Source organism: Thunnus albacares, chromosome 8 (genome assembly GCF_914725855.1).
Source record: "Thunnus albacares chromosome 8, fThuAlb1.1, whole genome shotgun sequence".
NCBI classification, from domain to species: Eukaryota; Metazoa; Chordata; class Actinopteri; order Scombriformes; family Scombridae; genus Thunnus; species Thunnus albacares.
The window spans coordinates 25746385-25890563 of NC_058113.1; the positions used below are offsets into that span (position 1 = coordinate 25746385).

General features: G+C 37.6%; 9 protein-coding genes and 2 long non-coding RNA genes across 14 annotated transcripts in view; 1 reads left to right on the top strand and 10 right to left on the bottom strand.

Annotated features, from left to right (window-relative positions):
• Positions 1-3603: 3603 nt before the first annotated feature.
• LOC122987313 (sialic acid-binding Ig-like lectin 5) lies at positions 3604-9194 on the bottom strand. Its single transcript, XM_044359119.1, has 6 exons — positions 9068-9194; positions 6660-7055; positions 5643-5936; positions 4512-4889; positions 4111-4398; positions 3604-3629 (listed from the first exon to the last, which is right to left on the bottom strand). Exons 1-6 carry the CDS (start codon positions 9192-9194, stop codon positions 3604-3606), a joined length of 1509 nt encoding a protein of 502 aa, XP_044215054.1.
• Positions 9195-12054: 2860 nt separating this feature from the next.
• LOC122987315 (sialic acid-binding Ig-like lectin 5) lies at positions 12055-15911 on the bottom strand. Its single transcript, XM_044359129.1, has 7 exons — positions 15905-15911; positions 15324-15635; positions 14865-15146; positions 14474-14761; positions 14162-14270; positions 13995-14064; positions 12055-13459 (listed from the first exon to the last, which is right to left on the bottom strand). Exons 1-7 carry the CDS (start codon positions 15909-15911, stop codon positions 13118-13120), a joined length of 1410 nt encoding a protein of 469 aa, XP_044215064.1. The 3' UTR covers positions 12055-13117.
• Positions 15912-16146: 235 nt separating this feature from the next.
• Positions 16147-17577, bottom strand: LOC122987658. Its single transcript, XR_006404545.1, has 3 exons — positions 17450-17577; positions 16767-16875; positions 16147-16323 (listed from the first exon to the last, which is right to left on the bottom strand). It is a non-coding gene; the product is annotated as an uncharacterized LOC122987658 (long non-coding RNA).
• A 6452-nt stretch (positions 17578-24029) lies between these two features.
• LOC122987656 (sialic acid-binding Ig-like lectin 14) lies at positions 24030-27338 on the bottom strand. The gene is made up of 7 exons (XM_044359648.1): positions 27190-27338; positions 26345-26746; positions 25742-26053; positions 25281-25562; positions 24890-25177; positions 24535-24640; positions 24030-24435 (listed from the first exon to the last, which is right to left on the bottom strand). The coding sequence occupies exons 1-7, from the start codon at positions 27242-27244 to the stop codon at positions 24327-24329; spliced, it is 1554 nt and encodes a 517-aa protein (XP_044215583.1). The 5' UTR covers positions 27245-27338; the 3' UTR covers positions 24030-24326.
• A 15181-nt stretch (positions 27339-42519) lies between these two features.
• Positions 42520-49023, bottom strand: LOC122987653 (sialic acid-binding Ig-like lectin 10). The gene is made up of 10 exons (XM_044359645.1): positions 48937-49023; positions 48095-48493; positions 47488-47799; positions 47019-47288; positions 46145-46471; positions 45350-45631; positions 44959-45246; positions 44666-44777; positions 44499-44568; positions 42520-43910 (listed from the first exon to the last, which is right to left on the bottom strand). The coding sequence occupies exons 1-10, from the start codon at positions 48989-48991 to the stop codon at positions 43515-43517; spliced, it is 2511 nt and encodes an 836-aa protein (XP_044215580.1). The 5' UTR covers positions 48992-49023; the 3' UTR covers positions 42520-43514.
• Positions 49024-55009: 5986 nt separating this feature from the next.
• On the bottom strand, positions 55010-65973 carry LOC122987657 (sialic acid-binding Ig-like lectin 10). The gene is made up of 8 exons (XM_044359649.1): positions 65835-65973; positions 65041-65451; positions 64442-64753; positions 57941-58222; positions 57550-57837; positions 57240-57348; positions 57073-57142; positions 55010-56469 (listed from the first exon to the last, which is right to left on the bottom strand). The coding sequence occupies exons 1-8, from the start codon at positions 65893-65895 to the stop codon at positions 56122-56124; spliced, it is 1881 nt and encodes a 626-aa protein (XP_044215584.1). The 5' UTR covers positions 65896-65973; the 3' UTR covers positions 55010-56121.
• Positions 65974-69410: 3437 nt separating this feature from the next.
• On the bottom strand, positions 69411-81892 carry mag (myelin associated glycoprotein). Of its 3 annotated transcripts, XM_044360328.1 has the most exons (11): positions 81783-81892; positions 80425-80500; positions 79898-80266; positions 79441-79737; positions 77315-77572; positions 75284-75544; positions 74691-74999; positions 73581-73680; positions 72869-72965; positions 72524-72577; positions 69411-72220 (listed from the first exon to the last, which is right to left on the bottom strand). In XM_044360328.1, the coding sequence occupies exons 2-11, from the start codon at positions 80468-80470 to the stop codon at positions 72062-72064; spliced, it is 1950 nt and encodes a 649-aa protein (XP_044216263.1). In that variant the 5' UTR covers positions 80471-80500; positions 81783-81892; the 3' UTR covers positions 69411-72061. The 3 variants fall into 3 exon arrangements, with proteins under 3 accessions (XP_044216263.1, XP_044216264.1, XP_044216265.1); XM_044360329.1 differs by lacking the exon at positions 72524-72577; XM_044360330.1 differs by lacking the exons at positions 72524-72577; positions 72869-72965 and having other exon boundaries at positions 72046-72220.
• A 17442-nt stretch (positions 81893-99334) lies between these two features.
• On the bottom strand, positions 99335-119191 carry lsr (lipolysis stimulated lipoprotein receptor). 2 transcript variants are annotated; one of them, XM_044359981.1, is made up of 11 exons: positions 118983-119191; positions 116630-116959; positions 113769-113888; positions 113467-113523; positions 110126-110272; positions 107919-108122; positions 107648-107704; positions 105874-105990; positions 104292-104589; positions 101104-101575; positions 99335-100086 (listed from the first exon to the last, which is right to left on the bottom strand). In XM_044359981.1, exons 1-11 carry the CDS (start codon positions 119020-119022, stop codon positions 100051-100053), a joined length of 1878 nt encoding a protein of 625 aa, XP_044215916.1. In that variant the 5' UTR covers positions 119023-119191; the 3' UTR covers positions 99335-100050. The 2 variants fall into 2 exon arrangements, with proteins under 2 accessions (XP_044215916.1, XP_044215917.1); XM_044359982.1 differs by lacking the exon at positions 113467-113523 and having other exon boundaries at positions 118983-119190.
• On the top strand, positions 115026-133871 carry zmp:0000000881 (spindle assembly checkpoint kinase). Its single transcript, XM_044359983.1, has 7 exons — positions 115026-115138; positions 119180-119225; positions 126840-126980; positions 128829-128993; positions 130189-130327; positions 130992-131099; positions 132589-133871. The coding sequence occupies exons 4-7, from the start codon at positions 128848-128850 to the stop codon at positions 133441-133443; spliced, it is 1248 nt and encodes a 415-aa protein (XP_044215918.1). The 5' UTR covers positions 115026-115138; positions 119180-119225; positions 126840-126980; positions 128829-128847; the 3' UTR covers positions 133444-133871.
• Positions 120356-122923, bottom strand: LOC122987935. Its single transcript, XR_006404667.1, has 7 exons — positions 122867-122923; positions 122264-122518; positions 121527-121562; positions 121333-121386; positions 121181-121217; positions 121020-121036; positions 120356-120801 (listed from the first exon to the last, which is right to left on the bottom strand). It is a non-coding gene; the product is annotated as an uncharacterized LOC122987935 (long non-coding RNA).
• Positions 133872-137638: 3767 nt separating the features above from the next.
• The window catches only part of si:dkey-199f5.8 (beta-1,4-galactosyltransferase 3), a 20192-nt gene continuing 13651 nt past the window's right edge, over positions 137639-144179 (bottom strand). The window contains exons 3-7 of the mRNA XM_044358222.1: positions 143787-144022; positions 142813-143000; positions 142593-142715; positions 141497-141601; positions 137639-141054 (exon numbers count right to left, since the gene is read on the bottom strand). Of these exons, the coding sequence (XP_044214157.1) occupies positions 140808-141054; positions 141497-141601; positions 142593-142715; positions 142813-143000; positions 143787-144022 (899 nt within the window). The 3' untranslated portion in view covers positions 137639-140807. The remainder of the gene's footprint in view (positions 141055-141496; positions 141602-142592; positions 142716-142812; positions 143001-143786; positions 144023-144179) is intronic.

The following is a 144179-nucleotide window of genomic DNA, read 5'->3' on the forward strand; positions in this document are numbered from 1 at the left end:
TGAAAACATGATGACTTTGGCAGAATGTTTAAGCCATTTATCAGTCTACCTTTAGGTGTGAGTGTTTTGGGAAAGTATTGATAAATAATTTCTCACTTAAGTCCTTAGTTTACTTCACCTGCATAAACTGAAGTCAATGAAATGTAAATAAAAGAAAGCAGCAAACTACAATGCATTTTAATCACTCTAGAAATATCACATTCATGAAATATTACACACTAATGCAACATACATACAGACCAGACAGTAAGCAACAATAATTAGAAGGAGGAACTAATAATGGTAATAATAATAATAATAATAATAATAATAATAATAATAATAATAATAATAATAATAATAATAATATAGATCGCTTTTCAAAATCCAAGTTGCAAAGTGCTTCACAAGGCAGCAAAATAAAATGGTCACACCAGGTTTTAAAAAGAAAACAGAAAAAAAAAACTATTTGGTGTATAAAAACCAATTCAGTGTAGGAAAAAAAAGAATAGAAAAAACATTTTTAAAGGAGATAAAAGATAGTTTAAAAAAATCAGGAAATGCTCTCTGATGTATCTATGTTTTAAAAAGAGACTTAAAAGAGATCACCAAGTCAGCCAACCTGACTTCCTCGTGCAGATCGTTCCAGAGCCCTGACTGCAAGCTTTGGAACAGATAAAAGACCTCTGCTTAAGGATCTCAAAGTACATACTGGCACATACAGTAATAAGAGGTCAGTGATACACCACGAAGACAGGCCATGAAGACCCTTAAAAGTAATCAGTAAGATCTTAAAATCAATTCTAAAACATATTGGGAGCCAGTGTAAAGAAGCTAAAACAGGAGTGATGTGAACAAAATTGGTCCCAAAACTGACCCCTGAGGCACACCACATTTAACAGAGGAAAATGAAGAGACATAGTTGTTCACAGAGACACAGAACCGCCTATTCAACAGGTAAGATGAAAACCATTCTAAGCTTGTACCAGATATCCCCAACCAGTGCCTCAGTCTGTCTAACTGGATGCTGTGATCAATTGTGTCAAAGGCTGCACTAAGGTCCAGGAGTGCAGGGGCTCAGCACATGCCATCATCACCAGATTATTTGTAACCTTGAGCAGGGCAGTCTCCGTTCTCTCATACTTCCAGAAACCAGACTGAAAGTTTTCAAAAATATTATTATTTTCCAGTGCAGAGAGAAAATGCTTACACACTATTTTTAAATATTTTTCTAAAATTTTCGATATACAAGGCAACTTGAAATTGGTCTATGGTTTTGAGGGAGGGAGGGGTCCAGCCCAGGTTTCTTTAACATTGGGTTTACACAAGAGGTTCTAATTGTCCACTTTTTCAGTAAAAATAAGATAAAAACATTTCACAATTAACAAGGAGGGGCTGGATTTACTAGCTGATCAACAGTTTTAAATAAAAGTCTAGTTTTGTGTTGATGGCAGAAATAAGTCCTGAAAAATCGTGTTCTTGCATTCTCAATCATATTGCTGTAGTGTAATAGCAACTCCTTCATAATTTTGTAATATACTTGGAAACCAGATTTTTTTCCATCTGTGTTCGGCTTTCCTACATTCCCTTTTACGGCTGCAAATACTGTCACTTATCCAAGGCTGCTTTCTTTCTGAGGACTTAGACCTAACCTTAAGAGGTGTAATAATATTTAGTGAAGACAATTAAAACGGTCAGCCATTTCAGTGGTGTGGGAATATTCAGACAGGTGTGGACTTTGATTATCAAACAATGCACAGAGCTTTGAGACACTTTGCTCATTAAAGATGCGAGTACTTGCACCCATGAAAATCAAAGTTTTCAGATCTTCAGACTGATTGAGGGTTTAAAAAAACACCTGCATTGCAGAACCAATCGAAAGTCTTTAGGGCAGCCCTTCATATTGGAGCGGTGACATGCAGTTCACTACGGACGAGAATGGAGGGAGAGCATCATTTCCAGTAAGGCATGTACTTGAGAAAATGTAAGGGGTGTGTTGTTAGCGGCTGCTCTTGCTGCTGTTCAAGCAACTACCATGCATTTAGAAATCCCCAGACTTTGGTAGGCGGAGATCTCAGATTGTCGGGTATAGCAAGACTACCAAAATGTTAACAGATATAAAACTAACATAGAATTAAACAAAAGAATCTTAAAAAGCAAAAAAATTACATCAGTACAAAATAAACTCGAAAAAAATCAAAAAACACATCAGAACGCCTAAATACAACAAAAACAAATGGATGACTCAAATAAAATTTCATTATAACTTTTGTCACAATAAAGGAAAAATATCACACTGTACAATGCAAAGTATAAGTTGAACAGTTAAACTTATATAACTCTTAGAAATATATTCATCAAATCTTACACATGTTGGAAATAAGGTTTAACAGTTCAGTCTGTGTCCTCAAAAACCTCTAATATAGACAAAACAACAACAAAGACACAAACTAAATGATACATGCAATGAACAAAAATTCACCTTCACAACCTGTTTCAGTGCAGAAAATACTGACAGTAGTTTGTTATTGTCAGTTCAGAGGGGGGGCAATAACATCATACTCTGCTGATTGGTCTGTTTTCCTCAGTGACATGTATGTTCTGTCCGCCTCATTTGGTTTCACCTTTTTTCTGGCGTTCCTTTGGACAGAAGAAAGAGTGAGACATGATTTGTTGTCTGAAAGTCTCCAGTGCATTTAAAGAGCCTTCAAAACATAAAGTGAGGATGTTGTACCATACCACTGGAATATCATGAAGATTGTGTAGAAGATATTCCCAATGAGAGATACAATAGCCACAGTCAAGACAACAACAGCAACAGATCCATTCAGTTGAAAAATACCTGTCAAAAGAAATAACACAATGTATATTGTAAAAAACTGAATTACATGACAGTATTCAGCATTATGTATATTTTTATATAATCAGCTCAAAAGAAATATCATGGTGCTTCTTATTAACAGAAATATGTTTTGGTGAAGCATTGCTTATAAAACCGAACATACTGTACATGTTTCACTATAAAAGCCTTCCAGGGAAGTGAAGGGATTATGCTGCACAACCACTGTACAATACTTTAACAAAAAGTATCTGCAGCAACAGAAAATTAGAACAATAAACTGAAGCAAAGGGGAATTAGAAATAAAGACATTTCTATAATATGAATTTGTCTTAGATAAAGGTGAGGATTGAAATGTGTAGTTACTATTTGACTATGCGTACACTTTGTTGGGTGGTTGCCCTGTCTATGATATCATCCAGAGGTTGGTCCATAGGGTGGAGTAAAATAGCTATGGTTATGAATATAGGCTATTTTTATTATGCTTTTCACTGCTTTCTTGATTGCAATTAAATGAGCAAGATCCATCCTTTGACCGTCTAAAATCTATTTAAGTAAACTAGTTATTATATTAGAGGGAGTTATGTTGGAGGCTTTGCCTTGATGTCAGATCATGTATGAACACTATTTGTGACAAAATATGCTTACTATGAATGTTCCAAAAGAAAAAAAGAAAAAAAAAACAGAAAAAAGTGAATCATGGAAAAGATCCTTTTGGCAATTTTTCTGCACTTTGTTGAATCCACACATGAATATGTCACGTATTTGTGAGAGATAAAGGTGAGTCAGTCCCAGGATGAGCTCATATTACCTAAAACAGTGATCACTGAGTACATGCCAATTTTAGCCACACTAGCAGTGTGGCTATAGGGATGGAAATGACGGTTTGTCAGTTGGTCTGCCATATTGGTCCAGACTGAAATATCTCAACAACTACTGGATAGATTACCATGTAACTTTGTACAGATATCCATGGTTGAAACAGGATGAATCCTACTGACTATAATCTAGTGCCACCAGCAGGTGAACATTTTCTTTTATCCAGTGAAATATCTCAACATCCATCAGACTGATTGGAACAAAATTGGCTGATAAATCAGACTAAATCAGACTGCTGAGATCTATTGTATGGATTGTCATGAAAATGGGGTACAGACCTTTTGTCTTCATCATCATCAGGTCAAATTTTTAATTTGTCCAACATTTTGTTTACTTGGTATAGTCATTAGAAATGAAAAGTTGACATATATTTTGTTATCAGTACATTCTTATCGATGATATTGTGTGTTTACCTTCTTGCCACTCTGTTTTGATGATGCTGAGGTTTACTTCTGCTCCACCAATATCATTTCTGCTGACACACTTGATAGTGGTGTTGCTGTGATCTGTCACAGACACAGTGATGGTGCTGTTGACTGTGTGTTTTGACACAGTGGTAATGACAGAGTACTCAGTGTGGTTCTTCACCAGCGGCCATGTGATGGTGGGTAGGGGAAGCCCCTCACTGATACACACACAGGTCACAACCGTTGATCGACTGGACTTCTTACAAGTAGAGTTATTTAAGATCTCCGGATACCCTGAAAACACAAGCAAAATCACAACATCACAGCAAACATACTGTAAGCTGATAGGAAATGTATTTTCATATTCTACCCTGTCTGATATGATCAGTATATTGTACAGTACTTACAATTTACAGTTATGTCAGCATATTTAGTCAAAGTTGTGTTCAGGTATTTTGCTGTACAGATGTACCGGTCAGAGTGCTCTGAGCTCATCCTAGGGATAATGAGGGTAAGCGTTCCAGTGGTCTTCTGCATCTGGGTTACAGTTTTGTTCTGTGTGTCAGTTCCACCTTTGGTTCCAGTGTCGTCCTTCAGTTTGGCTTTGGTGTCATTCTTTAGGTTGGATCCTGTGTTGTTATGCATGTCAGTTTTGGTTCCATTGTGTTTTTTGTTGGAGCTAGGCTCAGTCCATGTGATACTAGATGGAGAGAAACCTACAACACTGCAGGTCAAATTCAGCGCATCACCTTTCTTCACAGTTGTATTTCCAGTTATTTTAATATCTGAGAATAAATAACATTAAAGACATGAATAAAGCATGATCTAAATTCATCAGCTAATGTCCCACAGTTTGGAAAGGCTGTGCTTTAACTGGCAGGTCATTGATTTAATCGGGAAAAAAACAAAAACAAAAAACTAGTATGTTTCCGGTTTGATGAGCCATGTGGACGGATCCACCTGCTCAGTCCTAGTACAGCTTAATTCATGCAGCACATTTTAAAAAGGGAAGTGATCTATAGTATGACTTTTTGAATTGCATCAATTTCTGCTGCACAAAATATGGTCAAAATACTTCGTCAACTTAAAAAACTAAAATTACTGGTTTTCCAGTTGATTTAATTTTCTGATAACAAGATACATAAAAAATAACATGTTTAAATTACTATATACTGCTGTAACTGCAGCTGTGTTTGCATACAAAGATTACTATAAAAAAAACAGCAATAGATAAATGTCAAGATTTTTCCTTGAGATAATATTTAGTCAGTAGGCTTTAATAGACGGAAGGTTTTGAAGTGTTTATAAAGAAAAGCGGCATGATACAAGATCAGGTCGTGGGATGTAACATTTATGCAGATTGAATGTGTATGTGGGTTATCATCATGTATCATCCAGACTTTAGTTCTCCATCCAAGCACATGATGTGCATGGGGAAAGATCCAGATAATTTTGAGAAAAACTGATCACATAGAAGAAAGTCATATATTGTGATTGTATATTGTGAATTAATTAAGCATAGCTTGAACAATACTCACAGGTCATATTCAGAGTCACCGTCTCCTCTGTAGTCTTGTTGCCTGTGAAGCTGACCTTACACGTGACCTGGGTGCCATGCTGCTCAGCTAATGGGTTAAAGGTCAAAGTTGAGCTGTGTCTCTGACTGACAGCAGTTAGATTCTCAATCTTAGTTTTGTTCTGTCCTGTTCCTCTCCACATCCAGGTGATTGTAGGAACAGATCCAGAGCAGAGACCAGGAGCAGTGCAGGTCAGTGTGGTCTGCCGTCCCTCTATCAGTACAGGAACCATCACTTTGGGCTTCGAACTTAGATCTAATGAAGGATCAAGATACAAATACTGTAGCATCATGACTGGCAGCCTGAAGGTCATTATTAACTTCACATTGGGCAAAAATAGCTACTTTGTTTAACATTTCAACTGGGCAATAAGTAGGAGATATGGCAGGAATGTTTGTAGGAGAGGAAAGCTCGATCAGTGTTTTGCAGTTCCTATGAGTCACCACCAGAGGAAGATAAAGGCCAAACATGATTTTATGCCTCTTTATAAGTTCACCTAACTCACACAAGAAACACATTCTGTCGACAGTTTTCATCAAAGCAGTTTCTTCAGTACAACATACTTCTGATAAAAACTGTCCATGTGACATATGTGCATTATTCTGAGTAACCAGGACTTTTTTTGTTGTTTATTTTTTGTTTTTTGGGAAAGACCTGTTGCTGTTTTATTTGAAAATCAAATGTATAAATACAGCAAATATAAATAAAGAAAATATGTCACAAATAAAATTCTATTCACATCCATTGTACTGGAGAGGTGGCAGAAACCTCACAGTTGGATATCTCAAAATCGCGGCACATAAAAACAAAAATGAGTGAGTGCATGACTCAGTACCGCTATGTGTTATTGTAAATTGGGTGTACCAACTCTTTAAATAATCTATGGTTTAGAGCCAAACATGTTGGTGCATATTATAGCTTTAACAAATAACATCACTGTACATTTACAGTAGTATTTGGTATTTGTTGATACTGTACCTTTAACAGAAATAGTTGCGCAATTTGGGAATGTGTATCGATCCTGCTTTCCACCCAGAGTACCAGTAACTCTGAGTTGATATGATCCAGAGTCTGACTTAGTGAGGTCATTGATGATGATGCTGCAGTTCTTCTTACTCAGGTCAGGCTCCAACAGTGACACCCGTCCTGTCTGATTTTTGTTGATGTTATTGGTGTCAAATATTATGTCAGAATCACATTTTGTTTTACCTTGATCACATTTGTACCAAATTACTCTTTTGACATTGAAGTTGTCAGCAATAGTGAAAATACACGGTATCACAACACAGAGTCCGGCCTCTGCTGTTATTTCTACTTCACTAAGAGTGATACAGTATCTTTTGTCACCGCAGGCTCCCTGCCCCGCTGATGCACCTGTTAATGCAAAGAGGAAGAAAGGGACAAACAGGGACAGAAGATGTTTAGATTTTGATAATACATAATTACTGATTAAAAAAAGAGAACTTGTACTGAAGGTAGAGCCTCTTTTTTTCACTGCTGTTGTCAGAGACCAACAAATTCAATCAATCAGTCAATCCATCAAACGTTATTTGTATAGCACCTTTTATACAGATTAGTGCAATTCAAAGTGCTTCACAGATTTAAAAGCTATAATACTAATAATAATAATAAAATTGAATGAAATAAAAACTAGATTAAAAAACTAGATAAAATAGATTAAAGAAAAGAAAAAAGAAAATCGATGAGGGAAAAATATATAATGTTAATAACAATAAAATAAAAGATAAACTAAAATCTTACAACATGAATACAATAAAATAAGTGAATTTAGTGAATAATGTCTATGAATCGTTCTTAATCAAAAGCCAGGCTAAAGACATAGGTTTTAAGTTTACGTTTAAATACATCAACACTTCCAGCTGCTCTCACGTCCTCAGGCAGACTTTTGCTGCAGCCACTCCACTTTCGTATTGATGCAGGTTTATCATGAAACCCAATGGAGCTTCAGCAAAAGTTCAGTTAGGAAGACCATCTTTTGCATGATCAGGTCTGTAGTTTTATTTCTCTAATTTTCTTGCTGTCATTGCCTGGGGAGTCAATTGCAACGTCAGCTGTTCACATCAGCTGGTCACATCAAACCAATAGCCTGGTGTCACACCTTCATTGTCAAAATAAAATGCATATTTCTCACTAGAAATGTTATCAAAACACATTTTAATGCTGAAACTATCTTAAAATATTGCATTTTTCACTGAAAATAAAAGAAATGGCAGCCATTTTGTATGTTTGAGCAGACAGAAACTTGACAGTCACGTAACATGGATGCAGGCCAAAAGACTTGTCATACACATAGATAATTCACAATTTTAGGCTGTTATCCTCTGCATTCAATGCAGAAGTATAAATCAGCCTTAATATGTTTTGTGCTGTGGACCAACATAGGTATTACACATTTTGATGTGAGAATGGGTTGAGAAGGATGTTTTAACATTCATCTGTGGAAGAGAAGTTTCTTTGTGCTCACCTTAAATCTCAGTTTAAGATGTGTACCTATGAGCATGATTTGTGACAGCACAACTAGTTTGGAGCCAATTATAGTGCAGTATGCAACTTACACAAATGTTTTTGGAAAATTGAATTCTCCTGTGCACATATACTGAGTCTTTTCAGTGGATGGCATCTTGTTTGCTGAAGTTAAACTTTCTGGATTTTGAGGTTGAAGGAGCAGAAGTAATGTTAAGGATTTTAATTAAATAATTGAACATTTTTATGCAGAGAAACCATGTTAGACACAAATTCTTGAGTATTTTTATGTATCTTAAAACATGTCTGGAGGGAATCTTTAATATATAAGCTCCGATGACTGGCTTTGATTCAATACTGGTATTGTAACATCATTATATTAAAGTTGCGTACTCTACCTGTGTCAGCATTGCAGCCTCTCACAGGGAGGAGCAGCGTCGCCCAGATGAGAAGAAACATCCTAATTTGATGGTTGAGTCATACTCATACTCAGTCTGTCCTTCCACACGACACCTTCCCTTTTTCAGAAGCACACTTTATATGAAAAGTGTAATAAACATGAAATTCAGTTGATGAAACTTGACTGGAAACAGTTCCATGACTGATAGCCCAGATACTAACAAGATGTTGCATGTTCAACTATTCTGTTGTTGGTCAGTACATTTCACACCTTCACCAGGCATGTGGCTCTAGAAAGGTGCTATATTAATACATTTTATATGCTTACTACAGCTCAACAAAAACTCTAACACAATGAATATCTACAATACTCTCAACACCCCACTATAAGTATGTAAAACATGCAAATTTTACCATTAGTCAAAGAAGAATCAATCACTTCTACAGTTTCCATTCACAGTTTAAACCCATATTTAAAAAATAAGATAAATGTTTTGCTTTACCACTGTCTGTCTCGTTCTCCTGCTCTCTTCTCTCCACAGTGATCTCTGCTGAGTGTTTCTGCTCTGAACTGATCCTTCCTTTCCTCATCCTCTTTTTGTACTCCTCCCTCTTTGTGGTAAAAGACATTTCTCTGCACACTGCTGTGCATTATTCCTCCTTTCATTAGACTGCAACACTTTTATACATAAATAATTTCATAAAATCTACATATACACAGCTGGGAAAATGCACTTACTAAATTCAGTAATGAAAGGAAATAAAACCTTTTTTGTTTGTGTGTTTGTTTTATATCCTCTCCATAACTGCAAAATTGTTTGACATTTTCAGAAAAAGGAAATGCATACAGTATATGATTTTAACAATGTCTTGCCATCTTGACAAACCAACAGCCCAACTTCAGTAATACTGTAGATATACTGAGCATTTTTCCTCATGCAGGTTTTTGGGACCAAGTTTGTTATGCAGAGGTAATGCTGTGCCAGGTGAGTGATGTCGGTCAAATGAACATTGTTTTATTCATGTATGAAGAAAGACAACTCCTGTTGCTGATAAAGTGCAAGATTCAAAGAGAGAATCTGCATCCGTTTAACTTAACACAGCCTCTTATAAAGCACTTCTGTATTTTTAATGTCTTTTATAGTTTATATTGCGCAATATCTGTAGGTACTGTTCTCCAGGAAGTCATTTAAACATCACCTTATATGGCATGACTGTATTCTCAGTGTCTCTGATAACTTCCTGTTGTCACTATCTTTAGCTAAGAACTAACTGAAAGTCTGACACAGTTACTATATGCCTGCATGTTGCACACTCACAGAAACCAAAAAAGAAGCACAATGTACCTAAATATAAATTCCAGTCAAGGACAATTTTTAGCTACTTTAGAAATATCATATTCATGAAATATTGCATGTTGAAAGTATAACTCCACATATCAGTCTAATGTGCACTCACAAGGTATAGAAATACCGTCTTTCATTCAAGCAAACTGAATACTGCTACAGGAGCATCAATGACTAATTTCCTCCACAATAATTCCCAGTGCAAGAAATCCTTGCTGTCTGGGAGTTATGACAGAAGCCTAAAGTCACTTTCAGTTCAGAGGTTGGGCATTAACATCATGGGCAATAGCATCATACTCTGCTGTTTGGGCTGTTTTCTGCAGTGACATGTATGTTCTATCCTTTTGATTTGGTTTCACTTTTCTTCTTGTGTTCCTTTGGAGAAGAAGAAAAGGTGAGCCATTATTTGTCGTCTGAAAGTATCCAGTGCATTAACAAAAAATAACATAAAATACAGATGTAGTCACATACCAAAGGAAAATTAGATTATGCTAAAGACATTCACACTTAGAGATACACCAGCAATGGCCCAGGGAAGGACTGCGCTGTCAGGTCTGCAATGTTGCACAGGACCTATTATAAGAAATGACACAATGTAGATTGCATAACTGTTCTAGTGTTATGGTTATGCTGAACACTTTGTGGCCTCTTATTAAGCTACATAACCCATATTAGGCTGTCACCTATAAAGTTTCACATGATGAAGGTCTTACAGGTAGCTGGTGCAGCCTGTATTAAAAGGCCAGGGGGAAAAGGGACATAAAAAAACGTATGTACTGTAATTGCTGCATGATATATTGTGCTTTGGATTGAAGAATTTTATAAAATGGTTTACTGTAGGAAAGGTTTTTCTTTGCACTGATTTAACTTATGGATCTTTGAAGTTTCAGTTACCTGAATGAAGAAAGCGTTCTGCTGTCACATTAGGGATGATAAGGGTGGCTGTTTCAGTGTTATTCTGCAGATTAGTTTCTGTTCCATGTTTCACATTTTTCACCATGCATGGTCAACATAAAGGTTTTTTCTAATGTCTTCAGACCACTCTCTAGTTTTCCTTCTGTTCTGAGTGAGTAATTTTCTCCTTTTAAACTGGCTGCCTGAGTGATTATAAGATTGAAAACACCTGTGATATCAATTAAAACACAATAGTCTGCTTAAAGTATAACTGCAAATCAACCACACTCCACTTTGTGTTGAGTGTTTTTTTTGCTTCCATGTCATGCCTTAAAACCATTTAACGCACACCTACTCGTTGATTATCCCTTACATAATCCGGTTGGAAACATGCAACTTTAACATCAAATAATGAAAGAAACAATACACTACAATACAACAATACACTTTATTTTCAATTTCGTTCTACATTGTGATGCATAATAAATTATGTGCATAGTTGGATGTGCGTGACTTGGAAAGGGCAGTATTACTGGTTATCTGTGGTGTCAGTTGAATAATGATGGTCTATTTTAAGAAATAGTCAAAATGACAACTCTTGTCATTGATTGAATGCATTAAATATCTGCAGATTCAAGAACTATCTGTATTCAAACTGCATGCAGCCTTTTAGAAAGAAAATATATTTATGACAGTCCGTTGTTATGGTTCATGGTTTTATGGTTTATTGTACAATATCGTGAGTTCTGTTCTCAGAAAAGTCACTGAATTGATTATTCATTTAATGGTATCATTGCATTCTCTCGAATAACTTCCTGTTTGCACATTAAGGAGATGGATTATAAGTATTTCAAGTAAGTACTGGCTACAAATTTGTCTTTATCAGTTACTATAAGCCCACATATTGAACCTGTAAAGATTGCAGAGTGTACCAGAAGTAAGAAAGGCTTTGTTGCTACTGACAATTCACCGTTTCAATTCACAACAAAAACAGATACTTTTTATGCTAAAAACCTGCTCACTCTGGCCACTGTGAGCCTGGATGATTCTTGCAACACAATTTTAAAAGGGAAAGTAATCTATTTTCTCTGTTTCTATCTTGTTCAACAACAGTACCAGTGCTATAGATACAAATAAGGTCCAAATATTTTAACTTTAAAAGTTAAATTTAATTAATATCTTTGTGAAAACTATTGCAACTGAAATGGCATCATCATTAACTTTTGGAAATTATTAGAGAAAAACTTTTATTTAACATTCATGCAAATTCACACCACTTCAGAGGATAGTTACACATTTATCAAGTCTGTCTTGAAACAATACGCTGTACTGTATGTACATTAAAACTGTTTTTGGTTGCTGAAAATGTTCCTTCTGTCCATACTGGCCCTGAAAAGAGCCACTCCTCTCCAAAAAAAAAAAAAAAATTCTAGCAGTGTATTTGCCACAACATAAAACATATAAAAGTGCAATTTGTACATATTAAAAAACATTTTTATAAACAAAAACGGTGAGCATCATGGGTAAATGTGGGTACAGAGTAAGTGATGTAACTGCTGTGTGGGCTGGTGTTAGAGATCACAATTCATGAGATGGAGAACAAAACCTACAATCCTTATTCTGAGCAAAAATTAACTTCCAAAGTTCAGCTGAAGCTAATAAGAGGCTTCTGCAGTCTAAGTTTGGCAAATCCAGTGGGAATGTCAAAAGTTACAGCTTCTTAGTATGAGATTCCCTCTTCTATGAAAATCATGAATGACTTTACAAAATTTCATAGCAATTCAGTAGTTGAGATATTTCAGTCTGAACCAAAGTGGTGGTTTGACCAACCAGCTGTAAGACTGACAGACTCACACTGCCATCCATAGAGCCAAGCTGCTAGCTAATAAAAATGAAAAAAAGACACCTCCTCCTTAAACAGGGTTTTTGAAAAGGGTTCATTTTGCCTGAAGTAGAGAAGCACAGGAGACATCTAGAAGGGACACTTGAATAAACCACAGGGACACTTTGGGCACATGCAATACTTATCCTAGTTAAATAAAGGTATAAAATATCATTTCAACAAGGAAACTCTGTACAACTTCGAGTCCATTTTTAGTTGCATGGATGGATTTGAACAGCCAGAAAGTGTAGACATGTGAAGTGTCCTGATTACTTCAGTTTACCTGAGGTCGAATTTTGGTTTTGAAGATCACTGCTCTGTGGTAGAAAGCTTACACAGTACTGTCATTTACACATCAGAATGACAATCAATCATGTCTGATGAACAGAAGAAACTTAATCCTCAAGTGACTCCACTAAGCTGTACAGTCCTCAAATCTCACCCATTATATCCTTCACATTGGAATACAGCGCAGCATCCTCCGCTTCCTCCTCTTCAGGCACACAATGTTTTATCTCCTCATCCTCTTCTATCACGGCCTCCATTTTTTCCTCTCTCTCAATTTCAGCGTACTCTGTCTCTGTGGTCTCTTGCTTCTTTGCTGCCCCCCTGACACTTCTTCTTTTCAACACGGAGAAGTCAATGCTGGCGTACTCTGCGTCTTTTGGTCCACCATCAAGATCAGGGGCTCCTTTCTCCACCGCCTCAGCTCCATCTTTTGGTGCCTCTTGGTGGTTGGTCTGATCATCTTCCACTGCTTGACCGGCATGTATCTGTCAGGTATAAAGTATGTGGCAGAAAGTATGTGACTCAGTCAACATTTACATTAATGCTAATGCTTTTTTTCCACATCATATCATAACCTTTTAAATGTTTTGATGTTCAGCTCTAAAACACTAAAACTGGTTTAAGTTTGAAGCAAATCTTGAAACTTGTCTGAGATATTGTAATCCATCACAATTTGTATTTGCTTTGATTTAATGTTCATGTATGGGTTTTTCCAGGGGGTATTATTTCTTGAGAGATCCCTCAAAGAGCAATCTTTTCTGCCAAATCAAACTGTATAACATTTCATATTTATACTCAAGTTGAATAAAGTGTGTCTGAATGAAATGGTAACCACATATTCATGCATCTTAAATACTACAGCATTCATTCAAAATAGCAGTAAATAATAAATGGACTAAAACATGTAAAAACACTGTGGTCATTCAAGAAATCTTAAACCATTTACAGTAATATACAGGTGGTTTTGAAGTAAATGTTATCAGTAACTAATATATATATTAGCTGAATAAATAATGATACCAGTGGATCCTCTTGGGTGGTCACCATCTCCAGGGTCCCATCCAGATTTCCAGAGCTCTTCTGTTTTTCTCTGGAGAGGAATAAATTAAAACAGCAATTACATGTCTGTATGAGGATTATCCACAAACAAAACCAGAATGAATGAATTAATGGAATCAATAGGTTACCTATGGCATGTTTTTGCCAAACAGCAAAGGGTTGCTGAAAGAAGTACCCCAGTCAAAAATGCAATGATGATGTCCAGCCGTGAAACAATTTTTAGTAAACTGGATTGATCTGGATTCAAAAGGAACACAAGAAAAAATATTGTTGTCCATATTGTTCTGATTGATAATATACTGTACATGCAACAGCTTATTTCTTTTTGACATCTTGCCCAAATGCAATGTAACAACAGTAAAAAAAAAAAAAAGAGGTAATAAAAATGTCATTTAGCAGTGGTCTAAAGTAGCAGAAGTGGTTTAGTTGAGAACACGTACCCTCTTGTTCTGGTGTGCTTATTTGGATGATGGTGAGTTTTTCTTTTGCTTCTCCATATGCATTGCTGCTGACACACTCAACAGCAGTGTCACTGTGGTCTTTTACAGTTAGGGTGATGGTGCTGTTGATTGTGTGGTTCGACACAGTGGTAATGACAGAGTACTCATTGTGGTTCTTCATCAGTGGCCATTTAATGGTGGGTAAGGGAACCCCCTGACTGATACACCTACAGGTCAGAACTGTCGACTGAGCCACACATCCAGAGCCATTTAGGATCTTTGCAAACCCTTAAACACACAAGCAGAATCACATTACAGCAAACATACAGTAAGCTGATATAGAATGTGAACATAAACTTCCTTTTCAAGAAGATGAGAACAGTCTACTCACAAGTCACAGTTACATCAACATATACAGTCAGAGTACTATCCACATGTTTTGCTGTACAGATGTAACGTCCAGAATGTTCTGCTGTCACGTTAGTGATGATGAGTGTGGATAGTCCAGTGTCATTCTGCAAGTTAGCATCAATTCCATTTTGTAGGTTTGTGTTGAGGCCAAGTTTAGTCCATGTGATCAGAGACGGAGGGAAACTTTCAACACTGCAGGTCAGATTCAGAGTTTCACCTTCCTTAACAATTGCATCCCCAGTGATGCCAGGTTTCTTCATATCTGTGGAAGAGTTTAAAATAAAATCTTAGGGTTTTAGATAAGATTTCTGAACCAGTGACTTGTTAAGTCATACTGAAATTTAAAATATATATATATTATAATTGCATACATGCATCATCTGTAAAAATGAATTTTTTGATACTACCACTGGAGAGCGCCAACATATGTGCTACTTACAGGTCACATTCAGAGTCACCGTCTCCTCTGTAGTTGTGTCACCTGTGAAGCTGACCTTACAGGTCACATTGGTGCCATGGTGTTCAGCTGAAGAGTTAAAGGTCAAAGTTGAGCTGTGTCTCTGTGTGACAGCAGTCAGATTCTCAGTCATGATGTCTCCTGTAATGTGAGAGTCATTCTCTCCTGTTCCTCTCCACATCCAGGTGATTGTAGGAACAGATCCAGAGCAGAGACCAGGAGCAGTGCAGGTCAGTGTGGTCTGCTGTCCCTCAGTCAGTGGAGGAATCATCACTGTGGGCCTCTGACTCAGATCTAATGGTAGAGAAGTACATGAGTGGAATCAGATCAGCAGCCTCAAGGTCATCATTCATTTAAATTTGAGCTAAAATAATCAGATACTTTACTGGGGCAATAAGTAGGAGTTATAGTACAACAGGAACTGCTTCAGTTCTTACTGGTCTCCCAGAGGCTGACAAGTGCCTCTGTGGAGCAATGCCAAACATTACTTCATGCCCAATTAAGACCATAGATAATCCTTAAATGTTGGTGCAGTTCAGAGGTACAACAATAAACATAGTGACTGTACATATTTACTTTGTCTTCATACCTTTAACAGAGACATTTGCTTTAAAAGAGAAGGTAAATCCATCTGATTTCTGAGGCAGGACACGATTAACTCTGAGTTGATATGATCCAGAATCTGAAGCAGTGAGGTCATTGATGACGATGCTGCAGTTCTTTTGACTCAGGTCAGACTCCAACAGTGACACTCGTCCTTTGAACCCAGTCTGAAGGTTTATGTTGTTCTTGTTTGTGTCGAATATTATGTCACATTTTTTTTTACTTGGTTCACATTTGTACCAAACTATATGTTTGGTTGTGAAGCTATCAGGAGTAGTGAAAGAGCACGGTATCACAACACAGAGTCCAGCCTCTGCTGTTATTTCTCCTTCAGTAAGAGTGATACAGTATCCATCATTCTGACAGTTCACCGATGCACCTGGTATTGCAAATAGAAAGAGAAAAACAGGGACAGAAGATATTTAGATGACATTGCCCCATTATATTTAATAAATTATGAATACTACAACTATGATGTTTCTGTTTTATATAACTGTGTCTTGTCTTGTGTTGTCAGCAGCATTGAGCAGACAACCCAAATAAGGTTCAGCATTTAATGTTATTTCTTAATCCATCCTTTCTTTCGTAAACAAAAGATTCATTTCAATAATATATCACAGAGTTTCAAAGTAAGTCACTAGATTCTGTGAGTAATGCTACTAATGACCTGGTGAATTCAGGGAGGAAAAAACTAAAATACTTATCATTTGGAAGCACTTCAGGAAAACATGTTTACACATTTATTCTGGCAAATTATTGCTGACTATTTTGTTCATATCCTTAATGCTGGCATCAAAACAAGATGACAAGAAAGATCTATACCTGCATTGCTGCCTCTCACAGAGAAGAGCAGAGTCGCCCAGATGAGAACAAACATCCTAATTCAATGCTTGAGACAGTCGGTCTCTCCCTCCACAGGACAGCTTTCACACTGAAAATGCAGTAAACGTGCAGGAAGTTCAGTTGATGAAAATGAAGCAAAGGAAACTCCACAGCTGACATCACAGATCTTAACAGAGGACGTTGAACCTTAAATTATTCCACAGATGCGAGATTAACACACTTTACGCAGGGCTGTGATTACACTAAACATTTTTCAGTGTGAAACACTTTGTGACATCTGCTCTATAAAGATCCTATCCTAATCTTTATAAAAAACATAATGACTGTTAAACAATAAATATCTTTAATCCCTGCCATATTCAAAGGCCCCTGTCAAACTTTGGGCCCCTCAATCCTTCACTGAATGCACTAACTGTTACAAATACAATCTTTAATCCTCCTGTCCCCAAGCACCCTCTATCCAGCACAGTCCACCTTAGTAAAATAAGGTGGACTGTGCTGTGCTTTACTTACACCTTATTTCACCAGCAAAGCCAGGAATGTGGAAATGCATTTTTATGATATTAGAAAAATATTTACATTCGGAAGTCAGGAAAACTTCAATTAGTCCAATTTAGAGTGTAAAGAGATGTTTTAAAAATGTGTTCAATGTTGTGTTTTACCTCTTTCTGTCTCCGGCGATCTTCTCTCCACAGTCTCTGCTGAGTGTTTCTGAGTTTTCTTCCCTCTTTTTGCAACAGTGAAGTTTCAGGAAGTTTACACGTCTAATGACAAATTTGCACTTTCAAGACTGAATAATACATAACAGAAAATTCACAATGCACAACATGTACAAGACATATTGTGCATTGCTGTAAATGGACCGTCCTACTGGCTAATATCTGCAGTGCCAGTTGAGTAAAGATGGTCAAATCAACATTAGTCATGTATCAAAACCACCAAAAGACTCACCCTGTTTCCCCATTTTAACAACATGCAGCATCTTAGGGAGTACTTCTGCATTTATGTTTATTCATGTTTTCTTTTTATTGTGCAATATCTATAGATGCTATTCTCAGCAAAGTCCTCAAAACGGATATAGTGCACGGTCTCTGGCAGAGTTGTCCATTTCCTGAATTTAAAATAGGTTCAATGACATTAAACCATGAATAGATATGTAGGATGCTAGAATGGCTTCCTAATATAAGGCATATATATGGTAGGAGAATTTATGCAAAATGAAGTGAATGGAGAGGTAGAGGCATTTCTTCAAAATTAGGGTAAAGAGATTATTTTGTGTTATTACTAGCAGTGATACAGTATAGTGAGACACATCCTCAAAAACAGATGAAATTGTGGCATGACCTGCTGATACTGCAAGCAAACCTTTTTAAATTTTAAGTGACTTGACAACTTACTTACTACTACCTACTTACTCAAGTAGACCTAATGTACTTTTGAGGATTTTTCATTATAAAAAAACTGTAATTAACTCATAAAATATTACATTGTTATAGATTCAAATATCAATATATTTGATCTATTTCTACAAATCACATTTACTACAACAGTACAATATCACTTACTGCATACTAACTACAAAAGAGCTGCAATGATTAGTCAGTTAATAGGTAGAAAATTAATTGCCAGCTGTTTTGATAATCGATGAATTGTGAATATTTTCCAGTGCCTTTAATCTTCTATGATAGTAAACTGAATGTTGTTGGGTTGTGGACTGTTGGACGGGACAAAAGAAGACATTTTAGGTTGCATCTTGGGCTCAACATTTTTCATGACTTCCTGACATTTAATAGACCAAACAAATAATTGATTAGATCAACAAAATAATCAACAGATTAACTGATAAAGAAAATAATCGTGAGTTGCAACCCTAAATCACAACTCACAGAGGCCATTTTAATTCATAATAAGAATGTTTACTTTTGATACTTTCAGTGCATTTTGCTGATAATACTTACTGTACATACTGTCACTTATCTGAAAACTTCTTTCATCACTGCAACTAGGCTGGCTAATTGTTTCATTTGAATGATATTGCTATCTGTTAACTACATTGTGATTAAAATAAAGGCTTCCTGACCATCCACAGCGGCGTGAAGTTATCCATCAAGAGATGCCAACTTCACCTGCTGCCTTCAGAAGACTTGACCTGACTGCTTCTAAAGTAGCACAGTACCCTCTTTTCACCACACAGATTGACTTACACGTGTCAGCTGTTGCAACCCAGAGGGGCGCTGTTTCACCAATTCAAAGAAACTCGATGAAAACATGATGACTTTGACAGAATGTTTAAACCATTTCTCAGTCTACCTTTAGGTGTGAGTGTTTTGGGAAAGTATTGATAAATAATTTGTCCTTAGTTTACTTCACCTGCATAAACTGAAGTCAATGAAATGTAAATAAAAGAAAGCAGCAAACTACAATGCATTTTAATCACTCCAGAAATATCACGTTCATGAAATATTACACACTAATGCAATACATACATACAGACCAGACAGTACAACAATAATTAGAAGGAGGAACTAATAATAATAATAATAATAATAATAATAATAATAATAATCGCTTTTCAAAATCCAAGTTGCAAAGTGCTTCACGCAACAAAATAAAATAGACAGGTCACACCAGGTTTTAAAAAGAAAACAGAAGAAAAAAACTATTTGGTGTATAAAAACCAATTCAGTGTAGGAAAAAAAAGAAAAAACATTTTTAAAGGAGATAAAAGATAGTTTAAAAAAATCAGGAAATGCTCTCTGATGTATCTATGTTTTAAGAAGAGACTTAAAAGAGATCACCAAGTCAGCCAACCTGACTTCCTCATGCAGATCATTCCAGAGCCTCGGGGCCCTGACTGCAAACTTTGGAACAGACAAAAGACCTCTGCCCAAGGATCTCAAAGTACATACTGGCACATACAGTAATAAGAGGTCAGTGATACACTAAGGAGACAGGCCATGAAGACCCTTAAAAGTAATCAGTAAGATCTTAAAATCAATTCTAAAACATATTGGGAGCCAGTGTAAAGAAGCTAAAACAGGAGTGATGTGAACAAAATTGGTCCCAAAACCGACCCCTGAGGCACACCATATTTAACAGAGGAAAATGAAGAGACATAGTTGTTCACAGAGACACAGAACCGCCTATTCAACAGGTAAGATGAAAACCATTCTAAGCTTGTACCCGATATCCCCAATCAGTGCCTCAGTCTGTCTAACTGGATGCTGTGATCAATTGTGTCAAAGGCTGCACTAAGGTCCAGGAGTGCAGGGACTCAGCACATGCCATCATCAGCAGCCATTAAAAGGTTATTTGTAACCTTGAGCAGGGCAGTCTCCGTTCTCTCATACTTCCAGAAACCAGACTGAAAGTTTTCAAAAATATTATTATTTTCCAGTGCAGAGAGAAAATGCTTACACACTATTTTTAAAATATTTTTAAAAAATTTTCGATATATAAGGCAACTTGAAATTGGTCTACGGTTTTGAGGGAGGGAGGGGTCCAGCCCAGGTTTCTTTAACATTGGGTTTACACAAGAGGTTCTAATTGACTCCACTTTATCAGTAAAGATAAGATAAAAACATTTCACAATTAACAAGGAGGGGCTAGATTTACTAGCTGATCAGCAGTTTTAAATAAAAGTCTAGTTTTGTGTTGATGGCAGAAATAAATTCTGAAAAATCGTGTTCTTGCATCCTCAATCATATTGCTGTAGTGTAATAGCAACTCCTTCATAATATTGTAATTTACTTGGAAACCAGATTTTTTTCCATCTGTGTTCGGCTTTCCCACATTCCCTTTTACGGCTGCAAATACTGTCACTTGTCCAAGGCTGCTTTCTTTCTGAGGACTTAGACCTAACCTGAAGAGGTGTAATAATATTTAGTGAAGACAATTAAAACGTCAGCCATTTCAGTGGTGTGGGAATATTCAGACAGGTGTGGACTTTGATTATCAAACAATGCGCAGAGCTTTGAGACACTTTGCTCATTAAAGATGTGAGTACATGAGGGTGAGACAGTATTAATAACTGGTGATTCACAGTTAAAAACTTTACATTTGTGATCGGATACAGTCATATCCAATAATTCTACAGAGGATGTTTTGACACCCAAGGTAAATAGAAGGTCCAATGTATGACCACGGTTATGCATTTGTCTCCACACATACTGTTTAAAGTTAAAAGAAGTAGCGATGTTTAAAAAATCAGTAGCCTGAACATTACTGCAGTCATCAACATGGATATTAAAATCGCCACAAAGAACAACTCTGTCATAATTTAAAACAAGATTGAATAAAAAGTCAGGGAGTTCTGCTAAAAAGCTGCCAGTTGGTTTTGGGGGACAATAAATGATAACAAACATGATCGGATGAAAACCACCAAGTGTAAAAGTGAGAACTTCAAAGGAAGAAAATTCATCACAAGGTCTTTGATAATATTTGAAACTCTTCCTGTAAACACTCACCAGGCCCCCACCACGACCACTGACCCTGGGTTGGTTGAAACAATCATAGTTTGGAGAACACAGTTCAACAAGCTGGCCATGACCATTAGTTTGCAACCAAGATCCAGTTAAAAAAAATAAAATCTAAGTTTGCAGATGAAATAAAATCATTGAACATGACGAAGTCTTACTGGATAGAGATCTCACATTGAAGAGTGCTATTTCAAGTGTATTTATGCTGGGAGCAGAAGCTGATGCATTTGTCCAAATCTTTAATAGATTATTCAGATTTCTGTGTGGGATGTGCTCATTTCAATCGATAGACCTATGTGCTATGATTACAAGAATATCAAAACTTTGTGAAACAGCGCTAGGAAGAGACGGACGAGACGGACAAGACGGAGACAGTAGACCAGAGGAAATATTATGTGTAGAATTACATTGCCTCGGGAGGTGGTAGTAGGCCCTCCTAACCACAAGGGGGAGATAGTGTGGTTTGTAGGGGAGGGAGAGGTTTGCTGATGGAGACCAGAAGTGAGCAGGAGTGGACAAGCGATAGAGAATAGTCAGGGAGAGGGAGAGTTCCAGATTGAGTAGAATAAATTGTCAGTTTAAGTGCATGCGCCCAGGCCATTGGGGTGAATGCCATCATGACGGAAGATGGCTGAAAATTTCCACAAGAGGTTAAAATTGTCACGTCCTACCGGGACTTTTTCTGTTTTTTGGACTCTTTGTGTTTTTGTTTTGATTTCCTTGGTTTTTGTTATCCTTCTGATGCCCTCAGACTTTTTCTGTTTTTAGTTGGACTTTTTGAGGGGCTCTTTCATTTGTGTTACATTTGTTACCTGGTTTTGGTTTTCTCTGTTCCCTTGTGTGTTGATGTGTTTTTTGTGTCACCTGTTTGTTTACTTTAGTTCCTGTTTTATTTTGTAATATTTCCTCCTTGTGTCTGGTCACTTTACTTTCTGTGTTTGATTATTTCATGTGTCTCACCTGTGTCTCGTTTCCTTCACCTGTCTTTCATTTGCAATCACTCCCTGTGTATTTATAGTCCAGTTTTCAGTTCGGTCTTTGTCGAGTTGTCTGCTTCTGTTCTGCTTTTGTCCTGCTTCTATTCAATGTTCCTGTGTCGCCTGCGTTCTGGTTTGTTTCCATGACTTTTTGCTTTTTCATTAAAAAATATCTGAATCGGATTGTCCCTGTCTACCGTCTCTGCATTTGGGTCCACCTGCTCCACTCACCCACCCTGACAAAAATTGTGAATAAAAGCTGTATTGCAGTCTGTACAGGTTAACTGCAGCCAGGTGTGGAGGCTAAGAGTGCAGCTAAAATGACCCATTGAGAGGGGGGAGGGGACTGGAGATAAAAATTCATTTACCGTGGACAGTAAGGGAGTCAGTGAGTTTGATGTATTGTAGTATTTCAGATGTCTGATTGGGACTGTCATTGTAGCTGACATGAACGACAACATCCTGGGCAAGAGGGTGTTCAGCCAGGATGCTGGGAATTTTTTCCAAAATATCGGACACCTTAACTCCTGGAAAGCAAAAAGTCACCACAAATTTTTTCTTAACATTCCTCACAATGGAGTCTCCAATAATGAGCATGGTTGTGGGGGGGAGTGGTCGGTGGAGAAAAGTGCAGTTGCCATCCTAAAAAAAAAAAAAAAAAAAGCCAGTGCTAGCAGCAAATCCACTTGTGGCGGGCTGTGCTGACCTTGAAGCTTGTAACTTGAATCTGAGCATACGATAACTAACATCTTTTACCTTGTTAAAACATATAGATAAAACAACCAAGATCTAAAAATGTAGCATAAAATGTAGCTTAAAACTGGATAAAAATGTCAACTTATGACAGAGCTTCTGACAAAAAACACAGACGAATCTTTTTTTTTATAGAGAACTTACACTGTAGTAGAAGTATTTTTAACCACCCGGTACCTATTCTAATATTATGGATTGCAGTTTGACCATTCATAGGCTATAGTATTGACAGAAACACATAGCTTTATATTTCAGTTCTAAATATTTATAGTGAAGCTAAAATTAAATACATTTTTCTGTTTCTTCAACTAATTGAGAAACTACATATACATATACTGTATATCAAATTGGTCTTTATTGACACCAACAATTACACATGCCACACTTCAAAGATAATTTCTTCCTTTTCAAGGAGACTGTACAGTCTGCATTCCACATGTTGTCAAAGATAAAGGTACATGAATGAAAAAAGTATCGCCTGCACACTTACTCCAAGCCACAAACTTTAATCACATAGGACAACATTTTGATCATACTCGGATCTTCGTCAGGTCAAATGCTGACGCTTCTTTTTAACAGCCTTGCACATACATGATGTGTGTATAATTACTGTCCTACAACTCAAAGACAAAGGTGCAACCACAATTTCATCTCATATATTGTCACAATCAGTTTTGAAATATGGATTCATTTGACATGAAAATCACAATTTTCACATCTTCAGACTCATTGAGGGTTTAAAAAAACACCTGCATTGCAGAACTAGCCCTTCATATTGGAGCGTTGACATGCAGTTCACTAAAGAAGAGAATGGAAGGAGAGCATCATCTCCAGTAGAAATCCCCAGACTTTGGTAGGCGGAGTTCTCTGATTGTCGGGTATCGCAAGACCACCAACATGTTAGCAGAAACTAACATAGAGTTAAACAAAAGAATCTTAAAAAGCTAAAAATTACATCAGTACACAATAAACTAAAAAAATCAAAAAAACATACCATAACACCTAATTACAACAAAAACAAATGGATGACAAATCAATTTGTCATATAATTTCATTATAACATTTGTCACAATAAAGAAAAATATCACACTGTACAATGCAAAATATAAGTTGAGTAGTTAGACTTATTGACTCTTAGGAAATGTTGGGATTAAGATTTAATAGGTCAGTCTGTGTCCTCAAAAACCTTTAACGTAGACATAAAAAAATTACAACAAACAAACAAACTAAATGATACATGCAGTGAACAAAAATTCTCCTTCACAATCAGTTTCAGTGCAAGAAATACTTCGGTGAAGCAATCTGAAAGTCATCTCAGTAGTTTGTTATTGTCAGTTCAGAGGGGGGGCAATAACATCATACTCTGCTGATTGGTCTATTTTCCTCAGTGACATGTACGTTCTGTCGGCCTCATTTGGTTTCACCTTTTTTCTGGCGTTCCTTTGGACAGAAGAAAGAGTGAGACATGATTTGTTGTCTGAAAGTCTCCAGTGCATTAACAAAACCTTCAAATTATAAAGCACAGATGTGGTCACATACCAAAGGAACATCACGTAGATTATGCTGAAGACATTCACACTTAGAGATACACCAGCAACGGCCCAGGGAAGGACTGCGCTGTCAGGTCTGCAATGTTGCACAGGACCTACCATAAGAAATGACACAATGTAGATTGTATAACTGTTCTAGTAATATGGTTGTGCTGTATACTTTGTGGCCACTTATTCAGCCACATAACCTAATTTAGGCTGTGAGTCACCTGTACATGCAACAGCTTATTTCTTTTTGACATCTTGCCCAAATGCAATGTAACAACAGTAAAAAAAAGAGGTAATAAAAATGTCACTTAGCAGTGGTCTAAAGTAGCAGAAGTGGTTTAGTTAAGAACACGTACCCTCTTGTTCTGGCATGTTCATTTGGATGATGGTGAGTTTTTCTTTTGCTTCTCCATTTTCATTGCTGCTGACACACTCAACAGCAGTGTCACTGTGGTCTTTTACAGTTAGGGTGATGGTGCTGTTGACTGTGTGGTCCGACACAGTGGTAATGACAGAGTACTCATTGTGGTTCTTCATCAGCGGCCATTTAATGGTGGGTAAGGGAACCCCCTGACTGATACACCTACAGGTCAGAACTGTCGACTGAGCCACACATCCAGAGCCATTTAGGATCTTTGCAAACCCTTAAACACACAAGCAGAATCACATTACAGCAAACATACAGTAAGCTGATATAGAATGTGAACATAAACATCCTTTTCAAGAAGATGAGAACAGTCTACTTACAAGTCACAGTTACATCAACATATACAGTCGGAGTACTATCCACATGCTTTGCTGTACAGATGTAACGTCCAGAATGTTCTGCTGTCACGTTAGGGATGATAAGTGTGGATAGTCCAGTGTCGTTCTGCAAGTCAGCATCAATTCCATTTTGTAGGTTTGTGTTGAGGCCAAGTTTTGTCCATGTGATCAGAGACGGAGGGAAACTTTCAACACTGCAGGTCAGATTCAGAGTGTCACCTTCCTTAACAATTGCATCCCCAGTGATGCCAGGTTTCTTCATATCTGTGGAACAGTTTAAAATAAAATCTTAGGGTTTCAGATAAGATTTCTGAACCAGTGACTTGTTAAGTCATACTGAAATTTAAAATATATATATATATTATAATTGCATACATGCATCATCTGTAAAAATGTATTTTTTGATACTACCACTGGAGAGCGCCAACATATGTGCTACTTACAGGTCACATTCAGAATCACTGTCTCTTCTGTAGTTGTGTCACCTGTGAAGCTGACCTTACAGGTCACATTGGAGCCATGGTGTTCAGCTGAAGAGTTAAAGGTCAAAGTTGAGCTGTGTCTCTGTGTGACAGCGGCCAGATTCTCAGTCATGATGTCTCCTGTAATGTGAGAGTCATTCTTTCCTGTTCCTCTCCACATCCAGGTGATTGTAGGAACAGATCCAGAGCAGAGACCAGGAGCAGTGCAGGTCAGTGTGGTCTGCTGTCCCTCAGTCAGTGGAGGAATCATCACTGTGGGCTTCTGACTCAGATCTAATGGTAGAGAAGTACATGAGTGGAATCAGGTCAGCAGCCTCAAGGTCATCATTCACTTAAATTTGAGCTGAAATAATCAGATACTTAAATGGGGGAATTGAGTAGGAGTTATAAAGAACTGCTTCAATTCTTACTGGTCTCCCACAGAGGCTGACAAGTGCCTCTGGGGAGTAATGTCAAACATTACTTCATGGCCAGTTAAGACCATAGATAATCTTTAAATGTTGGTGCAGTTCAGAGGAACAACAATAAACATAGTGACTGTACATATTTACTTTGTCTTCATACCTTTGACAGAGACAGTTGTTCTAAAAGAGAAGGTAAATCCATTTGGATTCCAATACTGGACATCTTTAACTCTGAGTTGATATGATCCAGAATCTGAAGCAGTGAGGTCATTGATGACGATGCTGCAGTTCTTTTGACTCAGGTCAGACTCCAACAGTGACACTCGTCCTTTGAACCCAGGCTGACCTTTTCTGTTGTTCTTGTTTGTGTGGAATATTATGTCAGAATCACCACATCTTTGTCTACTTGGTCCACATTTGTACCAAACTATATGTTGGGTTGTGAAGCTATCAGGAGTAGTGAAAGAGCACGGTATCACAACACAGAGTCCAGCCTCTGCTATTATTTCTCCTTCAGTAAGAGTGATACAGTATCCATCATTCTGACAGTTCACCGATGCACCTGGTATTGCAAATAGAAAGAGAAAAACAGGGACAGAAGATATTTAGATGACATTGCCCCATTATATTTAATAAATTATGAATACTACAACTATGATGTTTCTGTTTTATATAATTGTGTCTTGTCTTGTGTTGTCAGCAGCATTGAGCAGACAACCCAAATAAGGGTCAGCATTTAATGTTATTTCTTAATCCATCATTTCTTTGGTAAACAAAAGATTAATTTCAATAATATATCACAGAGTTTCAAAGTAAGTCACTAGATGCTGTGAGTAATGCTACTAATGAGCTGGTGAATTCAGGGAGGAAAAAACTAAAATACTTATCATTTGGAAGCACTTCAGGAAAACATATTTACACATTTATTATGGCAAATTATTGCTGACTATTTTGTCCATATCCTTAATGCTGGCATCAAAACAAGATGACAAGAAAGATCTATACCTGCATTGCTGCCTCTCACAGAGAAGAGCAGAGTCGCCCAGATGAGAACAAACATCCTAATTCAATGCTTGAGACGGTTGGTCTCTCCCTCCACAGGACAGCTTTCACACTGAAAATGCAGTAAACGTGCAGGAAGTTCAGTTGATGAAAATGAAGCAAAGGAAACTCCACAGCTGACATCACAGATCTTAACAGAGGACGTTGAACCTTAAATTATTCCACAGTTGCGAGATTAACACACTAACGCAGGGCTGTGATTACACTAAACATTTTTCAGTGTGAAACACTTTGTGACATCTGTTCTTGAAAGATCCTATCCTAATCTTTATAAAAAACATAATGACTGTTAAACAATAAATATCTTTAATCCCTGCCATATTCAAAGGCCCCTGTCAAACATTGGGCCCCTCAATCCTTCACTGAATGCACTAACTGTTACAAATACAATCTTTAATCCTCCCGTCCCCAAGCACCCTCTATCCAGCACAGTCCACCTTAGTAAAGTAAGCTGGACTGTGCTGTGCTTTACTTACACCTTATTTCACCAGCAAAGCCAGGAATGTGGAAATGCATTTTTATGATATTAGAAAAGAATTTACATTCGGAAGTCAGGAAAACTTCAATTAGTCCAATTTAGAGTGTAAAGAGATGTTTTAAAAATGTGTTCAATGTTGTGTTTTACCTCTTTCTGTCTCTGGCGGTCTTGTCTCCACAGTCTCTGCTGAGTGTTTCTGAGTTTTCTTCCCTCTTTTTGCAACAGTGAAGTTTCAGGAAGTTTACTCGTCAAATGACAAATTTGCACTTTCAAGACTGAATAATACATAACAGAAAATGCACAATGCACAACATGTACAAGACATATTGTACATTGCTGTAAATGGACCGTCCTACTGGCTAATATCTGCAGTGCCAGTTGAGTAAAGATGGTCAAATGAACATTAGTCATGTATCAAAAAGATAAGAGTTGTCTCAGTCAAACTGCATTCAACACCAAAAGACTCACCCTGTTTCCCCATTTTAACAACATGCAGCATCTTAGGGAGTACTTCTGTATTTATGTTTTCTTTTTATTCTGCAATGTCTATAGATACTATTCTCAGCAAAGTCCTTTTAGTATATGCATCACTTTGTTGTCAGTATTTCTGATAATTTCCCAGTCTCACTTTAAGGTGCTAGATTATAACTATTTTAGCTAAGCACTGGCTACAATTCTGCCTCAATCATTTACTGTATGCCTGCATACTGACCACTGCAGAATCTGTAGACATGGTAGAGTGTGTTATAGGTTAGAAAGACTTGCTAATACACACTGTCACAATCGATTCTGAAAACTTGATTTATGAAAATCTTAATAAAATCACATCCATCCAACAAAGCGGTTTAACCCAGAACATCTCAACACCGAAATAGTACACAGTCTCTGGCAGTGTTGTCCATTTCCTGAATTTAAAGTGGGTTCAATGACATTAAACCATGACAAAATATGTAGGATGCAAGAATGGCTTCCTAATATAAGGCATATATATGGTAGGAGTATTTATACAAAATGAAGTGAATGGAGAAGTAGAGGCATTTCTTCAAAATTAGCGTAAAGAGATTATTTTGTGTTATTACTAGCAGTGATACAGTATAGTGAGACACATCCTCAAAAACAGATAAAACTGTGGCATGTACAGTAACCTGCTGATACTGCAAGCAAACCTTTTTAAATTTTAAGTGACTTGACAACTTACTTACTACTACCTACTTACTCAAGTAGACCTAATGTACTTTTGAGGATTTCTCATTATAAAAAAACTGAAATTAGCTCATAAAATACTGCATTGTTATAGATTCAAATATCAATATCTTTGATCTATTTCTACAAATCACATTTACTACAACAGTAAAATATCACTTACTGCATACTAACTGCAAAAGAGCTGCAATGATTAGTCAGTTAATAGATAGAAAATTAATTGCCAGCTGTTTTGATAATCTATGAATTGTTTTGAGTAATTTCTTAAGAAAAAAGTTAAATTCTCCAGTTTCACTTTCTTAAATGTGAATATTTTCTGGTGCCTTTAATTTTCTATGATAGTAAACTGAATGTTGTTGGGTTGTGGACTGTTGGACGGGACAAAAGAAGACATTTTAGGTTGCATCTTGGGCTCAACATTTTTCATGACCGTCTGACATTTAATAGACCAAACAAATAATTGATTAGATCAACAAAATAATCAACAGATTAACTGATTAAGAAAATAATCGTCAGTTGCAACCCTAAATCACAACTCACAGAGGCCATTTTTATTCATAATAAGAATGTTTACTTTTGATACTTTCAGTGAATTTTGCTGATAATACTTACTGTACATACTGTCACTTATCTGAAAACTTCTTTCATCACTGCAACTAGGCTGGCTAATTGTTTCATTTGAATGATATTGCTATCTGTTAACTACATTGTGGTTAAAATAAAGGCTTCCTGACCATCCACAGCGGCGTGAAGTTATCAATCAAGAGATGCCAACTTCACCTGCTGCCTTCAGAAGACTTGACCTGACTGCTTCTAAAGTAGCGCAGTACCCTCTTTTCACCACACAGATTGACTTACACGTGTCAGCTGTTGCAACCCAGAGGGGCGCTGTTTTACCAATTCAAAGAAACTCGATGAAAACATGATGACTTTGACAGAATGTTTAAGCCATTTATCAGTCTACCTTTAGGTGTGAGTGTTTTGGGAAAGTATGGATAAATAATGTGTCCTTAGTTTACTTCACCTGCATAGACTGAAGTCAATGAAATGTAAATAAAAGAAAGCAGCAAACTACAATGCATTTTAATCACTCTAGAAATATCACGTTCATGAAATATTACACACTAATGCAATACATACATACAGACCAGACAGTACAACAATAATTAGAAGGAGGAACTAATAATGATAATAATAATAATAATAATAATAATAATAATAATAATAATAATAATAATAATAATAATAATAATAATAATAATAATAATCGCTTTTCAAAATCCAAGTTGCAAAGTGCTTCACAAGGCAACAAAATAAAATAGACAGGTCACATCAGGTTTTAAAAATAAAACAGAAAAAAAAAGCAATTTGGTGTATAAAAACCAATTCAGTGTAGGAAAAAAAAGAATAGAAAAAACATTTTTAAAGGAGATAAAAGATAGTTTAAAAAAATCAGGAAATGCTCTCTGATGTATCTATGTTTTAAGAAGAGACTTAAAAGAGATCACCAAGTCAGCCAACCTGACTTCCTCGTGCAGATCGTTCCAGAGCCTCGGGTCCCTGACTGCAAACTTTGGAACAGATAAAAGACCTCTGCCCAAGGATCTCAAAGTACATACTGGCACATACAGTAATAAGAGGTCAGTGATACACTAAGGAGACAGGCCATGAAGACCCTTAAAAGTAATCAGTGAGATCTTAAAATCAATTCTAAAACATATTGGGAGCCAGTGTAAAGAAGCTAAAACAGGAGTGATGTGAACAAAATTGGTCCCAAAACCGACCCCTGAGGCACACCATATTTAACAGAGGAAAATGAAGAGACATAGTTGTTCACAGAGACACAGAACCGCCTATTCAACAGGTAAGATGAAAACCATTCTAAGCTTGTACCAGATATCCCCAACCAGTGCCTCAGTCTGTCTAACTGGATGCTGTGATCAATTGTGTCAAAGGCTGCGCTAAGGTCCAGGAGTGCAGGGACTCAGCACATGCAATCATCAGCAGCCATTAAAAGGTTATTTGTAACCTTGAGCAGGGCAGTCTCCGTTCTCTCATACTTCCAGAAACCAGACTGAAAGTTTTCAAAAATATTATTATTTTCCAGTGCAGAGAGAAAATGCTTACACACTATTTTTTAAATATTTTTCTAAAATTTTCGATATACAAGGCAACTTGAAATTGGTCTATGGTTTTGAGGGAGGGAGGGGTCCAGCCCAGGTTTCTTTAACATTGGGTTTACACAAGAGGTTCTAACTGACTCCACTTTATCAGTAAAGATAAGATAAAAACATTTCACAATTAACAAGGAGGGGGTGGATTTACTAGCTGATCAACAGTTTTAAATAAAAGTCTAGTTTTGTGTTGATGGCAGAAATAAGTTCTGAAAAATCGTGTTCTTGCATCCTCAATCATATTGCTGTAGTATAATAGCAACTCCTTCATAATATTGTAATATACTTGGAAACCAGATTTTTTTCCATCTGTGTTTGGCTTTCCTACATTCCCTTTTACGGCTGCAAATACTGTCACTTATCCAAGGCAGCTTTCTTTCTGAGGACTTAGACCTAACCTGAAGAGGTGTAATAGTATTTAGTGAAGACAATTAAAACGGTCAGCCATTTCAGTGGTGTGGGAATATTCAGACAGGTGTGGACTTTGATTATCAAACAATGCACAGAGCTTTGAGACACTTTGCTCATTAAAGATGCGAGTACACAAGGAACAGGGTGAGACAGTATTAATAACTGGTGATTCACAGTTAAAAACTTTACATTTGTGATTGGATACAGTCATATCCAGTAATTCTACAGAGGATGTTTTTACACCCAAGGTAAATAGAAGGTCCAATGTGTGACCACGGTTATGCGTTTGTCTCCACACATAATGTTTAAAGTTAAAAGAAGTAGCGATGTTTAAAAAATCAGTAGCCTGAACATTACTGCAGTCATCAACATGGATATTAAAATTGCCACAAAGAACAACTCTGTCATAATTTAAACAAGATTGAATAAAAATTCAGGGAGTTCTGCTAAAAAGCTGCCAGTTGGTTTTGGGGGACAATAAATGATAACAAACATGATCGGATGAAAACCACCAAGTGTAAAAGTAAGAACTTCAAAGGAAGAAAATTCATCACAAGGTCTTTGATAATATTTGAAACTCTTCCTGTAAACACTCACCAGGCCCCCACCACGACCACTGACCCTGGGTTGGTTGAAACAATCATAGTTTGGAGAACACAGTTCAACAAGCTGGCCATGACCATTAGTTTGCAACCAAGATCCAGTTAAAAAAAATAAAATCTAAGTTTGCAGATGAAATAAAATCATTGAACATGACGAAGTCTTACTGGATAGAGATCTCACATTGAAGAGTGCTATTTCAAGTGTATTTATGCTGGGAGCAGAAGCTGATGCATTTGTCCAAATCTTTAATAGATTATTCAGATTTCTGTGTAAGATGTGCTCATTTCAATCGATAAACCTATGTGTTATGATTACAGGAATATCAAAACTTTGTGAAGAGAAGGAAGAGACGGACGAGACGGATGAGACGGAGACAGTAGACCAGAGGAAATATTAAGTGTAGAATTACATTGCCTGGGGAGGTGGTAGTAGGCCCTCCTAACCACAAGGGGGAGATAGTGTGGTTTGTAGGGGAGGGAGAGGTTTGCTGATGGAGACCAGAAGTGACCAGGAGTGGACAAGCGATAGAGAATAGTCAGGGAGAGAGAGAGTTCCAGATTGAGTAGAATAAATTGTCAGTTTAAGTGCATGCGCCCAGGCCATTGGAGTGAATGCCATCATGACGGAAGATGGCTGAAAATTTCCACAAGAGGTTAAAATTGTCATGTCATACCGGGACTTTTTCTGTTTCTTTTTCTGTCTCTTTGTGTTTTTGTTTTGACTTCCTTGGTTTTTGTTATCCTTCTGATGCCCTCAGATTGTTTCTGTTTTTAGTTGGACTTTTTGAGGGGCTCTTTCATTTGTGTTGCATTTGTTTCCTGGTTTTGGTTTTCTCTGTTCCCTTGTGTGTTGATGTGTTTTTTGTGTCACCTGTTTGTTTACTTTAGTTCCTGTTTTATTTTGTAATATTTCCTCCTTGTGTCTGGTCACTTTACTTCCTGTGTTTGATTATTTCATGTGTCTCACCTGTGTCTCGTTTCCTTCACCTGTGTTTCATTTGCAATCACTCCCTGTGTATTTATAGTCCAGTTTTCAGTTCGGTCTTTGTCGAGTTGTCTGCTTCTGTTCTGCTTTTGTCCTGCTTCTGTTCAATGTTCCTGTTCAATGTTCCTGTGTCGCCTGCGTTCTGGTTTGTTTCCATGACTTTTTGCTTTTTCATTAAAAAATATCTGCATCGGATTGTCCCTGTCTACCGTCTCTGCATTTGGGTCCACCTGCTCCACTCACCCACCCTGACAAAAATTGTGAATAAAAGCTGTATTGCAGTCTGTACAGGTTAACTGCAGCCAGGTGTGGAAGCTAAGAGTGCAGCTAAAATGACCCATGGAGAGGGGGGAGGGGACTGGAGATAAAGATTCATTTACCGTGGACAGTAAGGGAGTCAGTGAGTTTGATGTATTGTAGTATTTCAGATGTCTGATTGGGACTGTCATTGTAGCTGACATGAAGGACAACATCCTGGGCAAGAGGGTGTTCGGCCAGGATGCTGGGAATTTTTTCCAAAATATCGGACACCTTAACTCCTGGAAAGCAAAAAGTCACCACAAATTTTTTCTTAACATTCCTCACAATGGAGTCTCCAATAATCAGCGTGGTTGTGGGGGGGTGGTCGGTGGAGAAAAGTGCAGCTGCCATCCTAAAAAAAAAAAAAAAAAAAGCCAGTGCTAGCAGCAAATCCACTTGTGGCGGGCTGTCCTGACCGGGAAGCTTGTAACTTAAAATCTGAGCATATAATAACTAACATCTTTTACCTTGTTCAAACATATAGATAAAACAACCAACCGATCTAAAAATGTAGCATAAAATGTAGCTTAAAACTGGATAAAAATGTCAACTTATGACAGAGCTTCTGACAAAAAACGCAGACGCATTTTTTTTTAAAGAGAACTTACACTGTAGTAGAAGTATTTTTAACCACCCGGTACCTATTCTAATATTATGGATTGCAGTTTGACCATTCATAGGCTATAGTATTGACAGAAACACATAGCTTTATATTTCAGTTCTAAATATTTATAGTGAAGCTATAATTAAATAACTTTTTCTCTTTCTTCAACTAATTGAGAAACTACATATACATATACTGTATATCAAATTGGTTTTTATTGACACCAACAATTACACATGCCACACTTCAAAGATAATTTCTTCCTTTTCAAGGAGACTGTACAGTCTGCATTCCACATTTTGTCAAAGATAAAGGTACATGAATGAAAAAAGTATTGCCTGCACACTTACTCCAAGCCACAAACTTTGATCACATAGGACAACATTTCGATCATACTCGGATCTTTGTCAGGTCAAATGCTGACGCTTCTTTTTAACAGCCTTGCACATACATGATGTGTGTATAATTACTGTCCTACAACTCAAAGACAAAGGTGCAACCACAATTTCATCTCCTATATTGTCACAATCAGTTTTGAAATATGGATTCATTTGACATGAAAATCACAATTTTCAGATCTTCAGACTCATTGAAAGTTTAAAAAAAACACCTGCATTGCAGAACCAATCCAAAGTCTTTAGGGCAGCCCTTCATATTGGAGTGGTGACATGCAGTTCATTAAAGAAGAGAATGGAAGGAGAGCATCATTTCCAGTAGAAATCCCCAGACTTTGGTAGGCAGAGTTCTCCGATTGTCGGGTATTGCAAGACTACCAACATCTTAACAGATATAAAACTAACATAGAGTTAAACAAAAGAATCTTAAAAAGCAAAAAAATTACACAATAAACTAAAAAAATCAAAAAACATATCATAACACCTAATTACAACAAAAACAAATGGATGACTCAAATAAAAATTTTTTGTCACATTTGTCACAAAAAAGAAAAATATCACACTGTACAATGCAAAATATAAGTTGCGTAGTTAGACTTATTGACTCTAAGGAAATGTTGGGATTAAGATTTAACAGGTCTGTCTGTGTCCTCAAAAACCTTTAATGTAGACATAAAAAAATAACAACAAACAAACAAACTAAATGATACATGCAATGAACAAAAATTCTCCTTCACAATCAGTTTCAGTGCAAGAAATACTTCAGTGAAGCAATCTGAAAGTCATCTCAGTAGTTTGTTATTGTCAGTTCAGAGGGGGGGCAATAACATCATACTCTGCTGATTGGTCTATTTTCCTCAGTGACATGTACGTTCTGTCGGCCTCATTTGGTTTCACCTTTTTCCTGGCGTTCCTTTGGACAGAAAAAAGAGTGAGACATGATTTGTTGTCTGAAAGTCTCCAGTACATTAACAAAGCCTTCAAATTATAAAGCACAGATGTGGTCACATACCAAAGGAACATCACGTAGATTATGCTGACGACATTCACACTTAGAGATACACCAGCAATGGCCCAGGGTAGGACTGCGCTGTCAGGTCTGCAATGTTGCACAGGACCTACCATAAGAAATGACACAATGTAGATTGTATAACTGTTCTAGTAATATGGTTATGCTGTATATTTTGTGGCCACTTATTCAGCCACATAACCTAATTTAGGCTGTGAGTCACCTGTAAATTTTCACATGATGAAGGTATTACAGGTGGCTGATGCAGACTGTGTTAAAAGGTCAAAGGAAAAAGGGACATAAAAAAACCTATACAGTATGTACTATAATTGCTGCATGATGTATTGTGCTTTGGATCGAAGAATTTTATAAAATGGTGGACTGTAGGAAAGGTTTTTCTTTGCACTGATTTAACTCATGGATTTTCAAGTTTCAGCTACCTGAATAAAGAAAACTATCTAAGAGCAGTATACAGTAAACTTACATGTCACTGTTATGTCAACTTCTTCCATCAGGGTGTTGGTCAAATATTTTGCTGTACAGATGTACTTTCCAGCATGCATCGTCTGCAAAATTTAGTTTTTGATACTACCACTGGAGGGCACCAACTTCCCACAAACTTAAAAAGGGAGGTTTTATCAGAGAATCCAAGTTATTTTATTTTAAATGTGGGTTCAGTGAGTCTGGGAACCACCTGGAGGCGTTCCAATGCATCTATAGGTCCCAGAGCTCAGAGAATTTGGAATGAAATTGATGGTGTAAAATTAAACACAGTTCAGACATGACATTTAGAAAACCTTCAGAAGTAACATCAGAGAATGTCTCTTAACAAACATTTTAGATAGTAAAAATTACTGAAAAAACACAGGACAGTATGTTCTACTTACATGTCACATTCAGAGTCACAGTCTCCTCTGTAGTTGTGTCACCTGTGAAGCTGACCTTACAGGTCACATTGGTGCCATGATGTTCAGCTGAAGACTTAAAGGTCAAAGTTGAGCTGTGTCTCTGTGTGACAGCAGTCGGATTCTCAGTCATGATGTCTCCTGTAATGTGAGAGTCTTTCTTTCCTGTTCCTCTCCACGTCCAGGTGATTGTAGGAACAGATCCAGAGCAGAGACCAGGAGCAGTGCAGGTCAGTGTGGTCTGCTGTCCCTCAGTCAGTGGAGGAATCGTCACTGTGGGCTTCTGACTCAGATCTAATGGTAGAGAAGTACATGAGTGGAATCAGGTCAGCAGCCTCAAGGTCATCATTCACTTAAATTTGAGCTAAAATAATCAGATACTTTACTGGGGCAATAAGTAGGAGTTATAGTACAACAGGAACTGCTTCAGTTCTTACTGGTCTCCCAGAGGCTGACAAGTGCCTCTGTGGAGTAATGTCAAACATTACTTCATGCCCAATTAAGACCATAGATAATCCTTAAATGTTGGTGCAGTTCAGAGGTACAACAATAAACATAGTGACTGTACATATTTACTTTGTCCTCATACCTTTGACAGAGACAGTTGTTCTTAAAGAGAAGGTTAATCCATCTGATTTCTGAAACTGGACACGATTAACTCTGAGTTGATATGATCCAGAATCTGAAGCAGTGAGGTCATTGATGACGATGCTGCAGTTCTTTTGACTCAGGTCAGACTCCAACAGTGACACTCGTCCTTTGAACCCAGGCTGACCTTTTATGTTGTTCTTGTTTGTGTCGAATATTATGTCAGAATCATCACATCTCTGTTTACTTGGTTCACATTTGTACCAAACTATATGTTTGGTTGTGAAGCTATCAGGAGTAGTGAAAGAGCACGGTATCACAACACAGAGTCCAGCCTCTGCTGTTATGTCTCCTTCAGTAAGAGTGATACAGTATCCACCATTCTGACAGTATTGTCTTTCCCTCACGGATGCACCTGGTATTGCAAATAGAAAGAGAAAAACAGGGACAGAAGATATTTAGATGACATTGCCCCATTATATTTAATAAATTATGAATACTACAACTATGATGTTTCTGTTTTATATAACTGTGTCCTGTCTTGTGTTGTCAGCAGCATTGAGCAGACAACCCAAATAAGGTTCAGCATTTAATGTTATTTCTTAATCCATCCTTTCTTTCGTAAACAAAAGATTAATTTCAATAATATATCACAGAGTTTCAAAGTAAGTCACTAGATTCTGTGAGTAATGCTACTAATCAGCTGGTGAATTCAAGGAGGAAAAAACTAAAATACTTATCATTTGGAAGCACTTCAGGAAAACATGTTTACACATTTATTCTGGCAAATTATTGCTGACTATTTTGTTCATATCCTTAATGCTGGCATCAAAACAAGATGACAAGAAAGATCTATACCTGCATTGCTGCCTCTCACAGAGAAGAGCAGAGTCGCCCAGATGAGAACAAACATCCTAATTCAATGCTTGAGACAGTCGGTCTCTCCCTCCACAGGACAGCTTTCACACTGAAAATGCAGTAAACGTGCAGGAAGTTCAGTTGATGAAAATGAAACAAAGGAAACTCCACAGCTGACATCACAGATCTTAACAGAGAATGTTGAACCTTAAATTATTCCACAGTTGCGAGATTAACACACTTTACGCAGGGCTCTGATTACACTAAACATTTTTCAGTGTGAAACACTTTGTGACATCTGTTCTATAAAGATCCTATCCTAATCTTTATAAAAAACATAATGACTGTTAAACAATAAATATCTTTAATCCCTGCCATATTCAAAGGCCCCTGTCAAACTTTGGGCCCCTCAATCCTTCACTGAATGCACTAACTGTTACAAATACAATCTTTAATCCTCCCGTTCCCAAGCACCCTCTATCCAGCACAGTCCACCTTAGTAAAGTAAGCTGGACTGTGCTGTGCTTTACTTACACCTTATTTCACCAGCAAAGCCAGGAATGTGGAAATGCATTTTTATGATATTAGAAAAATATTTACATTCGGAAGTCAGGAAAACTTCAATTAGTCCAATTTAGAGTGTAAAGAGATGTTTTAAAAATGTGTTCAATGTTGTGTTTTACCTCTTTCTGTCTCCAGCGATCTTCTCTCCACAGTCTCTGCTGAGTGTTTCTGAGTTTTCTTCCCTCTTTTTGCAACAGTGAAGTTTCAGGAAGTTTACACGTCTAATGACAAATTTGCACTTTCAAGACTGAATAATACATAACAGAAAATGCACAATGCACAACATGTACAAGACATATTGTACATTGCTGTAAATGGACCGTCCTACTGGCTAATATCTGCAGTGCCAGTTGAGTAAAGATGGTCAAATCAACATTAGTCATGTATCAAAACCACCAAAAGACTCACCCTGTTTCCCCATTTTAACAACATGCAGCATCTTAGGGAGTACTTCTGCATTTATGTTTATTCATGTTTTCTTTTTATTGTGCAATATCTATAGATGCTATTCTCAGCAAAGTCCTCAAAACGGATATAGTGCACGGTCTCTGGCAGAGTTGTCCATTTCCTGAATTTAAAATAGGTTCAATGACATTAAACCATGAATAGATATGTAGGATGCTAGAATGGCTTCCTAATATAAGGCATATATATGGTAGGAGAATTTATGCAAAATGAAGTGAATGGAGAGGTAGAGGCATTTCTTCAAAATTAGGGTAAAGAGATTATTTTGTGTTATTACTAGCTGTGATACAGTATAGTGAGACACATCCTCAAAAACAGATGAAATTGTGGCATGACCTGCTGATACTGCAAGCAAACCTTTTTAAATTTTAAGTGACTTGACAACTTACTTACTACTACCTACTTACTCAAGTAGACCTAATGTACTTTTGAGGATTTTTCATTATAAAAAAACTATAATTAACTCATAAAATATTACATTGTTATAGGTTCAAATATCAATATATTTGATCTATTTCTACAAATCACATTTACTACAACAGTACAATATCACTTACTGCATACTAACTACAAAAGAGCCGCAATGATTAGTCAGTTAATAGGTAGAAAATTAATTGCCAGCTGTTTTGATAATCGATGAATTGTGAATATTTTCCAGTGCCTTTAATCTTCTATGATAGTAAACTGAATGTTGTTGGGTTGTGGACTGTTGGACGGGACAAAAGAAGACATTTTAGGTTGCATCTTGGGCTCAACATTTTTCATGACTTCCTGACATTTAATAGACCAAACAAATAATTGATTAGATCAACAAAATAATCAACAGATTAACTGATAAAGAAAATAATCGTCAGTTGCAGCCCTAAATCACAACTCACAGAGGCCATTTTTATTCATAATAAGAATGTTTACTTTTGATACTTTCAGTGCATTTTGCTGATAATACTTACTGTACATACTGTCACTTATCTGAAAACTTCTTTCATCACTGCAACTACAGTTATAGATATTAAAACAGGGTATTTTGAATTAGCTCAAAGCCCTGCATGTCCTGTTGATTGTGTTAAGTGTGTAAACAAAAATTGTATCAACAAATATCACACAAAAAACTGTATATGCACACACGCACAGCATGGCTGGCCATTTGGGCATTAGGAAAGCCAAAGAGCAGGCAGGAAGACACGTTTGCCTCACCTACTGGTATTTAAAGAAGTTCTTCATGTTGGTAAAATGTTCAGTAAAAACGCCATATTGTGTCCCACTGGACTTGTGGTCTTCCAATGCAGAGGCCCCATTGATATTTTGACTAGCTGAGAGCATTACCAATATGGAAAAAATTAAAAATAGGCTAATTGTTTCATTTGAATGGTATTGCTATCTGTTAACTACATTTTGATTAAAATAAAGGCTTCCTGACCATCCACAGCAGCGTGAAGTTATCAATCAAGAGATGCCAACTTCACCTGCTGCCTTCAGAAGACTTGACCTGTCTGCTTCTAAAGTAGCGCAGTACCCTCTTTTTACCACACAGATTGACTTACACGTGTCGGCTGTTGCAACATAGAGGGGCGCTGTTTCACCAATTCAAAGAAACTCAATGAAAACATGATGACTTTGACAGAATGTTTAAGCCATTTATCAGTCTACCTTTAGATGTGAGTGTTTTGGGAAAGTATTGATGAATAATGTGTCCTTAGTTTACTTCACCTGCATAGACTGAAGTGAATGAAATGTAAATAAAAGAAAGCAGCAAACTGTACAATGCATTTTAATCACTCTAGAAATATCACATTCATGAAATATTACACACTTGAATGTGCATACACCGTGCACTCTCCCATGAATTCTACTTGTACAAAGCTTATACATTTTCAGTTCTTCTTGACATTGTCAAGTGGTGGTGTACTGCAGTGCATTACATTGAAAAGTGTTCCCTCACTTCTACTTTACCAATATAATTTCTGCTGACTCACTTGATAGTGGTGTTGCTGTGATCTGTCACAGACACAGTGATGTATATATACAGACATGGCCAAAATATTGCTACCCTTCCTTGGTACCTTTTTTTAAAAAAACTAAATTTTCTCTGTATTAAGTTGAAACTGACAGAAGTATATGTTATCCATCATTCTTTATTTCACATTGAATATAACTGAAACTTTGCTTTTTATTTACAACATAACATATTATTTAATACAATAAAACAAATGAAAATGGCATGGCCAAAAATATTGGTCCCCTTAACTTAATATTTTGTAGCACAGCCTTTGGTGGCAACAACTAGGACTCATAACAGGCCACTTTAGAACAGTCCACTCTTCTCATCCACTCTTTTTGATGTATATTTGGGATCATTATTCTGCTGATAGACCCGTGACCTGTGACGAAGACACAGCTTTCTGACATTGGGCTGTATGTTTTGCTCCAAAATGTCTTGATAGTCTTCTGATATCATTGTGCCCTGCACAGACTCATGCCCTGCACCCAGTGCCTGAGGCAGCAAAGGAACCCAAAAACACCACTGAGTCTCCACCATATTTCACGGTAGGCATGGTGTTCTTTTCTTTGAAGGCTTAATTTTTTCTGCTGTAAACATAGGATTGTTTTCCTCGTGCGACCATGTCCAGCGATGTTGGCTACAGTTCCATGGGTCTTAAACTTCTATTGGCAACAGTGGTCACAGGAACATCAAGCTCTTGATAGATGGTCTTGTAACCTTTACGTTGACCATGCTTGGCTATAACCTTTTTTTCTAATGTCTTCAGAAACATCTCCAGTTTTCCTTCTGTTTTCCATGTTCAATGTGATGCACACAGTGGCACAAAAAAGCAGCATGAGTCATTTTTGACTTTTTAACTGGCTGCATGAGTGATTATGTCTTTGTAGAATAAGCATGAATTCAGTTATTTTCACAACTTTTTTGTTTTGTTCCACTGCAAACCAAACATAGACATGCATTGATAATAAAATATTTTTTAACATGCAACTTTAACATTGAAAAATGAAAGAAACGATAAACACAATACAACAATACACTTTATTTTCAGTTACCTTCTACATTGTAATGCATAATACATTATGCGCATAGTTGGATGTGCATGACTTTGAATGGGCTGTATTAATGGTTATCTGTAGTGTCAGTTAAATAATGATGGTCAATTGTAAGAGATAGTCAAAAATGACAACTTCTGTCATTGATTGAATGCATTAAATAATTGCAGATTCAAGAAGTATCTGTATTCTTTCCAATTGGATGCAGCCTATTAGAAAGAAAATATATTTATGACAGTCCGTTGTTATGGTTCATGGTTTTATGGTTTATTGTACAATATCTGTGAGTTCTGTTCTCAGAAAAGTCACTGAAGTGATTATTCATTTAATGGTATCATTGCATTCTCTCGAATAACTTCCTGTTCGCACATTAAGGAGTTAGATTATAAGTATTTTAAGTAAGAACTGGCTACAAATTTGTCTTTATCAGTTACTATAAGCCTACATATTGAACCTGTAAAGATTGCAGAGTGTACCAGAAGTAAGAAAGGCTTTGTTGCTACTGACAATTCACCATTTAAATTCACAACAAAAATAGATGTATTTTATATTAAAAACATACTCACTCTGGCCACTGTGAGCCTGGATGATTCTTGCAACACATTTTTAAAAGGGGAAGTAATCTATCGTCTCTGTTTCTATCTTGTTCAACAACAGTACCAGTGTTATAGATACAAATAAGGTCCAAATATTTTAACTTTAATTAAAATCTAAATATCTTTGCGAGAACTATTGCAACTGAAATGTAATCATCATTAATTTCTGGAAATTATTAGAAAAAACTTCTATTTAACATTCATGCAAATTCACACCACTTTAGAGTATAGTTACACATTTATCAAGTCTGTCTTGAAACAATACCCCATACTGTATGTACATTAAAACCATTTTTGGTTGCTGAACATATTCCTTCTGTCCATACTGGCCCTGAAGAGAGCCACTCCTCAATGTTAGAGATCATAATTCAAGAGAAGGGGATCAAAATGTACAGTCTTTATTCTGACCAAAAATTTACTTCCAAAGCTCAGCTGAAGCTAATAAGAGGCTTCTGCAGTCTAAGTTTGGCAAATCCAGTGGGTATTTTCAAAGGTTACAGCTTCTTAGTATGACGTTCCCTCTTCTATGAGAATCATGAATGACTTTACAAAATTTCATTGCAATCCATCCAGAGGTTGAGATATTTCAGTCTGGACCAAAGTGGTGGACCAACCAGCTGTAAGACTGACAGACTCACACTGCCATCCATAGAGCCAAGCTGCTAGTTCAAAACAGGGTTCTTAAACAGGGTTCAGGCTTCAGGTTGATTTTGCCTGAAGTAGAGAAGCACACGAGACATCTAGAAGGGACATTTGAATAAACCACAGGGACACTTTGAGCACATGCAGTACTTATCCTAGTTAAATAAAGTATAAAATATCATTTCAAAAAGGAAATTCTGTACAACTTCGAGTCCATTTTTAGTTGCATGGATGGATTTGATCAGCCAAAAAGTGTAAAGGTGTGAAGTGTCCTGATTACTTCAGTTTACCTGAGGTCGAATTTTGCTCTTGAAGATCACTGCTCTGTGGTAGAAAGCTTACACAGTACTGTCATTTACACATCAGAATGACAATCAATCATGTCTGATGAATAGAAGAAACTTAATCCTCAAGTGACTTCACTAAGCTGTACAGTCCTCAAATCTCACCTATTATATCCTTCACATTGGAATACAGCGCAGCATCCTCTGCTTCCTCCTCTTCGGGCACACAATGTTTTATCTCCTCATCCTCCACTATCACGGCCTCCTCCTCTTTGCACTCCAACACTTCATCTGGCTCTCCGCCACTGTCTTGCCTTTCCACTTTTTCCTCTCTCTTAATTTCAGCATACTCTGTCTCTGTGGTCTCTTGCTTCTTTGCTGCCCCCCTGGCACTTCTTCTTTTCAACACGGAGAAGTCAATGCTGGCGTACTCCGCGTCTTTTGGTCCACCATCGAGATCAGGGGCTCCTTTCTCCACCGCCTCAGCTCCATCTTTTGGTGCCTCTTGGTGGTGAGTCTGATCATCTTCCACTGCTTGACCAGCATGTATCTATCAGGTATAATGCAGAAAGTATGTGACTCAGTCAGCATCTGCTACAAGCCCAAAATTGTGTACACTATGCATGAGATCTTACATTTACATTAATGCTAATGCTTTTTTCCACGTCATACCATAACCTTTTAAATGTTTTAATGTTCAGCTCTTAAACACTAAAACTGGTAAGCATTTATTTTTTGTATGGTTTGAAAATAAGTTTGAAGCAAGTCTTGAAACTTGTCTGAGATGTTGTAATCCATCACAATTTGTATCTGCTTTGATTTAATGTTCATGTATGGGTTTTTCCAGGGGGTATTATTTCTTGAGAGATCCCTCAAAGAGCAGTCTTTTCCATCAAATCAAAGTATTTACATTTCATATTTATACTCAAGTTGAATAAAGTGTGTCTGAATGAAATGGTAAACACATATTCATGCATCTTAAATACTACAGCATTCATTCAAAATAGCAGTAAATAATGAATAAATGGACACTGAGGTCATTCAATAAATCTTAAACTATTTACAGTAATATACAGGTGATTTTGAAGAAAATGTTATCAGTAACTAATATATATATATGCTGAATAAATAATGATACCAGCGGATCCTCTTGGGTGGTCACCATCTCCAGGGTCCCATCCAGATTTCCAGAACTCTTCTGTTTTTCTCTGGAGAGGAATAAATTAAAATAGCAATTACATGTCTGTATGAGGATTATCCACAAACAAAACCAGAAAAAATGAATTAATGGAATCAATAGGTTACCTATGGCATTTTTTTGCCAAACAGCAAAGGGTTGCTGAAAGAAATGCCCCAGTCAAAAATGCAATGATGATTTCCAGCCATGAAACATTTTTTAGTAAACTTCTGGATTGACCTGGATTCAAAAGGAACACAAGAAACAATATTGTTGTACATGCTGTATACTGTACATGCAACGGCTTATTGCTTTTTGACATCTTGCCCAAATGCAATGTAACAGTAAAAAAAAGAGGTAATAAAAATGTCATTAAGCAGTGGTCTAAAGTAGCAGAAGTGGTTTAGTTGAGAACACGTACTCTCTTTTTCTGGCGTGTTCATTTGGATGACGGTGAGTTTTTCTTTTGCTTCTCCATTTTCATTGCTGCTGACACACTCAACAGCAGTGTTACTGTGGTCTTTTACAGTTAGGGTGATGGTGCTGTTGACTGTGTGGTTCGACACAGTGGTAATGACAGAGTACTCATTGTGGTTCTTCATCAGTGGCCATTTAATGGTGGGTAAGGGAACCCCCTGACTGATACACCCACAGGTCAGAACTGTTGACTGAGCCACACATCCAGAGCCATTTAGGATCTTTGCAAACCCTTAAACACACAAGCAGAATCACATTACAGCAAACATACAGTAAGCTGATATAGAATGTGAACATAAACTTCCTTTTCAAGAAGATGAGAACAGTCTACTCACAAGTCACAGTTACATCAACATATACAGTCAGAGTACTGTCCACATGTTTTGCTGTACAGATGTAACGTCCAGAATGTTCTGCTGTCACGTTAGTGATGATAAGTGTGGATAGTCCAGTGTCGTTCTGCAAGTTAGCATCAATTCCATTTTGTAGGTTTGTGTTGAGGTCAAGTTTAGTCCATGTGATCAGGGACGGAGGGAAACTTTCAACACTGCAGGTCAGATTCAGAGTGTCACCTTCCTTAACAATTGCATCCCCAGTGATTCTAGGTTTCTTCATATCTGTGGGATGGATTTAAAATAAAATATTAGAATTTAAGATAAGTTCTCTGTAAGAAATTAAATTGAAAAAAAAAAAGTATTGTGAATGCATGTATCATCTGCAAAAATGTATTTTTTGATATTACCACTGGAGGGCACCAACATCTCAAAAACGCTTTAGCACTTAAACAGACAACCCAAGTTATTTTATTCTCACTCAACTTGGGTTGAGTGAGTCTGTGAACCACCTGGAGGCATGCACAATGCCTCTATATGTCCAAGTGCTCAGAGCATTTTTTGAAATTTCTAAATTAGACACTAAAACAAATAAAAAGTCCTGCAGTCATAAAATGAAATTAAAAAGCACAGACCATAAGATGGCCCCATATTTATTTTGAAGTGTCAAGCTGTGAAAGTTATTCAGGATGAATATGTCGAACTTTAGGAAAGGTTTTTTTTAACTCATGGATTTTGAAGTTACAGCTACATAAATGAAGAAAACAACTGTCTAAGAGTAGTATACAGTTTACTTACATATCACTGTTATGTTAACTTCTTCCATCAAGGTGTTGTTCAAATGTTTTGCTGTACAGATGTACTGTCCAGCATGTTCTGCTGTCACGTTAGGGATGATAAGAGTGGCTATTTGAGTATCAATCTGCAGGTCACTTTCTGTGCTGATCTTCGGGTCAGTTAAAGTGTCATTCGGTAGATTAGTTTCTGTTCCATTCTTCACATTTTTGTTGGAGAGTTTAGTCCACATGATGAGAGACGGAGGGAAACTTTCAACACTGCAGGTCAGTTTCAGAGTGTCCCCTTCCTTAACAATTACATCCCCAGTGATTCCAGGTTTCTTTATATCTGTGGAAGAGTTTAAAATAAAATCTTAGAGTTTAAGATAAGATTTCTGAAAGATTACTGACTTATTAATAGTTGTTAATACTGAAATTTTAAATATATATATATATCATAATTGGATACATGCATTGTCTGCAAAAATGTATTTTTTGATACCACCACTGGGGGAGCGCCAACATCTCAAAAAATTAAAAAAAGGGAGGTTTTAACAGAGAACCCAAGTTATTTAATTTAGATGTGGATTCAGTGAGTCTGAGAACCACCTGGAAGCATTCCAATGCATCTATAGGTCCATGAACTCAGAGCATTTGAAACTTCTAAATTAGAAACTAAAGCAAATCCTGCAGTCATCAAATTAAATGAAAAAAGCACAGACTATAAGAATGCCCCTTATTAATTTTAAGGTATTGGGCTGTGAAAGTTTTCGAGGATGAATATGGTGGACTTTAGGAAAGGTTTTTCTCTGCACTGATTGAACTCATTAATTTTCAAGTTTCAGCTACCTGAATGAAGAAAACAACTGTCTAAGAGCAGTATACAGTATACTTACATATCACTGTTACGTCGACTTCTTTTGTCAGGGTTTTGTTCAAATGTTTTGCTGTACAGATATACTTTCCAGCATGTTCTGTTGTCACATTAGGGATGATAAGAGTGGCTGTTTCAGTGTAATTCTGCAGATTAGATTCTGTTCCATTTTTCACATTTTTGTCAGAGAGTTTGGTCCACATGATGAGAGATGGAAGGAAACTTTCAACACTGCAGGTCAGATTCAGGGTCTCACCCTCATTCACACTTGTATTCCCAGTGACTTTCACATCTATGAGACAAAAGGACGTGTTATAAAATGCTATAGCACCTTGAATCCCAAACTTTCCTGCTGTTGATGATGTAAAATTAACAGAGTTCAGACCTAAGCTTTAGAAAACCATCAGAAATGACTTCAGAGAACATCTCTTATCAAACATTTTAGATAGTAAAAATTACTGAGAAAACACAGGACAGTATGTGCTACTTACAGGTCACATTCAGAGTCACCGTCTCCTCTGTAGTTGTGTCACCTGTGAAGCTGACCTTACAGGTCACATTGGTGCCATGGTGTTCAGCTGAAGAGTTAAAGGTCAAAGTTGAGCTGTGTCTCTGTGTGACAGCAGTCAGATTCTCAGTCATGATGTTTCCTGTGATTTGAATGTTGTTCTCTCCTGTTCCTCTCCACGTCCAGGTGATTGTAGGAACAGATCCAGAGCAGAGAACAGGAGCAGTGCAGGTCAGTGTGGTCTGCTGTCCCTCAGTCAGTGGAGGAATCATCACTGTGGGCCTCTGACTCAGATCTAATGGTAGAGAAGTACATGAGTGGAATCAGATCAGCAGCCTCAAGGTCATCATTCACTTAAATTTGAGCTAAAATAATCAGATACTTTACTGGGGCAATAAGTAGGAGTTATAGTACAACAGGAACTGCTTCAGTTCTTACTGGTCTCCCAGAGGCTGACAAGTGCCTCTGTGGAGTAATGCCAAACATTACTTCATGCCCAATTAAGACCATAGATAATCCTTAAATGTTGGTGCAGTTCAGAGGTACAACAATAAACATAGTGACTGTACATATTTACTTTGTCTTCATACCTTTAACAGAGACAGTTGCTCTTGAAAGGAATGTAAATCCACCCGTCCTCGCATTAACTCTGAGTTGATATGATCCAGAATCTGAAGCAGTGAGGTCATTGATGACGATGCTGCAGTTCTTTTGACTCAGGTCAGACTCCAACAGTGACACTCGTCCTTTGAACCCAGTCTGAAGGTTTATGTTGTTCTTGTTTGTGTCGAATATTATGTCAGAATCCTCACACCTGTCTTTACTTGGTTCACATTTGTACCAAACTATATGTTGGGTTGTGAAGCTATCAGGAGTAGTGAAAGAGCACGGTATCACAACACAGAGTCCAGCCTCTGCTGTTATTTCTCCTTCAGTAAGAGTGATACAGAATCCATACGGACAGTACTGTCTTTCCCTCACGGATGCACCTGGTATTGCAAATAGAAAGAGAAAAACAGGGACAGAAGATATTTAGATGACTTTGCCCCATTATATTTAATAAATTATGAATACTACAACTATGATGTTTCTGTTTTATATAACTATGTCTTGTCTTGTGTTGTCAGCAGCATTGAGCAGACAACCCAAATAAGGTTCAGCATTTAATGTTTTTTCTTAATCCATCCTTTCTTTGGTAAACAAAAGATTGATTTCAATAATGTATCACAGAGTTTCAAAGTAAGTCACTAGATTCTGTGAGTAATGCTACTAATCAGCTGGTGAATTCAGGGAGGAAAAAACTAAAATACTTATCATTTGGAAGCACTTCAGGAAAACATATTTACACATTTATTCTGGCAAATTATTGCTGACTATTTTCTTCACATCCTTAATGCTGGCATCAAAACAAGATGACAAGAAAGATCTATACCTGCATTGCTGCCTCTCACAGAGAAGAGCAGAGTCGCCCAGATGAGAACAAACATCCTAATTCAATGCTCGAGACAGTCGGTCTCTCCCTCCACAGGACAGCTTTCACACTGAAAATGCAGTAAACGTGCAGGAAATTCAGTTGATGAAAATGAAGCAAAGGAAACTCCACAGCTGACATCACAGATCTTAACAGAGGATGTTGCACCTTAAGTTATTCCACAGTTGCAAGATTAACACACTTTACGCAGGGCTGTGATTACACTAAACATTTTTCAGTGTGAAACACTTTGTGACATCTGTTCTAGAAAGGTCCTATCCTAATCTTTATAAAAAACATAATGACTGTTAAACAATAAATATTTATAATCCCTGCCATATTTAAAGGCCCTTGACAAGGTTTGGGACCCTCAATCCTTCATTGAATGCACTAACTGTTACAAATACAATCTTTAATCCTCCCGTCCCCAAGCACTCTCTATCCAGCACAGTCCACCTTAGTAAAGTAAGGTGGACTGTGCTGTGCTTTACCTACACCTTGTTTCACCAGCAAAGCCAGGAATGTGGAAATGCATTTTTTATGATATTAGAAAAGAATTTACATTCGGAAGTCAGGAAAACTTCAATTAGTCCAATTTAGAGTGTAAAGAGATGTTTTAAAAATGTGTTAAATATTGTGTTTTACCTCTTTCTGTCTCTGACAGTCTTCTCTCCACAGTCTCTGCTGAGTGTTTCTGAGTTTTCTCCCCTCTTTTTGCAACAGTGAAGTTTCAGGAAGTTTACACACACACACCACTGAGTAACATTTCTCCTCTGCTGAGACTGACAACCGTTTGTACAGTTAAAATCTTATAATGTCACAACATGTATTTTTTATATCTAATGACAAATTTGCATTTTCAAGACTGAATAATATATAACAGAAAAACATTGCTTGTTGTTTTTGTTGTAATGATTTATTAGACCTTCTCTGTGACTGTTAAGTAATGTGAAACCTTTTTAAAGGGAAGTAGTGTAAATGTGCAATTTTCTTCCAAAGAAAATCTTTTTATCTTGATGAAACGGAAACCAGTAAATGTACTGAACTACATGTTTTTTGTGACTATTTGTTTTGAAGTGTTGATACTGTCTGACTGTATGTCATACCATATTTTTAGGAAAAACACTTCAACAATGCACAACATGTACAAGACATATTGTGTATTGTTGTAAATAGACCATCCTACTGGCTAATATCTGCAGTGCCAGTTGAGTAAAGATGGTCAAATCAACATTAGTCATGTATCAAAAAAATGTGTTCAATGTTGTGTTTTACTTCTTTCTGTCTCCGGCAATCTTCTCTCCACAGTCTCTGCTGAGTGTTTCTGAGTTTTCTTCCCTCTTTTTGCAACAGTGAAGTTTCAGGAAGTTTACACGTCTAATGACAAATTTGCACTTTCAAGACTGAATAATACATAACAGAAAATGCACAATGCACAACATGTACAAGACATATTGTGCATTGCTGTAAATGGACCGTCCTACTGGCTAATATCTGCAGTGCCAGTTGAGTAAAGATGGTCAAATCAACATTAGTCATGTATCAAAAAGATAAAAGTTGTCTCAGTCAAACTGCATTCAACACCAAAAGACTCACCCTGTTTCCCCATTTTAACAACATGCAGCATCTTAGGGAGTACTTCTGTATTTATGTTTATTTATGTTTTCTTTTTATTCCGCAATAGCTATAGATACTATTCTTAGCAAAGTCCTTTTAGTATATGCATCACTTTGTTGTCAGTATTTCTGATAACTTCCCTGTCTCACTTTAAGGTGCTAGATTATAACTATTTTAGCTAAGCACTGGCTACAATTCTGCCTCAATCACTTACTGTATGCCTGCATACTGACCACTGCAGAACCTGTAGACATGGTAGAGTGTGTTAGAGGTTAGAAAGACTTGCTAATACACACTGTCACAATCAATTCTGAAAACTTGATTTATGAAAATCTTAATAAAATCACATCCATCCAACAAAGCGGTTTAACCCAGAACATCTCAATACCGAAATAGTACACAGTCTCTGGCAGTGTTGTGCATTTCCTGAATTTAAAATAGGTTCAATGACATTAAACCATGACAAAATATGTAGGATGCAAGAATGGCTCCCTAATATAAGGCATATATATGGTAGGAGCATTTATGTAGAATGAAGTGAATGGAGAGGTAGAGGCATTTCTTCAAAATTAGGGTAAAGAGATTATTTTGTGTTATTACTAGCAGTGATACAGTATAGTGAGACACATCCTCAAAAACAGATGAAATTGTGGCATGACCTGCTGATACTGCAAGCAAACCTTTTTAAATTTTAAGTGACTTGACAACTTACTTACTGCTACCTACTTACTCAAGTAGACCTAATGTACTTTTGAGGATTTTCCATTAAAAAAAACTGTAATTAACTCATAAAATATTGCATTGTTATAGATTCAAATATCAATATATTTGATCTATTTCTACAAATCACATTTACTACAACAGTACAATATCACTTACTGCATACTAACTACAAAAGAGCTGCAATGATTAGTCAGTTAATAGATAGAAAATTAATTGCCAGCTGTTTTGATAATCTATGAATTGTTTTGAGTAAATTCTTAAGAAAAAAGCAAAATTCTCCAGCTCCACTTTCTTAAATGTGAATATTTTCTGGTGTCTTTAATCTTCTATGATAGTAAACTGAATGTTGGGTTGTGGACTGTTGCACGGGACAAAAGAAGACATTTTAGGTTGCTTCTTGGGCTCAACATTTTTCATGACTTCCTGACATTTAATAGACCAAACAAATAATTGATTAGATCAACAAAATAATCAACAGATTAACTGATAAAGAAAATAATCGTAAGGCCAAAATAATAGGGAAAATAATAGGGAAAGGACATTTTTATTCATAATAAGAATGTTTACTTTTGATACTTTCAGTGCATTTTGCTGATAATACTTACTGTACATACTGTCACTTATCTGAAAACTTCTTTCATCACTGCAACTACAGTTATAAATATTAAAACAGGGTATTTTGAATTAGCTCAAAGCCCTGCATGTCCTGTTGATTGTGTTAAGTGTGTAAACAAAAATTGTATCAACAAATATCACACAAAAAACTGTATGTGCACACACACACAGCATGGCTGGCCATTTGGGCATTAGGAAAGCCAAAGAGCAGGCAGGAAGACACGTTTGCCTCACCTACTGGTATTTAAAGAAGTTCTTCATGTTGGTAAAATGTTCAGTAACAACGTCATATTGTGTCCCACTGGACTTGTGGCCTACCAATACAGAGGCCCCATTGATATTTTGTCTAGCTGAGAGCATTACCAATATGGAAAAATTTAAAAATAGGCTAATTGTTTCATTTGAATGATATTGCTATCTGTTAACTACATTGTGGTTAAAATAAAGGCTTCCTGACCATCCACAGCGGCGTGAAGTTATCAATCAAGAGATGCCAACTTCACCTGCTGCCTTCAGAAGACTTGACCTGACTGCTTCTAAAGTAGCGCAATACCCTCTTTTCACCACACAGATTGACTTACACGTGTTGGCTGTTGCAACCCAGAGGGGCACTGTTTCACCAATTCAAAGAAACTCGATGAAAACATGATGACTTTGACAGAATGTTTAACCATTTATCAGTCCACCTTTAGGTGTGAGTGTTTTGGGAAAGTATTGATAAATAGTGTGTCCTTAGTTTACTTCACCTGCATAAATTGAAGTCAATGAAATGTAAATAAAAGAAAGCAGCAAACTGTACAATGCATTTTAATCACTCTAGAAATATCACATTCATGAAATATTACACACTTGAATGTGCATACACCGTGCACTCTCCCATTAATTCTACTTGTACAAAGCTTATACATTTTCAGTTCTTCTTGACATTGTCAGAAAGGTGGTAATTTTACTTTATGTTTATTAAAGGTCGTATTACTGAGGTCGTAGAGGGTGGTGGTGGTGTACTTCAGTGCATTACATTGAAAAGTGTTCCCTCACTTCTGCTTTACCAATATAATTGCTGCTGACACACTTGATAGTGGTGTTGCTGTGATCTGTCACAGACACAGTGATGTATATACACTGACATGGCCAATAATATTGCTACCCTTCCTTGGTACTTTTTTTAAAAAAAAACTAAATTTTCTCTGTATTAAGTTGAAACTGACAGAAGTATATGTTATCCATCATTCTTTATTTCATATTGAATATAACTGAAACTTTGCTTTTTATTTACAACATAACATATTATTTAATACAATAAAACAAATGAAAATGGCATGGCCAAAAATATTGGTCCCCTTAACTTAATATTTTGTAGCACAGCCTTTGGTGGCAACAACAGCAGTCAAGCGCTTTCTGTATCTCTGAATAAGGTTTCTACACTTCTTCACTGGTAGTTCAGCCCACTCTTCTTGAGCAAACTGCTCCATTTCTCCTAGGTTTGATGAGTACCATCTCCCAATTACAATTTTCAGCTTTTTCCACAGATGTTCAATGGGATTCAGATCAGGACTCATAACAGGCCACTTTTGAACAGTCCACTCTTCTCATCCACTCTTTTTGATGTATATTTGGGATCATTATTCTGCTGATAGACCCGTGACCTGTGACTAAGACACAGCTTTCTGACATTGGGCTGTATGTTTTGCTCCAAAATGTCTTGATAGTCTTCTGATTTCATTGTGCCCTGCACAGACTCATACCCTGCACCCAGTGCCTGAGGCAGCAAAGCAACCCAAAAACACCACTGAGTCTCCACCATGTTTCACGGTAGGCATAGTGTTCTTTTCTTTGAAGGCTTCATTTTTTCTGCTGTAAACATAGGATTGTTTTCCTCGTGCGACCATGTCCAGCGATGTTGGCTACAGTTCCATGGGTCTTAAATTTCTTATTAATATTGGCAACAGTGGTCACAGGAACATCAAGCTCTTGATAGATGGTCTTGTAACCTTTACGTTGACCATGCTTGGCTATAACCTTTTTTTCTAATGTCTTCAGAAACATCTCCAGTTTTCCTTCTGTTTTCCATGTTCAATGTGATGCACACAGTGGCACAAAAAAGCAGCATGAGTCATTTTTGACTTTTTAACTGGCTGCATGAGTGATTATGTCTTTGTAGAATAAGCATGAATTCAGTTATTTTCACAACTTTTTTGTTTTGTTCCACTGCAAACCAAACATAGACATGCATTGATAATAAAATATTTTTTAACATGCAACTTTAACATTGAAAAATGAAAGAAACGATAAACTACAATACAACAATACACTATATTTTCAGTTACCTTCTACATCGTAATGCATAATACATTATGCGCATAGTTGGATGTGCATGACTTTGAATGGGCTGTATTAATGGTTATCTGTAGTGTCAGTTAAATAATGATGGTCAATTGTAAGAGATAGTCAAAAATGACAACTTCTGTCATTGATTGAATGCATTAAATAATTGCAGATTCAAGAAGTATCTGTATTCTTTCCAATTGGATGCAGCCTATTAGAAAGAAAATATATTTGTGACAGTCCGTTGTTATGGTTCATGGTTTTATGGTTTATTGTACAATATCTGAGTTCTGTTCTCAGAAAAGTCACTGAAATGATTATTCATCTAATGGTATCATTGCATTCTCTCGAATAACTTCCTGTTCGCACATTAAGGAGTTAGATTATAAGTATTTTAAGTAAGAACTGGCTACAAATTTGTCTTTATCAGTTACGATAAGCTTACATATTGAACCTGTAAAGATTGCAGAGTGTACCAGAAGTAAGAAAGGCTTTGTTGCTACTGACAATTCACCGTTTCAATTCACAACAAAAACAGATACTTTTTATGCTAAAAACCTGCTCACTCTGGCCACTGTGAGCCTGGCTGATTCTTGAAACACAATTTTAAAAGGGAAAGTAATCTATTTTCTCTGTTTCTATGTTGATCAACAACAGTACCAGTGCTGTAGATACAAATCATCACTTTAAAACTTAAATTTAATTAAAATCTTTGAGAAAACTATTGCAAATGAAATGTCATCATCATCAACTTTTGGAAATTATTAGAGAAAAACTTCATGCAAATTCACACCACTTCAGAGGATAGTTACATATTTATCAAGTCTGTCTTGAAACAATACGCCATACTGTATGTACATTAAAACTGTTTTTGGTTGCTGAAAATGTTCCTTCTGTCCATACAGGCCCTGAAGAGAGCCACTCCTCTCCAAAAAACAACAAATTCTAGCAGTGTATTTGCCACAACATAAAACATATAAAAGTGCAATTTGTACATATTAAAAAACATTTTTATAAACAAAAACGGTGAGCATCATGGGTAAATATGGGTACAGAGTAAATAATGTAACTGCTGTGTAGGCTGGTGTTAGAGATCACAATTCATGGGATGGGGAACAAAACCTACAGTCCTCATTCTGAGCAAAAATTAACTTCCAAAGTTCAGCTGAAGCTAATAAGAGGCTTCTGCAGTCTAAGTTTGGCAAATCCAGTGGGAATGTCAAAAGTTACAGCTTCTTAGTATGAGATTCCCTCTTCTATGAGAATCATGAATGACTTTACAAAATTTCATAGCAATTCAGTAGTTGAGATATTTCAGTCTGAACCAAAGTGGTGGTCTGACCAACCAGCTGTAAGACTGACAGACTCACACTGCTATTCATAGAGCCAAGCTGCTAGCTAATAAAAATGAAAAAAAGACACCTCCTCCTTAAACAGGCTTTTTGAAAAGGGTTCATTTTGCCTGAAGTAGAGAAGCACAGGAGACATCTAGAAGGGACACTTGAATAAACCACAGGGACACTTTGGGCACACACAGTACTTATCTTAGTTAAATAAAGGTATATAATATCATTTCAACAAGGAAATTCTGTGCAACCTCGAGTCCATTTTTAGTTGCATGGATGGATTTGAACAGCCAGAAAGTGTAGACGTGTGAAGTGTCCTGATTACTTCAGTTTACCTGAGGTCAAAGTTTGCTTTTGAAGATCACTGCTCTGTGGTAGAAAGCTTACACAGTGCTGTCATTTACACATCAGAATGACAATCAATCATGTCTGATGAACAGAAGAAACTTAATCCTCAAGTGACTCCACTAATCTATCTATCTATCTATCCATCTTTCACATTGGAATACAGCGCAGCATCCTACGCTTCCTCCTCCTCTGGCTCACAATGTTTTATCTCCTCATCGTCTGCTATCACAACCTCCTCCTCTTTGCACTCCAACACTTCATCTAGCTCTCTGCCACTGTCTTGCCTTTCCATTTTTTCCTCTCTCTTAATTTCAGCGTACTCTGTCTCTTTGGTCTCTTGCTTCTTTGCTGCCCCCCTGGCACTTCTTCTTTTCAACACGGAGAAGTCAATGCTGGCGTACTCCACGTCTTTTGGTCCACCATCGAGATCAGGGGCTCCTTTCTCCACCGCCTCAGCTCCATCTTTTGGTGCCTCTTGGTAGTGAGTCTGATCATCTTCCACTGCTTGACCAGCATGTATCTATCAGGTATAATGCAGAAAGTATATGACTCAGTCAGCATCTGCTACAAGCCCAAAATTGTGTACACTATGCATGAGATCTTACATTTACATTAATGCTAATGCTTTTTTCCACGTCATACCATAACCTTTTAAATGTTTTAATGTTCAGCTCTTAAACACTAAAACTGGTAAGCATTTATTTTTTGTGTGGTTTGAAAATAAGTTTGAAGCAAGTCTTGAAACTTGTCTGAGATATTGTAATCCATCACAATTTGTATCTGCTTTGATTTAATGTTCATGTAAGGGTTTTTCCAGGGGGTATTATTTCTTGAGAGATCCCTCAAAGAGCAGTCTTTTCCATCAAATAAAACTATTTGACATTTCATATTTATACTCAAGTTGAATAAGTGTGTCTGACTGAAATGGTAAACACATATGCATGCATCTTAAATACTTCAGCATTCATTCAAATAGCAGTAAATAATAAATGGACTAAAACATGTAAAAACACTGTGATCATTCAAGAAAGAAATCTTAAACCATTTACAGTAATATACAGGTGGTTTTGAAGAAAATGTTATCAGTAACTAATATATATAATAGCTGAATAAATAATGATACCAGTGGATCCTCTTGGGTGGTCACCATCTCCAGGGTCCCATCCAGATTTCCAGAGCTCTTCTGTTTTTCTCTGGAGAGAAATAAATTAAAACAGCAATTACATGTCTGTATGAGGATTATCCACAAACAAAACCAGAAAAAATGAATTAATGGAATCAATAGGGTACCTATGGCATTTCTTTGCCAAACAGCAAAGGGTTGCTGAAAGAAGTACCCCAGTCAAAAATGCAATGATGATGTCCAGCCGTGAAACAATTTTTAGTAAACTGGATTGACCTGGATTCAAAAGGAACACAAGAAAAAATATTGTTGTCCATATTGTTCTGATTGATAATATACTGTACATGCAACAGCTTATTTCTTTTTGACATCTTGCCCAAATGCAATGTAACAACAGTAAAAAAAAAAAAGACGTAATAAAAATGTCATTTAGCAGTGGTCTAAAGTAGCAGAAGTGGTTTAGTTGAGAACACGTACCCACTTGTTCTGGCGTGTTCATTTGGATGATGGTGAGTTTTTCTTTTGCTTCTCCATATTCATTGCTGCTGACACACTCAACAGCAGTGTTACTGTGGTCTTTTACAGTTAGGGTGATGGTGCTGTTGACTGTGTGGTCCGACACAGTGGTAATGACAGAGTACTCATTGTGATTCTTCATCAGTGGCCATTTAATGGTGGGTAAGGGAACCCCCTGACTGATACACCCACAGGTCAGAACTGTCGACTGAGCCACGCATCCAGAGCCATTTAGGATCTTTGCAAACCCTTAAACACACAAGCAGAATCACATTACAGCAAACATACAGTAAGCTGATATAGAATGTGAACATAAACTTCCTTTTCAAGAAGATGAGAACAGTCTACTTACAAGTTACAGTTACATCAACATATACAGTCGGAGTACTGTCCACATGCTTTGCTGTACAGATGTAACGTCCAGAATGTTCTGCTGTCACGTTAGGGATTATAAGTGTGGATAGTTCAGTGTCGTTCTGCAAGTTAGCATCAATTCCATTTTGTAGGTTTGTGTTGAGGCCAAGTTTAGTCCATGTGATCAGAGACGGAGGGAAACTTTCAACACTGCAGGTCAGATTCAGAGTGTCACCTTCCTTAACAATTGCATCCCCAGTGATGTCAGGTTTCTTCATATCTGTGGAAGAGTTTCAAATAAAATCTTAGGGTTTCAGATAAGATTTCTGAACTAGTGACTTGTTAAGTCATACTGAAATTTAAAATATATATATATTATAATTGCATACATGCATCATCTGTAAAAATGTATTTTTTGATACTACCACTGGAGAGCGCCAACATATGTGCTACTTACAGGTCACATTCAGAGTCACAGTCTCCTCTGTAGTTGTGTCACCTGTGAAGCTGACCTTACAGGTCACATTGGTGCCATGGTGTTCAGCTGAAGAGTTAAAGGTCAAAGTTGAGCTGTGTCTCAGTGTGACAGCAGTCAGATTCTCAGTCATGATGTCTCCTGTAATGTGAGAGTCATTCTCTCCTGTTCCTCTCCACGTCCAGGTGATTGTAGGAACAGATCCAGAGCAGAGACCAGGAGCAGTGCAGGTCAGTGTGGTCTGCTGTCCCTCAGTCAGTGGAGGAATCATCACTGTGGGCTTCTGACTCAGATCTAATGGTAGAGAAGTACATGAGTGGAATCAGATCAGCAGCCTCAAGGTCATCAGTCACTTAAATTTGAGCTAAAATAATCAGATACTTCAATGGGGGAATTGAGCAGGAGTTATCAAAAACTGCTTCAGTTCTTACTGGTCTCCCACAGAGGCTGACAAGTGCCACTGTGGAGTAATGCCAAACATTACTTCATGGCCAGTTGAGACCATAGATAACCCTTAAATGTTGGTGCTGTTCAGAGGTACAACAATAAACATAGTGACTGTACATATTTACTTTGTCTTCATACCTTTAACAGAGACAGTTGCTCTAAAAGAGAAGAAGGTAAATCCATTTGGATTCCAATACTGGACATCTTTAACTCTGAGTTGATATGATCCAGAATCTGAAGCAGTGAGGTCATTGATGACGATGCTGCAGTTCTTTTGACTCAGGTCAGACTCCAACAGTGACACTCGTCTTTTGATCCCAGGCTGAACGTTTATGTTGTTCTTGTTTGTGTCAAATATTATGTCAGAATCACCACATCTTTGTTTACTTGGTTCACATTTGTACCAAACTATATGTTGGGTTGTGAAGCTATCAGGAGTAGTGAAAGAGCACGGTATCACAACACAGAGTCCAGCCTCTGCTGTTATTTCTCCTTCAGTAAGAGTGATACAGTATCTACCATACGGACAGTATTGTCTTTCCTTCACTGATGCACCTGGTATTGCATATAGAAAGAGAAAAACAGGGACAGAAGATATTAAATGACATTACCCCATTATATTTAATAAATTATGAATGATGTTTCTGTTTTTCTATAATTGTGTCTTGTTTTGTGTTGTCAACAGTATTGAAAAAACTAAAATACTTATCATTTGGAAGCACTTCAGGAAAACATATTTAGTCATTATGGCAAATTATCGCTGACTATTTTGTTCATATCCTTAATGCTGGCATCAAAACAAGATGATAAGAAAGATCTATACCTGCATTGTTGTCTCTCACAGAGAAGAGCAGAGTCGCCCAGATGAGAACAAACATCCTAATTCAATGCTCGAGACGGTCGGTCTCTCCCTCCACAGGACAGCTTTCACACTGAAAATGCAGTAAACGTGCAGGATGTTCAGTTTATGAAAATGAAGCAAAGGGAACTCCACAGCTGACATCACAAATCTTAACAGAGGATGTTGCACCTTAAGTTATTCCACAGTTGCGAGATTAACACACTTTACGCAGGGCTGTGATTACACTAAACATTTTTCAGTGTGAAACACTTTGTGACATCTGTTCTAGAAAGGTCCTATCCTAATCTTTATAAAAAACATAATCACTGTTAAACGATAAATATCTATAATCCCTGCCATATTCAAAGGCCCTTGACAACGTTTGGGTCCCTCAATCCTTCACTGAATGCACTGAATAACTGTGACAAATACAGACTGTCTTTAATCCTCCCGTCCCCAAGCACCCTCTATCCAGCACAGTCCACCTTACTTTACTAAGGTGGACTGCTTTACTTACACCTTGCTTAACCAGCAAAGCCAGAAATGTGGAAACACATTTTTATGATATTAGGAAAGAATTTATATTTGGGAGTTAGGAAAACGTCCATTACGTCCATTTTAGGTGTAAAAAGATGTTTTAAAAATGTGTTCAATGTTGTGTTTTACCTCTTTCTGTCTCCAGCGGTCTTCTCTCCACAGTCTCTGATGAGTGTCTCTGTGTTTTCTTCCCTCTTTGTGCAAAAATTAGGTTTCAGGAAGTTTACGGTTAAGTCATCACCTTTATCCTATGATGAAACATTTCTATCCTGATGAGAGTGGTCTCTTCCAGGATGACAATGCCCCCATCCAAAGGGCACGAGGGGTCATTGAGTGGTTTGATGAGTGTGAAATATGCTATGACCTTCGCAGTCACCAGAACTCAACTCAATTGAACACCCATGGGAGAGTTTGGACTGACGTGTTAGACAGCGCTCTCCACCACCATCATCAAAACACCAAATGTGTGTGGTCTGTATTGAAAGGCCAGGGAAAAAGCGTGAACAAACCTATAAGAAAGAAATATAATTGGGAAATATAGTTCCATGATGTATTGTACTTTGGATAGCAGAATTATATAAAATGGCGACACAATATGATCATATCATTATGATACCTTACCGTATCTCTGTGACAGTCTATGCAATTATTTTAATTATTGTCCGGCTGTAAGCCCAATTAGCCCGAGATATCAGAACTATTTTTCAAGCCTCTAAAGCCATAGCAAGTGCATTAAAACCATCCTTTAAATCCTGCAGTCATAACGTGAAATAAAAATGCACAAACCATGTGATGGCCCCAAATATGTTTAAAAGATGCAGGGCTGTGAAAGTTATTCTGTATGCATTTGGCAAGTCATGGAAATCATAGTTTTCTTCTTTGAACTTAGATTTTCAGCTACCCGATAATGATGAAAACTGTACATTTTCTGTGTAAGAAAAGTTCTATTGTACTTACTTACATTTGACTGTTATGACAACCAGATTAGCAATCAGCATCTTCTCTATTTGCTTTGTCTTCATACCTTTAACAAAGGCAGTCGCTCTTGATGAGAATGTAAATCCGTCCATCCTCCCAAACAGCATCAACTCTGAGTTGATATGGTCCAGAATCTGACTTGGTGAGTTCATTGTGAAATTCATCATTGTGAAATTAAATGGTAAAACAACACAGAGTCCAGCCTCTGTTGTTATTTCTCCCTCACTAAGAGTGATACAGAATCCATATTGACAGTCTTGTCTTCCACACATTGATGCACCCATTTGAGGAAACATGGAGAGACTATGTAGACTTTGCCAATATTGCATGTTATCTGATAAATGATGAAGAAAGGCTACAACTATGACTATTTCTGTTGGACATAACTGCTGTTGTCAGCAGCGTTGACCTGACAATATAACAGAATTTCATTGTTTTACATATTTCTGAACCCATAAAAACAAAGGAAGCTCCACATTCATACAGGAAGTTGCATGTTATCCCATAGTTGCTTCATTAAATTTGTTCACCACTTTACCCACTAAGTGACTAATCTGATACGAAGCAGTTTGTGAAATATGTTCTAGGAAGTGTGATATAACAGTTCTAATGCAATACTTACATACAGACCAGACAGTAAGCAACAATCCGGTGTTAGGGAGGAACTAATAATAATAATAATAATATTAATAATAATAATAATAATTATTATTATTATTAATAAGATCGTTCCAGAGTCTTGGGGCATTGAGTGCAAACACTCTGTCCCATTTAGTTTTAAGCCGGGACTCTGGAACAGACAAAAGACCTCTGCCTGAGGATCTCAAAGTACATACTGGCACGTAAAGTAAAAAGAGGTCAGAGATTCAGCAGGGAGACAGGCCATGAAGACCCTTAGAAGTAATAAGTAAGAGCTTAAAATCAATTCTAAAACATACTTGGAGCCAGTGTAAAGAAGCTAAAACAGGAGTGATGTGATCACATGTCTTGGTTCTGGTTAAAAACCTGGCAGCTGAGTTCAGGCGAGTAAAACGACACTTGCAATAATCCAGGCATGATGAAGGCATATAAAATGGTCTCTGTGTCTTTAAAAGTTAAAATAGATTGTATTTTGAAATTTGAAATATTTCTAAGATGATAAAAACATGATTGCACAAGCTTTGTGGTGTGCTGCTCAAAACTTAAATTACTATCAAAGCAGATGCCAAGATTCCTTGCAACAGGCTTGATGTGTTCGACTAGGAAATCAGCAGATGGCAGAATTTGTTTTGTCATGTGCTTGGACCCAGTGAAAAGCATCTCTGTTTTGTTTGAGTTCAGCTGAAGAAAAATTTTTGACATCACAAAAATGCAGTCATCAAGTTAACTCAGCACTACAGGGTCTGTGGATCTAACGGGAAGGTACATCTGCGTATCATCATCATAACAATGGAAAGAAATACCTTGTCTATGAATAATGTGCCCAAGGGGAAGCATGTTTAAAGAAAACAAAATTGGTGCCAAAACCAACCCCTGAGGCACACCATACTTAACAGAAGAAAATGAAGAGACATAGCTGTTCACAGAGACACAGAACCTCCTATTTGACAGGTAAGATGAAAACCATTCTAAAGCTCTACCAGATGTTTTGAAATATGGATTTATTTGACATGAAAATCACAGTTTCAGATATTCAGACTGGTTAAGAAATCAGCAAAGCACTTAAATCCTAGAAGACCATGGTTGGAAATCTCTGAGGAAGTTTTTTGGTTTGATTTATTTATAGGTCAACAAGACTACTTCAAGGGATAAGCACACTTATTTTCAACATGGTCCCAAGATGTTAAAAGATATCAAATTAAACAAAAGAATCTTAAAAAGCAAAATTACATCAGTACAAAAGTATAAACTCAAAAAAATTAAAAAAAAAAAAAAACACATCATAACACCTAAATACAACACAAACAAATGGATGACTCAAATAAAATTTCATTACAACTTTTATCACAATAAAGGAAAAATATCATACTGTATAATGCAAAATACAAGTTAAACAGTTGAACTTAAATAACTCTTAGAAATATCATATTCATCAAATCTTACACATGTTGGAGATGAGATTTAACAGATCAGTCTGTGTTCTCAAAATCCTCTAATGTAGACAGTTACATGCACAATATCAGTGCAAGAAATACTTCAGTGAAGCAGCCTGAAGATCAACCCAGTCGCTTATTGTTGTTGTCAGTTCAGAGGGGGGGCGATAACATCATACTCTGCTGATTGGTCTGTTTTCTGCAGTGACATGTACGTTCTGTTGGCTTCATTTGGTTTCACCTTTTTTCTGGCGTTCCTTTGAACAAAAGAAAGAGTGAGCCATGATTTGTTGTCTAAAAGTCTTCAGTTCATTAACAAAACCTTCAAAATATAAAATACAGCTGTAGTCACATACCAAAGGAACAGCATGTAGATTATGCTGAAGACATTCACACTTAGAGATACACCAGCAACGGCCCAGGGAAGGACTGCACTGTCAGGTCTGCAATGTTGCACAGGACCTACTATGAGAAATGACACAATTTAGATTGTATAACTGTTCTAGTGTTATGGTTATGCTGTACACTTTGTGGCCACTTTATTAATCCGATTTAGGCTGTGAGTCACCTGTAAATTTGTACATGATGAAGGTATTACAGATAGCTGGTGCGGCCTGTATTAAAAGACCAGGGGGAAAAGGCACATGAAAAAATATATGTACTCTAACTGCTGCATGATGTATTGTGCTTTGTATCAAATAATTTTATAAAATGTCTGTAAAAATGGTTTGATAAAAGTGGCTGTTCCAGTTTCGTTCTGCAGGTCAATGTCTGCTCCATTTTCAAGGGTTTTTTTTTTTGGAGCAGAGCTTAGTCTACATGATAAGAGATGGAGGGAAACTCTTAACACTGCATATCAGATTCAGAGCATCATCCTCCTTAACAGCTGTATTCCCAGTGATTTTCAGTTCCTTCACATGAGAGACAAAATGACTTTAGAGCAATATAGTATGTAAATTCATCAGCATATGCAACTGGTGTCCTGAAGCAGTAAGGACTTTGGATCCCCATCCAGGCATAAGACTTTAAATGGGAAGAGTAACAGGTTCGCTTTAAGAACATTCAATACATGCAACTTCTGCAACTTTTGTTAGTAAAAGGAAAAGGAAAAACATAAATGTGAAAAGACATACAGTGTGTGCTACTCACAGGTCACGTTCAGAGTCACAGTCTCTTCTGTAGTTGTGTCACCTGTGAAGCTGACCTTACAGGTGACATCGGTGCCATGGTGTTCAGCTGAAGAGTTAAAGGTCAAAGTTGAGCTGTGTCTCTGTGTGACAGCAGTCAGATTCTCAGTCATGATGTTTCCTGTGATTTGAATGTTGTTCTCTCCTGTTCCTCTCCATGTCCAGGTGATTGTAGGAACAGATCCAGAGCAGAGACCAGGAGCAGTGCAGGTCAGTGTGGTCTGCTGTCCCTCAGTCAGTGGAGGAATCATCACTGTGGGCTTCTGACTCAGATCTAATGGTAGAGAAGTACATGAGTGGAATCAGGTCAGTGGCATCAAGGTCATCATTCACTTAAATTTGGGCTAAAATAGTCATCTATTTTGTTAAACAATTCAATGTAGCAATAAATAGGAGTTATATCGGGAACTGCATCAGTTCCTACTGGAACCTACTGGCCCACAGAAATCAACAAGTGCCAAACATTACTTCATGCCCAATTAAGACTATAAATACACCAAATATGCTTCATAAGTACAGCAATGAACATCTTCACTATATATATTTGCTTTGTCTTCATACCTTTAACAGAGACAGTTGCTCTAAAAGAGAAGGTAAATCCATTTGATTTCTGAAACTGGACACCATTAACTCTGAGTTGATATGATCCAGAATCTGAAGCAGTGAGGTCATTGATGATGATGCTGCAGTTCTTTTGACTCAGGTCAGACTCCAACAGTGACACTCGTCCTTTGAACCCAGGCTGAACTTTTATGTTGTTCTTGTTTGTGTGGAATATTATGTCAGAATTATCACATCTCTGTTTACTTGGTTCACATTTGTACCAAACTATATGTTGGGTTGTGAAGGCAAAACCAGTGGTGAAGGAGCACGGTATCACAACACAGAGTCCAGCCTCTGCGGTTATTTCTCCTTCAGTAAGAGTGATACAGAATCTATTCTGACAGTATTGTTTTTCCTGCGCTGATGCACCTGTTATTGCAAATATAGAGAGAGAAAAACAGAGACAGAAGATATTTAAATTTTGACAATAAATGATGATGACTACCGCTATGACTGTCTCTGTTTTATACAACTTGGCAACACAACGGTGATGCAATACATATTTCTTGACCTATAATATCTTTGGTAAACAAAATATTCATTTCATTATAAGTTTATCTCAGTAGGTCAATAATGTTGTGAGTAATGCTTGTCATGAGCTGGTGAACTCAGGGAGGAAAAATAAAATACGATTAATTTGGAAGCACTTCTTTTATAAGGATATTTACTATGGAAAATTATCACTATAACCATTTTGTTCATTGTTGTCTTTGATATTGGCATCAGCACAAGATTACAATAAAGATCTATACCTGTGTCAGCATTGCTGCCTCTAACAGAGAAGAGCAGAGTTGCCCAGATGAGAACAAACATAATAATTTGATGCTTGAGACAGTCAATCTCTCCCTCCACAGTGCAGCTTTCACAGTGAAAGTGCAGGAAGTTCAATTGATGAAATTGAAAAAAAGAAGTTCCACATTCAGTCAGGATGTTGCATGTTAAGGTATTCCATCATTGCTAAATTAAATTTGGCTATGACTTTACCCAGGGTGTGATTAATCTGATGCTTTTATTATTTCTACAACCCCTGAATCATCGATACCCCGACTGTGACAAACACCAACTCCTACAAAATATCTTATTCTCCTACTCTCAAGCACCAGCACAGTCCACCTCTGGAATTTGGAGAGACATTTTTTATATTAGTTTGGGAAGAATCAATCACTTCAATGGTTTCATTTATAATTCAAAAACATATGAATACAATAAGGTAAGGTGTTGTATTTCACCTCTTTGTCTTGTTCCCCCACTCTCTTCTCTCTACTGTGTTCTCTGCTGACTGTTTCGGCTCTGACCTGCATATTCTTCGCCTCATTTCACTATATCTTCCTTTTTTGTTCAACAACAAGATTTTCCTCCCAGTCTTAGGCATTATTTCTCCTCTTCTGAGACTGTCATACATGATGTGACATTTATACATAATGAAAGTATTTCCACAAACTGTTTCAAGAACAGTACACTACATCCACTGTGGAAATACTAGCTTTAAATGTTGATTTCTCCCTGAGCAAATATGTTTTCATCCTGGGCAGACAGTAAAGACCCATGTGATCAGGAAAATACCTTGTGAGATACTATCCGCCGCTAGAAAACAGGTAAAAACAACAGTGTTTGTATTCACACTGAGGAGCCTGTGTCACCGAGTGATAGAGTATAGAGTGCCACAGTGATATTTGTTCTATAAATAAACTTTGTAACAACTGTCTTCACAACAGCTCAACAGCACTGAATTTGATATTATTTAGAGAAGAATGAATGACTTCAACAACTTCCATTTTCAGTTTTAAAAGATAATTATAAAATTAGTTAAATGTTTTACCTCCTTATGTCTTCTTTTCCTTCTCTTCACAGCAGTCTGTTCACAGCTGTCTCTGCTCTGATCTGACGCTTCCTCCTTGTACACCTCTTCCTTCTTTGTGTCAAGAAATGAAAATAAAAGAAAAGTTTTTTCTGTGTATGTTGAGATCATCTTAACGACTATGACGTCTTTAGAAATGTGTGATTTAAAAAAGTGGAATTTCATAACTTTTAGTCATACAGTATTATAGTGTCTTTTCATTTCTCTTCTACATTGTTATGCATTACACTAAAATGAAAACAGTGTAATGTGCTTACCTGTAAATGGTTTGTATTATTGCTGTAGTGAAGTGTAGTAATATCTGTAGTGAAAGTTAAGTAATGATGGTCAAATTACATAATTCAGAGAAAAAATAAATTTTGCCATTGATGAAGTGAGATGTGATTCAAAGAGAACATATTTGCATTCTTCTTATTTATCAGTGTTAACTATGCAGCTTCTTAACAAGAAGCTCTGTGTTTATACTCATGTTTTTATGGCTTATATTGTGCAATATCTGTTCACTATATCTCCAGCTAACAACATGCTGTAATTCTGCCATAATTAGTTTCTAAAATGGCTGAATATTGCACACTCATTGCATAAACTGTAGACATGGCAGAGTTTCCCACAGGTTGGAAAGGCTGTGTTGTAACTGTTAGGTAGCTATTTTTTACCTTGCAAGGCAACTGGATTCATGAGATCACAGCATCACGTGAGTATCCATCTTGTCAGACTTTTTTCAATACTTAGGTTTATGACCAAATACCTCCAAAACTAATGACATTCCCATTAAACACAGCTGTACCTTTTTAGTGTTAATTAGCAAGTGTTAGCATGCTAACATGCTTAACTAAGATGGTGAACATGGTAAACATTATAACTTCTTAACATCACCATGTATTGTCACTGTGAGTTTGTCAGTGTGCAGATATTAGCATTGGTCATTATGAAAATAAGACAAGAAGTGCATTAATATTTACAGATTCTATAAAATGCAACCTCAATATTCATCCTATGCCTATAAGTTTTTAATATGCAGACTTTTAGAAAGCACTCCTCTATTTGTATCTTTTGTGAAATATCTTATATAAGAATTGTTTCCTGCAATGTCATTGTAGCAATTATTCAGTTATAGTAACCTCATTTTGACCTTATATGGCATCACAGTTTTCTCTTATATAGGGACTTACTGTTCACACTTTAAACTACTAGGTACATGCTTCCCTCAGGCTGCATCTGATGAATTAAAATAAGTCAAGGTTTCATCAGTCAGACGGCAATACTTTCATGTACTGTAAGTGATTACAGACATACAATACTAAATGTCTATTATATGTACAGATATTGCATACAAAATGTAAAAGCTGTCATGTACAGTAATTAGCAGGTCAGAAGTAGTAGTGGAGAATGAGTAAATGTAAAAAATAAAAAATAAAAACAAAGTCCTATACTAACAACACTGCTTCAAAACAAATAATCGCACCTCATGAAATATGTTATGTACCAGAAAACATTCTCACAACAACAAATCTCAACTAAACTTTGCTAAGCTTTGTTTGTGAGGGTTAATGTTTTGGTGTGACCATGTAAAACTGTATTTTAGGAGCAGCCCAAATTTTTTATCAGATATAACATGAGAAACAGATATATCACTTTTTCTTATTTATCAATAATCAACTGTTCCCATTTCATGTTGTTTTTATTTTATTTATGTTTGCATGGAACTGAAGACAGATGAATTTGCTTGAGGCATGAAAGACTTGTAAAATAAAAGAGCAAGCAGAATACATCACTGGAGAAATCCTACTGTTAAGCAACAGTGCTAATTCGCAGAGAGATTGCAAAACCCTGATCTGAATTATTGTGTCAATCATATATGTAGAAAAGAAAACTCCCCATAATAATAATAATTATGATCACCACAAAGTATAGGACATACAAATTTGCTTTACAACACACTGTGACAGAAGATTAGGTAAGACATATTCGATACTTATACTTTTTGTTCCCCATGTTTACAAAAAAATTAAATAAAAAATAACACCTCAGTGTGGTTTTCAAAGACAGGAACTGGTTATTGACTTACAGGCAATTTTAATAATACTAGCCAGCATACTATATCTGAAACCCTCCATTATCAAGTCAACAGAACAATGTCTTAATAAAATATGAGTCAGAATAGCTGGTTGACACTGGCTGTGTTTACATGCACAGAGAACTGAATTCTTAACCTGTTTTGGCCTGGAGTGTGTAGACTCCATAACATTGAAAGGCTTTTTGTAGACTTGCTCAGGTTATTATAATGATAAACAGCATTAACGTTTGAAACGTTTCAAATTTACCACATAGTTGGCTCATGATAAGACAAGAGGAACTTTTCAGCAAGTATGTGGCTAATAAATGGGCAAAAGAGGTTAAAAAATGGAATGCACACAGCAACTTAAATAGGAACAGTGATGCATTCACTCAGCTGCGGAAAAAGTAATGTATGATTCAAAACCAATTACAAGCAGCTCACAGAGGCACGCTGTTGCATTGATGAACCTAATCCGTCATTTTAAATGAGACAGCCACAGTACGGTATTATTTCATAACACGTGTTTATAATTCCTTGGTCATAGCATGTGTATCAAAAGTAATTTCAATCTTCATGAAGAGATCATTGCACATCTCCAGCTGGAGTTTACTTACTTAACAATTTCAGCACATACTGTGTAACAATGTCTGTTTAGGAGGAAAAAATCTGTTTACAAGTTGAGTAGTTGTTCATCACACTGTAATAGATGATTTTGGAAAGGCAGACCGCAGCTATTAAAAACCTATTAAGAATTTGGGAAATAATTTCATGGGAAGAAAACTGGCCTGGTAATTGTTTTGCATGATTCGTTTAGACAATAAAATAGTCTATCAGGATTCACAGTGTTAAAACAATCCGACATGCAATAAACAATAAGTATCAATTTGCCCTTTCACTACATTTGTAATGCAAGTGAAAATACAGGTTGACCCATTAAAAATAACAATCAATAGTTACCTGTTGTCTTATTTAAAATGACAGTACCTGTATATATTCATAAGTTAAGGTTGTAAGTGTATCTATGAGCTATTTTTAAGCACTTTTGAGAGAAACATATGATCTGCAAGATGTGATGCAAAGTCAAACAGGTGGAGTGGAAGTGAAAGAAGCACAGTGGTAGCTTCTTTAAATACATTTAAGTGAAACTCCACTAACTTACTGACATAAAAGTCAGGCATTAGGTAAAGAACAGTACTGCTCAGCCTGTGAAAACAGTGTTATAATGTCCTCTGCAGCTCTGAAAGAGCTTTGTCAAGTCCAAGAACACTACCCTGAGTATGTCATCAGGGTTATAAAGACCTGAGCTTGTAGTCTACAATTTTTTAAAAGATAGCCTGCATTAAAAACAGAGGATGTTTGAAAAATGTGGGAATTTACTGGGCAGTAAGGCTCTAACAGAAAGATGGTATTGGTTGCATGTTAGGAAATGTAGGACCCAGCGTTTTTGGAGCTACTTAAGAACTTAAAGTCAGGATATCTTAGCCTCTGCTGCTTCGATTTTGATTTTTAATGGTTGATAGGAAATAAATAGATATACACAATAGGTATTATACTTTAAATTAACCAAAGCAAAGTCAATGACAAAGTTACTCCTTGCATGTAAATGTAGCTTCTTGTATACTTTGAGGTTCATGATTCGACTGCTAGTTAGAGGTTGGTACAGTTTTCTAATCTCATATTAAGACAGTGTTCAGTCAGAGTAGTTGAACGATGTGTGACAAAACCGTTTTTCATTTGCCACATTGGCACGATAATGCTTAAATGTGTGCCTGCTGGCAATTGACTCATGCAGGGTATTTACTGTACATACTGGCATCCCTTTCCCTATCAATATACATCTTATTAATATATATTATTGACACCATCATTATCAAGTTAGACTATTAGTAAGCTTTTGATATTACATCACAGGTTTACCAAATGTCTTTGAATAGCACAACCAACTGGCTAGTCAGCATCACTTTATGTCATTCAAACATCTGATGCAACCCTGTGAGAATAAAGCATCCACTTCACAAGTGATGCTTGAAACTTCTCAAAGACCCCAGGGATCAGTGTCCTGTGATCTTTCAGCACGATTTGAATACACACACGCATACACACACACATTGTCAAAAAGAGATAACACTTTGGCCGCTCGCTCGCAAGTATGTTGTGCTTTCGGTCTGTGTTTTCCAGATCAATCAGAGAGCTGGGACCACAGTTAACTGGATCAGTTAACTGGAAAATGCTGGACATTACAGTAGCTGTGACATTCTTCAGAACCAGACATTTTCTGGTAAACACTGAAGTTCTGCAGTATACCACATTTACAAAACCTCTTCAATTATTATCAAAAGTGATGGTGACATTTTTTTTTCAATTGTTATGAGAGGCTACTGAGTCACAGCACACATTAAATACAATTATGTGGAACCAAGATGCTGAGATGCATTCCATCTCTCGCCTCAGTTGGTTATCTTCTTGGGATGTAATTAACCAAAGGAGTGAGGGGAGAGAAATCACTCTCAGCCGATAGACACACATAAAGATAAGATAACAAAAAGCGCGGTTACTCCTTGCCCTGATGCTTCGACTGGCAGCAGATACAGTGACAATTACAAGACAAATGTAGAGCAAATGGTGAGAAAGATGCAAGCGCTGAGAAGCCCCAGATGTCTGGCATTTGACGATAACATCAACAGAAACATAGAGAAAACAGAAACATGGTAGCTGGTTAACACTGCATGATTTAGAGCCCATGAACTACAACTGAGGCCAGAAATTCAAATAATTTCTTTTACATTGTCCAGTGGGTCATGTTCCAACTTAAAAAGTACCAGTTTTCCCAAATAAATGGTGGCATGTGAAGGGGTGTCCGATGGAGGAGGGGCAGCATGAGGGGGGAGTACTGGCATTATATATGACAAATCTGAAGAAATGAGAAACAAGGAGTCATCATATGCAAGGTGAAATCCAGTAGAGGAGGGGAGTTATTACACAGTTTATGGGGCAGAAGATGTGGAGGGTACAGGGCTGCCACTGCGTCTCGCATAGCCGAGGGATCAGGGAAGGATCGCGATTCATTTGGCTTTGATTTCCGTGTAGTTGCTGCCGTCATCCCCCCTCCCTGAGGCCCCCTCCCTGGACCTGGCCCCGATAAACTCCAGAGCAGCGTAATTCAGCTCTTGCCTCTCCAGTTCTGCCAAAGAGCCCACAGGTTGATAATCCCCGTCTTCTCCCTGCAGACAGAAAGACCAATCAGCGGCAAGAATCAATAGCAAGGTGCTGGCGGCACCTCAGAACACAGAAGAGTGTGACAGACACCATAAAGAAAAGATGTTAGTGGTTACTGGTCGACATACTGACAAGGAGACTGAGATGTTTCCTGTTAGTTTGGCAGTGTCTGTTAGCAATGAGGCAGCCATGCAGAAGGCAGTTTCGGAAACAAACGGCAGTGTACAGAACATAGAAGCTGATATGCGAGGAGATGCATCTATCACTGAGGCTTGTGTTTTTAATGGGGATTTGTTTAGGAACCTTACCGTAGTCTCCTCTAGAATGGAGTTAAACTTTGAGCCCAACAGCTCTGTCTTAAGCTGTGCAAGAGTTAGGGGAGAGAAAAACAGACAGAAAAACGCAGAGAAGCGATGAAAGCAAGAGAAAACAGTGTTTTGAAAGGTCATGGTTGGAGGTACTTGACTGGTAGTGGGAGAGATTCCTTCTAGGAACAAAACGTCTATATTATTACCTCATTTTCAGAGGTTAAATTGGGTCTCATAATTTAATACTTCTTTCATTACACAACACTATAACCCCAAACAATCTGAGAGTGGCCATCCAACCCGTCCTCCATTATAATCATAATCATTGACATCAACATGTCTCACCACTTTCTTCCTCAGATTTTGTTTGTCCTTCTTGACTGCGCTGTAGTACAAAGCTGGGTTCTCCAGGACCACGTCCTGCCTAGGGTTGCCATTCTCTCTGGGGGACGGAGTCACATAATCAGACTCGGTCTCGACTGCCACTAACGCAGGGCGACACGCCAAGCCTGGGCATCCATTTTAAAACAACAAGCTTATAAGGTTATGCTGGAGGCCAACTGTGGCTGTGAGTGACGTGGTTATTTGATGGGTTTAGTTGCTGAGCTCACACCCACTTCAGGGGCGATTTGCCAGAGAAAGCTTGCAATTTTGGGGGTCCAAATATGCCTTGGGGCTAAAATAAAGCACCTTGGTTAAGAGGGCTACCTGGGTTTTATTTAGCATAGCAGGTAAAGGATACAGAAGCAGTGTCAGAGCAGGGAATTGTGCCTGCAAAATATAAGGTTAGTCCAGCTTGCTAACCCACTCCATAAGGCAGCCAATGTGGATCTCCAAGGATTTCAACGGGGACTTGTCGTGGCAAACTGAAATTGCTCAGGAGAAATGATTCTGACGTCCACATCAATCCCACATTCACTCTTATACAATGTGCATCAATGTGTTTTAGAATGGATGACTAGGCTTAAGTGTTTCCTTGGATTTCAGAAAATGCTTTGTGAGGAAAATGAGTTCTGCCTCGTGTTGGCCTCTCCATTAGTTGTCCATTCATACTCACTTCTTGTTGTTGTGGCCAACGTATCTCACTGCTGCAATAATGAAGGCTATGACAGCCACTCCGCCGATGGTGCCAACTATAACTGCCATCATGTACTTTTCTGAAAATAAAGGCAAAATGGCAAAATTTTAATGAGGGTGTGACTTAATTTTAGATCAGCTGCATGTGAGATGATAGGGGAAAGGAAAAAGAAAAAAATCCTAATTCGTGTGGTACATTTTCACAGTTAAATCACCATGTAAACACTCCATCATGTATCTTACCAAAATTACAGGATTGTTAACTTGATTACAGCATGGTTGCATCAATTTATGCAAAGAAGCTGTTTGTATAGCCAATGGGGGAGACAACACATCTGAGAGAGAGGATGTAGATGAGGAGGAGGGATGTGCTTTTTCAGTGTTATTTAAAAAAAAAAAAAAAACAGAAAAACACCATCTATCATGTGCTTTTTTTTTTCAAGAAATGAAAGAATTTAAAAGGATAAGGGTGATATTAATCTATATTTTTCTTATTGACAAAAAATCCCATGAAAGACCAAAACTGTGTCAGTCCGTCTCATAATGACTCAGACTGCCTTCTTCTGTCACTGGACTCAGCCCCAAGCCGATTAGTTCCTACTGAATATAATATATACTTTCATTATTTTAAAATGCTTAATAATTTTCTAAAATAGCTGGGCACTGTAGTTTTCAGATGTTACTTCAACAGGAGTAAAGAGTGCATTTCTTAGGGATGAAGTTCTACTGTGGATTCATACATATTTGACTTTTTGGTATTTATGGTGTATGTGGGATTGAGTGACAATAAACTACATTGCTCAAATTCAGTGTAATGAAAGAACATAGTTTTTTTTGTTTGTTTTTTTGTTTTTTTACACCAATGGAGGTGAATGATACAGAGGGATACATTATATTTGGCTTTTTAGTAGGATCTATTAATTGCTGGTTTTGGTGTTTTTATGGGATTTGTTGACAATTAAAACATAAAGTGTGTTATCAGCCTTATTCTTTAAAATTTACAGCAAGGACAGAACCAGAGAGAGGGAATTCTGAAATGATTTTATCAAACATCACTACAAAAATCAATAGTAAATTAGTTCGCACTCACTCTCCTGCTGTAGCTCCAGAAGTACACTCTCTCTTCCGTACATGTTGTAGATGCTGCAGTGGACATTAACAGCTGGGCCACCGTTGTTGATGCGCTCGCCTTTCTCCCGCAGCTTGATCATACCGGTGGAGGTGTGTCCGTCTGTGTGTGTGTAGAAGTTGAACCGGCCGTCTGTTTCGTTGATGGTGATGTTCTGGTCAGGCAAGTAGAACTCGATGGTGGGTTCAGGGTTTCCTGTGGCCATGCAGACACACTGGACACCTTCCCTCACCACTGTGCACTTGGACTCCTCTAGAAGGACCGGGGCATCTATTGAAGGAGGTAGCACAGAGAAGAGCTAGAATTACAACACTAGATGATGTGAATCATAGGCTTTTTCACACAGTTTCACACAGCTTCATATTTTTTGTTAATCTACTGTATATTGGATAGTTGTTATCAGACAAATAACATGCACAAAAATAATGTTTTTCAAGATATTATTGTGCTAACAGATGATCCAGGTATTGCTATGACATTTGACCTGCAGGTCAGTATTATTCTTTGTCCTACTTTTTGACAGTACTGATGATGGAGATCAGTGAAGCACTCACATTCAACAGTGATGTTTAGGGAGCTGCTGGCTCGTCCATGCTCGTTCTCAGCCAGGCAGCGGTACTGTCCGTCTCCCTGTGGTGTGATCTCCACGATCTCCAGCACTGACAGCTCATCTGCAGTGATGGTTCCCACCAGCTCCCCGTCCTTCAGCCAGGTGAGGGTTGGGGCTGGGCTGCCCTGGGTGCTGCAGTGCAGAGCCAATGAAGTGCCCTCTTGTACTGTCATGGAGTTGTTTACAATGGGCTCACGGGGAGGGTCTGCAACAAAAAACAGAAAAAAATGATTCTTTGTTCCTTGTTCAGATTTGAAAAATGTCTCTTTATTGCTCATGCGACTAAAACATTACACAATGTTATCTTATTTAAAAAATAAATTGAGCAGTTGAACAACTTATAAACAGAGTCTCAGTATAAAATTTAAGAGTGTTTTGATTAATGCAATTTTTCAGTGATTACTTTTGACAGAGATTTTTGGCTCTCAAAACAGACACCTCTGTGTTGCATTCACTTCATCCAGCCTACTCACATTTTTTACTGTTCAAGAGGAAAGTCAGAACCCTCAAAAGCCATACTACAAACTAATTATCAGCAGTGTGTTCACACTAGAAAAGTGACAAAATAAAGTGTACACAAAGAATCAGTATGCATACTAAATCCACTGATGTTTGAATATGCTTTTGATTGTTACTGTCATTCCACAATGCAATGCGCAAAGAAAAGGAATTGGAAAGCAATTTTTCTTTCTCTTTGTGAAGTTTAATTGGCAGTGGCACTCCAAGGTCACCATTTGATTGTGTCTTCTGTCACTTGCTGTTTGTATAAAACAAAAAATGAACATTGATTTATTTTACTATAAGAATGTTGTATGGATTTTGGGCACAGCTCTGGTTTCTCCACAATATTGCTTGATACACTTCTTTATTGTTCTGCCATCGCCTCCTTATAGCTCCAAAACTCTGTCAGAAGTAGTAGGAGCATATTGATTTATTGGTGAAGCAATAATAGTAAGTATTAACAGAACAGAGAAGGGGACTCTGCTCCAGGAGTGATTTGAGAAGTGTCTATGGATGTTTTAAGGCCTTTTTGTTTGTTTGCTGTGATTCTGAGTCACTGTTGAAATACATCATAGTTGTTGTGCATCCAAGCTAACAACAGCTGCCATTATCTGCCAAGAAGAAAGCTGTATACATTTCAGAGCCACATTGTAAGCCTACAGGGAGGATTTGATAGTCAAAAGATTTTCAGCGCACCTTTATTGTTTGTGATGATAGAACTCTATAAACTAATTGCACTATCCAAATTTTAAATTATTATATAAATACCCAAATACAAATCCAGTGAAACTTGCTGTGTTCTTATTCCATCGTTTTGAGTAGTTTTTGAAGAAAAATTCTCCAATTCCAGCTTCTCAAATATGAATATTTGCTGGTTTCTTTGGTCCTTTATGATAATAAACTTAATATATTTGGGTTGCGAACTGTTCTTTCAACATTTTTCACTATTTTCTGATATTTTATGGACCAAAACAACTAAGTGATTAATTGAGAAAATAATCAACAGATTAATCAAAGAACAAAGAATAATTGTTGGTTGCAGCCATAGTATGTATTATATAGCAATCTTAGTATACTGTTTTTGCAAAAAGTATTCAAGAAATTATCATACTTTACCCTATTATACTAACAAAAATGTATACAATATGTTTGCCGTTGGATGTCAAGCTATGACTTTACAGTGCCCTTGCCAATTAAACCCCACAAAGAGAAAGTAAAATGTTTTTTGTTTTAAGATATATACTTTTTTCTTTCTGGAGCTGTCTCACCTCTCAAGTGCCACCATTCCCTTGTGCATTGTGGGAGACTGTGTCACTTAACAGCACACTCAAATCAAGCATTTTAGTATGATTACTGACTCTTTTCCAGAGTGGAGACAGTACACATTCAAAACCAACTAAAGAATTAGTACATAGTATGAAAGCAGCACAGCACAGCCGCACAGTATAGCACAGCTGCTGTCTCAGAGACTTACACTTGACAGCCAGGTAGAGTGAAGTGTTCATGACGCCATAGCCGTTGTCCCCGACACAGGTGTAGACTCCCTCTTGTGCAGGCGTCACATCATCCAGGGATAGGGAGACGTTGGACGCCGTGTCCCACAGCAGTTCCTGGTCTCCGAACATCCAGGAGATCCTGGGAGGAGGGTTACTGTCCACCTCGCAGTGCAGCGTCACAGAGCTGCCCTCCATCACCTCTGAGGAGACGTTCACCCACACTGAGCGTGGAGCATCTGGGAGGAAAAATAAGAATTCAGTGTCTCAGGACTGAATAACTGGCTCTGCACTGCACACTGGATTTAAAATGAAATGATTACTGTGAGGTTACAATGCCAATTTTCAGTCTTCATTTGCTGTGTGTATATTGGATGAACACTGGGAATTCTAGTCATATTAATATGTAGTCATAACAGCGCAGCAGGAAAAAGGGCCACAATTGTTACAATGTTAATTTGGAACTAGACCCTTAAATTAAACCTGAAAATCAGCTTTTTCACATGAGCAGATTGTTACATGGGGTAATATCCAAATACAAATGCAATTTTTTTCTTATGCATTGATTTTTTAGCTTTTTTTTTTTGTTTTTTTTACCATACTAGTGATATGTTTCTATGGATGCCAATGTCAGTCGGTCCATCAGTCATTCATCCACTTTGGTCCAGACTGACATATCTCAATAAATATTGGTTGGATTGGCATGAAACTTTATACAGACGCTCATGGCCAACAAAGAATGAAGCCTATTGACTTGGATAATGACTTTTCCTCAAGCACCACCATGAGGTTGACTTTTTTTTTTTTTTTTAATGAAATGTCTCAACAATTATTGGACGGATTATCATTAAATTTGGTACAGACATTCATGTGCCCCTTAGGATGAATTTTAACAACTTTGGTGATCCCTTAAAGGGAAACTTCAGTGTTTTTCAACCTGGACCCTATTTCCCCATCTTTTTGTGTCAAAGTGACTAATGAGGACAACAATTTTTGAAATTGGTCCAGTATTGAGAGAGCGCTCCAGCTGGGAACCGTGAAACAGGCCACAATGTAATCTGACAGAGCAATTGCGCCCTGTCAGTGTACATTCACTAAAAGTGCTTGTTTTTGCCACTGACAGGCTCAGATTGTTGTTATAAGTGTCTGACAACATTATGGAAAGGATCCTTACAAAGAAATAAAACATTTTTCTTTATCTTTCGCTTTATCCACTCTGTTTCGGTCAAGGAGAAGTCTCATTCGGATATCTTGCAAGAGTTGATGTCAAAATCAGCTAAATATTCAGCCATGACAAAATCTTTTAGATAACACTAAGCTACACTGTCTGTACTCCAACACAACTAACTCCTCCTGGCACTCCTCTCTCCAACTCTCACTCATCTTCCTACCGTTGTCTTCATGTAACAACTCAACTCTCACAAGGTTTCAGAACGAGAATTCTCCTTGAGCGAGACTTGGTTAGACACAATAACAGTCAATAAATACTGGACCGATTTCAAAAATTGTTGTCCCCATTTGTCACTTAGACACAAAAAGATGGGAAAATAGGGTCAAGGTTGAAAATACCAAAGTTTCTCTTTAAGTTTGTTCAAAACTTTGGTTTATGATATGAGATGATGAACATGGTAACATTATACCTGCATCATTAATACGTCTATACATATAGCATGTTAACATTGTCAATGTGAGCATGTTAGCATGCTGATGTTACCATTTATCACCACAGTGCATGAGTACAGCCTCACAGAGCTGATGGCATGGCTGTTGGCGCTTAGTCTCGTGTAAATCCAGAAATTAGTTGTTAACCACTAAAGCATTGTGTCAATAACCATTCCTATTCTCTTGAATGAGAAAATGTGTCTAAACTTATGACTGGTACTGTACATGTAATGCCTTTTTTGGAACTCAAACAGTGGTTCTACACAAAACTCAACCACCAAAGAGGATTTGTTTAAGTTTCCTTGATATGAATTTATTGCTACTTCTGGGACTCCCCTATGGCATGTCAGAAACAACCTTATCCGATACAACACTGTCCTTTTGGAGCTACAGAGAGAGGTGGAAAAGCTTCACTGATTACTTATTTAGGGGCTTTTTTACTTACACTTGATGTCTAGAGAAATGAGCCTCTCGTAGACTAGTGTGGTGTTTGGGTAGTACACCCTGCAGCCCAGGAGCTGCCCGTTGTGCATTGGTCTGGGTGTAAAGGTCAGGGTGCTGGAGAGTACCGCTGTGTTGCTTTCCTCCAGGTAGTCAGAGCTGAACTCAGGGTCCGGCAGGTAGTCAGTGTACATCCACTGGATTTCTGGAGTCATGTCAGGGCAGTTGTCAGGAGCATAACATGTCAGCTCCAGGCTCTCATCACTGACAATTTCCTCTGGGACATCAATGTTGGGTTGTTCTAAGAACAGAAAGAGAAAAACATTACTGGATCAAAACTGAAATAAAGATAAACAACAATCAATAAAATATTTTAAAAAATGACAGAAATAAAAAAGTATAGGAGGCAACTAAAACTATAAAGGAACCAATTTTTTTCCCCACTAAGATCAGTGACTTACCCAGAACTTTGAGCTCAGCAAAGTCTGGGAACGTGTACATGTTTGCCCCACCGAGGTCAGCACGAAAGTAGTATCTCCCTGAGTGCTCTGTGCCAATGTTGTTGATGAGCAGAGTGCAGTTCCTCTGATGCAGATCACCCAACAGCTTGGTGCGGCCCTTGTAGCTCTCATGCACGACATCTGTGCGTGATTTGAAGACTACGGGAGGGAAGAGTTGAGGGTAAGGCTGGCCAAAGTACCAGATACCATGAATGCCACGGTATGGCCTGATACCAGATGGGTACATGAAGGTGCACGGGATGACAACACAGGAATTGGTCATGGCCGAGATGTCCCGAGGTACCCAAACGTTCCACTGGCAACTGGCATCTGAGAAAAGATTGGAGACATTGAATGAAATATGATCACAACTATTTTCTCCAAAGGTATTAGATCACTGCATGAACAGTGATAAGTGTAAGGGACAATGGAAGAATATCTCTACCATGTCTACTATCAAACAAGGAAGAGCTGCAGGAATTTATTACCATTGATGATCAACAGCAGTGGTAAGAGCAGCTCCAAACACCACATGGTCTCTGCTCAAGGCTGAACCATAGACCTCTGGAACAGACAACATCATGTCAGGTATATCACATGCATCATCAAGATAGAAAAAAAAATCTGAAATGTCTTGTTTACAGCATTGGTGCAGGTATATGACTCAGACTCACCACTTACTTCTAAGTATCACACAAATACTCAAATATTGTCAAATGTTTTTGATATTTAACAGTGTAGAGTAAAGCATGGCACCCAAACCTCTGGGGTTAAAAATGATTATACAAAACTTGTACAAAACAACCAAAAACATTTTTTTTTCAGCAAACCATTGAAAATCAAAGAAAAAAAGAGAAGAAAAGGTTTTGACAACTAAACATTTTTGAGCTTGAAAGGGTTTTTAAAATCCCAAGTGTCCAATTAATTATTCCACAGAGGAACGTTTAGTCCTTCATCTGGGTAACTACAGATTTCCACATGACGACAGTTTCATCTTCAATATAAAACATCTTTTGCAATTGTCAACAAACAATTCGAAGTTCATTTTTTTGTGACTCAATCCAGACCTCCCTATAACAGCATTCATCTCAGCACAATAATTTATTTCATGCCCCAAATGAAGCAACACTGATATAACATTGTATAACACTATGATTATCAACAGAATATGAAATGTAAATTAAATTACTAATATTTTTCTGATCCAATACCAAACAGTATGGCACATTGTTACTGTACCATATGGATCACATTACATTATATACTGAATAACTCAGTCGAGTGACATATATGATGCATTTTGCAATTCAAAATGAACAAAATAAAATGAAAGATGTCCCTTTAGATGGTGAAGAACCTGCAATTCTGTAAAACAGCATGAAGCTCTTCATTGAAATGGAAAACATTCAATAGTTCTAGTTCGAAACTACACCACTGAAATAATAAAACAGAACATGTCAGTAGAGTATATACATTTAATCATATTAAACTGTTGCAGTGTGTACACATTTATACAAAACAAATCATCCCACCTAACCATCATAAAGTTAACTCAAATAAAAGTGTACATGAATTGGTTCGTCTGAGGCATCAGCACCACCAACACTGTCTTCTGCCCATTAGCTAAACTGGCAGGAGAAATGCAATTTTGATGGTGGCTGAGGCTGAACGAATTCAAAACTGACTTCATTCTCAATCTTTTTTTTATTGAAAACTGTTCAACCAAATCAAAACTGTTTTTGTGTCAAGGCAATTTAAAAAATATTCACCATTTCGTCCACATCGAGTGTTGTAACTGTGTAACTGGATAAAAATGCATCTTTCAAAGAAGTGACTGTGGTTTTACCTTGAAACACTGATGGGTAGAAACAGACAGAAGCTCTGCAGGAAAGCTTGCCAGCAGCTCCACTAGAGGGTGTTCACTCACACCCAGACAGCTTGACAGCCTTCTTCTCTGTTAAAAAAAAGCATCATCAGGCAATGACATCACTCACAGACCCCTCACTCAACACACAAACTCAGCGTCAGTCAGCACCTGTTTGCTCCCCCCCAGTAGAGTCACTCATTATGGTCTCCATACGTAAGCCCATCGAATGAATGACACTCACTGTTGGCTGACCTCTGACAACATGCCAAACCCCAGTTACCACACATCATGTCATCAGCTTTGTGTAGATAACTGATACTATCTGTGTGTACTAAAAACAAATCAGGAGGTAACGAGGGACTAATATTCAGCAAGAGACACAGAATGTAAACAAATGCCACTGCATTTATTAAAATGAGTGTGAAGATCAGCAAAATATGGCACATTTGTGTCCTGGCAGCATTAAATTTTGATCCAAAAGTTGTTGTTCCTTGTACTTCTCGATTGTTTTTGTTGTTTTTCTCTTCTTTTCTCTCTCCCTGCTTGTAGTCTGGAATATCAACCCTGAGTTTTAGAAAGAGTATCAATTTTAATTTTTATGTCATCTGTTGTCAGTTAAAGTTATATCAACTTTTCTTGCGATTGCCATTAAACAGTAACCATAAATGTCTATGTTCAATAATACTTTGATGTCAAAATGACTGTTGAAATGACTAATCTATGATATCTCTGTTTGTCTCACAGGCACATGTGATACTGAAGTTAAGGGCGATTGAGTGAAAATGTGGGTTCAGTTTCACCACTGTTGCACAAGGAAGGTAAGTTTCACTATTTCTCAAACTTTTTTGTCTTAAAATCAATTTGATCTTTGAATCACAGACTTCATTTACAATGAACTAAGAAGAAAAACTGAGAAAAGTATTTTCCTTGAATTGAATGAAAGTACCCATCATCACAATATCTTTTAAAATAAAGACCTTTCACAGTTTACAGTACAATTTATCAGTTTTTACATAAAAGTGCAGTTTTCATAAGTGTGATGAAGTACCAAACTGTTGTCAGACTCAAATCAGAAGATAGATACACTGTAAATACAGTATGTTAGCTCTCATCATCCCTCTTCTTTTGGTTAAATAAGGTGAACTACACAAAAAAGAGAAAATGTGTAGCACTTCTTAAGTCACAATGAAATAAAAAATCTTTTCATCATGTTTGCAGATTTTTCATGCTTTGCATATTAAACTCCTATTCATTGATAATTGGCAAAACAATCTGCACTTCCCAAATCAAATCAAAGTGCTCCCTCTGACTGATGTTTACACATAATGAACAATGCGGTGATGTAGCTCCTGTTTTAACTGGAAATTGGGCTACATCACATACATCATCCCTCACACAAACTGATGTTTCATTATTACTTTTAATCATTCATTTACTGCTCACTCTGTAACTTTACAGTGTAAATTTGTGGTGTTTGTGGTTTTTACTTCCACATGCTTAGATGTTTTGACATGATTTTTGCTGTGATGTGGATTCAACATCTGACTAACAACAAAGCAAACTCGCATCATCTCTCCACTCTGTCTGATGCAGGAAACAAAACCAGAAACAACACCTCAAAATACTGTAATTCATCCATTTACTCTGTTTTTTATCCATTATTTTTGAGTGTTTTATTTATACTTACATATATAACATACAAACTGGCTTTTACTTCATCAATTTCATCTTCTCAAAGAAATTTATAATTGTTAAACTGCTAATAAAATGTGTACTATTACCATGATGACTGTTACTTGTGCAATGGATGTAAAATTAATACATGCAGAAGTAGAAGCAAAGGATTTAGCCTCATGTTGCAGCAGCCGGTGTGTGCAGATGGCAGGCCTAAGAGTGGATTGTGCTTTTGAGCTTCGTGATTAACACATCCCAACATCCCCCGGAGAATTCATGACCAATATTAGCCTTGTTGATAAAGAGGAGTGAAAAATTCAGTGGATTCGACTTCGCTTGAAGCCATGGATTTGTCATGCTGCTCATCATGTAACACGTAAAGGAAATTTACTTGGCTGTCTTCTACTTTCCCATTTCTTCTTTGACATCTCAGACTGAAATGGGTCACATTTCGAGATGTCTTGGCCCATAATGCTGCACTGTTGGCCGTGACAATCCTAACTTTTCTCCAATGTTGCGTCAAGCTCCACCATCTGCACTGTAACAAAAGGCCAAGAGCTGGGCGAGTGTGTCCAGGCAGGGAGGCTGTGCATCAGCAATAGCAGGAGAGAATAGAGCCGAGCAGCCAGGCAGGGCCACTGACACCACCACCGACCTCAACAACAACGGCCTCATTGATGGGGGCAGACAAACGGCTGGCACAGAGCACAGAGCATACGTGTGCACACTTACATACACACACACACACACACACGCACACGGCACGCACACAAACCACTTGCCTCATACCAGCCTCAGCACCAGGCTCCTGCTCCCTCTCAGTCCCGTCTTCCCGTTGTTGTTATTCTCCCTGAGCTGGTCGCCTTGCTCTGAATCCTAGATGTCAGATTCTATGGGAGAAGACAGAAAAGGGAGATAAAGAGAGATGTGAGAAGGAGACAAGGGGAAGGGGAAGAGAGGGAGTCTGTACGAGTCCTGGTTTACATGTGTCGTGGGCAGTTTTGAATATGCGTTCAGGCATTTCTGGAGCCGTTCTTTGGCCCACTCAGCATTCCTTTCCTCTGTTCCACCATTTCCCTGAGCTGGCCCATGTGTGGTGATGCTTTGAACTCTGAAAGCAAAATACTGACATTAGTTGAACTGTTTCAGGCTACTCGTGCCCAACATACAAGGGCAAAAGCTGCGTGGTACAGGAATGATGACTCAATATCACTTTGAGTAAGGCTGCATTAGAGTAACATGTGGAGAGTAGGAGGAACATGGAACTTGTGATATGAATATGGTTATGTAAAGTAAAGATTTATGTGACTTTGATACACATTTTTACTTTTAGAAAGGTTAATTTGTTTTAAATCACCACCTAAAAGAGTCTAAATCACACAATTAATATTCAAGAAAGTGTTTGTATCTGGTGCCATTTCTTGTTAAATTTGAATTTCAGAGATGAAAAAGGCTTCAGGGTATGATTATTAATCTTTACTGCCATATGCAGATCAAATATCTTCCCTGCTGAGGAATGTTTGTAGGCGGGGAGCACAAGCATGGATCCACTCAGACGTCCACCTAGTTTACATATAAACACAACAAAGGCAGTTTGTCTTTCCTATGAACAACTTTTTTTCAACCCTCATTGTTACATGTAGGGTGACTCACTGTATCCAAAAGCCGTTAGGCCACTGGCCAAGTGATGGCATCGGGCGAGCCATGGATAACCTCAAGGGAATCCCTCCGTAAACACATGCAAGTCTGGAGAAGAGCTGAAGAGAATGAATACTGCATTGACGTTCTGGAGACCCATACAAACGAATACGCAGCATGCCATAACCCCCCTACACACATGTCAGCATAAGGCATGCCAACACACTCCTCAGTGTGGGGTGTACAGCTATGTGACCTTCCTCTTCATCCCCTCTGTGCTGTTTGTAAGCTCAGCCTGCTCCATTGTCCTGCTGGGACTGCAGTCATTGCATATACAGAATGTGTACATTAAATGTGGGAGAGCAGACTGAATGAATGTCTAATTAAGCAAAATTATGTTTGTTTCTGTGGGCTTTTATGACAAAGAAAGAAGAAAAAGGGACTTTACAGAGAGAAAACATAAGAAAATTAAAGAAAGAACAATAAAAAGCATGTTGAAAAAGTATGATAAGCCAACAGCTCAGTGTAGAAGTGAAGATATGTAATCTGAAAGTACATCAGTGCATGTTTATCTTTGTCTGATCTTTTTGCTGCCTTGTGCAGAACCTCATCTGCTAATATCTAAGGTAATCAAACTTCAGCATAATCACTTATTCCACATCACGCTTCAGGGATACGGTTGCTATCTGAACAATCAATTCTGCTAAATTGGGCCATGACACCTTTTATGAGTCATATTATATTATTGAAATTGCTCACACAAAACCAAAAGGCTCATACAGTCGACTGTGCCAAGAAGAACATTTTCATTGTGAATATCATCTGCGGCCCGTGTACAAGAGCTTCACCGGGCTCTCTGAGGGGCAAAAAGAATGAAGACCTTGTATGCAGAACACTGCCCATTGTACAAAGGAGAAACTGGAGGAATTTTTCCGGAACAGGCCCGCTCACAGCTTGCGCTTTGCTGTTTGCTTGTGACGCGCATTTGGTCCACCACAAGCTAAGGCCCCCACTAAAATACTCAGAGGAGCAGATGGTCTTAAAACATGACTGCTCCCCCTCCCACACATGCCATGCTGAGCTGCGATGAGCCCAGCGCACCACACACACACACACACACACACACATTCACACAGATACAAACATAAACACTGAGTTATGCCAATATCCAGTCATACAGTCTGTCCAAGGTACTGCAGAGAGTTCTGGCATAAATAAAAGATTCAGACTGGACTTTGAGGTAATAAAAATAAAATAAAACCATAGCTGCTTGCCTCTTACAGGAGATACTTTGAAGTGTATGTAAGGTGCAAAGTCCATTTTTATTTGTCTTCATACTCTGTAAAAAAGTTCCTAATAATTATTCGTCTTCTTATTGTATAAAGTAGATAAAGTAAAGCAGATGCTCATACTGTATGTTGTATTTTAGTGATTTAGGGTACTTTTCTTATCTATATGTATATATGTGTTTGCTGCTGTGAAGTCCTTCAGGAAACGAGATGTGAGAAACCACAAAAATGACTTCAAGATGTCAAGAGTGTTTTTCTTGGTATTTTCATGCCACTATTTCCTGCCTGCACCAGTTTGTACTACAGTGTGCATTTACACTTTAAACATTTATCTGACAATCTGTATTTTTCAGTTTGGTTTGAATTTAAGATTAGCATGCTTTTTCTTTTCATTTCCAGGAAAGACCTCCAGAGATCGTATTTTAAAATATCTTTTTAGAGCACATACAGTGAGCATAGCAATTGAGTAAGCCTCACTTGGCATATCACCAACATAACAACAGACAAGGCGCACCAATAGCTTATTTCCATCTTTTCTACCTGGCAAACCCAGTCACTCTGGCAATCCCCAGCCCAGTAGGCAGATGGTGAGCCACAGGCCTCCTCTCTCATTAGAGCGCTCTCCCTTCCGCTCTGAACAAAAGGGGGCGACAAACAGAGCTGTCACCTGTTCAGGCACACAGATGAATAAAGTGTGGCCCTGTCCCAATGCTCCCTTAAGCCCTCCACTTGACTTGTTGTCCTAAATCGAGACAGTGAGAATACATTCAATCTGCACTAGTCACGGCACTGAAAAAAAATCTGTTTGGTCTGATGGGAGGCATTGTCACTCTTGAAAGGATGATCTAAGTTGAGATTTATCTAGCGATACATTTCACAAACTGATTTAAGAGCAGAACTTTTTTCTTTTAAAAAAAAGTCCCAAATCTTGAATGTCTGATCTGATTACACATACCTGATTGATTCTTACAAAATACATTCATCAAAGGGGAAATTGTAATTAAAGGTCAAAATCTGAAACTCAAATGTGAAACCACTGATGTGATTTAGCCAAATCTGAGGGGATTCTACTGTTTTTCCACTGTGATCTTGTTCAAACTTCAGCAGTTAGTCTAAAAGTAAGAATTAAAAACTGTCTCACCATCACTTTGATTATTAGGGAAAATGTATTTTTTCTGTAAAAAAAAAAAAAAAGAAAGAAAAAGAAATCTGCAAAAAACATGAGAAAACATGCATGTTTCCACCTTTTTCTTCATAAACTTCCAGTTTCAGAAGCTGAGAAACAATGTGGTTTCCGACAGGGTCATTAAAGAAAACATAGCTTTCACTCCGTTGAAAAATGCAGACCACTGTTAAATTACTTGTGAAACTGTTTTGGTTTGCTGTGTAATCTGAGGCTCTTCTACCTGGCATCAGATGTCTGTTTGGATGTGGTAATACACTCTGGCAATTATAGGAACAGCTCAGCGCTAATGGGACAGGCAGCGAAATCTGTCCAGTAATAATTGGCTAGGCTTTTAGCAGCCCCCACTAACACCGAGCAACACACACACACACACATGCACAGAGAAAACACACTCAATCACTCATGTGTACACGCTCACACATCACCAGACACGCGTTCACTCATGCACGCATTCATTAAGGCACACACACACGCATACTTATTCATTACCTAACTCTGTCTAACTTGTGACTCATCCAACTCATCTTTTTACTCACTCACCACCTCATCCATGAACACTCAAACACGCAAAATAAGCGCACGCTAACGCTGACTGTAGGTGTTTTAACCTTAAAGGACAAAAATAACAAAATTAACAAGAAATCCAGATAGACGGAGAGAGAGAGAGAGGTAGAGGTAGAGAACTAGTCATTCCAGCAATATAATCTATCCCTTAAGGATATGAATAAATACAAAAGCATTATAAACACCTCACTGTTGTTGCTCAGTTGTGTAGGGAATACATAGAAAATGATTAGAAGTTATGAGATATCATTATTGGTTTCTGATTAGATTGGCTTTTGTATATTTGTCCTCCACTATCTGCATAAATTAACATCCTATTGCTTCCCTCCATCTTAGGACTGCAAATCCAAGAGCCCCCAAGGGCATAAAACATAATTATTCAGGAGAAATTGCTGCTCCTCACCTGTGTAGGTAACCGTGGCCAGCCTCCAAGCGTTCAGCAGCTCCTGTATGAGCAGTGCCAGCAGCCTTCCTTCTGACACTCACATGCAAAGCGTCACGCCAGTCCGTCGCCAACAAGACCTCTCGCCACTCTCTGTACCAAGCCCCAACGGTGGGGAATAAACTGCCCTCCCCACCGCCACCATCATCACCATCACCAACACCCCTCCCATATGAAAATCAGTCCTTCAGTGTAGCAGCATTGTTCTGAGGCTTTGCCCCGAGGCTCAGCCATTCATAAATACACACGGGGCCACAAAGGGCCACACTGTTCCCCCTCGCCCCGACAAATATGGGTGAGGCTTTGAGCTCCAAGGCCTTACTATCCAACACGGCTGGTTGTTTTACGCTGGATGGAACTGAGCATATTTTATCATTTTGGATTGATGGAGTGCACATCCACTTTTTTTTTTTCCATTTTGTTTTAGAGGTCAGTGTAACAGAAGGCAGGAAGTGAGTTTGGGAGGGGGTGATGAAGATGATGAGGGGAGGGAGATGAAGGGAAGGAGTAAGGGGGATAAATGCCTCTGTCTGTCTTCTAGTCAAATCTGTCACTGTTTTGAGACTAAAAAACCCAAAGCTACGCCTCAGAGGCTGCAAAATCTAAAGACCATAACAGTGGTTTAACTTGTTTTAGCCCACTGACTTTTCACATTGCTTTTCAGAGCATGTTGTAGTCATTTCAATTTTTAGATGTGTTTTCTTACCTTCCAGGCAGCCACTGCTTTCCAATCATTTCAATAACAACAAAAAACAACTTGCATAACCTTCAAGTTAGAGGAGAAAGATAAATCATCTTGTCTGCCTTTATTGTTAGCAAAGTCACATTATTGCCATGGAGTAATGCAGTTAAAAGTGTAGTTTGATATGAAAAACCTGGACTACATCTCATAAAAACAATCTAAATTTGACTAGGAAAAAGCAAACATGGCTGGATTATCATATAAGCAAGTTTTATAAGTCCTTGAAAGTTGATTTTCACACCAAATAGAAATAAGTGGAAGACTGTAAGGAAGTAAAAACATCTTGAATACTTTGCTATGAATGAATGGTGACAGTAATGCACAGTAAAGTAAACATGATTTGGATTAAATGGGCTAAAAGATGACTAAACTCTAATACTAATGTCTACTAATATAGTTCTTTACACACAGTCACACGTCGGCTTCAACACCAAATGGCAGATAGGATCAATGTCACAACGCCACACCGCAATACTGAGACTTTCAGACTGAATCTCAGAAGATTCAAGATACCAGATATAAGAGTCACCTACAAGAAGAGCATCACTGACTCTTTATGTCATATGGGACAGATGGCAGAGACGGGAAAGATTCCCATGAGTTGTCACGTTAACTGAAGACGGTTGTATGATTACAGTTGGTCATGTGAAGATTAAAAACACTGTGCATTGACAGTACAACACAATATCCATTAAATTTGGGTTTAATAATAAAATTGATGGATTTTTCTCTGACATGAGGTTTCCATATTTGTTTGGTTTTCTGGCGTCTCTTTATTATTAAGGACCAATTCGGACACGATGGAGTTTCCAAGTTGTAATTACAACTTAGATGCTGACATGAGCAGTACTTACAAGTTGGAAACTCGTAGCTAGATGGCATTAGTGTTAATGTAACCTTGATAATGATATCACAATTCAATACCTGTTCTGTTATTAGCCAGCAAAAGCTGTTTGATTATAAAATGCAGCCATTTCTCAGAATGCAGACACCTGTGCTTCTTCAGTGATTAATCACATAAGTTTTCGTTAAGCATGAGTGTGTTTTGTTTTAGAATAGAAAACTGTCATTGTCTCTGTTCTGATTCATTCAAAAGTAATTGTAAGAACAGATCTGCTTTTCCTAAAATATTTGTTTTACATTAATATGTTTTACATTACTGGACTACTTTACCACTAGCCAGCAAGACTAGCCAGCAAAGAAGAGTTGTGTACAGTATGAGGAACATCAGCCTCTGTGATTGAAGACACTACAGACTCCTCCCTAATGTCCTTTGAATGAACTACACAGTGAACTGAGGTCACTCTGAAGCTGCTTTTACCACATTGATTTTTTTCCAACCGCTATCATGGCACCACTTTGCATTGTGATCAAACATCAGCTCTTGTCATCATCAGCTCAGATCACATATTCAACAAGCCACAGACAATCTGAAGGTAATCGAATTAACTAATTTAACGAATTAACTGGCTAATCGAGACAACATTATTTTTCTATTATACTGAGGTTCACAAAAAGCCTGTTTTAAAAGGCCCACTTAAAAATTTTACACGTTGTTGTTTGGTAGTCTTTGGGCCATGGTACATGAAATTGGGGAAAATGCCCATAAACTGATACCAGCTGACTTATCAGCCTGCCAACTCATCCTTCTTATAAACATCATTAAGCCTAAATGTGGCATTAGGGGTGCTCACACAGTTGCATGGTGCTGTGACCGTGTCATGAAACCCCAAGACTTGTTAACACACCCCCTCCCTCCTCCTGACACAGTAGCCATTGTCTCCCGAGGCCTTCTGGGAGAGAACAGCTCAGCTCGAGCCTGACACCGCACAACACTGGGAAGTCGATGTGCACAGATAATTGTCTTTTAATCACAACAATCCCCTTTTCTCTGCCCTTGCTCATTTGTCTCTGTCTCTTGTTCAACCTTTCTTTCTCAGTTGCAATTGTTGTGGACTTTAGCCAGTTTGAATAGCCACCTTGAGTTTGTGAGCTGCTGTGATGGAAGCTGTTCTGCAGCTAGGAATTATGGGTCCCATATGAAGAGGGGACTTTGGCTCCCCGTATACTGCCCCAACCCCAAACTGCTGTTACTAAATCTATTAAAAAAAAACATCAGTGTTTACAGCACAAAACACCTTAATTTACTGATCAATTACCAAGCACCTCAAACATTTAAATGATGGCTTTTGATAACATTAATAGACAGTAATAACAATTACATTATCACCACAACATTATTCAGTGTTCAAGCAGGACATATTTGTTTAGTTTTTGCCAGATGGCAATTTCAGTCTGACAGTCAGTCTGTACAGAGATTCATGGTCCCCAGAAGATGAATTCCCATAACTTTGCTGATCCCTTGACTTTTCATATAACGCCACCAGCAGATCAAAGTTTTCACTGTGAAATATCTCGACATCTACTAAATGGATTGGTGCAAAATTCTGACACTGACATTCATGGCTCCCAGGCGATGAAGCCTACTGACTCTGGTGATCCCCTCACTTTTCTTTTCACACCATGAAGTTGATATTTGTGGTTTTAAGCGTGTCTCCGCAACTATTGGATGGATTGCCATGAAATTTGGTTCAGATATTCATGTTCCCAACAGGATGAATTGTAAGAAGTTTGTTGATCACTTAACATTTCCTCTAGCGCCATGATCAGGCCAAAAAATCTAAGTTGTCCAATACGTTGGTTCACGACCAAACACCTGCAAAACTAATGAAATTCCCATTAGCCTCAGCTGTATGTTTTGTGCTATGCTAATTGGCAAATGTTAGAATGCTAACATGCAAAACTAAGATGGTGAAAATTATAAACATTATACCCACTTAACATCAGCATGTTTGTATTGTCATAGTGAGCATGTTTGTGTGCTGATTTTAGCAGTTAGCTCAAAGCACCACTGTGTCTAAGTACAGCCTCACGGCGCTGCTAACATGGCTACAGACTTTAGTTTTTAACCAAAGCCACAATCTTTTCCAAACTTTAACCAAACAGTTTTAGTTGCCCAAACTTAACCAAACTTTAACACCAAATCAGGAATAACTCATATGAGTCATTGACAAATTGCCCATTTTGTGTTAAGATTTGAATACTTGTTTTATAGTCTTTAGAAAGTTTGATTTTGTCGCCATCCAGTGAAAACCATGTGGTGAAGAACCAAGTGTACAATGGTGATTTTTATGTTTTTAGACAATCTTAAAAAAAAAAATACTGCTTTATGGACTAAGAAACTCTTACTTGTGATAACACCCTTCAAAATTACAATGGATTATGTCAAAAACGCAATGTAAGCAGCTTAAAACAAGTTAGTTTATGAGTTGGAGATACATGTTTTTTTTTCATGGGACAGTTTGCTCTTGCATATTTCTACATTCAAACACGTTTTCAAACACAAAGCACCTGAAATAAAAATAGGAAATACATATATGTATACTTAACATTTTACCCACTTTTTGGCACATAGGGTGAAACAGTGATACTATCCAACCTTCAAATTCCAAAACATGTCTCTTTACTTTTGCAGCAGTTGGCAACAGTTTGGTGCTGTACTGAGAGTGACACACACTAGCATCCACATAACACACACACACAAACATGCTTTTACAGTATTACGGTGTAGATATGGAGGGTGGTGTAGGGAGAAAGGGTGTGAGGGTGGGTGTGTGGGTGGGTGAGGGAGTTGTTGGGATTGTGCTGGACAGAGACGGGTGATAGAACAACACACTGAGAATAGATCCATTGTGCTTCTGTCCACTTGACTGGACAGAAGCAGTGGATGGCTCCCATTTGTAAGTTTCTGATTTCATTGTTCAAGGTAGAAAGTGTTTACTTATTACACTAAGTTTTCATGACAAAAATTTCTAGATCAAGACTTGTTCCATGTTGTCAGACATGCAGAAATAGATGGAAATCAATTGCTAGCAGCATCAAGCCTATGTTGTTTAAAGGACAATTTACCACCCAAGTTTTTTTTCTTATTTGATTGAAAATAAGAGAAAAAACAGATTTCAAAGTTGAACCCAAGTTAAATTCCATAGTCAACATTCAAATATTTAACTTGGGACCTTTTCAAAGTCCCACTGAGAGGGACTTTATGTGGGACATTGAAATCCAACAAAAATTATTTATTTCTTTCCCATTAGAATATAAATGGTTTCATATTTCTTACTGTTTAATGAATTTCAAATTTGGCACTAAGTGCATCATCAGAGGCTTGAGATGATTGAGAAAACTGTTTGGGGCTGTATCTCCAAAGTATTGGGTTAAAATTTCAAATACATATGTCAGTGAGAGATTGCTGACCCAATTTAGGACTTTATATCCACAGCTCTGACATGCCACTATCCCTGTGTTACATGGGATCTTATTCCCGAAGGTGTTACTAAACTCAAATTTGTCCTACTTGTCTTAAATTCCCATATTGCACTCCAACTGTCATTGTGTGGTTTGGATTAGGAGTATGTTTGATATTCAGTTCACTTTTTGTGATTGCAGGCCTCATTAGAACTCACAGTAATACATAAGACAATTTTGTCAGATTTTCTATATCTTTTGCTGTTGCAGATACTGAGATTAGACAGCCAAATGCAAGATTATCTCTGATTTATCCCTGTTTGTTCTGTGTTTTACAGTAATGTTACTGTCTTATGACCAAAAATAAATGAATGGATATGTCAGACACCACAGACAACTAAAGCGATGAGAGCAGTACTTGCGAAAAATGAAAAATGATGCTGAACATCATAATCAGGTAATCACCATAATTTGTCACGGCAAGAATGGTATGAAACCTAATATATGTCTCTTTTTTGGCTAAATCACAGGGACCAGCCCTATAAATGCAAATGTCTGTCCCTGACTGAGTGAGTCACATGATGAAGTTAACTTCACTGGTCGACTGAGTGATGAAGTTACACCATTGGTCAGCCATAATTTCATCAGCTTCCACGGCCAGGTGATGCTACATGTCACTACTTCCTGTATACATTAAAAGCCCTCTAGCATTTTACAGACAGTCCAGCTATATACTAGGTTTTGTCTTGTCTTGTTGGTCAAAATTATGCATTTGTTGAGTCCAGTCTTTCAATACACACTCACGTGAATACATAAAACATTATCGAACAAAACAAATTATCATTCACAGCTGTGACTATAATAATAAAACTTATTTTTCAGGAGCCGATACCTATAAACTCCACATCTATAATACCGTTCTGTAAATATATCTTAGTGTTGCCAACTACGATCACAATATTCCCGTCACTGCCATTCTATTGCAAGGAAATTCTCTCAAAGCGAGGAATTTAAAACCAGAAGAGAACAGGTAAAAACAGTTATGAGTGGAGCAAAAACCAGCAGCAGGTTCAAGATTCTCTCAATAGGAAAGTAATGAATAGAAATTGTAAATCAGAGAGCAGCAGAGCTCTTACCTTATCAGCTGATTTGAAGCCAGTGAGGATGGAGCACAGAGGCGAACCAGAGAGGAGGCAGTAAGTCCTCTTCTCTCCTTCAGCATTTGCCTTCTCCACTGCTCTCCCTCCACTCTCTCTCTCTCTCTCTCTCTCTCTCACTGTCTTTCTTTCTCTCTCTCTCTCTCTCTCTCTCTGTCAGCAGATTGGGTCTTTGGCACTCAGAACGTGTGATAAGAGGCATGTCTACCCTTTTAAACAGCTTTCAAGTATCAAATTCACACATTAATTTATTTAATAAAAGGACAATTCTGTTTTTTTTATGACTTACGTCTTATCTTTAATAGTTTGAGCCATCGTTTCTATCAGATATGATAACAATCTATTTACTAATGTCATTACTGAGATCTGGTAACATGGCGACATTAGCACACTGAAGTCTGGCAGGCCAACAAACATGAGTTGTTGGTTATAATCCCTCATTCTGCAAAAAAACTGTGTGGGTTCACAACTATTGTAAATACAGCAGGTCAAAGTTGGACCATGAAAGTTGGTCTGCAAACTATTAGCAATGTTAATAATGATTTTACCAATCACCTGTTTTCTCTTCTAAAAAGGATCCCCAGTTTATGGTCCAATCGGCCAAATAACACCCTGACAAGCCATTCATTACCACCGCGATGGGTGTAGTAATCCTGATGTGGGTGTGTGTTATGAATATTCTGCTGACAGTTTTCAGCTTTAACTACTGCAGTCTTTTTTGGAAGATCTCAGGTGAGACACACAGGTCAAGTCAGCAAAATAAACTGCAAAGAAAAGCCAGAAAGATGCAGTTCTGTATCCAATAAACACTAATTGACTGATAAATGATAAAATTAGCCATACATTTCCACAACATGTAAGCAGATAAAAAAAAAAGTTAATATACATACATATTCATTACAGGAAGTATGTCAGATAAGGTTACTGTAAAGTCAATCAACTCTACCAGATACTTTTACATTAATTATATTATTATATGATTACTATAGAAAGATTAGAACTAGACTGGTAAATTTTTATTAACATACCACAGATATATTGGCAACAGTGCAAGTTACAAGAAGTTGTAGAACAGAACATCATATAGAAACAGTGGTACATTCATGGTCGAGTTTGTCTACCAGAAAGGACTGACGTGGTTATTTTTCAACTGTAAAAAGTCCCCCTTATTACATATCTAGTGTACAATTCCACTAAACAAATTTAAGGAATCCATATCAAAAAGGTCTGTTTATGTTTAAAACATAACACAAAGGAATGCAATTTCATTTTCCTACAGTATACTGAATTCTGTATATGGAGAGAATGGCAATAGATTATATGTTGACCTACATTATACAGGGCTTGAAATAATAAAGTGAACTTGGTGCTCTAACGAATTGAACCAACAGGCTATAAACTTAAAGTGTCCAAATGCAAATAAAGTCAGCTCTTAAGCCCACATGTTACTGATGTTTGTTCAAATTTAGCGTTTCGTGCAATTCTGCTGAACAGTAGGCCATAAACATCTGCTGCTGCCTCCATTGTAGGCATAACCTATAATGAATTTCACACTTTATCTCATATTTTTTTATGCAAGGGGCAATTGAGTTTGTCAAACTGTCTTTAAAGATGAAATATTGAAAATTAGGCTGTTCAAATGTGAGGGAGAGACATTTTGTTATTTTTAACCCCTCAAGCCCTAGGCTGTTTTTTGGAATTTCCGCCTGAAAAAACAAACTCCAATCCAAGGCAGGCTGGAATGAGATACAGGGAAGGCAAGGCTCTGATTTCAAGCACTTTTGACTGTATAAACATTTGTTTTTGATGTAAAGGCACAACCAAAATATAGAATTCTGTCGGTGTGGCTGTAAAATGTTAAGAATGACTTCTGATTTTCCTCTGGGCTTCAGCAATTGTGTTGCTCATACTATGATGTGTTTGGCCTGGTTAGAAAGATGAGACAGTCTAGTTTCCTATGATACCAAACATGTTGTTGCATGAGGGAAAAGCTCCACAGTCATGTTTCAAATGTGTCTGTTCCTTTCATTTAGAATTTCGATATTTTAGGACACTAAAATTCAAACCATTGTTACTCAGGCATAAGCGCCAACCTCCCACCTTCTCAAGATGGCAGCCACTGCAAACTCCTCCTATTTTACCATTATACATCCATGGATTTCACACATAAAGATCAGTTTACAAGTCTGAGAAAATAACCCCTGATGGTGTCAAAGTGATGTCAGTAACGCTTCTGTGTGTGTTATTACTTGTAATAAATATTGCATTAATAATAAAGTGAAAGAAGTAGGCCATCCTTCAAGATTTTACATGAAATTTACCCTGTAAAAGAAGTGTTGGAAACATTACGGCTAACTATAGACAATGCCTGCATTTTTTGCAATTCAGATGGGGAAACAATATTTCCTATGTTTTTTTCATTATTGAGAGGATCTTGCACATTTTCACTTTGCTCATTCAAACTTATTTTGGATCGATATGCAAAACTTTATAAACAGGAAAATGGGTACTAATGTACAGATTGATGTATTTGATGTGATTTTATATTTTGTGTTCAGTGGGATGGAAAGCAATATTACCTGTATAATACAGTTACTGATCATTCTTGATGAATTCCACATCCACAGATCGTCGGCTCCAAACCTGCTTTCATCAGTTTACTGTTGAACTCAAGCAGTATGGTAGCTTAATGGAGATGTGAAGAACAAAAAAGCTAAGAAGAATTTCAATATTTTAAAGGAAGTACATTTTATTTAAGCTATATTTGAATTCCTCTGGCTTAAAGGTTTTTTTTTTTTACTGTTTTAGTATGACAAATGTTGTTATACCTCTTTGTTGTAAATAAAGAAAGTTTTTGAGGGAAAAAAGAGACGTCTTACTTGTTTTTATTTGTGGGTTTGAGTAGTTAGGACACAAATTTAGCGCTAATGCAATCACAGAAAGTCTGTGATTACCTGCCTCATTTGGAGTGAGAAATGAAGAAATCAGAGAGGCAAAAAGCAGAAGCAACATGCACTTTCCTGTCTCTTGTGGGCATTTCTGATGTTCTGAAACACTTGCATTAATGTTTAACAGTCGACGAAACATCCCTCAAGCACAATCTTTCAAAATGTGAATGTCAACATCTTATTCAGTGAGGATTGCCTTTACTGGTTTCGTCGGCATTGAGAGAGAGTATGAGGACATATATATGGCAACACTGATTTAAATATGTAACCACTACTGACAGTGTGTGGCAAGAAGATGAGCACAAATGTCGGTCACACTGAGGTCCTGCTGTAGCTGTTCTTAACGGTCAGAAACCTCACGGTATTGATTGACAGGAGGAAGGACGTCAGTAGGAACTCTGGAAACAAGACAGTGTCATTTTATAGCTATAATTAAATTGTGACTGTTGAAAGACTTGGCATGAATGATTTGCTAATGTATTCTCACCTGTTAATGTTGCACAAGTGACTAATGATGAAAGCTTTTGTGGAGACCTGACCGTGACACAGAACTGCAAATTTTCAGCCTGAGTCACCTTAACGGAAAAACACTGGTAATATAGAAGTGTGGCTCAGGCCCCATCCCATCATCTTGATGTCCTCCTGATCAGATTCTTCATACATTTTATCAATCCATTTATAATTTTGTCATTGTTTTTCTATGTTGTATTTCTTTTGTCTTACACCGATAGTAGTACTAAGTATACCACTTTCTAAAGTGTATTCTAATATGACTATACAATCTGAATAGTCAAACTAAAGCTAAACCATGAGTGGAAACAATAAGTTTATCCTAAGACTGTGTCAGAGAGTCACTGCCACTAATGATTATTTTCATTATCGAACGTTCTACTCATTTTTTTCTCAATTAGTCAATGAAATGTTAAAATAGGGAATAAAATTGCATTCACAATTTCTCAGAGCCCGTGTGATGTCTTTAATTTGCAGTCCTTAACCTTAAGATACTCAGATTTACTGTATATATGACAGAGAATAACAGTAAATCATCACATTTGAGATGCTGGGAGCAGAGAATGGTTGGTATGATTTGCTTAAAAAATGACTGCAATGATTAATTGATGGTCAAAATAGTTGCCGATTAATTTTCTTTTTTCTTTGTATCAACAAACTGACTAAGTGAGGCAGGTCTTGTGGTGTTTGAATATAATTGTGACATTAACAGACAGTGTCAGCTCAACACCACTTTTTATTCAAAGTTTCACAAACTTGGTATTTATTATAGCTCTCATGTTGAACTGTGTTTATTTGTATCAGTCAGTGTTCCTGTTTTTGTATCCTTTCAGTAAGAAAACAAACTCCCAATAATTTACATTTAGATCTCTCCAATATCTAATTGATTAGACATTAGACATCTCCTAATCCAACAACACTGAACAGTTGGGATTATTAGGTACCAAGATCCAGACAAACACAGTGGTGTAAATGCAGTATAAGGTCCATAATAACATGACAAAGAACAATTTACTATATTACTGAATTCTAGACCAACATGATGGTGGCATCTAGTGGTGAAACTGCAGAGCAAATAAATGGCCTGGCAATGGAGACCTTTATTGTAAAATTAGGTTTCATCACATCACAATAAACAATTGCATTTTCAGAGTGTATTACTGGTTGGCTGTACAACATATTGTAGGTTAAAACTGAAATTCAGTGTAAAAAAAAGGACAAAAAAAATTAAAAGTCCTCAAAAACAAATTTTAACCAAGACAATTTTGTTCACAAGGTTTCTAAATACACTGAGCACAAGCAAAGATAGAATAAATTCTTCTAAATGTGCATATTTTTTCTTATAAAAAGCAATCAGTTTTTCACGAGTAAAAAGACAAAGAAAATCCATAAACCCCTATGAATCTACATCAGTACCTCATCAGCTAACTGAAACTATGTAAAGGTTTAAAAGCAATCGGAACATGTTTACTCAAGTTGTAAACACTTTTACCGAGAATTATTTCATGTCTAAAAGTAAAATTCTGTACACACTAAGGCACTTGTGGCAGCCACAATGTTTTGTACATGAAAAGGCATAAAAACATTTAATTTTTGCACCTCTTCTCTGTTAGAAAAGTATACATACACATTCAGCATCAATTTGTGATAATCTTATTGTAAATTATGCAATATAAAAATCAGCACAGCAAATTACCAGTGTGAAAGATATTTACAGTCTTAAAATTGAACTGGTTAATCTGATGAATTGAAGCTGCTATTATTGGACAGGTTGCGCCCATCACGGTTGGTTTTACACCACAAGGCTTTCCCGACTCACGGCTCCATTCTGTAAGACAAGAGTCATGTCACGTTGACAAATTAAGTGGGGAAAAACAAACATAAATCCTAATTTAAATCACATTTTAGGTGCCTCAATAAGACACAGAGTGATAAGACTGGGGATATTCTACATTTTTCAACAAATCCCATGAAAAGACCAAAACCAACAATGTTTCACAGATTCTGACTTCACTACCTGACACCCAAACTAGGGCTGGGTGGATATCAAATTATTTTGATTAATACACATTTTTGTTTTTGCACAATATGTAAAATGTCTAAATTGTGAAAATTAATTATTACATTATACACAAAAAGTTAGTTACAAAGTAACATAGATGCTAGCTGCTAAATTCGCTGTTTCAAGTCACGACATTCCCGTAAACTGTGACATGATTAGTTGCTCTACCTGCCGCAGTTTATGGGACTGTTGTGACTCATGTGACATCAGTCACACCTACGAGAATGACAGATTCAAAATGACTGCACACTGGTCTACGCTCTAACGCTAACGAGCAGACTGCAGATATCAGGCTGATGTCTTGTCTAGAAACACAGCAGCAGATCAATTAGTGAGTGGGCTTTTCTGCTCTATCAGTGCTGAAACTGATGATTAAAGTTGATACTCATGCCCTTCTGGTGAAGCATCTGGTACTGACAGACAATAGCTGCATGGGATAACCTGTATTTTATGTATAATGATGATAAACTTGCAGGTGGTGCAGGTCTTTTATTATTCTTGCACAACTGTCCAAAAAATGATGATGTTGAAATGATGATGAATGATGTTTTAATCCTGCATTTTGCAGGCAAATAAAAATTGATTAAAATTGTGAATCAGCCCCAAGGTTTTTTTTTTTTAATTACTTTTTTTTTTTTTTTTAGAAAAATACCAACATTATAGAATATCACCAGAATCATCCTTTAATCATACAGCTGAGAAATAAAGTGGTTTCCTCAGGGTCTGTCCTATCACAGAAGTCAAAATCGTTTATTTTTCCACTATTTTACGACAGAGACTCACCTTGCGGAGGTTGCTTTTCTTAGAAGATGACACACTTTCCTCATCACTGTATGGCGGAGGTGGAGGTGGCGGGTAGTCATCACGGCGATCAGGGTATCCAGAGGGCGGACTCACAGGGAGTGGTGGGGGTCCACGTGGTGTCCTCCCCCAATCCGAGCGGTCGCTCTCGGTGTCCAGTCGGTCCCTGCTGCGGGCCCTCTGCTGCTCACCCATCCTCTTCCTCTCCATGGCCTCTCGCAGGAAGCTGTCGTCATAGTCATCTCGCCCGCCCCTAGCACCTCCGCCAGCCCGATGATCCCTCTCCAGATCCATCAAGTCATCACGGCTGCGGCTGCGTCTCCCGGGGAGGCCACCATAACCTCCTCTTCCTCCTTCTCTCCGACGATCATCAGGGGAGTAGTCACGACGCCTGCGATCGTCAAAGTCACGGTCATAGCCACTGCGGGCACTGCTGCTCCACTCATCATCCGAGCTGAAGATACAGAAAGCAGCACATTGAGTGGAAACAGAAGCATACTGGGGCTGTTGCTCTGTCATCCGAGTAGCTGCTGAATATAGTTTAAGATGAATTAAACTTAAGCTTTAACCTCACTGCTGTATCCTCTGTTCCAGTTTAAACTATAGCTGATGTTTATCCTAAATCCAGTTGCTGTAGAAGTCACCTAACTGGACTCAATCTGAAGGCTAAACTTGCTGCACACATTGTACAACTGAGGTGTTAGACCACTCAATGCAGTGGAAAACTTTCCAAGGTGAGATTTGTAGTTTTCAGATGATTACAAGTTTTCTTATCCAGAAAAAATCGAGACACTGAGCAAATCACAAACTTTGTCAATCAATAGATAGAAATTTTCAGTAGTTTCAACTTAACCACCTTAACTTCACACACTACACAGATTATACAAGCCAAACTTGTAGCTCCTAAGGACGCTAATTTTGAAAATAGCGAGCGTACTTTGGAAATTGGACACAACAGGTGCAACTATTTAGACAAAAAGGGCCAAAGACAACAAAAGCGGATAAAGTAGACCCATGTCATACATGTCTCCTGTATGAAAGGAGTATATAAAGGAGAGATTGTCTTTAAGGATAATGATTTACATACATGATGTAAATATAATTTAAATTCAAAAACAGGATTTGAATAATAGGGCTACATACTGTTTAACCATCCACCATCCCTAAAGTGCAGGGAAGGCTGATGGCCATATAACAGCATTTAAAAGAATTTCATTTTTTAAACACAGTAATGGAAACTAAAATATAAGGAATTTAAGCAAATCTTCAACGTAAATATAGCCTCCTTCTCTCTCTTTCACAATATAACTTTTGCATGCAGCCCCCCTCTATTTTATACAACAATTTTTATAGATGAATCTATGGCTTTTCAAGTGAAGTTGTTTGTTCATGATCTGTTCTTAACTGTCCTCCATTATCTTTGTTTTGTAATAAAGTGATAACATGTGCAATAAATAATAATGTGTAAAATTTGCCTAAATTTATCTTTTAAGCCAGAGGGAGGATTTTCATTATCTGGCAGTGGTGAGGGAGCAAATCCACATTAACAACGATTTAACTCACAAGTTTCACAAGTTCAGTATGTTGCAAAGATTAACAGTTTTTAGGTGGGTGAATTTTCCATCTTTGGAGGTTACAAATTGGGTTACATTGGGTCAAGCTTGGCTTTGAGGTCACACTGTAATTCTTAATCAGAGATTAAGATATCTTCTCCTTGAGACTTCAGCTGTCTGTGATGTTTTGCAGAAGGCAGAAACCTGATCTGACAGCATTTCCATGGTTACCAAGGTCAGAGGAGGCTTCCCTCAACAACACAGATGGGTGGATGACACAGTCAGATGCTCTAACCAAAACTGCTGAAATTACATGCAACGTGACTTAAACTGTCACAGGTAAAGTGCAGTCCCTTGTTTAGAAACTAGTGAACCAATCAGACTAATTTTTCATATTGTAGGCTGATAAAGACTAGGACTCGGACCTTCAGAGGGCAGAATGGAAAGAGACAGCATTGGAGCAGAACACTCCGGTGTTTACTGTTTTGGTTCTCCACTTGGCCAAGTGCTTTCAATAAACATTTTCAGCATTAAGACATCAAAAGTCTTGTGTGCGCTTTTCTCCACTGCTGACCATCGCTCAAAATATCCACAACAGGTGAGACACATAAGATTATTTAATAACCTGTCACAAAACAAATGCAGACTACATTAACTACATTAATTGATGTTTGTTAAAGCAAAAGAGGCCATGATGATAACATTTCCACTTAAATGCAACACAGTCTCTGAGTTTCCTGAACAATTAGTGAAATACAAGCATAGAAATCAATTCAGCTACAATGGATCGATCTTACCTCTCACAGTAATGGCAAAAAAGTACCATTAAAGTACCTTTCGCAATGCAAGACAAGGTAGATATGCAGTTTCCTTTCAGTTTAGCAGAACCTTCCGGCTCACTCTGTGTGGTTAAACCATTGAAACTACCAGAATCACTTTAGTTCAGGTGGCCCCACCCATGGCATGATCAACCGTTCTGGTTGCTTCTGAAATGGCTGCATTAAGATCGAAACTTTTTTTTTTTTTTTCAAACTTATTGAGGGTTACAAGTTTAAGTTTCCAGTGCATTGGTTTTGATATCAATTTATTATCTGTTTATGCATCATCCCAATCTGACAAATGATGATATATCAATATTCTTTTTTATTTCTTAAACAATATGCTTATTTTGTTATTGCTTTTTTAATAATCAGTAACATTTAAGACTACCCAGCCTATACAAAATGTTCACTGTTATGGGGGGAAAAAAAGGACATACTCCCTCAAAATGATCATGTTCACAACCATAATTATGATTGACATTACAACGGACATAAAAAGCTTTATGGAAAGTAAAAAAAAAGAAAAGTTGAGGCCCCACAATGATCTTTAAAATCACTGTGAAACTTTTTTTAATCACCTGAGGAATAATTATAATTTATTCTCCTGTACTTAGAAACTGAGAGCTGAATTAATGGAGCAATCTAGTACTTGTGTGCATTTTTGCAGCCACAGTGATCTCTCATGTTATTGTTAAACTTTACTGGCTTACCCGCTGTTCAAACAAAAATGTACTGGTGCTGACTGCAATTCAGAGGTCTTGCTCAGGGCAATAAGCTAGCAACAACAATAACTCACCCTCTCCTGCCTCTGGGCTCATCTGGGCGGTGCCGTGGTGGGTAGTCGTCTCGGCCGTAGCGACGTCCGATGTCGTCAAGGTTGTCCATGGAACGGGCGCGCACACGATCCCCCATGTGCCCTCCACCCCGGCGCGGGTAGTCATCACGGCGGTGGGCATGCTGGGAAACACTGCTGATGGTGCTCATGGCTTCATCCCGGTCATAGACTGTGGGCAGAGGTGGTGGCTGTGAACGACCGCCGCGGCCTCGAGGCTCCAAGCTATCATGCAGGGAAGAGACTTCACTCATATTCTCCACTGGAGGAAGGAAAACGGAGAAGAAGAGTTGTTTAGTAGGACGGAGCAAATTAAGAGAAGTGAAGATAAGCATTTTAAATTAAACAAATTATTATGTGTTTTATACAATATAATATATTCACTTTTCAAATGCAAATACATATGTACATTGCTAAGGCGTTTCTCTTCTAGATGCAAAACTATTAGTCATCTGTAATTTTTTTTTAAAAATAATACAAATTGGCAATAATTTACAGTTTGTGCCAATCATCTACTTTGTTCTTCAACTGGTATCCTCCGTTGCTCAGGAGGAGCCGTTCACAGCGGTGACATTTTATTAAGTGTTGTATTAACAAAATTGAAACTTCACTGGCTACATATATTGGTATTCATAATTCTTTGGAAGTAAAAATGACTTCACTGTCTTCATCAGGATACACATAACATTACTGAAACTACGTATATATATATTCAACTCTGTGTACTGGGTACTTTTGTCTAATATTAATCACTCTTTTGAACTATTGTTTTGTTTTCTGTTGTGTGAATGAGCCGGAACAGGTACATAAGGCATTTCACTGTGCATTGTACTGTGTATGATTGCGAACGTGACAAATAAAATTTGAATTTGAATTTATAAAAAGTGTAAGTAAGTAGCTTACTTATAAGAGGAATTTGCATGTTTACAAAGACAAAGATAAGAACAAATGCAAAACAAAGATGTATATCAGTCAGAGTTAATTTGTGGAATAATTTTGAAAAGGAAATAGAAATGTGTAATATACAGTAGTGTATAGATTTAAAAATATATTTAAATATAAGATGATTAACAAATATAAAGCTGAGGTATAAACACCAGTGTGTATATTGATTTTGTTTGGGACTTTTGGGTACATATAATATACATATATAAAAATACATACAGTATATAAAACATATATAAAAATAGTCTCTCATTTTCCTTCTTCTTTCTTTCATTTTCAGTTCATAAATTTAAAGGGATCTGTACAAAATAATTAATGTAAAAAGGGTAGGAGTAATATGCTTTTGTAATAAGAACCTTTTCAGTCAGTATAAACTTCCTTTGGTTTGTCACTGCTTCAAAAGTAATGACTCATTATTATTTACTTATTATTAATTTACGTGTGTATTTGAGTTGTATAAGTTGAGAATGACCAAAATAAACTAAACTGGAGTGAACTCTTGACAACTTTTACCAGAAGCTGATTTATTTTTCCCATGGTAGTATGTGACACAGTTTGCATTAACTGTGAACACAATAGCAGGAAGTGATTAGTCACTCACAGCGGTTGTAGTTGGTAGGTTTGGATGGGTCCAGGTTGGCCAGTTCTCTTTCCATATAGTAAATGGCACGTGTGGCATTCCCATCAGGGTCCACTTGGATACGATATCCACTGCGCGCTGGTGAGAACATGAGAGAGAGTCAAATTTCAGCTTCTGCAGCTGTATTCAAATTAATAAAAGGAGAACCCTCACACAGCACCCTTAAATTTTACTAGCGACATTTGGACCAACTAACGGTCTTCCTCAAGCAAATACCCACAAGAAGGGAATGAGTGATATTGATACAGTATATACTGTAGAAAAATGGCGTGTCAAATCATAATCATCTAATCACATTCATATGTGTCAGGATATTCTTATCAAGAAGGAAATTAAAAAAAAAAAAAAAAAAAAAAAAAAAAGTGAATAGACATATGACTGAAAAGAGTTCTGCGTACATTTTCAACCAATGTGTCACAAAAGACACTAGAGGGCAACAAGTGTCACTAACAAAGCATATATGTCCAATATTTATAAGTAGGAATACATTGATATGGAATTTCAGGTGCGAGAACAATAACTGATAATTATCAGCAGGGTGCGATTTGTGAAAAAATCTATATCTATATAATCTATCTAATCTATATTTTTACTCTCAGCGATGTGCTGTAATTTTCATGCCTTGTCCTTTCCTTGTCCAGACACATAAGAAATGTGATCATATATATACAAAACAAAAGGTTAAATGCTAATTTAACATGCGAGAATGAAATCCCCCAATGCCCCTTTTGGGACTGTGGAGACTGCTACTACCAGACCTGCATGTATATAAATCACTCTCAGGGAGATACATTTTTTTCCCCACCAGGGGGACGGGTTTCCCCACCAACCTCCCCTGGCAAATAGAGCCTGATTATCTGTTTGTTGTGGCCGATAATAAATATTAATATGGAATATAACCTGAACTTCTTTTCATTATCCCCGCCATTGCGTGTGCTCAGAAGTTTGTGTGTGTGTGTGTGTGTGTGTGGCACCGGCAAAGAGCATAGAAGAGCAGGGGCAAGACTGAAAAGACTAAGTTGTGCTAAGTTTTCCATTCTGCTACTCATCAGTAGTCCCCATCAGTAGTGACAGAACACCCGAGCTTACAAAAAATCCCCATTCAGAAGCAGGTTTCCAGTGGCAGCCACCACAGTCAAGGCTCTGCATTAATAGATGCACTTATCGGCTTTAAATTCCATTACTGAAACAATAACAATAATTTAATTACCTTATTCCTCTGCAAATAATTTATCTGCCACCGATATATTGTGCATCCCTATTAATAACTGTCAAAAATAGTTTATATAAATAGACTAAGTGGATTAATCCACACATATTCTTCATATACAGACTGTTTTTCATGCCATGTGTGCATAAAAATCCTAGAGGGAATCAGAAAAAATAGCTAGGCGAGGATATTTGAACATATTCACATCATATTTAACTTATCACACTGCAAAATATATTTTTTAATAAGTCACCTAACTAAAGAGGTACAAATATTTTAATTTTATTAAAACAAGCAGAAAAGTCTAACAATTTTATTGAGGTAATTCCACCCGATCCACATGTATATCAACAAATCTCAAAAATAACTGCACTGGAAACACGTGACATTATTTTCATACTGTATTATTTTAGGTCTGAAACTTCTTTTAATAGGGTGTTTTGCAGTGCAGGTGGCAAAGCTACAACGTACCACCCTATTAAACACTGTCATTCCTGAAGTGTATGGTGTTTTCCGTTTACTCACTGTGGTCTGCTCCACTGTCTTGGTCGTGCAGCAGAGGCACCTGTGAGCCTTGTCCCACTGCAGAGACACAATAAAGAAATCAACAAGATGTGAAACAAATTAGGGAGAGGAGCTTTTAGCCGTTTATGATGTCATTATGAAACTCGTATTTTCAGTTAACTGACTTCTATAATGTCCACTCAAAGTCAACACATATTCAAAACTAGAAATGATTTGTCACCCTGACCTTCAATGATTGAAAAACTGTTTGGTGTGGTTTAATGAAACTAACCTGAGCTGGCGCCATCATATTCACGATTGTAACCATTCTGGGGATGTGGTACTCCAGCTCCATTGGGTAGAGGAAGCAGGGGCATAACAGGCTGATTCATTAGCGGTCCACCGTATGCTGGCTGAGCATACATACTGGGAGCATAGAGGGTGGGAGCATACTGACTGGGTACACCTTTCTTCACTGCTTTCCCTGCCTCGTACACTGCAAGATAATGGAAGACAGAGGGTTATAAGGAAACAAAAATGTATAAAACGTGACTGTGTGAGACAGTGGAAACATCACATACATCTTGGATTGAAGGGATGGAAATTAACACACAGCAAATGCTCAAGGCCAATAAAATGTTCCTGGGTAAACGGAAAATAATTTTTGTTTCATGATGATTGTCTTACACGACATTTGGCCACTAGATGTCACACTACAGCAACAACATCTCAGACTAAAACAAATGTGTCATTTACTCAATAAAGTTGGGGAAAAAAAAGGAGGAAAGCCGATAGCTCACGAAACTCGGATCATACTGTCAAACTACGCAGTGCTGATCAAATATGGATCAAGATACTGTTAGTGCATTGTCTATTTCTCACCTCAAATGTTTTTAGAAACATATTTTAGTGTACTGTTTAGCTGTAATTTGAGAAAGTTTGTGACGCGGCCGCCATCTTGGAAACAGACATGGAGGACACAGGGGGACTCACATGCACGCTCACATGCACTAACATGCACACTCGGCCGGTGCAGCTACCAAAACAAAGAACAGAGAAGCTCAGATAACAACACACACAGAGGGAGCGTGACTTAATTCACGATTCAAGTCGCCATTACTCCACTATATCCTTAGCAAATGGATGTTTGCTGACATCCAGTGAGGCTCAATGTCATTTATTGCAGCTTTAGAGAATGAAAACTCAAAATTGTGATTATGCACCATGTGGTCAGCTCTACTCTTCATATTGTATAATAAATATATAATCTGGACCCAAGTTGTTAGACAGTTTTGCTTAAACAATCCAGAGCTGAACGTTAAATTTTGCCTTTTTAGAGATGTCTGATGCTGTCTGTATGTGCTAGTGTGTGTCTCATCTCAGTTCTTACTTCTTGCCCTGTTCTAAGGACTCTCTCGCAAAAAAGATTTGGATCTCAATGAGATTACCTGATTAAATAAATGTTATTTTTTGTTGTCCGAGTTCATTCTTTTTTGCAGCTGTTGTTGCTTTTTGAATAGCCATTTCACACACACAGGTATGTATCACAGCCTTCATTAGTAGTCACAAAACTTCAACCAGCCAAGCAAGTGGACTTCCTAACAAGAAAGTGAGTCAAGAAGTCTGTTCTAACACAGTTGTTCCCAACTCACAACAAGCCGCGAGCATCAAGGTCAACTTTGTGGAAAAATAAATAAATAAATAAAAATGTTGAATAGCAAATTTTCAGGAATAACATTTTATCTTGAAGTACCATCGTCCTGCTTTCTGTCACGGCGCAACAACATCCAACTTTACAATGAATAACCTACTGATGCCTGCTTTGTTTATCATGTGACCTTTGCCTTGCACGTCAATTTACTGTAGCGGACTTTCCAGAGATTTCATGCCTCAGTTGTACTTAAGTAATTTCATTTTCATTTTGTCAAAGAGCAGTCTCTTCACAACAAGAAGGGTGTGTGTTTCATTCCACTGACAAGATGTAATGGATGGATGGAAATATAGTTGGTCAATGTTTGGACCGTGACTTGATGTCTAAGGGAAAATCTGGTTTAGCTTGAACCTACTTTGAGAAATATATAATGTACGTTTTTCCACAAAACCATTTTTTCATTTAACAAAAGAAGACAAACTCAAATGTTAACATCTAAATGCAAGCAGTCATACAAGAAATTTGCCTAAATAAAACGAAAAAAAGGACTTGCAACACTCCCTAAAATGCTCCCTTTTAAAAATTATTGTATTTAGAGAGAGTAACTTTTAAAAGTGTTAGTGTGGTGAGTCCTTGGGAAGCAGAAAGTACCTACAACTTTTTTTTTTTAGCTAAACAACTGGACATGAAAGATGTGCATGTTTTGAAAATTATTATTTAAATCAGAAACTAATTGTAGAATGTATGAATAAAACTATAGTAGTAAGAAAAGAATAAGATAAGTCAAACGAAAGCCGTAAATGAAAGTCTACAAGTGCAATTTCATTGGCTTTCCATTTTGTACTTACATGCTCGTGGACAACAGCAACGGTCGGGGCAGCAGGGGCAGCTGATGTAGCAGCAGCAGGTGTGTGGGCAGCACTGGCACCAGCAGATCCCGATGAGGAGCAGTAGCAGTAGGAAACCCAGAACCACCAAAACAACCAGGAGCCAGTCTGTGTATCAAAGTTTTACATTAATAATCCACATGACTAGACATTTCTCTTTTAACGGGGACATATCATGCACACTTCCAGGTCGATATTTCTATTCTGGGGCTCTACTGGGATATCTTTGCAAGATTTCTGGTTCAAAAAGGGTATATATCTTATACTGGCCCTTTATGCAGCCCCAAAGTACAGCTTCTGTCTGAAACAGGCCATTTAGCCCCCATCTTCACCCTCAGATGTGGGGTGTTCTCTCTCTCTCTCCACCCTCACAATGACCCCACTCCAGCTTCCAGTTCCAGCTTCCCCTCGGCAGACTTCCAGCAGCTCGGGAGATTACTGCTAACCTTCTCACTAGCTCAGACCATAGACAACATCAACCCATTTAGAATAGCAGTTTTTATTGTGAAGTATCTCTACTGTAACACTTTTATTTTAAATGACTTAGGTCTGTCAGCAAACCTGGATTTCCTGGCCTTAACCAAGTCTTGGTTACCTGACATTAGTCAGCTCATTAAGTTGTGTCCTCCCTTTTATGATTGTTTGAGCAATCCTAGGAATAAAGGATGTGGGGGTAGCTTCATGAGTGTGTATAGAAAAAATAAGAAAGTAAGAAAAAATTCAAATGTAACCAAATACCTGCTCCTTTGAGGAGCTAACGTTTAGGCTCAGTGGTTCACAACCCATCCTTGTGGCTTTAATTTACCATCCCCTGAAATATAATGGTGGATTTTTATATAGTCTTTCTTATCTAGTCTTGTGATAAATTCCGCCAAGGTTGTTCTTGGTGATTTTAACATTCACACTGATGACCCATCCATTGTTCTTGCCTGTGATTTTTGAAATATTATGGACTCTTTCAACCCTGTACAACATGTGTGTGGCCCGACCATAGACTGTAAAAAACATGGACGTAGCCATCGTGACGTCAACCATTGGTTTATGAAGAGCAGTTTTGATGCTCAAAGTTGGCGTCTCCGGCCGTCGCCATCTTGGCAGGGCCTGACTCCGCCTAACTCCCAGCTAATCCAAAATGGGCAAAGAGGTGAAGTTGAGGCGGGCTGAATGAAGCCTGATTGCTGAAACAAGCCACCTAGTGGCCAGCGACCTGTCACTCAAAGCAGTCACATCCTTAATTATGCATAACTTTAGAGTGTAATAAAATTTAAATGGGTAAGTTATAAAAAAGAAAAATTCCCCCCCCCTCCTACAGTTGAAAGGGGAAATTAGCTATAGAGACCAAAACTGAGTCTGTAGGATTGACTGGCTTTTGGAGCCAGCCTCAAGTGGTCATTCGAGGAACTGCAGTTTTTGGCACTTCCTCGTTGGCTTTATTTTTAGGCCCCGGAGGTTGCTGCTTGGGTCAAACACATAACCGTGGTCATACCTTTGATTTCATTTTCACCCTGAGTGTGACTGTGTCAGTCTGTAAGTGTCTGAACATATGAACTTCTGACCACAAATGCATCATTTTTACCTGTGAATTGTAATCTGCTAGTTATGCCTCATCCCATGCTGTGTGCACACGTGGTCTTAATGAACAAAGCGCCCCTAAGTTTTGTGCACTTTTTAGCCACTACACAATTTAAATTTTGAAAACTCCTTGACCCAATGACCTTGTTGACCTCTTTAATTACTAATGCTCTTCAACTTTAGATATCGTAGCTCCCCTTAAAAACAGAATTAAAGTGAAGTGTGAATTGCAACCTTGGATAAACAAAAGTACTCGTAGCTGTAAAAGAGAGAGCAGGAAGGCTGAGCGCAGGTGGAAGAAAACCAGTCTTCAGGCTCACTATGTGGCTATGGAGGAACTTCTACTTTCTTACAACATAACAGAGAAAGACACAAAAACGTGCCATTTCTCAAATCTTATAAGAGAATCAGTTTGATCCCAGGTTTTTATTCAAGACTATTTATCAATTGGTAAATGTAGACCTGCTACACATATGTATGTATATATATATATATATATATATATATATATATATATATATATGTGTGTGTGTGTGTGTGTGTGTGTGTGTGTGTGTGTGTGTGTGTGTGTATATATATATATATACATACACATACATATGTTTATATCTCAGTGGAGTACAACAATGAAAATTCTGTTTTGGTTGGACTCTCATTTAACGGAAAATCTCTACTGAGTGATATGTAAACGCATCTCTAAAACTGAGTTAAACAGAAAGTAGCAGAAGTCACTCCCAGTCTAATCATGGGTCCTACTGCTTTTTGTTTATAAATGCTGTTTATAAATGCTTATATGGTTAGTTCACTCTGACCTTTCTTTTGTTATTGAGTGTTCAGATCAACAAAGCATGTTAGCTACAGCTGTAATTTGGGTATTTTTTAAAGTTTTGTCAAACCAGTAAAGCCGGTCTGACCGAGTACCCAAGGCATGATTTCACGCTGCAAGTTAGTTCAGGCTGTACATGACACTAAGGAAAGAGACAAAAACAACAAAGACAGTCAAATGACTACCATGTTCTAATGAACCAACTAAAATGGAAACTGAATAAGTAGAGCACGGAGGAAAAACATTATATGGCTGTGTACACTGAAACAGATAAGGACATGTGTACTGAATGCCCTTTTGTTGAAACCAGGCAGCTACAGACTATCTGCACTCACCACTGAAAGTCACACATGGGAGTTGAGCCATATTAAAGAAAGAGAAATGGAGGTAGATAAAGAGGGAGTGTGAAGTAGAGAAAGTGGACAAATATAAATGAACTACAGTACCAGTCAAAAATTTGAACACACTTTCTCATTCAAGGGAATGGGAAGGTTTGTCCAAACTTTTGACTGGTACTGTATAACACAAACAGAACAGCTGCTTTTTCATAAGCTGATACTTGTATTGTACATTTTCAATCACAACAGGAAGTTTCGATGCAGGAGCCTCTTGAGATGAGTCACAGTGACTTTTCGTCGGTAATAGTGCACTTGGAGTATCATCATGGGCAGGAATACACTATATCTACGACCTAGATTGTGCAAAAATGTTTAACAAATGAGTTTAGATGTCAAGAATACATCTCGTGAATGTTTTAAAACACACAACCTGAGTGACCTCAAGCAATGCAGCTATGGTGTTGTGTACAAAGTGTCTGCCAATCCCATCTCCTACACAGCTAAACTTCCTCAATATGCCTCACTTTGTGACTAAAGCATGACTGAGCTATAAGGGCTTGTACTACCTTCCATAACCAGTAAGTCAATGCCAGGCAGGAGGTCAGTAGTATTTGACTTTCTCTCTGTGAAAGAAAGATAAAGTCACAATTACTTTAATGTGCCCCATGGTATTTTTTTTTAGATTGTTTACTTAGGCTGCAAGACTGTCTGCCCACACATCTTTTCTTTAGCCAATTGCAAACTCAGTCACGCCAAGTTTATTCGGAACATATGCTCATTGCATGTGAATGTGTGTGAGATGGAGGAGCAAAGTAAAGAAAAGGGGAAGTATTGAAAGGAAAAGATGTGACCACATATGCAAACTCACCCAGTACAATTAGTTCAGTGTAGTCTTCACCGTTTCCTGAAAGGTCTTGGGAAGAGATCACAGAACAGACGTAGACACCGCTGTCGCCCCATGCTGTCTGCGCGATGTTCAGGTCTGCATCTGTGAGAAACAACAGATTCTCAGTTTTGTATAGCCTAACTGATGGCAATTTTAAAGTAGTTAAACTATTATCATTACTTACTTGTATTACAATTTTAAGTAGTGGGATTTTATAATAATCTTTGTTAAAGTACTTTGACATCTCAAAAAAGAAAGAAAACTGTTGCAAGTGTGTATATTCTTCAAAAGAATAACCTATTATTAAGTGTCACAAAGAATAAGGTGATCCTATAATTTATATTATTTCATAGGCTTGTGCATCTTTAAAAAATATATATCATTATTTTATAAAGTTAAATATTTAAGCTTGGAACCATGATATTTTCACAAAACTAATTAATCAAGTCAAATAAACAACTACATATTTTTGGTTAAATGATGTCCATAATTCTGTCAACCAACTAAAGACAATGGTAAGTATTTATAATGAGTAATAATTGTTTCCAGGCAACATTTCAGCACTGAAAACAGGCGGTGTAAAATATGAAAGGCAAAAGTGAATGGCTTTTCCTCTTTGAAGTGTATTCCCGTGTGGGAGGGACAGTGATGGAGAAAACTGGGGGAGGGGGCAGAATTAAGAGCCCGTTTTCTAGAAGCACCACATGTGTGGGAGTGAACTGAGCCCTGGCTGGATGTTGCAGAGTTGACAGGCCACTCTCTATACAGATAAGTAAATTAAATTAAGCTTATGACTACTTTTTGTCAGACTTGATTTGACTTAACTATACATAAACCTATACTTATTTAAATCTGATTTATGTATCAATGTGTTGATAACTTTTTTTAATATCATATTAATATATTATTTCCTTCTTATTTTTGTGTTGTTCCTGATTTTATCTTGCTTCTGCTCTGAAAAGACTTCACAGATTGGCCATTGAAAAGTGCTAAACACATGATGATTTTCACAATAGGATTAAAGTAGCACAACACTTGAACAAAGAAAAACCAAAGAAATGCCAACTGCACAGTGTTGTTTCCCGTGATTGGTGGCACTAAAAAAAAATATACCGGAAACACAACTATTGTTTTAAAAGCTGATATCAGTCTACATCCATAGTACAGTTGTGTGTCAGCACATTTCTGTCCTGTAAGTAAATTCTTTTCTCATTTGTCTTCCTTCCAGGTTGGTAAGAAGCAAGGGTCCATTACAGAACAGCAACCTTGCAGCAGTGTTTGGCTTGTGGGAATTTCCGCAGCGTGGGCCTCAAAAATCCACTAGTTCAGGATGGTCTCTAATCACCCGAACGGTCTGATTCACATAACAGTTGAGCTCATAGGGCTTAGTTTGTACAATCCCTTTTTGTAATGGGCAATCATTCACTGAGTGGGGGTTATGGGGTCATCAGGTGTGCATCTTCTTTCCTTGGTGTTTCATTGATAGGCCCAAACAGCAACAGAACTTAAAGAGGATCATTCATGTCTGGGTGTCTTCTATCAATGATTCAGTCCTGTTTATGCGGACTGTAAATCATAACCAGCAGCAACAGAACATGTCCAACCTAACATCAACCATTCCTGTCTCACATGGACATATTTATGCTGATTCAAATTGAAACGCAGAACTACACAAAAGATAAAGTGGGAACAAATTATAAAAACTCTGAAGTAATAAGATATTATTATTTACGCTGATCTCAAATTAACTATGAGGGGAAAAACCTCATCACTGACAGAGAAGAAACCCTAACCAACGCTGACTTAATTTGAGCTAAAAATTATGTTTGGAATAAACTCACTCGGGACCTTTGTTCAAAAATCAGTGTAAAATACTGACATAAGCTTTTGAACTTTTTTCCCCATAATCAAGTTGAAATTCAAATTCAAATTATTTGTGTGAATGAATTAAACTGATTCCTGGAAATTAAAGAAATGTCTGTTAAAAAGTGTAAAATACAAGACAAACTGAGATTCTTAAATTGTTGATTCCTTTTACTAACTGATGCTAATATATACTGCTGGAGAAAACTATAACTTTTTTTTAGACAACAATGACATATTTTGTAGAGGTGTAACAGAACGTAGTTAGTGTTATCAGGGAAGGTGAACTGCAGATTAATTGCAAAATTTAATGTCTCATTGGAGACAAAGTAAACAAACTGCTGTGGCTACAAGTCGTGGTTCAAACAGTGTGTTGCTAACAGGGATTTTGAAGAGCAATGACCAAACCAGCATCTAACGGATCTGAAGTGACATCTGCACGTATGTTTACACGCTGTTTAATGTGCTGCAGCTGAGAAGCTAATGAGCTATCTAGCTGCTAACTGATGTTGGCGGTGCACTTTTTCCCAGTGAATGTTTGTTTGGTGGCATCTTCAACAAGCTAAGCTGCAGGACAAGATGTGTGTTCGTGTTTGTAAGTTATCATCAAGTTTTGATGATGTGGACACAGGCTGTTGTTTCATTCACTACCATGTTTAAAGGAAGAAGGTATCATGCCTCATATTGCACGTTAATTTAACAATTGAGTATCTAATATTTTATATATGTTAAGATTGTATTTAAATATTGGACATCTTGAATGATGCTTTCATTTAAGACTATGGGCAAAAAGTTTCTTGCTTAGTGTTTTGCAGAATAAATGGTAAGCAAAGTATGTTTTTTTTTCTGCTGATCTGAAAAATGATCTGATCTGTGACTCAAAACCATGATACAATCTGAGTCATGAGTTTTGTGATCTGTCGCACTCCTTGTATTTTGACTATTTTCAACTGTACTCGCCTAGCCAAGAATCAACTTACTGTCTAGGATGCTGATCTTGCGACCCTGGTACTCCGTGCCAAGGGTGACAGCATTGCCTTGCTTGGAGGCCACTATGCGCACCGTCCTCTGGCTGTCGGCACACTCGATGTTGGGGTCGTAGTTGGGGTTGTTCTGAGTCAGGATGTTCTCTGCACTGCTGGGATTCAACGCAGCCTGGATCGGGTCCCGGCAATACGACTTGTACTTCCACGTGACAACAGGAGGTTGAATGGCAGTTGTCTGGTAGTTACAGGTGAGGGTGACGGGCTGGAAGAGGATGACGATGTACCTCTTGGTAGGGCATGTAACCGATATAGCCGTGGTGGGCTCTGAGGAAAAGAAATTAAAAAACTCAATTAAATGGCTCCACATTTGATTACATGAAAATAATATCACTGTGAAAGCACGTACATATATGGTAGCTTTATAGCTTTTATTTTTCAGTACCCTGGAGTTAAATATGTTGTTTACAGGTTTTATTAACTACAAGAGTAGTGGATAACGAGGACAATTATGATTAAAATATATATTTTTTACATTTATATTCTTTTTTTTACATTATTTAATATCAGCTAAAGGTTTCTAATTAGGTTTTTATTAGTCTAACCTTAGGGCGTGGTTTCTGACAAACTATATTTCTCCACTGCTAGTATCACTGAGAGTAGGTGTGATGAGTCATCTCAGACAGGTGCTTTCGAGTGTTTTCAGCCGGACCATTACAGCCAAGTAAATGATGATAGCTATGCATACTTGAGGTACTCTGAGAACAGAGGGACAATCTACATCAGGGTTTTACAATACAGGCGATACTTGTGGCTTTGATCACAAGTATAGCCATGGTGACTTTATCTGCTCTGACTTAACTGAGTTTCCTCTCATCCAGCAACTTTTCCTGTATTGTTAATCTTAAATGTAAATGCCCTTAAAAAACCATACAACACAGCCACACAAAATATGGCATAAATTTTTAAAATTTTATGGCTGAATTTTTACATTTTAAATTTAAAAAAAGTTAAATGGCTCTACATTTGATAAAATGAAAATAGCATCACCTTGAAAACATAAATATATGATTTTGTTGATAGCTTTTATTTTTCAGTATCCTGGCATCAAATATTTTGTTTACAGGTTTTAATAACTACATCTGCCATAAAAAAGCGTATCAATGTGAAAGAACACAGTATTATAATGAGTGGGATTATAAAGGACCCTTCTGGTGTGAGAAAATAACTATCAGCATGAAAAACTGATTTTCTTGTTATAACAAGCTGTTTTATGCTTCAAATATCTCTTATGAATCTTTTGCAGCTCCAATTCATTAAATTATGACAGCTATGCTTACTGAAGATGCTCTAAGACCATTAACCAGACATCTATCGATGCTCACTTGTAGGACAAGGACCAGTTTTTTTTCTTGTAACTGTTTTAAAGATGTACAGATTTCACCTTCTCATTTTGGAGGCTGTAGTTTGCGGTGTTCTCATCTAATATTTTGTTTACCTCATTTATATCAGAAAGTACATTTGATCCTGCTCTGATTCACATTTCCTCTCATCTACCTCCTATTACCATGATATTAATGTGAAGCCAAAACCGCACACTTAGAAATGTGTAATGAGTAATGTTTAAATAGAACCTTCACAGAACAGCAGCCTTGTTTCTTGGTATTGTGTTCGTGGGAACTTCCGCAGTGTGGGTATCAACCCTCCCTTAGCTGATGGTCTCTAATCTCTGAACAAGCTAATTGTAACACATTACGAAATGTTTGTGGTGAGCAAAATTTCCAGACGGCACATTCAGCAATCATTTCCTTAATGACAAAAGAATGTTTGTTTGTTTTCTTGTTATTTGGTTTTTGTTTCACATATTTGTGCCTGACTGAAATGACTGAAACATACTGTTACATTTCATTTTTATACATATTTCTTGTACATCATACAATCGCCCATTCTGTTTGTGGGTTGTTTTTTGTAGGCATTCTGGTGTGGCTAATTTTTCTTCCATGTAAATACTTAGGCCTATAGGTTTATTGATATCCTAAAACAACCAGTTTTAGGTGTAAGAAAACAAGTATCAACCGGAAGAAATTACTATTGTTTTGTCACAACAGGTTTGTTATTTGCTTTAAAAATCTAACAAGATAGAGTTAAATTAAATTCAACTTACTCACTGAATAATAACCTGTCTGAATTAAGAAAAATACCCCGCAAAACAGCATTTTATATGGGAAATTGTGTCAAAATCTAGAAGGCGTTGAGCAATAACAGTAGAGAAGAGAACCATCATGTACGGACTTTCACGGAAGAGGGCCCACCCAGTTGGCTCCAAAGAAAAAAAAATAGGCAAACTTACCTGTTCCCATTAAAGCGGCGATTATTAATATCCAAAACATGTTTAATCCTTTTTCCTCGGGATCTCCGTCGACTTATGTATTGTTAATTCATCAAATACACAAAGAAAAACTTCAGGATATGCATAATATTGAGCAATTCTGTACTTTTCCTCAGCCAGGTAGAGTCAACTCCATTTTGTGTCTTCGTATGTTGCAGACAAGGGGAGTACCTGAACGCCCCACGTCAGCCGCGCAGCCAACAGGTGAGTGTCCAGGGTTGCGAAACATGGGGGTGGGGAATTTTCTTTAAGGTTGTTTTGTTGTTGACACTGAAGTTCGTTTGACTGCAAGGACCTGCTGGTGAAAGCAGAGCAACGTTTTGAAACAAGAAACCGTTTCTTTATAAAGATAATTTCGTTGGCAAAGGTAGAATTTTTATCAAGGAATAAACAAATGCCACTTTCTCGCTAGTTGGTACGGTCCAGATGACACTATCAGTACTATTGTTAATGTTCAACCCGTCTGTGGGAAAACAAGTGTGTGCGTGGGAGTGCATGATAAGTGTGTGTTTGTGCTGCAGGAATTAAATTTAGCAGCTTACCACTGACTATTGCACAGTAATATTCAAATTCGCTTTATAGGCGTGAATGTCACAACAACGATTTTGCCAGAGCATCAAGAGTCAATGAAACAAAATAGCATTAACATCATATTAAGATTGACATATATTCATTATATATGGTATATTTATGTATCTATGTATATAATGTAATACCTCACTTTATTATTCACAGTGGGGGGAAGTAACAAAGTACATTTGCTATAGTACTTAAGGACATGAGTATTTCCATTTTGTGCTACTTTATTCTTATATAGGTCAGCTGATATTATCGGCTGATATTGGCCTATCACAAATATATCAGTATCAACATATATGTTGTCCAATATGGACAGATACTTTTTTAAACATTTAAAAGTTTGGCAGCATTTCATGCATATTTGATCCTTTTTCTCAGTTCAAGTTTAATATATACGTACTTATTTTTGTTGTTGTGTTTTTTATTCATATTGTTTATTATTGTTAAATTCCCAGTGAATGTAACTGTTTCAGTGCACTGATGTTGTTTTATACAATAAAATTTATAATTAAACTGTAAAATATCATGCCTCCACTACATATCTTTGTCACAAGGATTTGATAACCACATTTGAGGAATCATTGCAAAAAAAATGTGCATTTATGTATGTATTCTGTATATACTTCACTTTACTTCACTACTACTTTACTTCGCTGAAAACATTATGGCCTGCACAATATCTGTGCTGTGAATAATGACAGAACCATGATGCTGTATAAAACTTTTTTAATCAGAGTAATAGAAAGCCAATTAGTCAAGCAAGGCATTAGTTGATTGGACATATAGTCAAAAGAAGCAGTTTTCCTGACATTTTATAGACCAAACGATTAAATGATTGACCAAGAAAATAATTGGCAGATGAATTATTAATCAAAATAAGACAGTTGCATTCCTATCACAAGTCTAAACAGCAGATGTCCCAAAGAGTAAAAAAGTACCCTCTACAGCTATTTTACATATGGCATCTAAAGCTATTTGCAGAAACAAATTGACTACAAAAAGACAGCAAGTAGAGTAAAAAAAAAGAAGAATTATGAGAAAAGGAAAGAAGAAGTGAAGTTACGGATTATGATCAAAGTATTGAAAGACAATATGAATTAAAACATGCATACTAAAATGCAAAAGAATGATTGAATACTTCATCACAGTACTGTCTTCTTCTTGATCATGCAGTGTTCCTCACTGTTGACCAGTTTCAGTCCTATTAAAAAAAAAAAAAAGTTGAGTTTATTTAGTTAAAAATATTCACAGTCCTCATAGTGTGCCTGATAATTTCTGGATTTAACATAATTGTTTGAACCAATATTTCACAGCAACTCATGTTTGAGGGAGAATTTAGATAAATTCTGTTATATACAGAAATTATATGACAAATGCATTCATCGTGAAACTGAATATATCAAAACAGATTGAACCTACCTGTTTCTCCAGCAGCACTAAAGATAAAGAAAAACAAATTGAGAAATGTGATCTACAATATCAAAATCATACATGGAATAGTTACATTCAAAACTAAACTAAAACCAAATACATAAGGTCTCAAACATATCATTTTCATGATCATACTGAGTCACACTTACACTGTAGGTCAACGTTGCCACCATTGTAAAAGCAGAACTGCGAAATGAAAACACATCGGAAAAATCTGCTGGCTGTTTAACCACATGAAGCACGGTTTAACGAGTTTACATCAATGTCAGCATAAAATTGCATGTTCGTATAAAATACATACCACAGCCAACAATCAGTACAGTAAGTGTGGGGTTCGAGGTCTGCTGCTTCTGTTCTACAAAAGAGGCAAGAATTTAAAATAGCATCAGAAGCTTCACCAAACTTTTTCAGATTTAATGCATTTGTCATTTTTGTTTATAATAGCACTTTGAAAATTGAATTTATATTGTAAGACAGCATAGTCTCGACACTTACTGCTTTCAATAGGGCTGCTCTCCATGATGGAACAGGCTATTTAAAAGAGACAAAAGGTTGCAGTTATATAAGCAGTAGTAGTCTGTTGCACATGTAGAGGAAATTAACAGGAAATGTTACACATAGTTAAGAGATGATGCAATTCAATGCATTGTTTTTTTTTAGATATACTGTAGATACTAATATGATGATTATAAGTATAATGTACACGATAAGGCTGCAAACCATATTTCAAATATGTTTGAGGAATACACACAGTAGGCATCGATTAGGTGTTTTTCAAGTCAAAAGATGATGAAACATCTGTAAGTCTAAGACATCCAAACTACAGACGTAACCGGGGTTTCCAGGAGCAGCATTTTGGCGGGAGGTGGGCTACTACCAAACCTCTGCTGACATCAAAAAATGAAAGTAAAACATATAATTTTACAGGAAAAGAGCAAGAGCAGAAGTACCATTTCACAGAAAAAATGGCATATATTCTATGATTGTGATATTTTTTAGGCCATCATATACAAATTAAACTGATGAGACAACATGCGACCCAAGATCTGAGGACCTTACCACCTCAGGTTAACTATTTCTTGGGGAAAACCCTGATAACTGCTTGTTCAACGCCATTTTAATAACTCTGTGTCTGAAAAAAGGAAATAACAATTCAGAGCTTATTCTTGAAAAACAGAGCAGAGATATATATATAGTGTAATAAGATGTATATATATTTATGTGATACATACGGACTGCGGGAGTGTTTTTGATCTGTGCACCATCACTATCTTCCACCTCCAATTTTCCAACATCCCCCGAGCAGATGATGGTGATGTTCGATTCGACAGAGCAGACATCACACATCTTAGAAGAAGGAGCAGAGATTCCAGAGCACCCTGGAAATGGCTGTTTGTTTCTATGGTACAGACGAGTGTCATCACTTTCAAATATGTTCACCAATTTTGGACATCTGTCCTTGTCCATGCAGGAAAAACACTTAAGTGCTGTCAAAAAACAGAGAAAAAAAGCATTGATGAATTACAGATATAAACAGACGAGTAGCTCCCAGGTGTAAATGTGTGTACATCTAAATTTCACAGAAAAGATGCTTAAAGAATTCTTGCTATGATATTATTTGAAATAACAAAATCACTCCAGTTTGATTCAGTCAATGTGTTTACAAAATGAATGATAATAAAAATGATAATATAACTAAAATATCAAGTGGTTTTAAAAAATATATGCTGCGCTTCATAGGTCAAACATTGTTCACAGCACATTATGAGAAGTAATTTAAGCCCCCATTCAAGACAGTAAAACCTAAATAAATTGTTGTGTGTCACACTACATACCAGCTTTGCCCTTACAGAAAGGAATATTCATGAATGTCATCAGACATAGAAGGTAACCTGAAAATAGAAAAATATAGAAACTTTTGGATTAAACTCCAAGATTATATTAACTACTGCATGTACATAGCTTTGGGAATAATATGACAATCATTTATTAATTAAAAATATTGCACAGATATATATATCATACCCTGTTATTTATAATCAAAATTAGTAAATGTGAAATACACAATAAATGCACATTTTAAAATTAAAATGAAATTTAATTACATTTCCATTTCTTCACAGCAGCTCTTTTTCTGCGATAGTTCCTGTTTCTCCCCTGTCCAGGAACAAGTGGTGGGCCTTTTGGTTTTGCTGGGTTTCCCTCGGTGTCCACCTCGTTACACATGGTGTAGCTCTCGTCTACTCCCACCACCGCCTCGGCCTCTGTAATGGCTGTTGTTCCAGGTAAAGCGCTGACAGCTTCCTCTTCTTGGCTGCTCTCTGACAGTGTGGCTTGTGGTGTAAAGTCGTTCATTTGAGCCGGAGTGGACAGTTTTAAGAAGCCCTCTTCAGCAGCTGCAGGGTATGACTCAGGCTCTGTGAGGCCCATCCTGGACAGGACCTCTAAGGGCCCAAACTCTGATGGGTGTGGCCTAATCTTTCCAACCATCTCAGTGCTCTCATAGATATCCTGTAGTTCGCTTGTTGGAATCGGTATTACAGAGCTGCCTTTACCCCCCACAGGCAAAGCATTTTTATCACTGAACTTGTGCCTCATGTTGGAAGAGAGACCAGCATCACTGTTCCATGAAAAAAGGCACATTTAATTTCAAGAATCTTTTCAGTATAAAATTATAAATAATAAAAGCAAGGGAGATGCTGATACTATGTAAATTAAAACTAATAGATAATAGAAATGGATTTAAACAAATTATGATATTTGAGCCACATTTATGGAAACAGGCACAGCCTCCACTGCTTGAGCATTGCATTACATGATATTTAGAATAAAAGAGAAACATACCCGCTTTCCTGGGCACAGCCACCTTCAAGTGTAAAACAATACAATAAAACTATTAATAACGGCTATAATTTACAAAACATGAATATTTTTTAATCTTTAGCACGGATTATATCAAATTACCAGAAAAAATACTTGTCAGACACGTGGTTTAAACTTTTTAAAATAATCTCAACAGCTGATGAAAAAGTTTACACTCTAATTTTGACCCTAAAAATCCAGTTCAAATTTAAACACATCAGTAAGTAAGTAAAATTTATTTATATAGCACTTTTCAGAGAACATTACTCACAAAGTGCTTTACATGAGCATGATGCCACAAAGAAATAAAAGTACACAGTAAAACACATAGAAAAAGTGAAAATAAAAAATACACAATAAAAACACAGAAACATAAAATGTCGACTTCTTACAGGTTACTCAAAGTAGTAAAGTAATAGACATATATACAGTAGTCAGATAATAATGCGTAACAGCAATGCTAAAAGTTCCTGTTTTTGTGATAATGGTAAAACATACAGCAACACATGCTGCTCATGCTGAAGATGTTATTGTTAGTTTGCTACTGACATGATTTCAGGTGCAAAAATATGAAGAAAATTATCTATTTTGTCATTGAAGTTAATAACACTCCGGATTCATTCAAAGGCTCAAGTGCACAAATCGAAATCCTGTTAGAGCCGGTTTGCAAACTAGAATGAATGACATGTGAAGCATTGCAAACCGAAAGATAAGCACAGTAAATAGCCTCCTACTTCTAAAGCTATCAAAAGATAGAAATTTAAATAGACAAACTTACTTTCTGGCTGAGGTTTGGTAAAATTGTCCGTCGGGTGGGTCATTGTTGTTGAAATGAGCAGCAGTTGAGCAGTTAAGTTGTTTTCTGTCTTCAAGCAAATGATTCATCCAGGAAATGAGTGCAGTTATGACAGTCCCCATTTGCAAACTACAAGACCTCCATCTGGTGGAGGAAACGTTCTTGAAAACTCCACTCAACAGTGTGTTTTATGTTATATGTGTTCATCTTGAATGAAATACAATATTGTGTAAATTTTACAAGACTGAAACTATAGTTCCACAGAAGACAGTGGGTGAAGGTCCAGTTCATACCTGCCATTAAAAAAATTCAGTATGGGTAATCACATGCAGACTGCTCTAAATACACATGTGAACTTAATGTAAACTTAAGCATTTTATTTGCACTCAAGCATTTGTTGTAGTCTGATAACATATCAAAGTCATAGTCACTTTTATTGTCTCCCTCGGGAGAAATTTGCTGCAACAAACAACATCACAATGAAGGCAACAACGGATGTAGTAGAAGCCATGTTGAACCACGTGTCATTAGATCACTCGTGTTAGTCATAATTCCACTGCAAGGTACTAGTTTGACAATCCTGGCCTACTTTTATTAATCCCTTTCATTTTCATTTGTTCTGAAGAGGTTCAGTTTTCCTCTGCGTGTGTGTGTGTGTGTATTTCACTTTTTGTGTCCAGAAGTGATTGCAGATTATCAAAGGAGGTAATATTGTGTCACTCGTGGTCAAACTCGTGGTCATTTGAGATCAGAAATAATAGAGAGAAAATGAAACTGTCAGCTCTGAGAACTGTCTGCAGCTTTTCCACTTCCTGGTGAGTAATCATTAGTTAAGTATGAGTAGCTGAACCTGTTTCAGCCTCAGTTCTTTATTTTTCCATTATAAGTTTCTATTTCTGTACCAAGGAACCTGAGTTGCTAGGCAGGGACATAAGTTTAGAAGTACTGAGGTCAAATAATAATAATAATGATAAACTAATAGATAAGAAAAATAAGAAAAACAGAGGTTAAAAAAGAAGGAAACAATCTGTTTCACGAGAACTGACTGTGGAGCAGAAACATCCACCCCCTTATGAGGAATAGGCTACAACAATGGCTCAGTTGGCTGCTTATGAGAGGGTGACATCTTCTCTATTGAGTAAGCTTGATCAATATATAATATGTTTACAGTAACTATTTTGCAAGTCACATGCTTCTGTGCCGCAGATGTTTTATTTTTTTGTTTTTTAAACATGATACTCCAATTTTGGGTATCTGCTGATATCTACTCTAATTTGATATTTAGTTTTTGTTAATTTTTCCCTAATAATGCTGCAGAGCTACATTAAAATTAGTCCCCCTCCGCTCAAAAATGTGTTTTACTTCTTGTTCCTGCAGTTGAATGCCTGAGTGTCACTGTGCAGAGTGGTGGATGTGCAGAGTTTGACGCTGGAAAACTGTTTTCGCATGCGTCTGCTGAAAGTGGAAAGTTTTTCTGTAAGGAGTGGGTGTACAAGCATGATTTGTGACATTACAATTAGTTTCCTGGTCCAGTAGGAAGCTTACATAAGTGTGATGTGGAAACTTGAAGCTTCCAGTGCACATACACTGAAAATGAACTTTACAGTGAAGTTGGAGACATCTTGTGTCCAGCAGTTAAATTTCTGAGATTAACAATATTTACATATTTACAGATCCTGGAATGTTTGATGAGTTAGAAGGAGTAGATGCTATTTTTAGGATTTTGACGTGGTAATAATAGGACTTTTTTCTTGAAAAACCATATCAGACACACATGAGAAGGGGTCCTTTAAATATGTTTGACAGTAGAACAGCTCTGCTTGAAATGTCTTAGTAGTTTCCTGCAATATTTTGTAAAATATGCTTTTCAACCAACAACAAAACTTTAGAGTTATGGTTTACCAGAGGATAAAATGGCAAAGAGTCTACAGGCATGTCAGTCTTGTGTTAAAGTCTGTTAGAATCGTGTTTCCTGTAGCAATGCCTCTGTGGTTGGGTTCACAGCTTGGGTTATGGTTGTGGTTAGAGGAAATGTCAGGTTCAGAGTCCTCTGGGGATCATGAATGTCTGTACAAAACTACGATTATTAACTATTCTCACTGGGTGTACATCAATTTACGCTGCGTTTCTCATTCCTGACCTCCAGTCAGGCTGCGGCAGCACTAAGGTGTGCCTGCTTCGCTCAGGGCTATGGACAACATACAAGAAGGCGTGGAGCAGGTATAAAGAGAGACAACTATGTCAACTCATGTTCAGACCTGACGCAGCTCCTTTCCCTCAACAGCATAAAGGTAAGAACCTGAGAAAAATTCTGTGGAGCAACAAAGTACAACATATTTATCCACTTTTAGAAAAGGTATAGGGCTAGTGTATTGTTAAAATTACTGATAAGCTTTCTACTTTTTGTTTTTGTCCTGCTGAACCAGTCAGTCCAGAGTTGTGGCACTGGATCATCTAGATTTTATTACATGAGGAGCTTTTAATTAAGTGTCTTTATTGAACAGAATATATCTGCTGATAAACCTTTCATTTATTCAGTGGTTATTACACTGTTTAACACCTTCATTTACTCATTTGAGATTATGTACTGCTTTAAGGTGACTGACTGTGCTCTTTCAAATACTATGACTATTCATTTTAATGCTATTTGCTGTGACTTTGTGTTTTTTATGTGCTTGCCCTAGAAGATGCCGACTTTGTAAGGCAGACAAGGCAAAGACACATTTTTCCCCCTCTTGTGGACTTACCAGTTTGTCCAGTATTTAATCTTGCTGTTATACAACACACAGCTGAAAGTCTGTTTGAAATGGGCTGCCTGCAGAATGTTTTCCTTGAGGTCAGCCTTCTGTCAAAATTCTTAAAAATCAACATGACTGTTTAGATCAGCGCCCTGGAGCTCTTATTTACACAACAAGTGCGGTTATGGTTGATTTATATGATTACTTAGGTGAGCAGCTTGCTTGAATTATCCGTTCATCTTAGTTTTCTGTAGGTTACCTCAGGATTCAGGATATCCTGGTTTAAGACGGTTGAATCACCACCCATTCTGTATCTCCGATTTGTTCAGCGGTTCAAATATTGATTCCAGTTGACTGGAACAACATGTTCTTTTTTTTCCTCTGAAGTGTAACACCAGTCTTACTCAACAGAGATCACACTTCCTCACCTGGGAATGCTTATTTCCACTTATTTCAACATACAGTATTTACTCCTCAGCTCTGATAGACTGTTAACAGGCATTTATGCTAGAATGAAAGATAAGTCACAAACACTTGACAATCCGACACAGTAGCTCTGTAGTTAAGTGGCAGTTTGGTGAAGCTCATCATGTTTGCGATAGATGTCATGATTTCATTGAGACTGTCAGAGGTTTTGATCTGGTCTGGTGATATTGTATATGTTTCTTATTGCAAACAAATCTCATTAAAAGACCATGACGCCTGATCAAAACCTATTAAAATCATAAAAATGAGCCATGTCCATGTCCATTCATCATGATGAACATGGGTACTGTAGTTTATTTTGAGTCGAGCCCACATACAGCATCCTGTTGTCGTAAATATTCAGCAGCTGATAACAGTCCCCATCAAATTAATTAATTCCTAAAAAAACTGTAGTGCCTAGCTGTTTTCTGTCATTATTTAGCTATTTTTTTAATGAAACTATATATTTGTGACCTGTTTTTAAAGATTTACATGGGCTGAGTGACACTGTTTTTTCATTGGATTTGTTGAAAATGAGAAAAATTTAGAATATCACAGCATTATCTGTTAATTCTGCTCTCTGTTTGGTTGCTTGTGTGGTTGCAATTATAATAGTAACCCCTTCCTGCACTGCTCATGCAGCACAGTCAAAAGTAGTGCACAAAGTAGCAAAGAGGAAAGTCCCAAAAATAACAATGACAAATTACAAAGACCAGTCCCAAACTCGAACATTACTCAAGAGTACAATGTTCACTCAAAGACACCACAAAAAAATGGTGAATCAAGACAGACTCCAGACTCTCAAACAATAAATAAACATTATGGTCTTCACCAAATTGGCATTTACCGTAGGAAATATGTTTTCCCCCTGTAATTATATTGTTTGGCCTAAATTTCAACATGGTTATAAAAAAAGATTTCACCCTCACTCCACAGCCCTCACAACATTGCATAGATGGCGTACTCCACCAGCACTCTGGCAAAGGGTTGCTTTGGGAAGGTGTACAAAGAGAAGTACAATGATACCTGGGCTGCTATAAAGAAGGTCCCTCAGCATCTCATCAGTAGAAAGGACCTGCAGAGAGAGTGTGATGTCTACAAGTAAGTACTTGTGTTAATGTTTGCACTCTCAAAAAGCTATTTTTTTAAAAATACTGTAACCTAAAAACACCTAAGTTTCCACACTGCCACCTTTCCAGGAACTAAGTAAAATTGTAGTCCCCCTACCTCCCCCCTTTTTTAAAATTTGAAACATTGCAGACCATTTCAGGGAATCACTGTTTACGTATCCTTAGCAGATACTAATATCCCATCACAAAAAACACACAAAACAAACTGATGAGATATGATAATACATTCACAGTTAAATCCTGATATGTTAAGCAATTAAAGACAACATAGTTTGCTAAGTGTGCAAAGTAAGCCCAATTTACTCCAATAACAGTTATTGCTGGCCACTCACAACAAAAATATGTGCTAAGGGGGGGACCATGCTTTCACAGACTCATCTAAGGTCTGGCCCAGTACAATCTCTCATGAGGAAAATGTGATTGTAATTTATCATACCACATTGATAAAGTAGGTCCATGATTGTGGCATGCACTTTGCATTGTTGCTAGACAATACTAGTCTCTGTTTGAACAGAAGTTACTTACTCTTAACCTACAACAATTTGAGAAAATGTACAGTATTTGATATTGGATTATACTAGGGCTGCATCTAACAATTATGTCATTATCGATTAATCCGCCGATGATTTTCTTGACTAATCGATGAATCATTTTGTCTATAAAATGTCAGAAAATAGAGAAAAATGCCTGTTGTAATTTCTTAAAGCTCAAGGCGACATCTTCAAACAGTCCAAAATTCAAAGATTATCCAAAGAAGTTTACCATCATGTCTGACACATAGAAGTATAAAATTCTCACGTTTAAGAAGCTTCAATGTCTTAATATTTGGTGTTTTTGCTTTAAAAATTACTAACACGATTATTCGATTATTAAAATAGTGGCAGATTAATTTGCTGCTGATCAACTAATCAATTAATTGACTAATCACTGCAGCTCTAGACTATACAAATAAATACTTCACTTTAGCTTAAGGGGTTTTACTTACTGGTGATATTCATTTCAGTGCTCAAAACTTTACAGAAAATTCATACACAATCTCTTCTCCACATTATATAGGATACAGACTGTTTATATTTATATTTCCACAAAAGATAGTCATTTAGTTTTAGTTTTATGCCGATTTCTGCTTTTCTTTCTCTTTCTAACTTGTTGCCACTCATCTGCAGCAAGGTGAGTCATCCCAACATAGTGAAGCTTCTGGGCAATATAAATCTCAAAGACGGGAAATGGGTCATTCCACTTGAGTTTATCTTCGGAGAGGACCTAGAAACCACCATCTTCAAGTCATCAAGGTCTAAAATACAGGTAAGGTTATCTTGACAAAGGACGAAGGCACTTGATTCATGGTGAAATTAATGATTTAAGTATTTAGAATACATAAAACCAGTAGAAGTAGTAGAACCACACACTACTTTTATGAAACCATGTAAAGGAATGAACACACTGCATAATTAAAAGTCTGATTATAGCCTCAACTTGGCCAAGATGACTCATTGTCAAGATCGTGGAGAGTCTGCATGGTTTGTGCTAAATAAAGCATTTGTATCATGACATTATCTTGTAGTATGAATTGGTTTAGGATACAAATCTTCCTACCAACCAAATCTCAGAACAGTCAGAGACATCAAGATATCACCTCATGTTTGAATTTTATGACTGAAATCTGGACAAATCATAATGCAATCATGCAGTTTGAGGTTAATGACAGAAATCTAAACAATGTCTTCCTTTCTATAACTGTAGTCTTTCTGTTGTCTTTAATGTGTGCTGTCCAAAGTGCTTTAGTGTGGATACTACCTTCCTTATTAATTTCACATGTTACATCCTGTTGACTTCTGACAAGCAAGTTTAATTCAGGCGTGAAGGAAAAGGGTGTGCAAGTCATTATAAGGAAGTTGGTTTGAATATTACACAGGTGCTTTCTGATGCCAGTCCAGCTAAATTAGATCACATATTTTTGTTTGTACAGTTGACTCCATCTAATAAAGGCACTATCATCATTGGCATGTGTGAAGGGCTGCTTTTCCTCCACTCCAAAGATGTCGTCCATCAAGACCTCAAGCCTGAAAACATCATGGTGAGTGGAGGCCTTTGTAGTATGAAGGTGTTATGTTTCAAGTGTGAAAAGTGGGAGAGCTGTGCATTCATTAGTCAAAATTCCCAAAAACATAGCAGATATAATTTAGCATGGGTCAGAGGTGGAACACTTTGAATCAGATATAATTATACAGGTGTTCTGAGGGCAGATACAAACAGATGAATCATTATTTTGTATTAAGAGTTCTAAAAACAGTGTTTCATGAAGAAAACTCTCTGGGGTCAAAAGAGTTCTTTGACGAATCACTGCTGTTTAAAAATTTAAATTTTGCCAGTTCTGGGTGTTATTTCTAAATAACAAACTACTGTTTGACTGTACACTCAATCATGTCATGTCTTGTTACCTGATTACTGCAGACAAACACAATAAAATAGACTTTAGATTCATGAGATACATTTTCTATTATGGTAACTGAGAGAACTCAGTGTACTGCAACTAGAAGAAAAGATTTTCACCACTTTGACATATATGCAGAAACGTACAGAAACGTGAGTAATATACAACCAACACCAATAATCCTGGAATCATGCAATCAGGATGTTAAAGCTAAAATAAGCATTTTTGACAAGAAGTCAACTTCAATTTTCTGTATTTGCACTGCATTTCTTGATATCATGTATGTGTTGTCAAAGTGGTAAAGATGTGTTGAGCTCATTCATAGTCACTTTTCCATCAAATTTCTAATCGCTGGGTAGAAGTAAAATTAGAATGGCTGGCTTAAAGGTGCAGTGTGTAGGATATAGTGGCATCTTTGGTGAGATTGCAGATTGCAACCAACTGAATACCAACCCCAACTCCCTCCCGGTCCCCTTCCATGCCTGTAGGATAACCTATGGTGGCCTGGAAACTTGTGAAAAATGTGAAAGGCCCTCCCTAGAGCCAGTGTCTGGTTTGTCCGTTCTGGGCTACTGTAGAAACATGGTGGTGCAACATGGCAGGCGTGTGGTAGAGGACCCGCTCCCCATGTAGATATAAAGGGCTCATTAAAAGGTAACAAAAACACAGTGATTCTTATTTTCAGGTGATTATACACTAATTAAAACATACTTGAATACCCTTATTTATTAATTCATACTACAAATATTATATTCCATTTCTGCCAAGTCCATTCCGCTAGATGCCACTAAAGTCTGTACACTGCACTTCTGTGAACCTACGCAGAGAAGGTTGTTAAGGGGAACTCTAGGCTGAAGTGCTCACTGAGAAGCTGACATGCATTGCACACCTTCCAAATCTCAGCAATTGCTGTCAGAAGGTGGGTCCAACACAATTGTAAACATACTGCATACAAGTATAAAAGAAACAGCCACACAAATATCTCTGAGCAAAACCTGTGCAGCCTGCAGAAGCAGTTTATGGCTCAATCAATTGTTTTGTTGCTTATTATTTTGTGAGAAAATATTTCATACTATCTACATTTCCCTCTGGAAGCTGTTCATCTGAAGATTTAATGACGTTTGTCCTCCAGGTGGAACATAACACCAACAGAGCTGTAATCATCGACCTGGGATTGGCCAAGTTCTTCAAGCATGGTCTCAACTCTGCCGTCGACATGGGGAACGAGGCCTATTCAGCCCCTGAGGTGCTGCAGAGGCGCAGCCAGCGGGACCAGCGCTCGGACGTGTGGGCGATGGGTAAGATCATCGCTGAGCTTTGTGCCCGTATTCGGCTGTACACCCCAAGCGTCTGTCCCGCCAAGATCAAGGAAACCCTGCAGGGTCAGCCATACTGTCACGCTGTTTGTAGGATGGTAGAGACCAACCCCTCTGTAAGGGCCTCCATGGGTGGGGTCATAAGTGACATACGGAGGGCCGGAGGTGCAGGCATCGTCACAGATAGACCTGTTAGACAAGATCACCTTCTGCCACCTTCATCCCAAATTAATGCCAGAAACCGTACTCCATCACCAATGAACAGGGCTCCATCACCGTTTCACAGGGATCCATCACCATTAAACAGGGCCCCCTCTCCATTTAATCCATTACCTCGGAACAGGTCTCCAGAACCACTGAAATGGGAGCGCTCACCCAAACCTCAACCTGCACGCCACCTCTCTCCTTCCCCTCATAGGACAGAGGACAAGAAAGATAAGCAGGCTCTGGTCCCAACTGGTGCAGCAGGCGTCACGCAGGACTTCATGAAGATGAGGCTGTACCAAGAAGCTGCCAAGGATCTGCCCTGCAACCTGCCCACAACAGGGAGGGTGGTGGTGCGGCGCTTTGAGAAGAAAAACGGAGAGGTTGGAACATGGGAGCAGAGGGAGGTGGTGACACGTGATGGGAAAATAGTCAAGTATGATGATGTCAAGTTTAACAGCAATTAAGACTAGTCAGAGTCACTCAAATAGCAATTGCATGTGCAGGTTAAATGGTTAATTCAGGGTCACCTAACTTTTGGTATCTTCGTAGGAAAGCATGTGAAAATACATTTCCGTTGAGATAAAGAGTAAACTGAGATTAAGCTACTGTAGGCAAATGTTTCTAGAGCAGATAAAATGCACATAAAATCTGTTTAAAACTAGAAAATATTGTAGTTTAATGCTGCAATAAGAATACCTCTTGAAGTGGCATTGGTCATGCTGTAACATGATATTCAGCCATGATTGATTGAGGTGCTCATTTACCTGGAGAGAAAGAAATATCAGTGGGCATGAACAACCATCTGTGAACACATAGGACTGTGAACATGGCTCATACGTTATGTATATATTTGTGTATATGAATAAATACTGAAACATCAGTTGCTATTCCATAGATTTGCATTTTTTTCTTTTCGTTTTGGAGATTTTATGCTCATATTTATTACACTTTTTTTTATTATGTTGTCATTGCTTTAACTTCATTGTCATCATCATCTGAGCAGGCAATGAAAAGAAGCAAACACAACTAGTTGATGGTTATAATTAAAGGTGGTTATTGTTTTCTTGCTAATATTAACATCATCAGAATGCAGACAAAGTGGGTCAACAGCATGCAACAAACAATTTATAATACTGGTTTTCATTAGGCATCATAGCTCCAATTTTGGTGAATTTTATGGCTAAACTTATGAGGTATATGATTACGTGGGTCAAGAAGGTCCTACAATCCGATGACCACATTTCTAAAACTTATTGTGCAGAACTGATGAAAAGATGGTGCCATGCTAGAGATGGTGAGGATGAGATACTGCTACGAGGTTGCATTTTCCGTCTTGTTTGTAGTTAACAGGAAATCTCAAACTTGTTAAAAGATTTTTTTTTTTTTAATTAACCAAAACTGGATTAAAAAGCACCACCATGTGGCTCTTTGTAAAGCACAACATGTGAAAGTATATCATTAAGTATGTATGAGTCTGACTCACTGAAAGTCATCCTTCATGTAAAGGATTTAGGTACTCTCCAAAACTCATTTAAAAAATCCTGGTTACCATCAACCTTATGTCTCTGTCACTCATTGTGAATGTATTTCTTTTTTTAGATTTTTGGTATCCTGGGTTACTCTACCATAAAACTAAAAAAGTTTACAGCTTTCATTTTTTCCCATTATTTTTCATTATCAATTAATCTGCTGTTTATTTGATTAATCTATTACATTTTTAGTCTATAAAAAATAAATGTCCGGCGTAGTTTCCTAAAACCAATGATAATTTCTTCAGATTTCTTGTTTTGTCCAAATAGACAAAGATTTTCGATGTAATGTTAGGAAGGAAATGTAACTCCTTATATTTGAGATGCTGGAACCAGCTTGAAAAAGTTTTTAAACCATTAAATGATAATGAATAATTTAATAATTTCATCAATTAATCATTTAAATGACTAATCATTCCTAGAAATCCTAGTTCTGCCACTGATTAGAACTCAGACACAGAAGCAAAAAAAAATCTTTTTCAATCTACTGACCCTTTTAAAAAACCAGAAGAGCTTGTTTCAGAGTTCAGGAGTTTGTTGTTGTTTAACACCTCTGCAGTAATGAACTGTATCTGACCCCACCACCGTCTAGTGACCCGCACCAGACAACTTAAAACATCAACAACGCTGACCACTCTGAACTCCACCCACTCATTAAAGAGTTATTTAATATCAGATGACAATTGTATTTTTGTCATCCTCCAGTGGTAAAGTTAGCACATTGCTACAGTGATGGAAGTGTACTGGATGTGGCCAATACACCCTAAAGTCACTGTTGGATGTGCTTACAGGTGCAACAGAGCACACTTCTGACCACAGTGATAGTGCACATAACCTCTCTTATTAAACAAAAGGTTAAGGGAATATTTTGGAAAATTGACTTATTCGCTTTTTTGTTGAGAGTTAGATGAGAAGATAGATACCACTCTGATATGTTACATATGAAATATTACCAGCTTAGCATAAAGACTGGAACCACAGGGAACCAGCTGGCCTGGTGAGAATTTGAGGTTTTAAGGACGATTATGTGCCAGACTTTTTATTTATTTTTTATTTTATTTCACTTCACATGTTGCTCCTCCTCCAAACAAATGGTATTGAAAGTTCAAAAGTACCAACATTCAAATGTCTGAAGGGATTTGTGGCAACTGTACACATAAGGGTAAGCTTGATTTGCTTTGTCAGCAGCGGCTACAACTCATGTGGGTCTGGGGCTGTTCATCATTCAGTCTATCATGACCACAAATTGAGAGAAAGTGGGATGTGTGGTTTCCTTTGCAGAGCTGAGGAGAAAAAGTGTCTCGATTTGGGCTGTTTAGAGCTGCATGCTGGTATTTCTGCATGCCAAGTGCAACAAAGGGCGAAAAAAAACCTGATCAACATGAAGCAGAGAGGATCAGAGGGCCGTTGTTGAGGGAGCTGGTCTGGATCAAAAGCACCGCACATGCAGGAAAGTAAGTACCTGGTGGTAGAAAGTTTTAGCCTGGCCTGGCATGTTTTTAACCATTTTTTTAATGGAAGGATGGGTTTTTTTTTATAGAAAACTAACCAAGAGGAATTAACCTGTGGAGGAATACACTGGGAATGTGCAATAGACTAATTATCTCTGAGGAACCAACATTGTAGAGGGAAGCCCAGGAAAGGAAGCCCAACTGTATCAAGTCAGGACAGTGCGAACCTGGTTGGAGCAGCCAGCAGCTGGAGAGAAAGGACACCAGCATTTGAGCTTCCAGAAGCTAGAGTGGAGGTGCTTTCCCCATAACCCAAGGCCCGTCTCGGCGGGTGGATTTTTTTTTTTTTTTTTCCAGTAATACGGAACATGACTGGACAAAAATGCACCTTTGGCCTGTTCCTTTAATTAACCCACCTCTCTGTGACTAGAGCCAGTCCAATCCCGCCTGCAGTGTCCGTGGGCCCTTCAGCTCAAGCCTGAACTTAAGCCTATATTCTCTGACAGTGATTGTGTCCCCAGAGGAAAATAAACAGACCAGCCTCCAGAGTTGGTGTGGTTACTTACCTGGTCATCCTTAGGACTTTTTTTTTAAACTGTATACCAGCAATCTTTTTAATACTTACATGAAAAAGATATTATGGGATAAGATTTCAAACTTACCTAGAAATGTATCATAGAGCATAAAAAATTGGCCCCCTCTTAAATAGTTGAAAGAAGTACCACCCTTTAAAATAGATACCAACTGATAACTGTCATGGTCAAAATGCATTCTTTCATCTACAAATACAAATCACCCATTAATTTATTTTTACTCAAGATAGTATTTTTAAAGTCCTTAACTGCTCATTTTGCTTTTATGGACAAATAGGGACTAACATATATATAGTATTGGTAGTTTTAAAAGGTAATTTAAGACTCTTTAAACCATAACAAGTGTTGTTATTAAATCATGGGAGCAATTTGGATCTCTTCTCCATCATAAAAAGGCTAACCAGCTTTACAGCAGCTTACAGCGCAAACATTATACAAACAGGAATGACTGCGCTCATTTTGAATATAGCGCCACTTTGAGCCTCTGCAGCAAAAATACATGGTACGAAAATCCAACATTTAATTCTGGGAGTCTGTATTGATTAAAAACCTGATCATATCTGTAATCACCTACTTGAGGTCTTTCTGGGGTGTGCAGGGTGGGTCATAATGTTTTATTACATACTTAAAGAAACTTTTTTGTTGAACAGATATTGGAGGTGGACACTGTGTATTGGGGAGGATGCATCATTGGTCTGGATATGTACTATAGGGCACTGGTTCCCAACCTGGGGGTCCCGGCTTCCACTAGGAGGTGTAAGAATTGTTTTTGTTGTTGGATTCATTCATCATTTCTGTGAGGAAAACAAAAAAAAATGTAAGGGTTGTTTTAAAAGTTCATAACAAGTACCTTAAAAACCTGTGTGCAGGTGTACGGAGGAGAACTGGTGTTGTTTTAAAAGCAAAGCGTGCTCACAGTAAATACTGATTTCATTTAGGAAAAAGGTTGGGAACCACTGCTGTAGAGGACAAAGTGCTTCTGACTCATGTTTCACTTTGTGTTAAGATACAAAACAATAAAAAACATGATCACAAGATGACAAAAAATTCAGCTAAAACAATTTTTTTTTATAAAAAGTGACAGCATTTCTTTTGAATAATCAGTTTATTAATGAATTTAAGGCCACTCTGGACTGTGCAGAAGAACTAACAAAGTCACATTGCCCTTGGTTGCTTCAGTACTACCCTGTGATCACTGCTTTCTGTGGTTGTTGAGCTTATCCACATCAGAACGGAGTCAAGTCAAATCAAACTCTAAATAGCTTTAAACAAAAACAAACAACAACAACAAAAAAAACATGAAACATAAGGTCAAGTATTACACAGTAAATGATGGAGACTGTGCATTGTGACTTTGGGAATTTAAGCTTCCCTTGTATATTGTGGTCAAAATGCCCAACTCATATCCTCTAAATTTTACACAACAGTGAGGAGAGCTCTGCACAACAGATGGAAACTTCCATTTAAAGTCACAATAAGACAGTTTCCAGTTCACAACATAGACACTTCAGCATGCTTGATATTTTCTAAGAGGGCACTGATATGTATCATCTCCACATGGTGCTCAGTACATTCCCATACCCTTACTAACAGGTTCTTTACCATGCATATTTAGTCTTGATATAAAGATACGATTGTATTAGTGAAGTGTTTAAATACTAGTCTTGGATGTGCTGCTAAGGCCATAGGAGTTGGATATTAATTCACATCAAAATGATATTGCAGTATGTAGTCATCTATTCATGAAAATCACAGGCAACCACTCTCAGAGCTTATCTTGTCCACTTCAACAGACCGATACCACAATGATACGAAGATAAAAATAAGTTTCATTACAACATTTGTCAACACATCTACACTGACCCAAAAAAACAAACAAACAAAAAAAAACCCCTAATAGTCATCATGAACTATCCTTGTCCCTCCACTGAAAAACCTGTACAGGATTTAATCATCTGTTGGCTTTGTGAATTTTAGGGGAATCCGAATACATGATGGTTTCGAGACCATTTTAAACACAGAATGGAAAGAGGCTACAAATGTTGATAGAGAGAAATGATAGGCCTGTCCTTTCAGACAGAATCATACAGCTTTCCAGGAATCGTTCACAATTTGTGGAGTGCACAGTGTACAACCACCCACACACACACATTTCCTGTTTATCATCACAGCTTTCCATATAGTCATCTTTGGTTTCAGCTCATTTACCTACAAGTACAGCCACACTCATTGGGTAAAGGGATTTTATTTTATATCGTGTAAACAATCAAATCTGTCAACAGAGTGAAGAGGAGGGTGGACTGTCGACATGCAGTAAAAGGGCACTACTAGTGGAGAGGACATTGCAGATCGTTCCATGTGATAACTTGTTAAAGAACAAGAGTCACAGACGGCGATTAGAACGTGTGAGGGGGTTTTTTGTATTTGAAATAGACATGAAAAGAATATAATGAGAAAAGATAGAGAATCACGGCATGTTTCCTTGTATCAAACTTACAACCTGCAAATATTGCTGAAGAGATCTTTATTTTCCTTTACATTTCTCAGACACGCTGTCATTTATCACATCTCCACCTGACCACAATGCCTTTAGACGTTACTTTGTGGGTTTTCAAATAACATAGATATAGGAAAAAATTTTTTCAAATCACAAAATAGCATTTAATCCTTCAAGGATCAAAGTGAAGTACCAACATGATAACCACCACAACTGGTGCCACTGTATTTCCTTGGAACAGCGATTACAAAGATTAGTGTTATGCTTTGGGCTCAAGCTGAACTAACTTGTTTGTGTAGATAGATAAATTTGGCTACTTGGTTGCTTGAGCTTGAAACATCGACTAATCTACACTCACGGACCTGCACTGATCTGAGCCTGATGCAGAAGTGATATTTTTTGAGCACTTTCTGTATTTCAGCTCAAAAGGACAGAAGAGGGGACATACAATACAAAAAAAAAAAAAAAAAAAATAGCACATTATAAATATTTACTGCATGTAAAGTGTTGAGGGTGCAAGCCAGCATTCGAGTGACACATTTAGATATTGAGCTATATATGTATACTGTACATAATCCACATATATATATAAAAGTATATATATATATATGCAAGACAGACTCCATTATGATGTGAATTACAAGCTCGTCTCAAGGCAGAGAACTGATCACTGTCATCAAAACCTGCTCTATTCGATAAAGGCAAATAAACAAAAACACACAAAAAGAAAATGCAATCAAAGGTTGTAGATATTGGATGATGTGCTGAAATACAAGGAAATGATTTGAAAGGCTCTGTTGAATTACTGCTGAGATGAACGCTACACTGAAGAACTGTATTTCAGCATTTGTGTACAGAACTAAAATATTGTCACTGTATAGCCCACTGATATTTCCACAGATATAACTTGGAAAACATAAGAAAGCTTTAGTCTATCTTTTGATAAACTGTAGAACAGCATCTGTATGAGAACCCTTTCTAAATCCGGCCCTGGGTATTTGCAGATGGATAGGATATGTATGCTGTTATGTTTGAAGCAGTAATAATAATAATAATCAATAATAATACACAAATCTGTCAAGTTCCTTCATTCATTACTCGTTATAGCAGCTTCACACACTCAACTGGAAACAAAAATCGTCTCCTTGACTCATGTATTCATTGGCTTAGAGAAAAAAAAAAAAAAAAAGAGAGAGTCTGACTCTGTTGTGGCACAGTGTGACTGCTGGAAATTGCAGCTACTGCTCCATTAAAAACACAGTATTCTAAATTAAGTAAGGTACGAGTGAAAAGACAAAAATAAAGAACAAGATTCTAAGGCATCGCAAGGTTTAACCAGCGACCATGGCGCTGTAGATATATAAACTCACAGAGTCCAACTTTTACCCTTCACTCTTTGCTGTGGCTCCCTTGGAATAATAATCGTTGATGTCACAGGATCCAAGGTTGAGAGCCGTCATCTAGAGCAGGTTGAGAATTTCATGTCTATTGTTTTTTTATTTTCAGTAAATCAGGTGTTTTTAATCACCCAAATGACTGTCTCACTGTCACCGCAGGCAGAAGAGAATCTCTGGCTGAGTATGATGTTGATTCTCCGTAAAATAATTCTTCCACTAACACATGAAAAAGATTAAAATGAACAAAAAAAACCCCAGGCCACCAAGGAGAAAAAAACATCATCCTACAGCATGCACTGATAGGATTATCCCACCGAAGTAATGGCAGAGTGAAACACGATTAGGGATGTCTTAGGGTCGACTATTTCTCTGAGTGGCCCTCTTTGAGTTTGGTTGAGCCTTTCGCTGGTGCTCCGGCTGCAGGTTTTCCTGCAGCTTTGGCAGGAGGAGGTGGTGTTTTGGGGGTAGGATGTAGACCGGCCTCAGTGCCGATGTTGACAGTGATGTTGGTGTAGAGGGGCAGGTATTTCCGTGAGATTATCTCATAATCAGCTGTGTTCATTCCATCCAGCTTCCAGGTCTGACGCGTCTTGGCAAGCATGTTGAACCTTGAGACGGGAAACAAAACGAGAACTTTTTCAACGTTTACCTTTTACCCGTTGGTATACTGATACTCTAAGCTTAAGTGGCTTCTTCTGCATTGATAGCAACTGCAGAATAAGCTTACAAGTCTTACAACACCCAACATCATAACTGACATTAAAATGTGTAGTAAATAGAGAGAAATATTTATACCAGGCTGTGTCAACTCATGTCAAATACCTCTACAGTGAAGGAAAAAAGGGGAAATGAAAAGTGAAGCACATAGTGTGGACACAGCTAACGAGTAAATTCTGTCTGGGTGCTGGCTCATTTTGACCACTATCTTAAATATTTCCCCCTTGGTAAGCCACACTCTAAAAAACACAGTAAATACTACAACTTCTATTTATTTACAGCTCTGCTGCACATTTTCCACATTAACCAAATGCACCGACTTGTTTACTGTACCTCTTTGGGTTCACATCATTTCCTTTGTCCAGCTTGTGTTTAATCATCTTGTAACGGCCCACTTTTAGTGATGGGCGAGTGATATACATCCCCGCCAGAGACACCCTGAGAAGACAGATAACACAGTCGGAATGTGGTTATTGTTCGATAGATGTTTAAAAGCACGATGTGTCGTTTTCTGCCACTAGGGGTCTCTCAATCAAAACAATAACAAAAGACGAAGTTTGGTGAGGTTGTGAAGTAGTGTGGGATCATGGGAGTTGTTGTCTTCATTATTAAACATTTGAACATTGTTGGAAACATTTGGGATAATGCAAGTACACAACTAAATAAAATATATAGCATAGGTCTAGTCATTTTTAGACATTTTAATGCGAATAGTTACATATTGGGCCTCAAAATCTTTACTTTGTGATCAACTGAGGGATGCTTTTGGTCAGTGTTAAATATCAGCGTCAAATCAGAGATCTACAAGAAGTATAACTTTTACACCAGGACTTCAGAGTTCAGTCATCATTCAGGCAGAGATTGATTACTGGAAACATTCATGTGTGATGGGGTATGGATGCAGTTTGTCCACAGATGAACCTTGACAGGAAAGCACATCGATTTTACACATAAAATTCAATTTTCAGTAGTACTACTGCATATGCGGAAAAAAAAGTGGTATAAAGTCTTTTGTGGCTCCAGAGGGAGAATCAAAAGAATTTATACAAAGTCTGATAAACTGCCTCAATAGCTACAATGCCAGATGAGGATAAGGACTACAAGTGTGAAGATGAAAAAAAAGATCTGAGGGTGTGTAGTTAGAAAGAAGTAAGGTTACTAGAGCTCCTCATCTCTACTTGAGGCTTGCAGCTCAAGGCTACATTAGCATCTGCTTGCACAACACGCACAAATCTCTGATAGAACTGTTTGCAGTCAGGTTGCAATGTGGGTAATGTAGGCACCAGGATTTGACAAGGCAGAAGAATGTGAGTCTCTCGTTCTTTTTTTTTTTTTTTACTGCCCATCACGAGTCTAGCAATGTTACACAAGTGCCTGATTTAATCAGCGGATAACTCTTTTAAGAGCAACTGGCCAAAATTATTCTCACCTGACTCCAATATCATCGTCCTCTCCACCCCAGCCCCAGTAGTTGTTGGGAAAGCCATTCATCTTAAGGTAGTGCAGTGGTGTCAAAGCTGACACTCCTCCGAAGTACATCTTGTACGGAAGCCTTGAGAGGATTGTAAAAGGAGGTATTACAAAAACTGTGGGACATAGGATGTGTAATGTTTCTGTCTGTGAAGAGTAAAATTCTTTAATGGACGTACTTGTAGCCAAACTTGTCCATGGCGATGGCTGCATGTTTGGGGTTGGAGTCGCAAACGTATGTGTTGCGATCGTCCTCCGGAATGAGGTCCACATCATGGAAAAAGAGACAGTCCCAGTCTTCCTCCTTCATGGCCTCCCGGAAACCCACATTCATCAGCTTGGCCCTGTTAAAAGTGTAGTTTCCAGCCTGCAGAGTAAACAGACACTGTGTAAAAAAAAATGACAACCTAAATCCATGTCTTTTAACTGCATTTAATCAAGTGAGAACTTTACTCATAAAAGGGGTCAGCATATATAATATGATAGGGGAAAAATATTACAATAATCTACAGGTTATTGTGGTGGTATTGTGGTTATTCCTGCAGGTTATGGTTATTCAGTCAACAAAAATCCAATGATATGATTACAACAACCTACAGTAAATGATAAATACAGATGTACTGTTCATCCCTACCACAATGTTACTGTTGCATCATATTTTTCAAACCTTATTCATATGTTAATTTTTCTGTTTCATCCTAAAATAAAATGCGGCACATCATCTGATTCATTGTGAATCAACCTACTAGATTTATTTCGAGGTACCCACAAAGCAGAGACAAGACAAATTATACAAATAAGATCCCACAATATGACTCTGCGATGACAAATCCAGCTCGAGAAGTGATAATAAAGTGCAGAGGAGTAAACATCAATGAACTGTTACAAGCAGCTAAGGAGATTAAACCCTCTAAACCACTTTGGCATTCTCAGCCTCTGACATGCTTGTTCAGTAACAGCACACTAGAGGGCAGTCTTCATCTAGCCTGAACTGTAGTGAATGCTACACTAAAGGGGTTCATTGCTATTGTAAGTTCACAAAATAATAATAATATATAACCAAAACTAAACAGCGCAAATGTAAAATCCCTCATTCGCCCTTTGAATCTTCCTTTAGTGTACAGTATATGATTTGTTTGTGTGTGTCTTTCACCTGATGAATGACATAAATCCCATAGTTGAGCTGTTGCCGCTGCAGAAAAGGGTGTATGTAGTAGAGTAGGAACTTAAGGTGATGTTCTCTGTGTCTGTGGGGAATGATGATGGCTGTCCGATGCCTAGCCTCACAGTCGGGTGGCCTGTAGCGTCCTCCGCGCACCACGAGTGGATTTTTCCTCTGAACCTCTGCTAGAGTGAGCCCTGATGGAAAGCTGACATGGATCGGCCCACCTGTGAAGAGAAATTGGTGTGCTGTCATTACCAGTGAGACGGAAAAAAAAGGATGAGTTTAATGGAGTGAAGGCAAATAATGTGGTTAGAGTATGACAATCCATGATTTGAATGTGATGTCACCATTTAAAACACTCAAACACGCTGGACTGAGAAA

Coding starts and splice junctions, on each gene's coding strand:
- LOC122987315 (XM_044359129.1), bottom strand. Junction 14,271..14,473: donor AAGCACACCAGAACAAGAGG/GTACGTGTTCTC, acceptor TTTTGAATCCAG/ATCAATCCAGTTTACTAAAA. Junction 13,460..13,994: donor CCACCCAAGAGGATCCACTG/GTATCATTATTT, acceptor TATACCTGACAG/ATACATGCCGGTCAAGCAGT.
- LOC122987313 (XM_044359119.1), bottom strand. CDS start 9,194: ATGTCTTTTACCACAAAGAGGGAGGAGTACAAAAAGAGGATGAGGAAA. Junction 7,056..9,067: donor GGAGAACGAGACAGACAGTG/GTAAAGCAAAAC, acceptor TTGCATTAACAG/GTGCATCAGCGGGGCAGGGA. Junction 5,937..6,659: donor CGCAACTATTTCTGTTAAAG/GTACAGTATCAA, acceptor ATCCTTCATTAG/ATCTAAGTTCGAAGCCCAAA.
- zmp:0000000881 (XM_044359983.1), top strand. CDS start 128,848: ATGGCGTACTCCACCAGCACTCTGGCAAAGGGTTGCTTTGGGAAGGTG. Junction 128,994..130,188: donor AGAGAGTGTGATGTCTACAA/GTAAGTACTTGT, acceptor ACTCATCTGCAG/CAAGGTGAGTCATCCCAACA. Junction 131,100..132,588: donor TCAAGCCTGAAAACATCATG/GTGAGTGGAGGC, acceptor TTTGTCCTCCAG/GTGGAACATAACACCAACAG.
- lsr (XM_044359981.1), bottom strand. CDS start 119,022: ATGTTTTGGATATTAATAATCGCCGCTTTAATGGGAACAG. Junction 116,960..118,982: donor CGCCGCTTTAATGGGAACAG/GTAAGTTTGCCT, acceptor TCTTTTCCTCAG/AGCCCACCACGGCTATATCG. Junction 113,889..116,629: donor CAAGATCAGCATCCTAGACA/GTAAGTTGATTC, acceptor TGTTTCTCACAG/ATGCAGACCTGAACATCGCG.
- mag (XM_044360328.1), bottom strand. CDS start 80,470: ATGTGGTGTTTGGAGCTGCTCTTACCACTGCTGTTGATCATCAATG. Junction 79,738..79,897: donor TGCTGAGCTCAAAGTTCTGG/GTAAGTCACTGA, acceptor TTCTGTTCTTAG/AACAACCCAACATTGATGTC. Junction 77,573..79,440: donor CATTTCTCTAGACATCAAGT/GTAAGTAAAAAA, acceptor TTTTCCTCCCAG/ATGCTCCACGCTCAGTGTGG.
- LOC122987656 (XM_044359648.1), bottom strand. CDS start 27,244: ATGTTTGTTCTCATCTGGGCGACTCTGCTCTTCTCTGTGAGAGGCAGC. Junction 25,178..25,280: donor TGTTGATGTAACTGTGACTT/GTAAGTAGACTG, acceptor TGTGTGTTTAAG/GGTTTGCAAAGATCCTAAAT. Junction 24,641..24,889: donor GAACATGCCAGAACAAGAGG/GTACGTGTTCTT, acceptor TTCTTATGGTAG/GTCCTGTGCAACATTGCAGA.
- LOC122987653 (XM_044359645.1), bottom strand. CDS start 48,991: ATGTTTGTTCTCATCTGGGCGACTCTGCTCTTCTCTGTGAGAGGCAGC. Junction 45,247..45,349: donor TGTTGATGTAACTGTGACTT/GTGAGTAGACTG, acceptor TGTGTGTTTAAG/GGTTTGCAAAGATCCTAAAT. Junction 44,569..44,665: donor TTGGCAAAAAAATGCCATAG/GTAACCTATTGA, acceptor ATTCCTCTCCAG/AGAAAAACAGAAGAGTTCTG.
- LOC122987657 (XM_044359649.1), bottom strand. CDS start 65,895: ATGTTTGTTCTCATCTGGGCAACTCTGCTCTTCTCTGTTAGAGGCAGC. Junction 57,349..57,549: donor GAACACGCCAGAACAAGTGG/GTACGTGTTCTC, acceptor TTTTGAATCCAG/GTCAATCCAGTTTACTAAAA. Junction 57,143..57,239: donor TTGGCAAAGAAATGCCATAG/GTACCCTATTGA, acceptor ATTTCTCTCCAG/AGAAAAACAGAAGAGCTCTG.